General features: G+C 44.3%; 3 protein-coding genes across 7 annotated transcripts in view; 1 reads left to right on the forward strand and 2 right to left on the reverse strand.

The window, feature by feature from the left end:
* Positions 1-4,660: 4,660 nt before the first annotated feature.
* Positions 4,661-89,480, forward strand: BICDL1 (BICD family like cargo adaptor 1). 5 transcript variants are annotated; one of them, XR_007769439.1, is made up of 12 exons: positions 4,661-5,086; positions 10,520-10,735; positions 59,001-59,135; positions 62,397-62,537; positions 65,291-65,470; positions 66,454-66,672; positions 68,097-68,240; positions 73,370-73,420; positions 74,675-74,805; positions 77,178-77,298; positions 78,418-78,526; positions 85,929-86,014. XR_007769439.1 is itself a non-coding variant. In XM_050923605.1 (11 exons), the coding sequence occupies exons 1-11, from the start codon at positions 4,661-4,663 to the stop codon at positions 86,127-86,129; spliced, it is 1,965 nt and encodes a 654-aa protein (XP_050779562.1). In that variant the 3' UTR covers positions 86,130-89,480. The 5 variants fall into 5 exon arrangements, 4 of the variants coding, with proteins under 4 accessions (XP_050779562.1, XP_050779563.1, XP_050779564.1 ...); XM_050923605.1 differs by lacking the exon at positions 78,418-78,526 and having other exon boundaries at positions 85,929-89,480; XM_050923606.1 differs by lacking the exon at positions 78,418-78,526 and having other exon boundaries at positions 59,001-59,117; positions 62,391-62,537; positions 85,929-89,480.
* A 6,940-nt stretch (positions 89,481-96,420) lies between these two features.
* RAB35 (RAB35, member RAS oncogene family) lies at positions 96,421-113,940 on the reverse strand. The gene is made up of 6 exons (XM_050923666.1): positions 113,644-113,940; positions 109,376-109,426; positions 108,447-108,570; positions 99,946-100,070; positions 99,724-99,848; positions 96,421-99,025 (listed from the first exon to the last, which is right to left on the reverse strand). Exons 1-6 carry the CDS (start codon positions 113,693-113,695, stop codon positions 98,897-98,899), a joined length of 606 nt encoding a protein of 201 aa, XP_050779623.1. The 5' UTR covers positions 113,696-113,940; the 3' UTR covers positions 96,421-98,896.
* Positions 113,941-119,135: 5,195 nt separating this feature from the next.
* Positions 119,136-144,179, reverse strand: part of GCN1 (GCN1 activator of EIF2AK4) — a 61,100-nt gene continuing 36,056 nt past the window's right edge. Inside the window, exons 32-58 of the mRNA XM_050923567.1 lie at positions 143,293-143,458; positions 141,818-142,012; positions 141,104-141,350; positions 140,263-140,384; positions 139,832-139,946; positions 139,042-139,221; positions 138,423-138,643; positions 137,626-137,694; positions 137,259-137,397; positions 136,944-137,140; positions 136,433-136,575; positions 135,502-135,619; positions 135,145-135,360; positions 134,320-134,484; positions 133,697-133,858; positions 133,117-133,209; positions 132,738-132,881; positions 131,459-131,728; positions 131,056-131,169; positions 130,346-130,576; positions 129,761-129,954; positions 129,108-129,222; positions 127,685-127,781; positions 126,623-126,771; positions 125,835-125,942; positions 123,175-123,393; positions 119,136-119,840 (exon numbers count right to left, since the gene is read on the reverse strand). Of these exons, the coding sequence (XP_050779524.1) occupies positions 119,715-119,840; positions 123,175-123,393; positions 125,835-125,942; positions 126,623-126,771; positions 127,685-127,781; positions 129,108-129,222; positions 129,761-129,954; positions 130,346-130,576; positions 131,056-131,169; positions 131,459-131,728; positions 132,738-132,881; positions 133,117-133,209; positions 133,697-133,858; positions 134,320-134,484; positions 135,145-135,360; positions 135,502-135,619; positions 136,433-136,575; positions 136,944-137,140; positions 137,259-137,397; positions 137,626-137,694; positions 138,423-138,643; positions 139,042-139,221; positions 139,832-139,946; positions 140,263-140,384; positions 141,104-141,350; positions 141,818-142,012; positions 143,293-143,458 (4,315 nt within the window). The 3' untranslated portion in view covers positions 119,136-119,714. The remainder of the gene's footprint in view (positions 119,841-123,174; positions 123,394-125,834; positions 125,943-126,622; positions 126,772-127,684; positions 127,782-129,107; positions 129,223-129,760; positions 129,955-130,345; positions 130,577-131,055; positions 131,170-131,458; positions 131,729-132,737; positions 132,882-133,116; positions 133,210-133,696; positions 133,859-134,319; positions 134,485-135,144; positions 135,361-135,501; positions 135,620-136,432; positions 136,576-136,943; positions 137,141-137,258; positions 137,398-137,625; positions 137,695-138,422; positions 138,644-139,041; positions 139,222-139,831; positions 139,947-140,262; positions 140,385-141,103; positions 141,351-141,817; positions 142,013-143,292; positions 143,459-144,179) is intronic.

The raw sequence follows: 144,179 nt of genomic DNA on the forward strand, positions 1-144,179 counted from the left end.
AATAAAGGAAGGGTAATGAATAAAGGAGTTAAAAGCAATTCAGTAATCTATTTCTAATAATGGCAATCAATTAAATTCTCAGGACAGTGATGGATTTTCTGACATGGAGATTAATAGACAGCTGTGCAGTTAACAAAGCATTAATATAAACCGAGTCAAATGTATTACATAGAATACTGTTTAGTTAGCTGGGCACAAATGAAAGCTGAGCATGTTGAACTAGAATGTACGAATATGGTATTAACATATCTATAATAAATGCTGTTTAGGTGTGTGTGTTTCTCCTCCCAGGCAGTCACCTCTCTCACACATCCAACAGCTAGAGCTAAGAGTTTGTTTGAAGCTTTTCTGGGAGGGATTAATATCTTCTCACTGTAAGCTGTTTTTATTGTGTACATTGAAGGAGGCATTAGAGATGAAAATGAATGCCACAATGGATTTCATTAACCACTCCAGAAGGTTTGTCTTGTTATAATAGGCTATTCCAGCAGAAGGCACATCAGTTTGGATTTTAAATTACCTCCCCTAGTTAAGAAGAAACCTAGCATACCTAATAATAGTATGGTTTCTGTTCTGGGAAAGGTTCTTTTAAGGAATATAATATTGTACACGATCATTTTGCAGTAAAGTGAGCCCTGCTTTCCAATCAAACTTCTGTTGATTAAAAGGCAGGTCTTAGGAACTGGATGACTGAAAGAATTGATAATGGGATACAGAGCCTTTCACCTCTAAATTACTGGTTCAAATATAGTTCTGGGTAATAATGACCAACAGTTATACCATTTGATGGCTCTTGGTGGCCCATATGAAATGAATTAAAGCATCTCGGTCTAGTTCTTAGTGAACAAGTATTCATATCACAAAAACTCCTCCACAGTTCACATTAACTGACATTGTTAGGAAGAATCCCAAGGACTGAGTAGGCATCCTGGGTAAGTTACCTTCAAAGTTATTCTCCTAATGCAGAGTTAAGGGCCATTGGCAGAAAACTAGAGGGAAGTTTGCATTTGTACAACTCACCTATTTTTAGGGCTCTCAGTCTGACATCTTCATGAGCACTAGAAAGGGATACAGCTCAATTGTGAGATGTAATTAGTTGGAGGGTGGGGCTAATTCTGTGTCCTAGCTATTGATATATATGCAATTATGTATAGAGAGAGACTGAATTCAAGTGAGTCCCCTGCAGGCGGTGGGAATTTAGAGACAACCTTTAGTGGGATAAAGCTGTGTAAAATTCCTGTTTTCTACAGGAGTGTAGTCTTCCTTAAAGGGGTCTCAATTCAACCATAGCTAAAATAAGTTTTATAATTTGAAATCTCAGTACCACTTTCCTTCTTCCCCTCCCCAACACCCCACCCCTCCCCAAAAAATTAGGGCAAGTCCTGGCCCCTTAGCAAAATACCCTAATAAAGATCTCAAGGGAGTCTGACTATTTGATGGTTCCCAACTCCTCTTTGTCATCTCCTTCCAGAGAGGGAACTTAATCCTAGAGTTGACTACAACTCCCAGAGTCACTGAGGCTGCCTTTAAAACGAACTTTATCCTAGTATAAAAGTAATGATCTTTAATTGGTGGCAATCCCCAGTGGCTGTTGGGAGTTGTAGTCAGCTATCCAAACTAAACTGCTGGCCATAAAGATGCTGAGGGGCACCTCATTAGCCTAGCAAGCCTAACCAAGGCCTCCAAAAGGGCAAGGATAACATAATGGCACTTTAAGGGGTGCAAAGTTGTCTCCTTAGAGATATTTGGGTAGGATGGTATTTTCCTTGGCTTGGGGGCCTACAAGTATCAGATCTCATAGTTTTATTCCAGATATAGTACAAGATTTGGGGGTGTAAAAAAAGTCTGTTTCTACTTGTGAACGCTTCCTTTCAACATTAAAAAATGTCTGTCTGAACCACATTTTTGGTGAATTTGTACATGCAATGCCAATAGCGTTAATTTTTCACACACTCTTATTAAGAGGATGAAATGGGATTCTCCAAACTTTTTTTTAATTCTTTAACTGAATACTAGAATTTCTTTAATGAATTGTTCTTTTACAATTCTAAGCTTTTTTTAAATGCCTTCCCCATCCCCAATTCATTAAAGGCAGTTGTGGCAGGGCTTCACTCACCATGCTGGTGCCTCCTGCTGGCCATCTTGGAGATTAGCTCTGCCAGTCAATACACCCTCACCCAATGGTGCCTCGCCCACCATCACATCTGCTCTTGGACCCATGTCACTCCTAGGACTGCAGTGGCCTCTTCATGACACAGCCCTTGAGCCACATCACAATCTGTGCATCCCCCCTTCCAGGGGCTCTGCAGTCAACTGTCCAGCCACTTCCCCAGTGGCAACTGCAGTCAATTGTCCTGCCACTTCTCCAGTGGTGAGTGGCAGGTACCTAGGGACCCTGTACATAGCAGCCACATGTTGCATCCCCTCCAGCTCCTCAGTGCATTTCCCTGGGCCACTTCCCCACAGCACCAGTGTCTTCTTCACCCTTACTCCAGGGGCACAGCATACCACTTCTGGCAGGTAGGCAGGAGCTCTCTCTCACTCCCCTGTTCCTGCCTAACACTGCTCTGCCCAGAATGAATGAATGAATGCTTGCATTAACAAGTCCTCCCTCCTGGAGTTCTAGGAAGTAACTAACTCTACTCTGCCCTGCCCTATTTTTATATGGGCCTGCTGGGTCCTGATTGGCTGCTCCTCACAGCCCCTCCCTATTGGCTGCTTCCTGCACAGCCTCCTTAGGGGGCTATTAACCTCTTCCATGCTAATGTGGGGAGATGCCCCATCACAGCAATTCTACTAACAGGTTAGAGTTTTGACTGTGTCATTAGTATCCTAAATCAGAGCCGTGCTTACAATAATTCTCACAACATGCCTACAAAGTAGACATTGTTATGCCATTCATTTTACAGATGAATACAATGATAAACTGAGAGAATAAGGCCCACATTTTCAAAAGTAGCCTCTAGCTTTAGGTGCCTCGCTTTTTGTTGCTCAACTTTAGACACATAAATTGTGGTTTTTCGGAAGGCTGAGTAGGTACAATTCCATTTGAGTCCTATCTGTCCAAAATTGGGAATCCAAAACTAGAGGCCACTTTAGAAAATGAGGACTTCTGTAGTTTGCTTCAGCATAACAAGCAAGTCACTGGTAAATTGGAAATAGAACTCAGGAGTCCTGCTGAATCCCAGTCCCCTGCTTTGACCAGTAAACCATGCTGCCTGAGCTTTGAGAACCATGTCTAAGAAAAATATTTTAGATTATGATTCATCCAAAAATGAGTTCTGAATTATCTGAGAACCATAAAGATTCTGATTTTCAGGAACCAACCTTAGACAGGATGAAATGCAACATCAGGGCTGTTATTGGAATCTAGCAGGTTTTTATGAGGATCATGGTTTATAACAACAAAAGTAGTGGTGTTTAGTGAACTGAGCAAGCCTGAGAGTGAAGGACTCCTTGAGAGGGAATTTTGACTCTGCTTTAGACTTGCCTTGTAGTTTTGGGCAAGTAAATTAAATGCTTTCTGCCTGTTTCATCGTCTGTAAAATGGGGATAACATTTATGCCAGAGGGCTGTGAGGTTTAATTTATTAATGGTAATATAGTGCTTGAGTCCTCAGATGGAAGCTGCTGTATAAGTGCTGAGTATTAGGATTAGGTAACATTGGTAAAGTGCTTTGAAGATGTTACCCCTGTTAAAGTGAGTGTCATTATTATAAAGAAATAATATCTGTAAGGCATTTTAAAGACTAATTTGAGGTAATTTTGAGGGCACTTGTCATCTTAGATGGCAAATACCATCAGTAAGGTTTTGCCTTGGGCTGGCTTGAACTCTTTGCTTTTGTCTGTTTTTGCTCACTAATAGTTTCCTATGTAGTATGATGGGGCAGGTTTAGGCTCAGCCTCACCTCTTCTAAGCATTCCGCAGCTGAAGGCCCTGCACTGAGACTGCACAGCCCCGAGCACTGCGAGGGGCGCTAGGGGACCCCATCCTAGGGCTGTGCTGTTCGTTATGGGCTGGCTGGAGAAGACCTGCCGCACCATATACAGGGTAAGGGCCGAGTACTCTGGCCCCACCCCGAGAGCAGCCTGTGCCTGGGTGTTAGTCCAAGGTGGGTTGTCTGGAAGGGGCCCTCGCGCCTGTGTGTGTCTGGGGGAGGGAATGTTCTGGGCAGTGCGGCGAGTCTCGGGGCACGGAGGGGTTAATCAGGGCAGCTCCTGGGTGCCGGCCTATGGAGCTACCCGGCTCTGCGAATCAGAGCCCCTCGGAGAACAGGTGTTTGCTGTCGTCAGGGCTCGGGGTTGGGAGGGGGGTGGCCGCGCCGCCGGCTTCGCGAGGCTCCTGCAGCGCGATGTTTTGCAGGCGCCGCGGCGGAGATGGGGCGCGGGCAGCAGCGCTGCGGAGCGCGGCTGGCGGCGGCAGCAGCAGCAGTAGCGGGACGCCCGGCGCGCGCTGAGACAGCCCGGCTCAGGCAGCAGGGCGGCTAAGGCGGCTCCCCGCGTCCTCCCGGGAGGCGGCGCGCGCGGCGGCGGCTCGGCGCGAGCGCGGGGTAGGCTCCTGGCGCAGCCCAGCGTGCGGGAGGAGAAGGGGCAGAGGCAGCCCCAGCGGCGGGGGCCGGGCTCGCCTGCCCCCGCAGCCTGGAGCGCACGAGGGGCGGGCCATGGCCGCTTACTGCCTGGGCTTGGCGGGCGCCGCTTCAGCACCAGCGGAGCTGGACAGCGCCTGCTGCATGGAGCTGCAGGGGGCCGCGGGAGCAGGAGCCGCCCGGAGCCCCGCAGCCGCCGCGGCCGCCTTAGCTCCGCTCCAGGGCGGCCCGGGGGAGCTGGAGCTGGCGCTGGAGGAGGAGCTGGCTCTCCTGGCCGTCGCCGGGGAGCAACGGCAGCAGCAGCAGCAGCAGCAGCAAGCCGGGGAGCAGGACGCGGGGCCTGCCCCGGCGGGGCAGCAGCCGGAGCTGCTCTCGCTGATCAGGCAGAAGGAGAAGGACTTGGTGCTGGCCGCCCGGCTGGGGAAGGCGCTGCTGGAGAGGAACCAGGACATAAGCCGGCAGTACGAGCGGATGCACCAGGAGCTCACCTGCAAGCTGGAGGTGAGGGGCTGGGGCTGGGGCTGGTTCTGGGCGGGAGGAGGACCTGGCCGCTAGACGGTCTGGGCTAGGGGAAGAGCCGGCCTCAGGGACACTCGCATACGGGACAAGGCGGGGTAGGTGGCGAGCTGCGCTCCAGGGGCAAGCAGTGGGGTGGGCTGGGTGACTGCAGCCTCACTTACGGGGCGGTGGGGGGGCGAAGATGTGAGCTTCGGAGCCGCGTGCCGGGTGGGGCGAGAAGCCCTAGTCTCCAGTGACAGCGTAGATGGGAGCAAGTGAGAACTTGGTTCAGGAAACCTGCCCTTGAGGGACGCTATAAGAGGAAGCGGGAGAGGGGGAGAATCCTGGGGTCCAGGGATAACGACGAGCGTTTCACCTAAGTTGCAGGCCCCGGCTGGTGAAAGGAAGGAGATGCACTGGCATTCGGGGTGGGAAGTACCCCGGCTCCAAGGACTAGAGAGAGAGAGACAGCGGGAGGTCGGAGGAGCAGGAAGACTTGAGCTCCCTTAGAAAGCCTGGAGGAGGCCTTTCTTCGCAGCAAGTTTTTTTGTCTCAGCTGCTCATTGGCCACAAGCTGGCAATGCTAAGTTCAGGGGCACTGCTACAGCATTGTACTCTAAAGGCACAAGTAAAGAACGTCCCCCCTTTGCCATCTTCACCCAAATTACTTTTTCTTTAAAGGTAACTTTGGGGACTTGTTTGTAGGTTTCAGGCACAAATCCTTTTTATCTAATTTACTTTGAATGTGTAATGCCCTAAAAGAAGATTTCTATATTGAAACCTAGAGATGCTCTTGCCTTGACCTCCTGTCTTAGGGCTATAGAGGATGGGATGAACCCATGAAAACCATTGATTGCCCAAAGATAAGGTATACAACATTGCAAAAATCTGTCTACATACCTACTAGAACCTGCCATGCGAACTATAGTTAATGGAAATGAAATAATCTGAGGTTAATTTCATAGTGGTTTTGTATAACCTGTATATAATTGAACACCTGGATAATCTACTGGAACATATGGAACTGCATGAAGGCATTTCAGTTAAAAATTATGCTTATCCACTCTCTTTAAAACATTTCTCTGGTGTGGTTGGTCTTCTAGAAAATAGTAATTCTTAATACAGGTACCTTCCTTTCTCATGTTTACTGGAGATGAGGCACATGGTTATTATAAAGGGAGAACCCAAGACAGACCTGGAAAGGCCTTCAACAGATCATCAACTGAAAATCCCCCAGGCTGATGACAGGGAAAAACCTATTTGGGAAAAAATTAATGATGCGATAAAGGGAAAATATTCCTCGTCAGTTTTGTTTACTGTGTAGAACTTTGAATAATTTGTACTAAATCAGACTACAACATAATGTGCTGAAAGGTCTGTGAAGTAGGTGCTGACCCTGCATAAGTAGGTAGAACGGTAGGTACATTTTAACTGTGGACACACACACTTTTTTTTTAAGTCTAGATTCAGGAATACTTCAGAATTGAAACTTAAAGTAGAAGGTACTGTGTACATCATCTTTGTGCCTTAGCAACTGGCTGTTATGGATAATGTATGCCAGCAGATAACCTTAATGGTAAATGTGTCTGTGAACTGTCCACTTTGAAAATACCTATAAATAGCTGGGAAAAGCTGTTTGCTAGGAACTCAGTGGATTTAACTATGTATTGATTTTTAGGTTGAAATGGAGTAATTATAAATGAAAGGGCTTGTGCAGGCAGCTTCTCTTGGACAAATTCTGTTACACAACTATATAAAGTATTACTGTTACACCAGTAATCTCTCTTTGCTTAGAGATTTACACTAGAAGTTTCTAATTCCACCAGTGAATAGTGTTGAAAATACTAAACCCAGGGAACAACATTTTAGAGCTAGTTTGAACAGTGACAGATTAACATTCTAATTTGAAACCATTACCCAACACTGACCCTGTGTGTACACTTCAGCATATTCCTATCTTTCTTGTGGAGTCATATATCTTTGCAAATTCAAGAGGATTTGTGAATTTACTGTAAGTACCAAAGTCCTTTGTTCTGTGAGCTTTTTCATCCTAAAGGGATATCTGTCTTTTTGTTATTAAACCCTATACTTTACTATAGCCAATAACTTTATCTCCATAGTAAAACTTCTCAGTAATTTTACTCTTCTGATAGCAACAGTAGTGAAGGTGACATTTGTTCAAAATGTTGTTTAATTACACTATTTATTAGTTTAATGTTCCCCCACATACATGTTTTTAATATTTAGCCCTTTTCACTCCCAGTGCATTAATAGTTAGATTTGCTTTTGCTTTAACCTGAGAGACAGGGTATTTTGAGATAATATCTTGACTATGTCGTATCCTGGGACCAACATGGCTACACAATACTGCAAAAAACATTGATAATCCTGTGTTCATCAAGCTAAAAGTTAGTCTATTGAAAAACTTGCATTCACTTCAATTGGAGCAGAAGCAGACTATGGGGCAGGGAAAGGAAATGATTTGTGCTTATTTTATCCATTTCCCTGTATTGCATTTTCTCTGTCCCTCTGTAGAATTTATTATTGCTGCTTTTTGAAACTGAGCTGTTAGCTATCACCCTAGTTACAGTTTCACTCAGCTTCCCTGCTGTTAAATAGCAAGTTTCAAGAAACATTTCCTCCTTTCATCTCAAGTTAACTGTTCAGAGCTAATGCTGAGAATTCAGTGCAGTTTCTCCTGTGTATCCACTTTCCAGCTAACAATGCACTGATCTGCTCTTCTGGAGTCACCAAAACAGCTATAAATCTATATGCACTCTCTCTCTTGATTCTTTGCAGATTAATACGTTTGTTTTCCTCTGAAAACACACACACAACGCACAGTTCGCTCTTTGTTATCTCTAAAAGTGTTCTCTGTGTGTTTGATTGCCTGGTTTACTAAGGCTCTGCATTTAGTACCAAGCACACCTACTTTGACAGACCTCTCAGTGCTGAGTCAGAGTTTACATCCATTTCCAGATGTGGAATCCAGATCTTATAGTTGGGATGCTCTCTGAATCTCATTGTTATCCTCTGCAAGGGGTTAAAACAATTAATGCCTCTGTTCCTATTCTGTGTCCTTTTTCCAGCATTTTGCAGTGCAGCTTCTCATTGTCAACAAGGCAACCCCCACTTGCTCCTGCCTTTTTAAGTCAGGACAGACCCAACTCAGTTAATTGGATGAGGACGCACACCTTTCAGAATAGAATAGAATTCAGTTCTAAGTAGAAATTAATGCTAGAAACGAAATATCAAGTAGAACAGTCTGTTCTTTCACTCCAGTCAGTATTAAATAGCATGGAAATGCACTAAAGATCTCTGTCCAACTTACAGGACTCCAAGTTTGGGGAAGGATTGATTATAGGAAGAGTCTGTTATTGAGACAAAAAAAATTGTAAAAATGAAAAAAAAATGATAGAGACAAAACAAATCTAGTCAGCCCATCTTGGTGGATTCCACTCTTTTGACTTGGTGGATTCCACTCTTTTGACTTTCCCACAATACCTTTTGTTGTTTCTCCTTCACCAGACAACTAGGCTAGAGCTATTTGGTCTTCCTGGTAACTACATTCCCCGAATCAATAATTCCCATTGGCTGTACACCTCTTCCACCTATTTAATCTTTTTGTAGTAAATCAGCACAATATTTTAAAATTGTCATTTTGGTCCTGTATATAGGCTTACAGTTTGCTTCTGAATTATGTTCAATATCTTTCTTTATACACCTGAGAATGTTGATTGTAATCTGTTTGCACTGCTTATACTCACCATGCTAAGATTCAGTCTTCTATCCACAACACACACCCCCATATCCTTCTGAACAGTGCTTGGCAATGAATGAGATATTGAACTATAAAGGAGGATATTTTTGGCTTGATGTGTGGGTATATACATGCATAACTCCCCCTTACCTGCTAAAATTAGAATATATCCCATAGACTGCAGCAACTGTAGCATCGTTAAAATAGTAGGAAACACATTTCCTTGTGAGATTTTTCTAAAATCGAGATGGCAGTCTTCAGAGCAGGGACTGTCTTTCTTTATTCGAATATACAGTTCCTGGCATAATGGGGTCGATCCATGACTGAGACTCAGGTGCTAACACGGTACAGATAATTAAAGAATTAAAGACACCAAAGAAGCCACTCCACATAAGTACTGTGTGATTTTTCTCCCCGTAGGTTTATGGACATGAAGGGATGGGAAGATAGTGACCTGTTCACTGTGGGATTGTGTCCTGGTTAAAATGGGGAATTGCTGTCTGTATTAATCCCAGTGGCCTCTTGTCCCATGCTGTCACATTTTCTTGAAAGGAGGACCACATTCAGGAAAGGAGGCATTGGCAGCATGGCTTCTGATGGAGTCAGCTTGCCATATGGAAGAAAGGGACCCAGGGAGTAGCAAGAAAAGGCTGTCACTCTTCAAGATACCCAAGATTTCCCCAAGAATCTTGGAGCATCAACAGGAAAGGGCTTCACTCTGTGAACCAGTCTGCAGGCAAGCAAATGTGGCCTCTGTTACCCCAGAAACACTGTGAATTTGTGTTTTCCAAGCAACTTTAGCCCTCCTGGATTTTTCTGCAAAAGGGTATACGATGGAAGGAGATTGACCTAATTTTCAGCTCTACTTTAGCCGAGCCTCCATTTTTAGACCTTCAGTTAACTGGCCCTGCAAAACATGCAAGTTATAATAGACTTCTAACTACCTGATTTTTACAAACAATTAATTGTGGATGCAAAATTGTGCCTGCAAATCTAAAGTCAGTTTCTGAAAATCTGGTTCTAAATATATGCATACATATATTAGGTACAGAAATCACTTCACCAGTCACTGATACATCCCCCTCACCCCCATTGGTGTGGAAAACAATAGTTGTTTTACAGCACGCAGTAATACTATGTACCCATTTAGGACAGAAAGAGCCACTTGACAAGAAGCATATTTTACTGCAGGGTGCCTAAAGCACCACAGAACTGATTTTAAAGATCTCTGGTTGTGAGAGCAGAACAAGAATGCCAGGATGGTACTAGATTGACCCCCCAAAAAATTGTTTGAGTTGACTCAGGTTTGTCTAAATTATTAATTGGTCTGTGTGACCTAAATTTTCTGCTTATTGACTTTCAGAGTCTGCTTTGCTGTTTCTTTGTACTCAAAACAAAATTTGACATTTTTGACTTCCTCCATTTATCTACAAAGCATGGACAGATTTATTATTGGAATAGGGATTGATTTCACTACCCATTTCTTGACTCTCATATAGATTTGCAAGTCATATAGAAGTAGAAAATTCTTGAATTGTGTTTGCTGCATGAATATACAGGGAAGAGCTGTTGAAAACAGGAGCAATATCTGGGAATGGGGAATCTGGTAGGAACATGCAGCATCCTTTGGTTTTTTTTCTGCTTTCATAATCTTTTTCTTTCTTTCTATTACCTAGCACCTAGAGCAAGAGAAACACGAATTAAGGCGACGGTTTGAGAACAGAGAAGGGGAATGGGAAGGAAGGGTGTCCGAGTTGGAGAGCGATGTGAAACAGCTACAGGATGAATTGGAGAAGCAGCAGGTTCACCTTCGTGAAGCAGATCGAGAGAAAACACGAGCCGTCCAGGAACTATCTGAACAGAACCAAAGACTCTTGGATCAGCTCAGCAAGGTGAGGCCTTCTAGCCGGGACAGGGGCAGGCGAGGTGGAAGTCCGCACATCGTTAGTCAACTCTGTCATTCGGAAAAGTCTTGAACTCTTCTGTAGTCAACCTTTTACACAAATGAGTGAGACCCTTCCCTTAAAAAAAAAAATCTGTTCCATGTCTCTGGTAAAACTACATCAGTGCCTCTAACAAGATGTACTGTCCTTAAACTGTACTTCATACCCTGAAAATGGGCTCTTCCAGGTGATCCACAACACAATCACATATTGTTACTTGTGGAGTCAAGGCTGTTTTCTATTTATTTTATAGATATTTTTCATCCAACTTCTCTTTTCCTCTCCAGGAACATAAATCAGACTTCTAAACAGCTATCAGCTTGAAGTGTCATTAATATTTTACTATATGCAGGGCAAGACTAATCTACTGTCAATTTAATGATGACACCAAAGGCCCAATTCTGCCTCTAGTTATCCAGGTGTGACAGTTATTGAGCTAAATGGTATCTATACTATTAGAACTGAGGGCAGAATTAGTCACCCCGAGATCATGCACTCACTGAGGCAAATTCTGTCCATGGGTAAACATACAAAACCCTACTAACATCTTTGGGGTTGCATGATTTTTACTAAAGGCATAATTTGGCCCACTGCATGAAGGAGGATCGAAAATTGAAAACTAGGATGAGAATTTTTTCTAGATTGAATGCATACCTTCAATAATTTAAAGAAGGATGATTAAGGTTGTCAGGCCCAAAAACTAACCTGTCTTAGAACATTAAGAATCTGTATCTTTTGTCTTCCTTTATTCCATGGTACTCCCAGAGAATCAACAGAAATCTAACAGTCTGTATGGTAGTACCCTTGCAAAAATGTTTCATGTGAATGTGGTAAATTACTCCAGCATATCAAGTGCAGTACTTGGAGCAGCACAGTGCACTGTGTAGATTCAGACTAAAGATCCAGAACTGGGGTCAGTAGGGAAGCAGCAGCTCAAAGTGTTGGCTTGGGCCAGGATTTCCTTGTCCAGAGTTAATAGGAACACAGTAGTTGGTAAAGGGAAAAATAAGACCTGAGCCACAGTGCTGGCACCAGGAGAATATCAGTAGCTGGACCCAAGGGCTCTGGCTGCAGCTGTGCATTTATTGTGTCTTTTTGTGTATGTAGCTTCTGCAAGGTCTCTGTACGAGAGAAAATATGATATTGTGGTTAAGGCATTGGATTGCAACATGGGAAATTATGGGGTTTTTTCCTAGCTCTGCCATAGATTGTGTGTGCGGCATTGGGCAAGTCACTTAATGTTTTATTTCCCCATCTGTGGTTTTTCTTTTTAATTGGTATAATAATCCTTCCCTAGCTCATTGGGCGAAGAGGAGAAATTCATTAATGTTTGTGAAGTACTCTCATACCACACTGATAGGGCTATCTAGAATCTGCTCTTTGTAGCATACACTGACAATTCTGTCAAGGAGAGAGATGAATCCATGGCTGAGATCTTCATCTAGGACTAGAGAGACATTCTGGAGACTAGGTTTGATATTGCAGGGGGTAGAGGCTTAGGACTTCACATGAGTCAGGCTTTGAACTTAATCCCAGTCAGATTTCTGACAGCTTCAGGACCACTTTCCAATGCCATGCTCTTTTCACGGCCAGTCATTAAAACAATTACATAAAGGATTGTAGCTTGCAGGCATCATAACAAGCTGAAAGACAATTCAAGAAAGGACAAACGTTTTCCTTGAGCTTTGGGCCACACAGGATTATAATTGTGTAGCATCTATAGTGTAGGAACACCTAGAGCCTCCACTAAGTCGGGGCCCCACTGCGCTGTACAAACATGGCATATGGCAGTTCCTTTTCTAAAGAATCACAGTGTTCCACCACCATCCATCCATTTGGTCCTTTAAATCCCTGCTACTTCCAGAGATCTATGCTCAGTGTCTCTCCTAACCCATTTCTACAGAACCTGTGTGTCCCACAAAGACACTGGAACAGGAGGGGCCACTAATCTCTTTAGAATGTCAGTTTTGATGCTGAACTTCACATATGCAGTGACAATCAGCCCCCTTCTTAGAGATAAAGAGTGTGGATTTATGGGGAGAACTTATTGGGTGAACTTCAAGTAAGCAATGCAGTTTTCAGCATTTCAGTTTGGCACCTGTGCAACGCTTCCTGACATTTAATATACATCTTATGTCATCATCTTTTGTTATAAGTTCTTACTGGGATAAAGCCATGGGAATCTTGGTAAATCGCAGTTGAAGTGCCAGGGTCTAATAGCCTGAAATCAGATTGTTGCTCATGTTATCCAATTTCTGTTTTTTAATCTAAGCCTGATTAGTATATGGATGAGTGACTACCTAAGAATGCTTAGCGTTCTACATTTGTTGTTGCAGTGTTATGTGAGTGACCTGTTCATGTTATTTCCTAGGCTTTCAGTGAATATAACAAAAAAAAAACAAAAAACAAAAACACTACCCTGCAGCAGCCATGATGCTGGGGCTCTCATGAGCTAAGCAAGCTTAGGTGTGGTCAACTGGAAGACATTCAGTGAAAAAAGATGCTAGGAAGAGGTGTGTCTTTTGCGATCTTGAGCACAGGTACTATATAAAGGCTTACTGTAGTGCTGGTTGTAGGTTTTCACATGCCTTTTTATTCTGTGTGTTTAATAATTTCTTCTTCCAAAGGAGATTCATATGCAAGAATGTTAATGCAACAATAAGGTGGAAGCTTTAATTGCATAATAATTCAGAGCAAAGTTTTCCATAGCAGCCTTAACTCTGCCCTCTTGAATATTTCTATCCTATTAGGGTCTTTAATTAGAAGATAACAAAATAAAATGTTGCATTGCAATACAAAATGGTACATATTTTATGTGTATCTGAAGATATAGGAATGAAAGATGATATATTTCATTTACTAAATAGCATCTTGTTGCCAAAGCATTACATTACTTTGTATTGCTTTTTATCCCTAGATTTCAACATTAACAGAGCCCTACACTGGCTCTGGAGTAGCTAAAGGACATAAGCAAGATGGTCTTGTGGCTAAAACACAGGACTGCAAGTCAGATGATCTGTTCGTAATTTTGCTGTAGACTTTAGCTCTCTGCACATCAGTTTTCCCGCATCTGTAAAACTAAAGATATTTTCTTTCCTCACAGGGGTGATGAGAGGACAAATTAATGTTTGTAAAGTGATTTGAGATATTCAGAGGAGAAAGTAGTATAGGTGTGTATAGTTCTACTAATAACAGTTAATATTATTATATTACGGGCACTTAACCTACCCTTGAAATGCAGCTCCTTGAGGGATGCAGTAGCTGTTTGTAACAAAACAGAGCAACACTACTCAGCAGCTTAAAATGGGAAATGAAAAAGAATATTGTATCCTTTTGAAATTAATGGAGAATTTAGGTGAGCAGTATTGAGATCATAATGAAAGACTATTGTGATACATACATTAAAAAAATGAACGTTTAAGGTCTCCACAGCAACCTTACCTCTGAATTTACTGATTTGTGATTAAAGTCTCAGTTGTGTGTTGGATTAATTCACACATACAAAGAATTATTGTAATACATCTGGTACAGGCCCCAACATGAGGTAAAGGAGAATATCTGTTAGCAGTAAAATGTCTGACACATAGTTGATTAGTTCCGATTCTGCCTAAATGCAGGGGAGTGGTATGCATAAATATGACTTAGAAATTCATTATAATATTTGTTTGTTTAAGTATGATGTATAGCAGACAAAGGATGGTCCTGTGGTTAAGGCACAGGCTCATTACATCCAAGTTCAGGTCCACCACAGGTTCTCTCTGTGATCTTGGGCAAGGTGCTTAATCTATCTCTGTTCCCCATCTGTGAAATGGGGATAATGCTCCCTTTCTCCTACACTTCCTATCTTGTCTATTTAGACTGTAGGCTTTCTGGAGCAGGGACTGGCTCTTCCTATGTGTAGCTAAAGCAAATAACACAGAGACCCCGATCTCTGTTCAGGCCTGTAATTGCTTCTGTAATATAAATAATAAGGACCTTCTACTTAGAATGAGAGAACGTATTAGCTTCTTCCTCTGTCAGGAAGTGATTAAAGGAATCTTTGTGTTGTTTCTGAAATAGGTTTTACCAGATGGCTTTCCCACATACTTCCAGCTACCAAGCAATGGACTGCTGTAGCCTGTTGCTGCATCTACAGTTTGGATGAGGCTGTATCATTCCCAGTTTAAGTTAAGCTTCTTTTACAGTACATGGAGCGTTAAGAAGTAATTTAACAACATCAAGCTCCAGTAGTATTTGCAATGAATATCTGTTCTCTGGGGCAGGAAGAAGTGTGTATTCTCTTGTGTTGCTAGAATACAGTGTTTAGAGAAAGTGAAGTCTTAGGTTGCCTTGCTTTCCCTCTAGGATAGTTCTTCAGTAGAGTCACTGTAGCTTTTATATTCTGATGACATTTGCTGCTGACATGGTGTTATAGTAAATGAGCTATTTCAATCAATCCCTCTAGCATAGAGAGAAAAAAAATTGGGAAAGATCAGATAATCAGCTTCAGGTACTAGTCTGCAGAGCAGGTTTTAGTTACTAGCCACATGCCGTCCTTTCGGTGACTAATCTGTCTCAATTTTTAAATGGGTGTTTCCTCTTCAGATTCTGTATTAAGAGATGGAAGCTTCATAGAAGTGGAAGCAGGAGTGAAAGTAACTTAGAAGTAAAAGGCTCCAGGCCTCTGGCAGAAGAGGTGGGGCTGGGGGTCAGCCTCCCTCAGCCAGTGCTGCCTGTCCTGCACCGCCCAGGGCTCCGGCCGCTGCCATGGTAGTGACAGCAGCAGCCAGGAGTCTCAGGTCCTTTTAAATTGCGGGGCCCTGGGGCAGCTGCCCTTTTTGCCCCCCCTTCCCGGTGGCACTGGGGGGAAGGAGAACAAAAGGGGCAGCAGTGTTAAAGCGCTGCCGTGGCAGCTTTTTAACATTGGCTGTTTACAGGCCTGTACCAGCGGCCATTTCTTCTGGGTACGATATACTGGCCCATACCAGCCCACTTTCACCTCTGAGTAGAAGTGAAGGTCTCGTCTTGCCCTTTGCCTTCCTTTGCTTGGAGCAAAATGCTTTTGTTCCAGAGTTGCAGGCCAGATAATATCCTCTCTCAACCGCTTCTATTGAGTACCTTTTCTGGCTACCCTTGCCCTACTCAAAGCAGCGTGGAGTTTTCTGTTTGCAGTTAGTAAGCTGAAGGGTTTTTGAAATGTTTCTATTGGTTCTGGCAGTATAGGAACTATGTAAGTTTTAGGTAATACATCTAGGTTCACATATACATATTAAGTTGGCTTTGCAGAGTGCATTTCCAGCTCTGGCATTGTTGCTAATTATTAGGGGAAACAGGTTGGGCCAAATACATCCCTGGTGTAACTCCATTAAGTTGTAGTGACATTACTCCAGGAATGAATTTGGTCCATAGCATTCTAATAATTTACTCTATAAACATATGTTTAATAGAAGCCTCTTAGGTCTTTGGGAGATATGGCACCTACCCTCTGTTACTAAGTCAGCTCAGACTAGCATAGCTTTTTGAAAACAGAAGAGCAGACTTCTGTTGCCTCAGCCCTGGGAGGATCTTCCTGTGAATTTCCAGTTCTGCATCCTCGGGCTTGCAAGTTACTCACTGATTTGTTTTTTAAAGTACTGTTTTAATTTTGTTGTGGCTAGAATTGTTTTAATGAAGCAGCAATCAGCTGCCTGCTACTGAAGCTTTTGTATTGAATCTTCGCACAGGAGGCTCTACAGCAAGGGTGGGCAAACTACGGCATGGGGACCACATCCGGCCCTCCAGACGTTTTAATCTGGCCGTCGAGCTGCAGCCAGGGAGTGGGGTCAGGGGTCTGCCCCGCTCCATGTGGCTCCCAGAAGCAGTGACATTTTGCCACTCCATCTCCTATGCGTAGGGGCAGCCAAGGGGCTCCGCATGCTGCCCCTGCCCCAAGTGCCGCCCCCGAAGCTCCCATTGGCTGGGAATCATGGCCAATGGGAGCTGCAGGGGCAGTGCCTGTGGACAGGGCAGCGCGCAGAGCTGCCTGGCCTCGCCTCCACCTAGGAGCCCGGGGACATGCTGCTCCTTCTGGGAACTGATTGAGGTAAGCATCACCTGGCGTCTGCACCCCTGAACCCGTGCTGCACCGCCAAACCCCTGCTCCAGCCCTGATCCCTCTCCCACCCCCCCAAACTCCTTGGTCCCAGTCTAAAGCACCCTTCCGCACCCCCAACCTCTCATCCCTAGTTCCACCCCAGAGTCTACACCCCCAGCTGAAGCCCTCACCACCCCAACCCCTTGCCCCAGCCCAGAGCCCCTTCCTGCACCCTGAACTCATTTCTGGCCCCAGCCCAGAACCCACACCCCCAGCCAGAGTCCTCACCCCCTTCTGCACCCCAACCCCCAGTTTTGTGAGCATTCATGGCCCTCCGTACAATTTCCATACCCAGATATAGCCCTTGGGCCAAAAAGTTTGCTCACCTCTGATCTACAGGTATACATTGCCTGTGGTTTGAGCATTGGCCTGATAAACTCAGGGTTGTGAGTTCAATCCTTGAGAGGGCCACTTAGGGATCTGGGGCAAAATCAGTACTTGGTCCTGCTAGTGAAGGCAGGGGACTGGACTCGATGACCTTTCAAGGTCCCTTCCAGTTCTAGGAGATAGGATATCTCCATTAATTAATTAAAGTGATGCAAAGTTGGGTTCAGAGCCTGAAGGTTGCTTGACCAGAGTCAGTGTATCTTGATACATCTTGTTCTGATATATTGCATATGCAGTAGGGGACACGTCTGCCTAGACATGGGGCCGAGGGTAAGATTGCAAAAGTCAAAGGGTCTGATCCAAGCCCACTGAAAGACTCCCTTTGACTTCACTGAGCTTTGGCTCAAGCCCTTTATGAATTGTATGGGACAGTTTGGCTGCCCCACCATTCCCCGATAGCTAAAAATCTCCACATCATTTACAGGACCCTGTTTATTCCATGCACATGGAATTTTCTGCAGAATTCACTGTGCCAGAAAAGGCTTCTGATTAACACCATAGCAGCAACTCCAAGATAATAATCCAGCTTCATGCCATATCATGACCAGATTATTGGAACTTTTCTCTACTAAAGCTGTAAATGTGGGACATTGCCACAGCTGTGTGTTCTTCCCTGGAAAGCCCCTCACGAAGCTGATTCAGTGCCATAGATGGATGCTAAGAAACATGCACTTGTTGGCTGTCTAGAAAGGCAATGGTGTTCAGAGAGAGATGCAGAGACGGTTTAAGGTTATAAACTGCTTTAATGACACTTTAAGATCACTGTAGATCTCTCCCTATTCGTGTGCTTAACAAAAGCTTGCTACTGGTTACATGGGGGATGGCTTCATTATCTAAACCTCTAGTTTGAAATATCTAGCCTGCTTGCAACCGCAAGTTTGAATTCCAGGAGGGTCAGGTTAGCCCTCTATTTTGAGGAAAATAAACAAATTCAGTAAACTGCAATCAGGTGAATTGCAGCTCAGACCTTTAAAGTGAGGGCCTGTCTGTTCACTCTTGGCATTCAGGATCCCATGGCCCTTGATGTAAATTTATGGTTTTGTCCTAGTTTTTTTAATCAAAATGTCACCTGCCTCCCTATTTGTCAGCAACAAGTGATTTTTCTCTCTCGGAGCCCCTACAGGCACATCTTTTAACACCATTGAAATATACTTGGGGAGAGCTCTTAATGTCAGAGGGGAGAAATTATTTTGTTTAAATTTAACAGAGGATAGCTGGCCTGTGTGCACAGATAACTATTCCCTTCATCCCAGCTGTGGCTGAATTTCAGGGGTATTGCATGTATGGATTGAGGTTGGGTGAAGTGTTTCAGGAAGAAAGGTACTATGTAACTATAAGGTGCTATTATTTTCATAAGCCCTAGGCATGATAGTAACTAGGAAAATGCTGCACCCTGCTTTGTGGCAAAGGAGAGGGAGATCGACAGATTTTACAGGATGAAGTTCTAGGGGAGGATTGTTTAGTGTTTGCTGATTGTAGTAGAGGTGTTTTCCATCTTCATCCCTCCACTGGGCATCATTAGGGTGCGGGAAATGGTGTTTTCCCATCTGATGCCTGCAACAAGTCTTTATCGGGGTGAGAGGAGAGGAGATTCAGCGTCATCCCAGCTTTTGCCTGGGGATGATCAATCTCATTCTGTGCTGTCTATTTGCCATTTCCAGAGCTGCTGAGCAGCCCCGTCACCAGTTGCTAGGCTACAGCATATTACATTGTCCCAGTCTGGTGATATTGCCATGGTGACAGGGTTGTTATTCCACTTGAGTCCGCTGCGGTCAGGCTGCAAGTGCAGCGAAGCCGCAGTTGTGATGTCTAGATTGGTCAGTCAGGAAGTGTCTGACATCCCTTTTAAATGAATAGCTACAGGGAAGTAGCACACTCATCTCCTGAATTAAACATGTGCATTTGTAGGGCTGCATATGAAAACAACTTCTCCTTGATATGCTTTAGACTTCCAGAAATTGTCATGGAAATTTATCAGCCCAAGAATGAAAGCCCATACCTTATTGTAACAGGTGATGAACAAAATATTTTATTCACCTGTTAAAAATAGTTATTTGCTCCAGGCACGTGGCCAAGTAGAATTTAGCAAGGATCACCTTACTGAAATACATTGATAAATGCATTTTTCCCCTCACCCACAACAAAGAAGGTGGTGAATTTCTGTGTGTATGTATATATAAAAGTTATTAAGCCTGGAATAAGAAGGTGCAAATTCTTTCACTTAAGTGAGAGCTGCACTGGCTTATATCAGGCTGAATTTGGTATATAAGTGAGACAGAGACAAGTGCCTTTGCTCCAAGAATCCTAGTGCTGAGCCAGCAAGCCTCACAGCATTTTTATAGTCCCTATTTTGTAGGCAGGGGAAAGAAACCAAGACACAAAATGGTGGCAGTGGCTTGCCCCAGCTGTCACAGCACAACGTTTTCAGAACTGGTGATGGACCTGGGACTCGTGATTCCCACTCTCCTGCCTTGTGTGCAGCCATTGCCTCCTTTGGGGTATGCCCCATCTGAGTGCTAGTTTCCAAAAGCAGATATCACATACATAATTTGTAAGGTAGTTCACTGATAAATAGCCATAACTGGAGCTCACTGGCCTCTCATACTTTAGATAGCTGTTGGAAAGGCTAAATCTGGATCTGATCTTAGAGTCTGGGTTTGGTGCTGAAATCTCAGCTGTTTGAGTTTTTGCCCCACAATGATAGAAGTTGCATAGGATGATCTGGCTTTCAGATTTTTACCTCCTTGAGACACATCTGGAAAATAGGCCCTTTCTAGAGTCTGATCTGGTACCAAAACTGAATTGAGTTTTGACCTGAAATAATTTCCCATTAGCTCTCTGATTCCAAAGAAATTCAGCACTTCTAATTTGAAGCCATGTCTAATTTTAATGTTTATAGTGATTGTTTGTACAGCATCTCAGATGTGGGTAGGAAATGAAATCTAATCTTTAAAATATTTGTTTATTCACACTTGCAGCTGTAAATCTGCTCCAGCAGAGTCTAGAAAACTGCGATAGTGTAGAGTCGACACATTGCAAGTCTAGCTGAAAGCAGGGCTTTTCAAAACTCAGCTTTGTAAACATCTCTATGGAAGAACCTACTTAAAGCATTTGACCTCTTAAAAGAGCCTCTAGATCTATATCTTAGAGTAAAGTAAAGGTGTTTTAAAGATTAATTAAACAAGTAAACTAGCCATTTAAAAATAGCTTACTACACAAAAGTTCTAGAAAGAGTGAGGTCTCCTTTCCATTGACTTTATTAAATGAGCACACTTATAAGTAAATAGAACACTGAAACACGAGAGTCATCTTGCACAAAGACCAAACCTTTAATAAAAATTGTTTGTATAGAGTCATGTTTAGCAATGTATCATACAGCTTATTTGAAACACTCATAGGATTAACTGGAGCTTTTTGCAGACTTTTGATATGTGTTCCATAACTATTTAAATGTAGAACTGAATTGAGCTCAGTTAGACCAACATATTGGCAACACTAATTGTGGCACTGAAAGACAAGACAGTTGCTGGGTAAGACTGCTAGTGTATGCTTGACTGAAAGTGCAAGGAGCTGTCACTTTTGAATGGTGCAATTTGGGAGTGGGTGGGTTGTGAGGTTAATTTTTCTTTAAATGTTACTGGTATTGGAGTCTGACAGGTTTCTATTGTGCATCTGAAAAAAACTGCATGCAGAGGAAGATGAGGTGGGAAAGGAGTCTGACAGATTTTATCGAACAAAATGAAGTGTGTGCGGACACAAGTAACTTGCATGGATAGTGGTAGCTTATGAGTAGAATCTGAATATAGAAAAGTGAACATTTTAAGCTAATGACAAAACTGACCTGGTGCAATTTCTTCATGGTGTCAGAGCTCAGAACCCAGCCAGTAGAAAACATTGCAAAGACAGTTTTGCTCACCTCCATGTGGAAGAAGTGCTGACACATGAGTTTCATGTACTAACTCTGGTGGGAGTTGTGTCCAGCCCTCCTTGATGGCTAGAAGGATTGTCATGATGCAAGGTCCAGAGAAGGGGGATGGAAGAGATCAAAACTAGGAGGAGAACCCCCAGTGGGAGCAAAGTTTTAACGCTTTGGTACCTACTCCCTAAAACACTAATTGTCTATCTTTGACATTTAAATTAAAAACATTTAAGAAAAAACAACTGAATTTTCCATCTTTTGCACAGGTCATGATATATATCAAGATAAGTCACAAGAAAAAACTCCCCACCAATATACAGGCACTTAAAATATGTCATTCACATCTGAAGTTGCCCTTCATATAGCAGTTAGTGGATCCATTTGGAAGATCACAAATGGTAGTACTGTAGTTTGGCTCACAATGCCTGCTTCAGAGCAATCACTGGTTGCCCTTAGCTTCCTAAGCATTACATCATCTTCTTGTCCTGGACATACATCCCTTCCTACATTATCACTTTCATCCAAAAGTTCTCTAAAACCTATTCTGGACATTCAAGCTGCTATGCATTTTTCTCTTGCCCCTCAAAGGCTTATTTTTCCCTGGTATGCCCAAAACCTCCTCAGTTTTCCTTTCCCAAAATGGCTAATTTCAGAGTTAGATTATATTAGCCTGGGGATGATTGTTAATTAACCTTACCTAACTGTCAAGTATCAGACGGGTAGCTGTGTTAGTATGGATCTGTAAAAGCAGCAAGAAGTCCTGTGGCACCTTATAGACTAAGACGTATTGGAGCATGAGCTTTCGTGGGTGAATACCCACTTCGTCAGATGCATGTACCCATGAAAGCTCATGCTCCAATACGTCTGTTAGTCTATAAGGTGCCACAGGACTCTTTGCTGCTCTTACCTAACTGATCTGTTTATCCATAAGCAGATGCAAGACCATGTTCTCTACTCATTTACTTTGGTGAGGCTGACCTCAGATTTCAGTAGTGCAGTTGAGGGGAGAGAGTTTGGCCCCATGTGTCAGTCATTTTAGTCAGGAAAAGTTTTCCCAGCATGAATCTGCTTTCAAAATTCATATCCATTTTTGTAGGTTATTAGGGGCTTTTTTTTGGTAGGTTATTAGCCACTTTCAGGAAACTGGTTTTGTTTAGCACCACATTTAGTTTAAGTTCTTTGTTTGCAAGTTCTTTTCCAAAATGCATCACCATCTAAGGGTGGTAGCTCACAAACTCAGATGGGGATAATAGCACTTCCCTATTTTACAAGATTAATATATGAAAGGTTGTGAGGTGCTCGGATATTTTGGTAATGGGGTCATATACTCATCTGATGAGGGCCTTATAAGTACTTGATACATTTTGCCATAGATTAGAATCTTACATAGATCCTAATGCACCACCAATAAGATGATGCATTGGGAGACCAAGAGGAAGTATTGGTTTCAAACAGTTTTTTTTTAATTCTCCTCTTGATCTCCTGGATAGCTTTTTATATACATACATATACACACTATATAAAAATATAAAATGCACATAAATTCCTTAACCTATGAACACTAAGAGCAAAGGCTATGGATAAGCCATTTTGAGGCTTCAGTTTAGAAAATGTAGTAACCCATCACCATTCCTAAGCAGTGTAACTTCAGGACAACATTCAAGAATTAATGGAAGAATGCAATAAAAGATGATTTATGCATAGACTGACACCCATCATTATTGCAATGGGAAATTATGTTGACAACTTGGCCTAGGTTTGTGATTAAGAACACAGAAGTTCCACATCTTGCTGGATTTTTACCTATAACTATTAATGACACATTTACCTTTAAATCAGAGATATTAGAAAACCAGGCGCATAGCTCCAGGGTTCATCTATAAGGATGCCGGCCAATCCAGGAGGAAGATTTTTTTAACCTTTACACCAAAGATATTATGCAGGGTGCAATGAAGAGAGCCTATAGATTAAGAAAGTCATTACAATGAAACTAGTTTTTATATACACAACATGGATATTGTGGGAAGTTCAGTATTCTTTGGACCAGCAGAATCTGTCTAAAAGTGCCTTGAAGAGAAAGGACATTGCAATTGTGCCCTTTTGTTTCCTAACATACAATAAGGTCTAAAAGATAGTGATTTTTTTTAGAACAAGGTTTGTTTTCTTTCTTAGAAACTCAGGTCCTTTTACCTTGGAAGATTCTGTGATGAGCGGAGAACTAGTGAAATGACCTCACAAGAACTGTGCATGAAAGACTAGCAATTGAGGATGGCATTTAGACAAACTTCTTTGTTTTGTGAACATGTAGTTAACTATGACTAACATTTTGGAGAAAGGAGGTCCATTGTCAAAGATACAACCACCTTGCTCCATTAGTCATCTTATGAAAGCTTAATAGACTTCATCTGAAATATCCATCTGATCCTTCAGCAAAACCCATAGATCAGAGTTGACATTCCAGAAAGTTCCAAGATTTAAAAAATAAATAAATAAAATCTGAGTAGAGGGGTTGTGGGGGGTGGAAACAACTTATCAGCCCTGTCATAAAGATGCCTCTTTTTTTTTTAATTAAACCATGCACAACTCTATTCCTTTAAAAGGACATGCACTTTGGAAATATTTTGTCCAGCCAAGCTCAGAATAAAATATGTAGGCATAAAGCATCTCTTTCCTGGGATGTAAGAGTGAAGGAAATGCAGGGAAAGGTTCCAAGGCAGATTGTTCCATCAGATCTTGATGAATATTATAAGCCTTCTAGAGCAGCTTCATTTTACTTCTGACTCATTTACATGAAGCAACAAGAAAAAGGTTCCTAAAATGGCAGTTATTCTAAAAGTTAACAGGTTGATTCTCTTTAATAGACATTGGGTTAAGTAGCTTTTGTTGACCTTTTCTAAAGGTGCAGAGTGTTACTACATTCACTGCAGTTAATAGTGTCAGTCTGCCTTTGGCTAGAAAAAATGTAGATTTCTATTGACTGTTGTACTTCATGGGCTAAGTATTTGTTCCTTGCTGCCTGTGGCACTCGTCTTCTCTTCCCCTTAGCATGGATGGCCAAAAAAATAACAGTTAGCTAAATGGTTCTGATTTAAATACCAGATTAATATCTCAAACCTATAAAGCCAAGGACAGCTAGTTTATGGAGGCTGGTTACTAAAGAAAATGATTGTTGCAGCCATACCACCTCTCCTTGGGACCTCTTAGAAAGTAGTAAGAGATTTTAAAAAAAGAAAAAACCCTCAGTACTGCACCACTGTCCCACTATGGCATTAGGAAGCTCTGTGCTGTTCAAGGTCAAGCTTTGAGGGAGGTTAGTCTAGTGGTTAGGTCACTAGCCTAGGACTTGAGAGACATAGGTTCAAGTCCTTGCCTTGCCACCAGCTTCCTATATGAACATGGATGAGTAATTTAGTCTCTTCTGCCTCTGTTGCCCATTTGCAAAATGGGGATAATAGCACTGCCCTGCCTCAAGGGAGTGTTGAAAGGATAATACATTCAAGATTGTGAGGTGCTCAGATCCTGATAAAGGGGACATATCTACTTAAAGTAGATCTTTTGGAAGAGATACAAAACAGATTCTGCCTGCTTGTTGTTGTGAAGCTCCTTCTAGACCCAGTAAGGTCTATTGCTAGACTCTCCATCTGCAACTCTGGCTCCTTTTCCTCATTCTGTTTCAGAGCAAAAACTAGCCATCTTTAGGGCACTTGTAGGCTTTATGGGCACCCACTACTTCAGATACATCAGAGATGCTGAGACATTTTCGCTAAAAGGATGCACACACACAAAAGGAAAATTAGGTTTTTAAACCTTTAAAAGCCAACTCCTAGAGAGTTTGAGATTAAATATGTGAAGTTAAAAATTCAAAATAACCTGCCTCAAGACACTTCACTCCTGCCTCCACATTGTGGATCAGATTTTATGGCCCTTCACAAAAGGTGATGCTTCCAAGGGATGCATTGTTTGTTCAGAACAGACATTTATTGGACATGAATTCCAAAGAGGTGACTGGAAAAGGACTTGTTTTATAGGACATGAAGAATTGAGGGCTAGATGGGAACCCTGCTCAGTAGTCAGCTGAGTCCAGTGACCCTGCCCAGTGTTTAAACTACTGTGTAAAGCTGACTTTGGGTCCAGCCCCGTTGTTTGAACCTATTAAAATGGAAGGAGTGAGGAGGCACTGAGATTAGCAGCTACTGCTATGAGCCTTCTGAAAAGCTCTTCCTAACCCAAGTACAGGGATAAACCAGCTGATTTACTTTGAAGCCTCCCGCAATAGAAGGTGTTATCCATCCCACCAGCTCATCACTGCTGCTTACTGAGATTAGCAGTGACAGAGTCTGATGGACCAGCTGCTAGTGAAACATTCCTCCTACCTGCCACCCCCTTCCAGGAGAGTAATTTGTATCAAGTCTTAAACTCAGGGAATTCCCTCCCTATTTTTTTTTCCTGCTTTACAATTCATACTCAAGGTCCTCTATCATGGGCTGAGGAAAACAAGTGAGTTTTGTTGCTCACCAGCATTTCTCCTTAATCAGCCAGAGAGGTTGCATTTGGCAGACAGGATGCATTGTTGTCTTGCCAGAGGCTGAAAGCTCTGTCCCCTGGGCACTCCCACTCACTACCAGCCTGGGGACTGGCTTACTTTATAGCCATCATGAGCTTTGTGCTAGTAGAGACTATTCGAGTCAGGAGAGTGGGTAGCTTAGTTTGACTGGACATACTTGCATGCAAGCCACCCACCCATTATAAAAGTTACCTCCTCCTACATACCTTGAGGAAAAAATTGCAAAGTTAGTGCCCAGAGCTGCCCAGCTCACAGGTAGGAGGGAGAAATATAGTAGTTGATAAACTGCTTCCTAGAGAGATTCCAAACCAATATTCATATGCACTCAGCACCCCAAAACAAATAAAAAAAACTGCCTTGAAACAGTGACCACACTGTCTCATAATAGATGCAGGTACATATGGTAGATGGATTTTTATTAAATCCATGTCAGTGCTATACCTGATTTAATTTAGCTGTGTGTATAGGTTTACACAGGCATGCACACAAAAACTCTCTCAGTACTATACAAAGAGCAAACAGATGGCCACTGATCTCATGACACTGATGCTTTGCCTCTGCTCCCACCCCCAGCTGCATTACAGTGGATAAGGCAATGAAGGGCAACTTGGAAATGACAGGGATGGTTTCCCACCCCACAAACTAGCTGCTGTTTTACATGGCAGATCAGTGACTTTGGACTCAATCTGAAATGTATCTTCCAAAATTCACCGTGGAGGAGAGACATCTAAGTAAAAGCTGTTCACATAATCTATTTGGGGTATATTTAAACCAGCATCAGGCAACTATCCATAAATACCCTTCTCACATCTTGTCACACTAAGATTATGCCTCATCTGACAGTTACCATGGACACATAATACTAGCAGGGATTAGCCCCAATGAGCCTTATAACCTGGTGTAAATTCCTGTTCTGTGAAGTTACTGGGAAAGAAGAGCATTGACCAGGTGTAAGGAGGGGCACATGTCTCCCCTTTCTGATAGGGCAGCTTCCTTGCTGTTTCTCAAGCAGGAGGCAGCTCCCAGCTGGTGAGTCCACCTGGTGATTAATCCAAGTAGCAGTTAATCCCTCAATCAGGGCAGTGAGCAGTTAGCAGGCCTGGCCAACAATCAGCCCAGGCCTTAATCTTTCCACCCCAGTCAGGGCAATTCACAGTTTATAGCTCAGGCTGAGTCCAAGCAATACAGGCCAGCAGTTCAGGGTGGGGAATTAGCACTCAACTGGGAGCAACAGCAAATGTGCCTGGTGCCCTAGCTCTAGCCAGTGCCTAACCCATTCAGGCCTCCAAGTGGGAGGTGGCCACCCTCCACAGGTGGGGTGCCCAGGGTAGGGGGACACAGGCCCTCCTACTCCACTGCATCCCAGCCCAGGGCCCTATTAGTGGCAGCATACTTCACCACTAGGTCAGCAGAGGATCCACCCACAACATGCTAGCCAGTTCACAATAAGTCCACAGCCAAACCCTATTCAGCATCCCTGGGCTCCTTCCTACCCTCCCCAGTTTGGGGCACCTGGGTTCCAGGGTCATCCTCAGTCTCTTCAGGGTAAACAGCCAATGGCAACCCCAGCAGTTCATCAGCATTGCTGGTCTCTGGCAATTCAGGTAACTCCTCTGGTCACACAGCTGTCTCCTTCAGCTCCTGGCCCCAGCAGCAAGAAACAGACATCCTAGTCCTCTGGTAGGCCTCTCCTTACTGAGCTATTAGGCTGGCCTTTTATAGTCCAGCTTCCTGTCCCACTCCTCTGCTTCCATGGAGTGGCCACAAGTGGCCTGGTTCTGCCCACCAAGGGGCGATCTCTTCTGACAGGGTGGGAGGCCGCGTCTCTTCACTACACCAGGCTATGTTAAAAATGCTGCAGTGAAATTTTTACTACCACCAACTCCAAAGCTCCTCTGTAAACGTAATGAAAGAGGGGAAAGCCAGTATTCTGTTTCCAAAAACTAGGGTTTGTACCTGCCCTCCAAGTTATCAGGCTCAAGCTGTGTGGATATACTTAGTGCCTCACAGCTTGACTGGTAAAGGTGTCTTTTGAATCAGACCTTTACAAAAGGCTTGTGCTGAAAAGTTGGATTTTAATATCTTTATCTCCTTAGTCCCTTGGTGCCAATGAGTATCATGCTGGAAAGTTCCAAATCCCCACAACAAGGGCTTAATGAACAAATGCTGCCCTTCTCCCAACCACCCCCCTTAACCTGTTAATTTCTGAATACTATTCAGTCTGGGTTTGGATCACTCCTTGGTAATGTGCGCTCAGGAGCAGCCTTGACTGATACTATTTGTGTAAAGTCCTTCTGGGATCTTACACCAATGGAAGATCAGTCATAGCAGAGTTCCACTCCACAACGACCCCTTCCGATTTGCCCCCTCCTTTTCCTTACACCAGGGAAGGGAGTGGCTGGCACAGAAGATGACAGAACTGCCTCTGCCAGCTTTGGACCAGCAGAGAGTTCCTTTGCATAGGAGGATTTCTTCATTGGCTGTGACCAGCCTGTTTCAAGGCCACATTGAGATGCATAATAAGCAGAGCAAAGTGACTTTAGCAGACCAGTGAATTCACGCCCCCGGTATGCTTTCCACATACCGCTAGTACACATACTGCAGGTTAACATTGCTAAGATATGAAGCACTTGAATTTTTCTTATTGGAAAAACAGCTTGGTAAGCAAACCAAGAATTAAAATAGTATATAGGCATCTCAGCCTTATTAAATACATAATGTGACAGCAAACATGGCTTGTGGTGCACGAGTATTTAAACTAGTTGTCTCCTCTTCACAATCTATTCCCCTTTTGTTCAGTATTATTTGTGTCTTCATTTGTAATGTCTTAGCTTGGAGATATTCACTATAATTTTACATGACTACAAACTCTTTGAACAAGGACAAGTGAAAGAACACCTTGGTTTCATCAAAAATACTTTCCCTTGGCAATGTTAAAAGGAGTGTCTTTATAATTTAAGCACCAGTTGAAGAGTTCCTGTGTAGCTTTGCTCGCACATGGGAATTTGATGCTGGATTGACACTGCTGGAAATGGTTAGCCTCTGTTTACCAATAAAACGGGCAGTAGCAGTGCAAGTTTCCCTTCCTCCTCCCCCACTGTTTTACCAACATTCATAAATCTTGACCGGAATGGACCAGCTTTAAGTCTGAGAGTATGTTGTTCAGTTTCTGTAGCCTAATCAGTCTCTCTCTGCTGACATTGTCAACAATGTTGGACAATTTATGTTAGAAACATGTGAACACTTGGCCACTGGGCACTGGACTGAAACCACCAAACTAATTTCATATAGGGCATCAGATAGCTAGACAATAATAACTTTTTATTATTGGTGACCATTTGACCTGACTTAGAAATGAGAGGCTCTTTAAACCATTGTCTTGCTGCTATTTGGCACGTTGTGTTTTAAACCATTTTAAAATAATGGAACAAAGTGTCTTTCCAATACTATGTCCCATATTGGAGAAGCACGTTTCTGGGCCGTCCCTGAAGATAACTGTGGGGTGCTCAGCTCCACCAGACAAATGTATCTTCCTGTGTGGCATTTGTGTCTTTGTCCACCTTTTCTGGACATAGTATTCTTGACAATAGAAGAATGCATTTCTGAGTTGTCTCTGGGCAGGGATGGCTTTATTGTAACAACAGGAACCGATGACGTTTTTGTTTGTTCAGTGATTGAATTATATTTCTGGGGTGTTCAGTTTTAGGATGGTTCAGATCCAGCTAATCATATCCAAGAAACATATATTGAAAGGTCCCTCATTCACAGTGAAGGACCTCTCTGGCACTTCCTGCATTTAGTGGTTTAAATGTTAAGACTAAGCACAAGAGTAGCAATGTGCTATTCATGTTCTGATTTTGACAGAGTTGCTGCAGACAGCCTTAGACTTTGCTGGGATTCATTGCCTGGACCCCAGGCCCATGAGCGGCAAGTTATATGGCCCCATGTAGTCCGGGCTCCACCAATATTCAGGACTGTAGGACCGGCTCCACCAATATTTGGGCTTATATTTTCAGAGCCAGAGGATGGACCAAGGCACCTGACCCAGGCCCTGAACTTTGGAGGGCCCCATGCTTCAGGGAGATGCAGGGTCCAGGGCAGCCTGAGGGGTTAGCAGGGTACCTGGCGCCAGCAGCAGCGAGTGTCTCAGCCCCTGCTCTGCCCCCACCCCACCTCTTCCCACCCCTGCTCTGAGCCCTCCTCATCCCATTCCACCTCTTACTCCAAACCCCTGCCCCACCTCTTTCTGGCTTATGCCCCCTCCCCCAAGGGATGCTGGGAGCCAGGAAGGCAGAGCGAGTGGGGCAGGCTGGGGCCAGGTCACTTGCTGCTGCCAGTGCCAACCCACCCCCCTCCCCGTTAACCCTCCAGGCTGCCCTGGACCCCGCATCCCCCTGAAGCGCAGGGCCCGGGGAAGTTACCCTGGTCCATCCTATGGACAGGATGGCTCTGCTTGGACCTATTCTGGGCACCACCAAAAATTATACAAACCTGGTGCCCATGCCCAGGCCATTATGGCAATGAAATCATCTGCTAGAAATAGCCTAACTAATCCCAGCCAGCTGCTTGCTGTCTCCAACTACTGTCCTAGAGTGATCTGCTGGAACACTCCAGGGAAAGTGTGTGTGTGGAAGATCTTGTAATGCAGCCCTCTCCACTAAAGTCTCATGGTCCCTTAACCTCTGTCTGTTCTCTAATCTGTAAAACGGCCATAGTATTTTGTCAGCCTCCCAGGTGAGAGGGAATTAAAGTAGGACAACACTTTGAAAACATCAAGTGCACTTGTATGCACACTTTATTATCAGGGTGATTTTATTCTAACATCACCCATCTTGACCCTGAGACCAGACACAATGTTCTAACTTCTTAGTGATCTACCATGGGTGGAGCAGGGGGAAAGGAAACAAAGATGGGGTTTGATATTCTTCAGGGGAAAGCTGTGGTCTTCATGGGTACAAAGGTCCATCGCTGAAGGAGGAGTGAGAGGTTTCTCCCACACACCCCTTCAACGTGAGACCTCTTACACAGCTGCCCTGGTGGGAATATACACACTTCCGTATACAGGAAAAAGGAAACCACCCATGACAATGAGACCTTAACGTTAAAACTAATAAAAAGGAATTATTTTTTCACACAATGCACAGTTGGCCTATGGAACTCATTGCCACCCAATATCTTTGAGGGCCAGAGTTTACCAGGATTCTAAAGAGAATTGGACTTTGATACTGATGATTCAAATGTCCAAAGTTACAATAGGAAAGATTGTTTTCTTCAGTACTTATGAAAGGATGTAAGCCCTCACCTCTAAGGCCATAAACCAGCCTCTAACTGATGCGGCTTAGAAACTGTCTCTGGGGGCAAATATAGAAGGGGGAGCTCACTGCTAGTATACCCCTCACATCTGGGCATATCAACTCTTTCCTATTTGGCACCCTCGACCAACAGTCACTGTGGTCCTGCGCTGATCTGTCTCCTTTCGTGACTCAGCCCTCCAGCCAGGTCACATTTAGTCCAGGGATATTTAGACATTTGTTTTTGTTGAACTTTTAATTTCTCCATCCCATCTGCCACCCTCAGTTCTGGACCCAGTGGTCTGTACATGCTTTTCTCAGAGCTTCCAGTAGTCTATAGCCCCTCCTCTGGGAGCTCACACCAGCATACAGCTGGCTGGCAGAAACCCAGGCCCACTTACAACACTGGATTCCAGCTCAGGGACTCTAGCACAGGCAGCCCAGGTTGACTCCAGCAGACTCCCTGCTGTCATCTTCCTGGACTTCTACCTAAAACACCTTTCTCCTCACCCTACCAGGAAGCTGACTGCAAAGTTTCTCCCTATTACCCCCATCTGTGCCACACTTTTTCTCTTTATAGTAACCCCCCAGTTTCTCAGCAGCTCTGTTTCATCATTAATTAGTGGCCAACCCTCCAGGTTCAACCGAGTGAGTTAATTGGCCTCTCCAGTCCATATCAACTCTTTCACCACCTGTGTGCAGTAGGCTCCCCATCACAGCAAGTAATACCATAATTGCCTATTGCAGGTTTTCTTGCACCTTCCTTTCAAGTATATGGTACTGGCCAATGTTGGAGATAGGCATTCTCTATCAAATCAGACCCATGGTCAGTCTATTCAGTATCTATCTTCCTATAAAAGCAGCAAAGAATCCTGTGGCACCTTATAGACTAACAGACGTTTTGGAGCATGAGCTTTCGTGGGTGAATACATGCATCTGAGGAAGTGAGTATTCACCCACGAAAGCTCATGCTCCAAAACGTCTGTTAGTCTATAAGGTGCCACAGGATTCTTTGCTGCTTTTACAGATCCAGACTAACACGGCTACCCCTCTGATACTATCTTCCTATAAAGAACTACAGTATGGATAATATTCCTTTCCCTTCTCTTGCTCTTCAGCTCCCAAGATGATGAGTGTCATGTAAAAACCTAGATAAACAAAATAGGCCATATACTTGACCCCCATGCAGACACTTCCCACAGGTCTGGTGGCACAAAAGGTCCGGAAAGCTACCATGGTCTGGGTCTTCCCCAGCCTGGAGGAATCTTTGGGTGTTGTTAAGTTGGTGTAGCTGCCTGTCTGCCACTATTATGCCCCTAACGTAGGGGGTTTCACTGGAGCTTGCTGTGCAAAAGCAATCCTCAGCCATTTATGGCAATGTAAGATAAAACAGCTCTGAAGCTTGCAGTAGGGGCCAAACCAGACCTGGCTGTCCCAGGAGATGCAAAAGGGGCATAAAGTGACGTTCCTGCCTCCACCTCAGGTCCTTCATTGAATGCAGCTTGGTTGTACTGGGCCCAAAAAAGTGGTGTTGGTGCCGTTCCTTTAAAATTAAAGAGAGAATGAAAATAGATGGAATAATGGCACCTGAAGTGCCTGTGACAAACTAGGAGATCAGAGAGAGGATTATCTGAGGGGCTAGGGATAGAAAAGCATTAAATGGGGAGGAAGGAAAAAAAAAGAGGGAGGAACAGAGCGGAAAAACCAGCGTGTGTGAGCGAACATAGAAAAGAATTAAAGCAACTGAAACCAAACAGTTTTGAAAGTACAAATTGAACCCATGAAGAAGTACCATAACAGAGAGTCTATACACTGAGGCCTAGTATTTACTCCAGTTTTCTAGGAGTAATATGGTTTGTTAAAAATAAGCCTCACCTTAGGTAGCAAGGTTATACTTAGCCACACAAATATGCGTGGATGGCCATTGCAAGGGAAGCCTATGCACATTTAAATCTCCCCCAAGAGCAAATTTCTGAGCTAGTGAGAGAGAGAACTCCAGGTTTTCCCCAGGCCAGAAAAACAGTCCTGTCGGAGCCAGAACCACGAGGCTGCCATGTAATGTGACGTAAGCAGCATATTGATAAATGGGACATGTAAGTAGGCATAAAAGAGGCTGAGTCTGTTGTCCCTTTCATACTCCAAAAATCAGCTGTGCTAGAACATGGACACACCTAACTGTGACAAACAACTACGCACTGGTGCTTTTAGAATTGTTAGTGTAGCTTGGGCCTGTATTGTTGTAACCAGCATGCTGAAGGGCTGGAAGAAAGTGTAAGTTACACCATCTTAGATGCATTCCTTCATTCAGACCCATATTTGGGCCCACAGTGCTATGATGCTTCCTACCAAAAACTCATGCATGTACAAGAGAAATATCAGCCACATCGCAGCCTGGAATGTAGAATAAAGTTTTCTCTTCTGACACTGATCACATTAATCTTGCTTTTCACTAACAGGAGATATACAGTATAAGAGGAAAAGAAAAATATTAATTTAAATGCAGCATTGCTTTGTCAGATCCCAGTTTGAAAGCCTGCTGTAGTTTCTTAAGAGTTACTGTACTGGATCAGTGTGTTCTCAAAATGTGGAATAATCTGCATGCTCTCCCCTATGTGGTTAGCCTTGTTTCTCCATTTAAATAAAAATAGTAACAATAAATGAACTTGCATGGAAAAGGAGACAAAGAAAATGCAAATTGCCAGAATTCAAAATAAAAACTTCCCAAAAATAAATCTGATTCTCACTGTATGTGAGCATGAAATCTCCCCGCTCCCAGTTAAGAGGAGTTGACACAGCCACACAGTTACTTTGTCTGTTTTATTCAGCTCTCATTTCAGTTGTTGTCCTCTTGAAATATTTCTTTTCATTTATTTCAATTTGTAGAAACAGGCACGAGGCGCGTACCCTAAGCTCCAGGCAGCCTTGACAATTATTTAAAAGCACAACTAAACAAAGATAGAGGAGGCTGCTGGTGATTTTATCTACTACAACAGCAAATGGTTAAGCCTTGCAGCAAAGGAATAACTGAGGAAAATGCCCCATACTCCCTATAAATACCCCATGCCCCTTGAGCAACATCCTACTCTCCAAAAGCCACCACGGCATGAGGACCCTTGCAGCATGTCCTGGAGAGCGACAGGACTGAACTATTTCAGACCAAGGGGAGGAATGCGTTACCTGCCAGACATTCCTGCTCTTTTATACTGAGGGAATTCTAGCTCAGGTGCCTTTGCTAATCTCAACAGCAGCAGCGTGGCTCAGGCAGAGAGGTGGTCTCTCAGATAGGCAGATCCCAAGCCATTTAGGGCTTTTTAGGTCAAACCTAATATCTTAAAATCCTCCCAGAAATCCATGGGGAACTAGTACAGATCACCAACATGCCATCTCTATAAACACTAGAAGGGACTTCACTCGACAGGACCTCTGCGTAACTAACTACAATTTGAATTCATCCCGTCTCCAAATGGACTGACCAGCTGTATCAGGTGCAGAAGAGGGTGTTTATATGTTTACTCTCACTCCCTTCCACAAGGCTTTGATAGTGACAGCATCAATAAAAGCTCTCTCCTGAGTGGCACACATAGGGTCTCTCTACATTTTGCACTGGGAGTGTAATTCCCACTGTGAGGAGAAATTCCCATGCAAATTCTGACTGAGATAGTGTGCTAAAAATTCTGTAGCCTACAGGCACATACCTGAGGCGACTAGCCCTCCAGTCACTTGCGGCACCACAACTACCCTCTGTTTTTAGTATACTAGCTCAATCAGACCTCAAACTGGGAATTATACCCCCAGCTCAAAGGGTAGATGTACTCTGAAGTCCCCACCTCAGGACAAAGTCCAAGTAGGTGGAGCTCTTGGAATATAAACCATATTCCTCAATCTGATCGTGCCAGCTGTGCCAGGAAGCTGTCTTGGTCAGGGACTGGAGCATGTGCTATCAAATCTTCATCTGCTGGGAAAGGACAGTATGTTAGCACCAACATAGTGATGGAGAGCATCCTTTCTGAAGTGGGCAAATAGAGTGACATAAAACAGAGACACCCACTGTGCTTGGGTTGGTAATATTTTTAATCTGAGATCTGGACAATGTCCTCAGCTTCCCCTCTACCCAATTGATTTGGATTTGCCTTGATAGGAATGACTTCACTGCTGATAATTACACAGAAAGCTAGAGTGCAGGTGACGGTCATGCTGCTTTGAGCATTTGTGCCTTTTTCACCCACTCCATACTGAATCTGCTTGGTCTGCGACTACTGAAAATACTCAATACGTCTGAGCTCAGTGTTGTCAAGAAGCAGCAAATTTAGTGCCAAAGAAAAAACAGTTCAAAAACAATTACATTGTATCCTTCTAGAGCAGATCTCTGCTCCTACTGAACCATTGGGGAGAGGTTTTTACATTAAACAATAACAGAGACTGATCTACATTTTCAAAACCGTGACTGCCCTCATAAATCTAATTAGGACATTGGTGCCCCAAATTCAGAGTACAAAGCTAGGCACAAAAGTGTCTGTTTCTAAAATATCCTTTCAGTGCATTCTGATTTACACTATCTCCAACCTTTGGCAGTGACATCGCCTCAGTAGCTCTTTCTTTTCTCCTGCCAGAATTTTATTTCCCTCCCCACCCCTCCAATAAAAACTTCAGTTATTTTTATGTGACCCGAAAGTGGCTTTTTCAGCACAGGTGACCACCTATGCAGCATATGAAGGGATGTCCCTAATTTGGTGCCCAACATCCTGTAACCTACACTGAAAAAACAGGTAAAAACCTCTTTTCAAGCAGTGATCACATGCTCTGAAACGTGTGTATGACTTCAGACTGTGAGTAAAAACATTGTGAGATGGTGGGCCTTTAAAATTAGCTTTGTTCTTTTTATTTTTCATACAAATTGTCCTTTCTGTTAATTTACTGATTTTATTTTTGGTATTTCCAAGCACATATTTTTGTAGGACATAGCTTGAGAGCAGAAACACAGGAAAATATGCCTAAAGCTGATCTTTAAAAATAATTGCTCTAAGAAACTGTTTAAAATCCCACTGTGGGAGGACAAGCTTCCAAAAAAGGTTCCACGCTCTTGCCTCCAGCCTCCCACATCTTCTGAAGAATTTATGCAATTGCTTCTTAAGAAAATTGATGCTGAAACCAGTCATAGCAACACTAAGGCCAGATTTTCAGAACAGTTCTTCACCCAACTCCTCTCACATTGGCACTTAAATAAGCAACCAGATTTTCAAAAGTGCTCATCACTCAGCAGCCCCAGTCCTGGGTGCTGAGCACTTTGGAGAATCTGGCCCATTAGACTCAAAGGGTATGTCTGTATAGCACACACACACACAAAAATCCACCGCAGTGAATCTCGGACCCCATGTCAACTGACTAGGGTTTGCAGGGCTCGTGCTGCAGGGCGAAAAATATCAGTGTTGACATTCAGACTTGGCTGGAGCCCAGGCTCTGAGACCGTCCCTCTTCACTGAGTTTCAGAGCCAGGTCTCCAGCCCCAAACCCAAACCCAAACCCAAATGTCTGCACTGCTATTTTTAGCCCTGCTGCACAAGCCCAAGTCAGTTCACCCAGGCTCTGAGACTTGCTGCTGCCAGTCTTTTTTGCTGTGTAGGTGTGTACCCTAAGTTGTATAAGTAGCTATTAAGGGAGTCTTCATTACAGAGTAACCTAATGCAGTCAAATGCAGCAGCTTTAGCCCCAGTTAGAGTTTATTGCTGCTATTATTTCTTTGTTTATTACTTAAATGACACTATAGAGATGCATGGCACTTCAAAAAGCAAAGGCCATGTCCCTGCCCTGAAGAGCTTACAGTCTAAGAGCCAGATCTTGTAAACACTTACATCAATGGGACTATGCACCTGTGTAAAATTATGCATTAGTGTAAAATGTTTGCAGTGTTCAATGCTAAGTTAAGTCAAGCACAGGGGGAGACGACATAGAAAGGAAGTTGGGTGGGGAGGATAAAGGAAAAGACATGATGATGCAGCCTCCAGGATCTCCATAATGCACTCACCTTTAGAGTTAAGCATTTAAAAAACCAGCTAACCAACAGCATAGACCCTGCCTCAAGGAGCTTCCAATCTAAAACAGACAGACCATTTTTTGCTGTCATGAAGGAGAACAACAATTTAGGATTGTGTCTGGAGGCTGATGAAAATATAGAAGGAAAAGTATTCGGATGCTAGGTTACCTGCATGGAGGAGACAGGGGCGGCTCCAGGCCCCAGCACGCCAAGCGCGTGCTTGGGGTGACAAGCCGCTGGGGGCGCTCTGATGGCACCGCCAGGGTGGCAGGCAGGCTGCCCTCGGCGGCACGCCTGCGGAGGGTCCGCCGAAGCCATGGAACCAGCGGACCGTCCGCAGGCACACCGCGGAAGGCAGCCTGCCTGCCATGCTTAGGGCGGCAAAATTCCTAGAGTCGCCCCTAGGAGGAGACAGACCTCATAGACATCTAAAAGTTTTTCGTCTGGATGGCTAACAGCCCAGTTCTATGATCAGCAATATTCTGGGTAGTTGGGAGAATAAAAAGGACACTGACTGATCAGGGAGTATTGCTAGTAGGCAAAGACTTGTCCACCAACATAGTTAGAAAGCATGATGATGCTTTCCTTCAAAGGAGAGACAGTTTCGGGGGGGTGTTGTCATTTTTAATATGAACCTACAATTGTACTGTACTGGTGTGTGTACTACTGCACTCTTCGCATGATGGAATCAGAGCTGTTTTTAGGATTTTCACCTTTTAGTAACTGGCCTACAAAAACGTTCTGTCCTCATGTGACTGTCAGTGGGCAGAGATTCCCCATTAGCCCAAAGAGGAGTTTGTATATTTATTGAGTTCATAGTCCTGAGTTGGATTCCCTGTGCCCAAGTATTAATTTTAAGTTTATGACCACGGCTTCTTATGTATGCAGCCAAAAATCTGTGTTATTGTGTGAGTTACAATGAAACTCCTGCCGCTAAAGTGAACTTTTACAGTGATTGGGGTGGAGGCTTTGTTCACTATCCAGCAACAGTCTGTGCTCAAGTCGAAGGAAAATTTCATCAGCTCTGGGGCTTCAAGATTTGAGAAAAAAACACTTGAGAAGCTACCAAAATCAGCATGAGTGTCAACTGAACATTTTATTCTAGAACTGAACTATGATATGAATGACAGCACAGAAACTGAGCCTAATGAATGGTTGGTTGGCTTAGTAACTCTTAGATCTGATTTAAATCTGTCTCAGAGAGTCATATGTAGAGTTTAAAGCCAGAAGGGACCATCAGATCATCAGGTATGACCTCCTATATAGCACAAGCCACCAACACCACCCAGCACCTGCACACTAAATCCAAAAAACAAAATTAGACCAAAGTATGACAGCCGTAGGAGACTAAACTATTATGTGCCACAGGCAAAGAACTGGAGGGACTGACATGCACCAATGCCTGAGGCCTCTGGAAAGGCAGGGAATTGATTATACCCAGATAATCCTGGTATGTGACCTGTACCGCATACTGCAGAGGAGGGAAAAATAAAACCAAGAGTTTGGCTTGGGGAAAAAATTCCTTCCTGATCCTTTGTTTAGATACATTGATTTATTCCGCAAACTAGGAAAAAGTTATTTTCTTCCTTCCCTTTTCTGTTTTAGAGACTGTTCTCTCTTCAGTTGGGGGTGAGGTGAGGAGTTTTTTTCAGATTTTACTTACCAGTCAGTTTCTTAAAGGTTATGGGCCAAGTTTTCTATAACAGCCTCTGAATTTGTGTTTGCACTTCTTGGCACACATCTATTTGCAGGTGAAAATAATATACTTTTGACATCCACCTATTCAGTTTGCAAGCACTGACATATTAACACCTACAGTTCAGATAGATAGAGGTCAACAGTCTATTTGCAGGCACAAATTTAAACACGGTGTAAAAATGCTTTTGAAAGCTTGGGCCATCTAATGGATTTCCTTTTGTTTTCTGATTAATGCATGTTAAGATCTAGAATAGAATTTACCTTAAACGCAGAAATTGCATCTCTCCACTTTATGCATGAAAATGTTAGAATTCATTTCCTATCCTTCACAACTCTGCCTTGATTGTCACACATTAAATGTGCCCTCAAATGACTCTGGTGTGTTCTCCCCTTCATTATTTATGTTAAAGAAATGGATGTCAAATAATTTTAAGCTTCCAGCGGTCCTGCATTTTGGGCCTCTCATTGTGACCCACTTTTAGGCATAGGCACATTTTAAGAGAGGGGATAGAAGTCATATTTTTGAACCTGGATGGCCAGTCTCTCAGCTAGACTTCAGCCTGAGATACTTCCTTCAGTACTGACTTTGAGAATAGAGGCTGGATTCCCCTTGGTTCCAACTGGCAGCTAGGAGCTTGGAGCCTCCCTCTTTCTGAAGAAGTATTTCATGTTTGTGCCCACACGGATATCTATTGCTCATTTAAAAATAACCACTCTTGAAGATATTTGGAAGATCCTGTGTGCCCAGCTAGTCACTTGGGTACGTCAACACAGCAATAAAAGACCCACAGCACAGCTTTTGGGCCCACAGGACTCAGGCTACGGGGCTGAAAATAGCAGTGTAGATATTCAGGCTTGGGCTGGAGCCCCGGGCTCTGATACCTTGCAGGAGGGTCTCAGAGCCCAGGCTCCAGCCCAGATATGTACGCTACTGTTTTTAGCCCTGCAGCCTAAGCCCCACTAGCCTGAGTTGATTGGCCTGGGCTCTGAGACTCACTGCCATGCGGTTTTTTTATTGCAGTGTAGAGGTACCCTAAAAAGGAGTTCAAATGTTGTGTATTTCCATTAGAGTATCTTTTGGTCGATGCTCAAGATTTATTTGTGGTTCTGCTATAAGGAATGTGTTTGACTTTTGGATTTTACACTAGAGAGGCCACATACAGGCTGATTTTTGCCACAGTACATATTAAGAACTCCAAGCATGCCCCTATTTGGGGAAACAGCAGTTATTTGTAGAAGCTTTAAATGTTAAAATTCCACTTATCCTGGAGTTTGAAATATTAGGTTTATGATAGTCTCCTTTCCCAGATTTCTCATTCCTTGGAAAGGTACAGATTTGCCTTCCTTGTTAGACAAAGGCTCACTTTTCCACAGTATAAAACACTGCACACTGATCTCTTAACAATGACCTTGACCTCTACTGACTTGGCTTGTATCATTCAGGTATTTCATTTAAAGTCAAGGCCAGATGATAAAACTGAGGACATTTGGGATCTATCTTTGACATCCTTACAGTAAGATATAATACACTTTCTAGCTTAGGATCCCAAAGCTCTTTACAAACAATTAGTGCCAAATGCTGGTCCCATTGAAATCAGCTCCCATTGACCAGTGAAACTAGATCTGACCTTTAATGAATTCAGCCTCTCAACCCTCCTGTGAGGTTGGTGGTATCCGTTCCCATTTTACAGACAGAGTTATGAGGCATGGAGAAATTAAATGACTTGCGCAAGGTCACATATGAAGACTGACAATGCTGTAAAGACAATTAAAATAATCTTTAATATAGTTAAAGTATAACAGGAGTAGAGTCTTATTCCTTTCTAATAACCAGGAATAAGTTTGCTGCCATTGAGCCCTGTGTTTGATTTTCATTTTAGTAGATTGGGAGCACCTAGAATCTGAGAGCAAAATTCAGCTCTGTGATTCACACCCAGAACTGTATCCCGTTTTCTGCATTTCTTCCATGAGTGGAACATATGCATGCAGAACAAGAGCAAAACGTGCAATACTGTGCACTAATTAGTTTTGGATGTCCTCCAAGCACTATAATGCTTTGTTTCTTATCATATTTTTGTCCTCTATCTGGACTTTTAATGTCAACCTATTGTAGGTCCAAAATGGGGGTATTGATTTTAATAGGAGAAGGAGTTGGGCCCTCTTTAATGCACAGTTCTTCTTCGAGGGCTTGCTCATATCGATTCCAATTAGGTGTGCGTGCGCTTTCTTCGGAAGATTTTTACCCTAGCAACGCTCGGCGGGTCGGCTGGGTCGCCCCCTGGAGTGGCGCTGCCATGGCGCTGGATATATAACCCTGGCGACCCAACGGTCCCTCAGTTCCTTCTTACCACCCGTGACGGTCGTTGGAACTGTGAAGCGCGGCTTTGCTGATCTCCACTTCCCTAGCTTACTCGTAGTTCTCTACTGTTAATTGTGTTTATAGTTCGAGTTTTTACAGTTGTAGTTAGTGTTAGTTGGTGTATACATATAGTTAGTGTATATAGTTGAAGGGGGGATCGGGGATTAGCCCCTTTCCTCCAGCCCGGTGCCGGAGGTTCAAACCATGCTCGGTGTTCCAGAAGCCGATGCCAATAGGGGATCCCCACGACTCCTGCCTCAAGTGCCTAGGGGAATCCCACCTTCCTGAAAAGTGCCACATCTGTAAGTCATTTAAACCGAGGACGAAGAAAGAGCGTGACTTTCAACTGAAACAACTTCTCATGGAGGCGGCACTTAGCCCTACAACGTCGGTACCGAGCGCTCAACAGCCTGCATCTGTGAGGAGCGCTCTTTCGGCTCCGGATCTCTCCAGTACCGCGAAGGGGCCACGGCACCGACCCTCACTGGCACCAACATCTGCTCGGCACCACTTCCTGTCCCCGCGGCCCAGGAAGCAACACAGCGCTCCAGCGGCTTCGGCACCACCCGCACCACAGAAGGAGCGCCCGTCGACAATGGATCGCCCGGCACCATCATCTGCCGCGGCACCGCAGAGTGCAGCACCGTCGATTCCAGTCCCGCAAGGGCCATTGAGTCCTGTGCCCGAAAGCTCCCTGGCTCACACCATGGTTGAGCTCGCTCTCCCATCCACGCTGGAGACCTTCTCCACGGCATGGGAGTTGATCGCGATGACGGAGACCGCGCTGCCTCAACCCCTGGCACCGCCAGTTTAGGTCATCCAATCTATTGGCAAGCCTGCCTTGCTGAGGCCGTCCTCCGTGGGAGCCGCCGAGAGGCATTGTTCAAGATCTCAGTCCCGCCAACATCTTGGTCACGCCGCCGATCCTGGTCCCGACACCGCTTGCAGTCCCGGCACCGCTCTCCATCGCGGTACCAGTCGCACTTGCGGCACCGCTCAGCCTCCCGTTCGCCTGCCAGATACTCACGGTACCGATCCAACTCCCAGCACTGCGCATCTCACAGCTGTTCCAGGCAAAGGGACTCAAGATCCTGGTCGACCTCCCAGCACCGCTACGGTCGCAGGTCCCAGTCTCGCTCGTGGTACCATTATAGCTCCTGGTACCACTCTCCAGTACCGCCCCGGGAAAGAACAACCAGAATCGGGGCTCCCTCTCAGGGTCTGTCAGCACCGCCGTGGCCGGCGAGACACACATCAGTGTCATCACAGGCTGGTAGTGCTTCCTGTCCACAGGAGCGTGACTTGGATGTCCCCAGCCATATATTTCCCAAGAGCCAGAGCCACGAGCACGGACCCCATCGCTGGTCCTTCTGGACATCGTAGGCATACCACCAAGCACAAAGTGCTCCTTCAGTGGTTCCACGATCAGCCCCGTCAGAACACCGGGTGCCAGAGGTGACAGTAAGCCGCCCCCTACCATGGGCACGGATGATGCTCCGATACCATCTGCAGATACCCAGGTCCCACCTGACACAAATGCTCCTCTTCAAGAACAGGAGGTCCCACAGGACCCTCTTGTTCCTGGCCTCTCCTCTTCCTCCTCGCCAGACGAGGCGGTGGAGGGAACATCCTCCTCAGGCCCTCCGCCAATTGATCTAAGGGCTCATCAGGACCTCTTGAGACATGTGGCTCAAAATATGAACTTACAGGTGGAGGAGGTCCCTGAAATAGAGGACCCTGTAGTGAACATCCTTTCGGCTCACGCACCTACTAGAGTGGCTCTCCCGTTTATCTGCACCATACAGGCAAATGCGGACACCATTTGGCAATCTCCAGCCTCGATTGCCCCCACAGCCAGGGGAGTAGAGAGAAAATACATGGTCCCCCAAAGGGGTATGAATCTCTCTACACTCACCCACCTCCTTGCTCTCTAATAGTGCAATCGGTGAATGAAAGGGAGCGTCGTGGCCAGCAAGCCCCTGCTCCTAAGTCGAAGGAGGCTAGGTGCATGGCCCGCTTAGGCTGCAAAATATACTTGGCCAGGGGCCTTCAACTTAGGGTGGCAAACCAACAAGCCCTCCTAAGCAAGTATAACTTTAACACGTGGATGTCCTTGGGAAAGTTTATGGAGCTTCTTCCCCAGGAGTCCTGGCAAGAATTTACGGCCCTACTTGAGGAGGGTAAAAAGGTGGCAAGAACCTCCCTCCAAGCCTCTCTGGATGCAGCGGACTCTGCAGCCAGAACTCTGGCGTCAGAAGTGACGATGAGGCATCTCTCTTGGCTCCAGGTCTCAGGTCTTCCTCCTGAATTACAACAAACTATTTAGGACTTGCCCTTCGAAGGCCAGGGCCTTTTCTCAGACATGACTGACCCCAGATTGCAAAGTCTGAAGGACAATCGCGTCATAATGCGCTCGCTGGGAATGCACACGCCAGTGACCCAATGCAGGACCTTCTGGTCCCAGCCACACCGCCCTTACGCCCCACTTAGGCCGCATCAGGACTTTAGCAGAAGGCGTGGTAGAGGGAATCATCGGAGGCAGTCTGGCCCCCAAGGGGGTCAAAATCAGGCCCCCCCTAAACCACCAGCGGGGTCCAAGCAGAACTTGATGGGACACCCGAGGACGGCCCACCAGTTACTTTCCCGGATCCATTTCCTCCATTTGTCAACCGCCTCTCCCATTTCCTTCCTGCCTGGGCCCAGCTCACTTCTGATCATTGGGTCCTGTGCACGGTGGAATTGGGATACCACCTCCAGTTTGTTTCAACTCCACCTTCCCACCCTCCCTCCCCGTCCCTCTTCAGGGACCCCTCTCACGAGCAATTCCTCTTACAAGAGGTCCAGTTGCTCCTAGCCATGGGAGCCATAGAGGAGATGCCAAAAGACATGAGGGGCAAGGGGGTTTATTCCCGCTACTTCCTAATCCCCAAGGCAAAGGGAGGTCTACGACCGATCCTAGACCTGCGAGAACTCAACAAATTCATGATAAAGTTGAAGTTCCGCATGGTAACCCTGGGGACCATTATCCCATCCCTGGATCTGGGAGACCGGTATGCCGCCCTCTATATGAAGGATGCATATTTCTACATCGCAATTTACCCACCACACAGACAGTACCTCCGTTTTGTGGTCAACCATCAACACTTTCAGTTCACCGTACTTCCGTTTGGCCTTTCTACGGCCCCGCGAGTGTTCATGAAATGCATAGCTGTAGTCGCCACCTCCCTCTGGCGTCAACAGGTACACGTCTACCCGTATCTTGACAATTGGCTCATTCAAGGAACCTCCTAGTTACAAGTGTCACATCACCTGTGCATCATCCAAGACCTCTTCAGGAGCCTAGGCCTGCTGATCAACACAGAGAAGTCTACTCTGACACCCTCGCAGAGAATAGACTTCATCGGAGCGGTTCTGGACTCCAATCTGGCCAGAGCCTGCCTCCCACAGTCGCATTTTCAAGCAATGGCTACAATTATTGGAGGACTTCAAACCTTCCTGACAACGTCGGTGCACAACTGCCTCAGTCTAGTAGGTCACATGGCCTCCTGCACCTTCATGATCAAACACGCCAGGCTACATCTCCGTCCCTTTCAAACTTGGCTTGCTTCAGTATACCGGCCACTCAGGAACAGCCTGGTGCTCACTATTTCCCAGAAGGTTCTGGGCTCCCTGACCTGGTGGCTAAACCCCACTCTAGTCTGTGCAGGGATGCCATTCCACCCACCACAACCCTTGATGGCCCTAACCACGGACGCATCGTCTCTGGGTTGGGGTGCTCACCTTGAGGAACTAAGCCCTCACGGCCTCTGGTCAATTCAAGAGTTAGCCTTACACATCAATGTGCGGAAGCTGAGGGCAGTTCGTCTAGCATGCCAGGTGTTTTGAGAACATCTCCAAGGCCTTTGTGTATCAGTGTTCACGGACAACACAAAGGCCATGTTTTACATAAACAAGCAGGGTGGAGCACGTTCCTCCTTCCTTTGTCAAGAAGCCTTTCACCTCTGGGACTTTTGCATAGCCCACTCGATAGATTTGGTAGCATCCTTTCTCCCAGGAGTCCAAACACTCTGGCAGATCACCTCAGCAGATCCTTCCTGTCTCACGAGTGGTCGATTCGTCCGGATGTCATCCATTCTATTTTCTGGAAGTGGGGGTTTCCCCACTGTGACAAAGTTCCTCCTCTACCTTGGTGGGTCCTGAGCTTATTGGCAGATTTGCTCACCTCAGTGATCTTCCCCACAGTCTCAGTCAACTTCTCCTGTGTCTGATCAGGAGTTGGGAGGTTTGGGGGGAACCCAGGCCCGCCCTCTACTCTGGGTTCCAGCCCAGGGCCCTGTGGATTGCAGCTGTCTATAGTGCCTCCTGTAACAGCCGCATGACAGCTACAACTCCCTGGGCTACTTCCCCATGGCCTCCTCCAAACACCTTCTTTATCCTCACCACAGGACCTTTCTCCTGGTGTCTGATAACGCTTGTACTCCTTAGTCCTCCAGCAGCACACCCTCTCACTCTCAGCTCCTTGCACCTTTTGCTCCCAGCTCCTCACACACACTTCCTCTCCTCTGGCTCCCCCTCACCTGACTGGAGTGAGCTCCTTTTTAAACCCAGGTGCCTTGATTAGCCTGTCTTGATTGGCTACAGGTGTTCTAATCAGCCTGTCTGCCTTAATTGGTTCTAGCAGGTTCCTGATTACTCTAGTGCAGCCCCTGCTCTGGTCACTCAGGGATCAGAAAACTACTCATCCAGTGACCAGTATATTTGCTCTCTACCAGACTCCTGTACCCTACTGGCCTGGGTCTGTCACACCACATAAAACTTCTTTGCCTCCCGAGAGAACAGGAAATGCCAGGTGTTCTGCTTCTTCCAGGGACGCTCTCCGGGCTCCCTATCAGATGTTTTCCTCATCCCGTGGAAGAAGCACCTACTCTACGCCTTTCCACCGTTCCCTCTGGTCCACAGAGTCCTACTCAAGCTATGCAGGGACAGCGCCCACCTGATCCTGATTGCTCCAGTGTGGCCAATGCAGCACTGGTACACCATGTTGTTCAGCCTCTCAGTGGGAGACCCGATCCCCCTGCCACTCTGGCCGGATCTCATAACACAGGACTTCAGCAGACTTCACTATCCTGACTTGAAATCTCTTCACCTCACAGCATGGTTGCTGGGTGGTTGAGCCAGTCTGAGTTGCGTTGCTCTGCCTCAGTCCAAAAGGTGCTCTTGGGCAGTAGGAAGCCTTCCACTAGGATGACATATCTGGCCAAGTGGAAGTGTTTCTCCTGCTGGTGCACTCAGCGTAACTCAGTCCCCACGCAGGTGTCAGTTCCTACTGTCCTGGACTACCTCTGGTCCCTGAAAGAACAAGGCCTAGCTGTCTCTTCCATAAAGGTGCATCTGGCAGCCATCTCCACCTTCCACCCAGGGGAAAATGGCCGATCAGTCTTTTCTCACCCCATAGTTTCAAGGTTCCTCAAGGGATTGGAGTGTTTGTGCCCACAAGGTAGACGCCAGACCCCTACCTGGGACCTCAACCTGGTGCTAGCCAAGCTTATGAGTGCTCCTTTCGAACCACTGGCCACCTGCTCGCTGCTGTACCTTTCCTGGAAAACAGCCTTTCTCGTCGCCATTACTTCGGCAAGACGAGTATCTGAGCTTCGGGCCCTGACAGCGGACCCCCCGTATATGGTGTTCCATAAGGACAAGGTACAGCTGCGACCACACCACTCCTTCCTCCCTAAGGTGGTGTCCGTGTTTCATGTCAATCAAGACATCTTCCTTCCAGTCTTTTTCCCAAAGCCGCACCCATCATGTCGGGAACAACAGCTGCACACCCTAGACGTTCGCAGGGCTCTCGCCTTTTATATCGAGAGAACAAAACCCTTCCAAAAGTCGCCTCAGCTCTTTGTAGCTGTGGCAGACCGGATGAAAGGCCTACCGGTCTCATCCCAATGAATTTCATCTTAGGTAACGTCCTGCATCCATACATGCTATGATTTGGCTAGCCACCTCACCGCCCATTCTACTCGGGCTCAAGCTTCATCTGCCGCCTTCCTGGCCCGTGTTCCCATCCAGGAAATATGTCGGGCAGCTACCTGGCCATCGATTCACACCTTTGCCTCACATTACGCATTGGTTCAACAGTCCAGAGATGATGCAGCATTTGGCTCAGCAGTTCTGCATTCTGCAACATCTCACTCCGACCCCACCGCCTAGGTAAGGCTTGGGAATCACCTAATTGAAATCGATATGAGCAAACACTCGAAGAAGAAAAGACGGTTACTCAACTTTGTAACTGTTGTTCTTCAAGATGTGTTGCTCATATCCATTCCAAACCCGCCCTCCTTCCCCTCCGTCGGATTAGCCGGCAAGAAGGAACTGAGGGGCCGTTGGTTTAGCAGGAGTATATATCCGGCGCCATGGCGGCGCCACTCCAGGGGGCGACCCAGGTGACACACCAAGTGTTGCTAGGGTAAAAATCTTCTGATGAACATGCACACGGCACGCACACACCTAATTGGAATGGATATGAACAACACATCTCGAAGAACAACAGTTACAAAGGTGAGTAACCATCTTTTTTTTCCTCTTAAGCTAAGCCGAATGCGTGACTTATTTCCTTTTCCGTTTAAAGCAAAGTACAACAGGGAGGCTGGGCTTCAGACTAGGGTTGTCAACCTTCTGCTAGCACAAAACCAAACACCCTAGCCCAGCCCTTTCCCCGAAGCCCCACCCCTTTCCCTACACTACATTCGCCCTCCCTCAGGGGCTCGCTCTCCCCCACCCTCACTCACTTTCACTGGGCTGAGGCAGGGGGTTGCAGTGTGGGAGGGGGTGAGGGCTCTAACTGGGGGTGCGGGCTCCATGGTGGGGCCAGAAATTAGGGGTTCAGGATATGGGAGGGGGCTCAAGGCTGGGGCAGGGAGTTGGGGTGTGGGGGAGAGTGAGGACTCTGGGGTGGGTCTGGGGATGAGGGGTTTGGGGGGCAGGAGGGGGCTCCAGGCTGGGGGGGCAGGGCCGAGGGATTTGGAATGTGGGAGGGGGCTGCAGACTGAGGCAGGGGGGTGGGGTGCTGGGGGGGCTGAGGGCTTTGGGCTGGGGGTGCAGGCTCTGGGGTGCAGGAAGAGACTCTGGGTTTGAGCGGGCTCAGGGCTGGGGTGCAGGAGGAGGTATGGGCTCTGGGATGGGGTGTGGGCTTTGGGGTGGGGCCAAGGATGAGGGGTTCAGGGTGCAGGAGGGGGCTCCAGGCTGGTGGGTGGGGCTGAGAGATTTGGAGTCCAGGAGAGTGCTGCGTGTTGAGGCAGGGGGTTGGGGTGTGGGAAGGGGTGAGGGCTCTGGGCTGGCAGTGCTGGCTCTGGGGTGGGGCTGGGGATGAGAGGTTCAAGGTGTGGGAGGGGAATCTGGGCTGGGGCAGGGGGTCGGCTTGTGGGGGGTGAGGGCTTTGCAGTGGGAACGGGAAGGAAGGTTAGAGGTGAAGGAGAGGACTCTGGGATGGGGGGGCCTCAGGGCTGGGGCAGGGGATTGGGGCGCAGGCTTACCTGCAGTGGCTCTCGGTCACCACAGACCACACCATGCCCCAGAAGCAGCTAGCAGGTCCGGCTCCTAGGCGGAGGTACACAGGCGGTTCTGCACACTGCTCTCCTCCACAGGCACCACCCTCCTACCCAGCTCCCATTGTCCAGCAGTGCAGAACAAGTGCTCAGGGTGGGGGCAGCGTGTGGGGCCCCGTGGCCCCCTGCCTAGGAGCTGGACCTGCTGGCCGCTTCCAGGGCACAGGACAGTGTCAGAACAGGTAGGGACTAGCCTGCCTTAGCTGGGCAGCACCACCAACCGGACTTTTAACTGCCTGGTCAGTGGTGCTGACCGGAGCTGCCAGGGTCCCTTTTTGACCAGGTGTTCTGGTCAAAAACTGGACACCTGGTCACTCTACTTCAGCCACCCCCTGTGATGTGCATACAGTCATTTGTTAAGAAGTTTTCATTTAACTAATCAGAAAACATTCCATACGGAGACAATAGTTGGTTATTACCTGTAGTTTTACCAAATCTTCTTGTGTCAGTTTATACTTCACTTGTGTGCCTGCTGTAAAATTCGCAATCCTGGAAGACAAGTTAACCTATGGTAATAAATTTAGGCCTACCCAGGAAATTATCCGAATAGCAATGTTCAATGCACAAGATGAAGGCTGCTGCTTTGCATCTGGTTTCTGAGAGTTCAGTTTAAAAATGTAGAGATTAGTCTTGCAAACTAGTCCTTGCATGTCTCTCACCTTTACAAAGAAAAGCCTGAATGCTTTGTAGTGTCCAAAGAAAAGGTGAAAGGCCTGGGAAGATCAAAACACTTTAATTCCCCTAGCCTCCCTCTTATTACTGATTTCCTAACCCATCCATTCTCCAATGTTGTAGTGTTTAGAGGCACAGGAAAAATCCATCATTACTATCAAAAAGGTCATACACAAGAGCACACTAGCAAGTACTGATGTGTTGTATTTTGTTGTAGTTGCATTTGTTGTTTTTAAACCTATATGAATGAATACTATGGCCAAGAACTAACCCTGGTGGGACCCCACTGGGAACATTCCAAACAGATGATTATTACATTTTGAGACCTATCATTGAGACTCATAGACTCACAGACGTTAAGGTCAGAAGGGACCATTATGATCATCTAGTCTGACCTCCTGCACAGTGCAGGCCATACAATCTCACCCATCCACTTCTATAACAAATCCCTAACCTATGTCTGAGTTGTTGAAGTCCTCAAATTGTGGTTTGAAGACCTCAAGCTGCAGAGAATTCTCCAGCAAGTGACCCGTGCCCCATGCTGCAGAGGAAGGTGAAAAACCTCCAGGGCCTCTGCCAATCTGCCCTGGAGGAAAATTCCTTCCCGACCCCAAATATGGCCATCAGTTAAACCCTGAGCATGTGGGCAAGACTCACCATCCAGCATCCAGGAAAGAATTCTCTGTAGTAACTCAGATTCCATCCCATCTAACATCCCATCCCCAACCAATGGGCATACTTACCTGCTGATAATTTGGCAATTGATCTTTCATTAATTGCCAGAATTAGGCTATCCCATCATACCATCCCCTCCATAAACTTATCAAACTTAGTCTTAAAGCCAGATATGTCTTTTGCCCCCACTACTCCCTTTGGAAGGCTGTTCCAGAACTTCACTCCTCTAATGGTTAGAAACCTTCGTCTAATATCAAGTCTAAACTTCCTTGTGTCCAGTTTATATCCATTTGTTCTTGAGTCTACATTGGTACTAAGCTTAAATAATTCCTCTCCCTCCCTAATATTAATCCCTCTGATATATTTATAAAGAGCCATCATATCCCCCCTCAACCTTCTTTTGGTTAGGCTAAACAAGCCAAGCTCTTTGAGTCTCCTTTCATAAGACAGGTTTTCCATTCCTCGGATCATCCTAGCAGCCCGTCTCTGAACCTGTTCCAGTCTGAATTCATCCTTCTTAAACATGGGAGACCAGAACTGCACACAGTATTCCAGATGAGATCTCACCAGTGCCTTGTACAACAGTACTAACACCTCCTTATCTTTGCTGGAAATACCTCGCCTGATGCATCCTGAAACTGCATTAGCTTTTTTAACAGCCATATCACATTGGCGGCTCATAGTCATCCTGTGATCAACCAATACTCTGAGGTCCTTCTCCTCCTCTGTTACTTCCAACTGATGTGTCCCCAGTTTATAACTAAAATTCTTGTTATTAATCCCTAAATGCATGACCTTTCACTTTTCAGTATTAAATTTCATTCTATTACTATTACCCCAGTTTACAAGGTCATCCAGATCTTCCTGTATGATATCCCGGTCCTTCTCTGTGTTAACAATACCTCCCAGCTTTGCGTCATCCGCAAACTTTATTAGCACATTCCCACTTTTTGTGCCAAGGTCAGTAATAAAAAGTTTAAATAAGATTGGCCCCAAAACTGATCCCTGAGGAACTCCACTAGTAACCTCCTTCCAGCCAGCCAGCTAGCTTTTAATCCATTTAATGTGTGCCACCTTGATTTTTTTATTTCTCTAGCTCTTTAATCAAAATGTCATCTGGCACACAACTACCTTACAGAAGTCTAAGAATATTACATCAACACTATTACCTTTATCAACCAAACTTGTAATCTTATCAAAAAAGGTATCGAGTTTGACAAGATCTATTTTCCATAAACTCATTAGACATTAATTGTATTATTCTCCTTTAATTCTTTATTTATAGAGTCCTGTATCAGCCATTCCATTATTTTGCTCAGGATCTATGTCAGGCTGACAGGTCTATAATTACTCAGGTCATCTCCATTTATTCTTTTTAAATATTGTCCCAATATTAGCTTCCTTCAAGTACCCTGTAACTTTTCCAGTGTTTCAAGACATATTGAAAATCTATATTAATGGTCCAGAGAGCTCCTCAACCAGCTCTTTCAAAACTCTTGGATGCAAGTTATCCAGATCTACTGATTTTAAAATGTCTAACTTTTAGTAGCTGCTGTTCAACATCCTCCTGAATTATTGTTGGAATGGAAAGTGTTTTATCATCACTGGATAGATAGCACTACTTTATCCAACCTTTTCCCAAATATAGAACAGAAGTATTCATTGATCTCTTCTACCTTTTCTGCATTATTGTTGACAGTCCTACCACTTCTATCTAGTAATGGACCAACAACATTATTAGGATTCCTTTTCTTGGTAATATACTTAACTCCGTCTTATTGTCCTTGTCTACGTTGGCCGTAGAGTTCACCTTGTGTCCTTCTGCTTCCCCTATCAATTTTCTACATTTCATAGCATCCAGTTTATATTCATTGCTATCAACTTCTCTTTTTTCCATTTTTTTATAGCTGCTTTCACTTCCCTCTAAGCTAGGTTGGATTTTTAATCAATATAATCTTTCTTGATTGTATCTTTTTGGGCATCTAATAAAATGTTCTTAAACAGATCCTAATTATCATTCTCAATTTTCAGTTTAAATTCCTTCTTCCACCTGATTTGGCAAATAATTGTTTTCAGCTTTGTGAAATTGGCCCCTTTAAATCATCACATTGAACTATATTACTGTTTTGGACTTTATTCTGTTTGCACATAACAAATGTAATCAAGTCATGATCACTTGTACATAAGCATCTACTAATTATTAGTTCTGTGATCAATTCCTCTGTATCCCCCACACACACATTGTATCCAGGTGCTTTAAAAGCCGGTTGTCATATTCTCTCGAGAGATTTGGTGACCTGTAACCGACACCAACTAGTGCTTTATCTTATGCATCTGTTAGAATATTGATCCATACACATTCAAAATGATTTGCTTTCGAGTTGTCCATGACTCAAAAACCATTAACGCCATTTTTATAGAGAATGCCACTCCCCTATCTTTTGCCCATTCGTCCCTTCCCTATAACTGTACATTTTAACATTCCAATCATGAATTTTCCCACCAGGTTTCAGTAATACCAACTAGGTCAAGTTTATTCTCATAAATGAGAAATGCTTATTCCTCTTGTTTATTACTTGGGCTCCCAGCATTGACATATAAGCAATTAAAGAATTTCTTCTCTTCATGACCCTTGATGCCTGATTAATTTTGTTTTCAGCATCTTGATTTTGTGCTAAATGAATGCTCATTTGTTTCCAATTTTCCCCTTTCCATTTTTGTTGTTAGATTAAAGCCCTCATGACTAGTCTAGCCAGTCTGTTCCCTAGAAGATTGGTTCCCATTCTACTGAGGTGGAGGCCATCCAAACTGTACAGCCCCCTCTGCTCATAGAAGCTGGATCTACATTCCTCAAAATGAAAACTCTCAATCCTAACACTACTTACCTAGCCAGTGGTTCATTTCCAGAATCTTCCACCTTCTATCTTCCTTTGTTCATTGGACAGGAAGGATCTCCAAAAAGATCACAAGGACATTCTTCTCCTTTAGCACCCTATAGAGTTCCTGAAGTCCCCTGAGATCTGTGAAGTATCCCATGAAACAATGTCATTAGTGCGGATATGAATCACTACCAGTGCATCATTGCCCGCTGACTTCAGAAGCCTGTCAAATTTTCTATGAGATCTCACATCTTGCCTCCAGGAACAGAGCACACCACCTGATGTCCACCTGTCCGTTACAGAAGTTTCTTTCAATCTCCTTAGTATAGAATCCCCTTTGGTAGTTGGAGATCTCTTTGCAGGCTCGCTTGATTGTCTTGTGAGTTAGACTGAGTAGCCATCCACAGGTGTGTCCCAGACATCTCTGCATTCCACTCAACCAACTGGATCTTCAGAGATATTTTCTGCAATTTCCATGCTAAGAACAAAATGATTAAATACTTCTCACTATTAGGAAGTCCTCCTGGTCCTCGTTTCTCATAGTCACAGCCTGTCCATCCTCATCTGCCTCCAGACATATAGGATGCTGCCTGGTCCTCTTGTCTCTGATGGTTACAAACTGCCCAGCCTCCTTTCTGGTTTTCACACACTCTGGTGTGGTTTTATTTCCAAAAATCAGATTATCCAAAATCTCATCACCCTCTTTGATGATCCAGTGTCTGTTCTTTTTCTTCCAGCCCAGTCATAATTTCACACTTCATACAGAGGACATTCATTCTGGTTTCAGGCAGGAAAGAAAACGTGGCATATCTGTTGCAGGTCACCACTGTTCCATCTCGTTACTGAGCATAGAACTTCATATAGAATGAAAGCCTAGCGTATTCCCTGTCTAAACTCCTGCTGAAACTCCCATTTTCTGCTCCTGTTTGCCAGGCAACTGACTTGTATACTAAACCTCACTGTTTAAACCCACCCCCTAAATAAAACAGGGAGGAATTACTCACTCATACTTCAAACACTGGAGCTGATCAAAGACCCCAGGGTCACAGCCACATGGTTCTCATGAAGACATAAACAAACAAACCTGGCTTATTCAGAGCCCACAGCCCAGTCACATGACTCTCTTGGAAAACAAAACAAACAACAGATGGACTAAACACACCACTTACCAAGTGCCTCTGTCTCTAAGCACAGGATCCACAACTATTCTTCCTGGAACTTCCGTCAATTGGACTTCCCTTAGGTCTGTCTAGGTTAAGTACTTGGCTTCTGATCATACCTCATAGGCCAGAAGACAGAACTTCAAGATTTAAGATTCCCTGCCAGGCTAGAGGAGTCCTGAACCTGTCAGCTCAACTCAAAATTGCAGGTGATGAAAGAGCAGCTGTAGGTGAGTGAGTGATGTTCCATATTTGCAGGTGTTGCTTGCAGACATTAAGGGAGTTGATACTGAGTAGAAAGAAACCTCTTTCGGGAAATGAAATACTTCCACACATTAGCTAAGCAGATGGGGCATATTCACCCATTGCTCCTGTATGAAATATACCTGCAACAGTCCAACAACCCAACTGTGGATTGAAAGACAAACATACACTGAAAATGCCAGTGTTCTAAAAATATCCTAGGATATTAAACCTGCTATGCAATGCTAACAGCCCTTCAACTATGTGAAAAAATCCCTTCTTAAAGCCTTTACCATAGAAGAGTTTTCAAACAGTGTTAGGAATTGTTTTGCTTCCATCATGTGATACAGACAGAAGTTCTGATTTTTCCAGTGTACTTTTTTAACAGACTGCCACAATATCTGGCACAAGATACTGTATAATTTACATTGAATTGTGTAAGAGAGATTAACCTTTTACCCAGGGTGGTTTTGCGCTGAAAAGTGACTATGTAGAAATGGTGATGTAGCCATGTTGGCCCCAAGATATTAGAGAGCCAAGGTAGGTGAGGTAGTATCTTTTCAACTTCTGTTGGTCCGAGAGATAATTATGAGCTCTGTGTAAGCTCAAAAGCTTGTCTCTCTCACCAACAGATGTTGGCCCAATAAAATATATTACCTCATCCACCTTCTTCTCTAAGTAGAAATGGCACTTTCTTACTATGGGAGGGTGGGGAAGGAAGAGCTGATCTGGCCCCTGAATTCTGTAATCTTGGCCCTGGTCTACACTGATGGGGGGAGCGGGAAATCAATCTATGTAATGCAACTTCAGCTACGTGAATAACATAGCTGAAGTCGATGTACTTAAATCTACTTGCCACGGTGTCTTCACTGCAGTAAGTCAACGGCTGACGCTCTCCCATCGACTCCACCTGCACCTCTCGCCGAGCTGGAGTACTGGAGTTGACGGGAGAGTGCTCGGGGGTCAATTCATTGCGTCTAGACTAGATGCGATAAATTGATCCCTGCTGGATCGATCGCTGCCCGCCGATCCGGCAGGTAGTGTAGACATACCCTTGGAGAGACAAAGGACAGAATCTGTGCAAGGCCATGATAAGAAACACTTCATACTCTAAATTAGCTACATAGCACTTAGAAACTACAATGGCAGGTGCTACAGAGAAAGCTTGGAAAGATACCTCTTTGTGTGTTCAAAGTCATAACTGCTGACTAGTCAACACAATTGTTAACAGTTTGAGTTGCAGTGGCTGGCAGTTAGGAAAGGCTTCATTTCACTTATAAAATGAGCACAAGAGTTATTGAGAGGCTATAAACAAGGAACTCCCTGATATTGCTCTTAGAGTCACTGTTCAGAGTGGACCTGAATAAAACTTGACATGAATTGAAAGCATTGGTAAAAATCTAAGCTCCCAAATCAATAACTGGATATATATAAAAACTGTATTATTATTGGGAAATATATTTTAAAACAAAATATTTAATAATTTCCTTTTCTACTTACCTTTCAAGACCCACATTCATGGTTCCTCCACCGTCCCCTTTAAAAATTGTAGATATTGCAGGTACCTTAAAGTCATGGAGGCAATGCATGAAAGTGCTGCACTGTAAATGTTAATGATCCAGGAGCAGTGACAGGGGAAAGGAGAGCTCTTGAGCTCAGCTATTGGCAAATTAGTAAATGAGTAACTCAATCAGTTTCCTAATTTTTTTCATTTTGCCATTAGTTAAGAGCTGTCTCTCCTATTATATATGATTTAGTAAACTAACATTTGTCTTGAATAGTCTTAATTAAATTTATATTGTCTTCCTTATAAAAGTACATTAGGTAGAGATGCTGGCTTCTTACAGTCTTGCTAGCTTTCTGTATAGGACTTATTTTTAGAGAAAAACTCCAGCACCTGGACCCCTGCTGCAGCCCTGGGACTGGGGGGAGCTCTCACTCTCCACTGCGCATCCCAGGGCCACAGCACGGGGACAGAGCGTCTCTGGTCTTGGGGCCCCAGTGGCAGGGTGGGCAGAAAGGAGCAAAAGGTCTGCAGTGGGCGGGGGACCCTGGGTGGAATAGGCCCTGCCCCAAGCAAAGGGACAGAAAGGGGTGGGGATGTGGGCAGGACTGCAGGCGGAAGGGGTGGAACAGGTGTGAAGCTGCAGGCAGAAGGGGCGGGGGGAGGGCCCCCACTTACTCTGGCCCAGGGCCCCAGGAAACCTTAATCCACCTCTGAAGAAAAAGGTAGAGCAAAGACAAGATCTTTGAGAACACTAAAGGTAAATGGACATATTAAAATCAGATACTGTTAAATGTTAGGCAGAACATGAGCTGAGCAATTTTGGGACTTTATAAATCAAAATAAACAATAAGTAGAATCAGAAAACCTAAATATTTATTAACTGAAACTTGTGTTGCTCTGTAACCTTTAGAGCATTTGATTCTATTGAGATTTTTTCTATAAAATAATTTAAATGAAGGAGGAAAATTCAGTCCTTTTCAATCCATATCTGGAGGAATGAATTTTGCAGCAGGATTAATAACCTCCAGAACCAAGCTGGCACAAAAATTCAACAGTGACAAATGGATCTCCATACACAGCGACCAGCTGAGAAGTGACCTTCTTGGATCTGTGAATGCTGGAAAATTTGGGAATGTAAAAATAAATTGAGCTAAGGGTGACTCTAGCTTGGAACTATTTCTCTCTATGCTGTTGAGGAGAGAAATAAAGAAACGTGACGTGGTCACTTCCTTTTTATCTCCACTAGGCTATTGGTGGGTGACTATGTTTCCCACACTTTATGTGGCTAAGGAAGGTGTTATTTTACTCACCTCCGCGAGATGACTTCAGCCACATGAATTGAGCTAAAACTACAACTTGCCATGTCTACATTAAGATTTTTTGTGTTAGCTATCACATTGTACAAATACACCTGTTTTTACTAGTGTAGACATGCCCCCATGACAACAGTGGGTTTGTGTTCTCCCTTATCACAAACTAGTAAAAAAATAAAAAATTCTCAGCAGGTGATTTAAAACTATGTTTCAATCTTGTGAGCTGTGTTAATATAGTAATCATATTAACCCCAAAAAAAACCCAACGTGGCATGTATCAGTCTGTGTTTTCGTTGTGTAAGTGTTGGATTGTGTTGCACTGATGATTCGGCCCAATTAAGCGTATCAGCCAGCTTGAGGCCTCAGCAGATAAATAGCCTACTCTGCCTTACCTTTTATATTTTCAAAGGAATAGTGGTAGAGGACATAATTTACCACTGAGCAGATAGTCAAATTGGATATGCTTTTCTTTTCCACTTCTAAGCTTACCACAAAGCTAAAAGAATCACAAAGTCCTGGTGACAGTTTTCAGAGTGGTAGTTGTGTAGTCTCTATCAGCAAAAAGAACGAGGTGTACTTGTGGCACCTTAGAGACTAACAAATTTATTTGGGCATAAGCTTTCGTGGGCTAAAACCCACTTCCTCGGATGCATGAGTCCTGGTGGAAATTGTTCTGGGATAGGGTGGGTGGAGAAACACAATATATTGGCACAGGATAGGATGGAAGCTAAAAATCAGTTAGTAGCCTACAACAGAGCCTTTTTTATTGACAGATGTAGGCGTGAGCTTTGGGTGCTATGGTTCTTATTAATAGGGATCAGAGAGTGGCTTCTTTGAATTAGGTTTGACATACAGGGAGGCAGGAAATCCTGAGATAACCAATTAAACTACCATTTTTTTCCAACCTGGAAAGAGTGGCTTTGCTCTATTTCCTTGTCTGTGATTTTAGTAGGCTATGCAAGTGCAGGAATCGTTCTGAATTTCTGAGTGGCAGTAGGACTGTTCTGTGGCTATTACTACAGCTAAAGCTCTGCAGTAGTCTCTGAGAAATGGCTAGTCGAATGTTCTGGAACTATTCTCAAGCCTCATCATACCAACCTGGGAGCCATCTTTGCTGAAAAAACCAAAGGGAAGAGCATAACAAACCCCATTCAGAGATGCACCTGGAGCATCTCCCCCTTTATCAGGCCATAGACCTAAGGCAAAGATTATTAGAACCATACCAATAGAGAGATGGCCCGGGGCTTAGAGTGGGGTGCCGGAGATAACTTTAAATCTTATAATGAAACGACATGATTAACCCAGAGAGGTCAACTTCTGGCTACCCTCACTGTCAAGCTATTCCTCTCCTCGTGCCAAATATAAATAGATGCAAATGAGGAAATTTGGTCTACTAATGCTTAGGCTCAGCACAAGCCTCTGGATGCAGTAGGAGTAGTGCAAAGTGAAATGGAGGAAAGCTGTGGGCTGTGTTCTTTGGTTGTCTCCGTCCTTGAGATGCTTGCTAAATTGCAGTGGTTCTAAGAGGCTGGATGAGATGACTTCTGCACTGATTTATAACCCTATGCAACTCAAGCGTCTTCAGCAGCTTTGTGGGGGGGGGTTAGCCAGCTCACAGTGTGCCTTCCCTCTTCTGAATTTTTAGTGATTCCAGACTTTGTTGGGAAATAACATCAGTTTAGGGGTTTCCCTTCATATTCATAAAGTCCACCTTGGGTGGGAGAAGCTGATAAGTTTCCAGATTTGTCCCTGCCCCTGTTTCTCATTTCGAGGTAATTGTGTGTGGCCTCCTATTTGCAGGCGTCAGAGGTGGAGAGACAACTCTCAATGCAGGTCCATACCCTTCGAGAGGACTTCCGGGAAAAGAACTCATCAACCAGTCAACATATAGTACGACTCGAAAGTCTCCAGGCTGAGGTGAGTGGCCTGATCATGGTGGTTGAAGGTTTGATACATCTCTCGAGGTATTCGGTGATATTTTAATCTTATGTAATGAACCCCTCTGAACTGGGTAAATAAAACCAAATTCCTAATGGTGATAGTTTGTGCCAGCAAGAAAAAGGGATGCTAGCTAGAGGGCAGAAGGAGCTAATTAATTTAGTTGGCCACCTGTATTTCTCTCTTAACTGATGCTTCTCCTTCACACCAACAGGACTCCTGTATATAAGGAGCAGAGTTGTCCCCTGTTTTGAGAATAGCCTGAGTTACTGTACCCAAGTGTGACAGGGTGGGTGAAGTAATACCTTTTATTGGACCAACTTCTGTGGGTGAGACACACATGCTTTTGACACAGAGCTCTTCTTCAGGTCATTTAATGCTATCAGGAAAATGGAAAGCAGGGGAGACAGTGAGGTGGCTCTCTGAGGAGCCAAAATGTGGGTATGTTCAGGTCACCTGAAGAAGAGTTCTGTGTAAGCTCAAAAGCATGTCTCGCTCACCAACAGAAGTGGGTCCAATAGAAGATATTACCTCACCAACCTTGTCTCTCTAATATCCTGGGACTGACACAGCTACAACACCACTGCATGTACAAAAGTGTGTTAGTCACATACAGGCCATTAAGTTTACCCTCTTTAAGGTGGTAACTGTCATACAGGCACAGCTACTGTCATGAAAGAAGCACTGCTCTCAAAGCTCAATGGAAGACATTCCCTGCTATTCAACTCCGAGTATGGATAATGTTCTAAAGGCAGGGGTAAATACAGTCATCTGGAAACCACAGCTTCTCCTTCCTGACTGGTGCAGTGAGAGCGCCCCATCCTGTTTCAATTTGTTTTAGCCCCTGTCTAAAAGATAATCCTGTCAAGAAGATGTAAAGCAGAGGAGACAGCGAGGGGGAGCTTTTAGAGACAAAATGTGGGTATGTTCCAGTGGGCCACATCCAAACACACACTCCACTTCTGAGGGGGGAGCTATTCTGAATGGCTGAGAAGAAAGCAGAAATCCTCTCCTGCATTTGAGATGTGTGTGGAAACATGAGGCCGTCCTTTATACTTATTTTAGCTCTGGATATCTTGGCCAGTATGTTATTTGTTTCCTCTTCCTTCTGTGATCTGGGGAGGATGGGAGATTTGAGTATGAAGGACCTGGAGGAGTGGGAAAAAACCCTATTGTACATTCCTACTACTTTTTACCTGATTAGTAGAGTTTTTTCCTAAATTTCTGCTTCTCTTCCCTTCCTCTCCCCCTTTTTTTCCTTTTCCCTTCCTGTCCTCTTCCCCTTGGTGTGGAGCAGCAAATCCTTGAAGTAAGTACAGATGCTTTGATTGAGTTTTGAATGCATGTCTGTTACCATCACAGTGCATGCCCCACCTGTTAAGGTCCTTCCTGTCTTGCACTTTCAGCCCATTTTTTCCCCTCACCCCCTTGCCTTGGCCCAAGGCCTGCAGGACAGTTGTGGGTTTTGTTTTGTTTTACAGTTATTCACAGGGTGTTCATTACTGAGTTTTAGAACAAGTACTAATGTAAAATGCAGTCTGTCTGTTTGTTCTGTGTTTCTGTCTGTTGCATCCCTTCTCTCCCTTACATTGAAGTCATGCTTGCAGGGGAAGAGACTTCTCAGCAATCATTACTCATAGAAGAATAATGTCCTCATATGTATAGGAGGTGTTCTATAAATAGAGAAATGCAGATATACAAAATTGACATAATATTCCTTCATCTTTCCAAACACTTGACTCCCCTGGACGAATACAGTATTCCTCCTTTCTCCAGGACAGCTGATTGTGTAGTTAATCTATGTCCAGGGACCATCTGTACACTACATACATAACCATAAACATTGGGCCTGGAAGGCAGCCAGATGGAAGAATATCAGAGACAGCCTGGAGAACAGTTAGCAACTAACATGAGTGTACTGGAGAAGACCTAGAGAACAGTAAGTCAGGGGGGATTAGAGGAGAGTCTAGAAGGCAACCACAGAATGGCTAGACCAATATCTGAGACAGTTTAAGGCATCTAGGGCATGTGTTAATGGGGGCTAGGAGTGCATCCAGAATAGGTGGGAGGGTAACCTGGAGAGAACCAGAAGGTTAATCAAGGAGCTGCAAAGGAGATTTGAAGAGACCTTTGCACATATTTCCCAAGCTATCGGAGAGGCCTGAAAGGACCTGGGACACTACTGGGGAGCAGCTACGAGAGTGGGTATCAGATAGGCCTAGGGAACATGAGTTGCTGGACCAAGCCATCTGAGATAGTGTAGGAACTGACCAGGAAGTACCGGGAGCATCAAAGGTCTGTGAGCATAGCTGAAGAACAGCTGATGGCGTTGGACAGCGTACAAAACATACCCCCAGCACTCAGGTATCATGGTGGTAGGTACTGTAGAAGAACCTGGATAGATAGCTAGGTAGGAAAATTTATTCTCTTTCCTGGTTAAACAAACAGTGGCCGTTATTAGTGCTGAATCATCCTATATACAGCTTCTTGCTAAGTGAATGGACTTGGCACATTGTCCCTCATCACCTGCGCTTGCAGCACTGGACAATTGAAAGGCTTGAATCTATTTTAAAACAAGTAATTGTTGGGAAGATATCAGTAATTGTTGCACAAAACCATCAGGCTGTTTTTTAAAGCATAAAATTATCTTGTGTTGAGAAATCATCAAACCAAGCATACAGCAAAGAACAAGGTGTATGATCACAATGCTATCCTCCCTGTCACCCACAGAGGGCATAGCAAACACCTTACCGCTCCTCGGGATTCCAGTAAGTGGCCCTGTAGAAACGCAGGGGGGTTCCCTTTCTGGGAACTCCAACATTTGCTCACACCAGGAACAGAGTCATAATAAAGCTGGGCAGAGTAACTAGCTTTTCACATTCTTGCAGATTTTATGGTCTGGGTGAATCCTTAGGAGGGTGGGTAGGGCAGGGTCATGCTTTACTGTAGTTCTTAGGAAATTCCAAGGTACACAGTGTTTTCTCCCCTTCCCTCCCTCTACGTTTGCCTGGCAACGCACATTCCAGCGTCTCAGGAGCTGCACTCCCACTCTGCTCCACAGAGTTTTCTGGTGGGAGGCATTTTCTTTCAGCCTCTTCCTAAGCTCTGAGTTGCATAAAGAGGCACAGTCTCTCTCATACAGGTGCAGACACAGACGTACTCTGGTTCCTGCTGCTTTTCTCTTACCACATTGTGAAAGAATTTTTTTCTTCCAAAGCCTGGAGCCCAGCTCGAGCTCTCTTTCCCTTTCAGATTAAGATGCTTACCGATAGGAAGCGGGAGCTGGAGTGTCGCCTTAGTGCTATGATGGAAGAAAATGATCTGCTTCAGGGAACCGTGGAGGAACTGCAGGAGCGAGTGCTGGTCCTGGAAAGACAAAGCAATGATAAGGATCTGCAGGTGAGGAGAACAGGAGGTGGAGAGAGAGGCTCAAATGAAAGAGAAAATGGAACTCTGAAAGCTAAGAAGGGATAAAGGAGGGGATCTGGGATTGGACCTACAGTTAAGAGAATGGGAATTTGGAGATAGGAGACCAAAGGGAAGAATAAAATGACTCATGATCACAGAGGAACAACAGAGTGGGTAGCGCCTAGATATGGCTTGCAGAGAATGGGAACTCTCACAGAGGAGCATGAAGGAAGAGAAAATGAACTATTAGAACAAGGAGTGAGAACATTTAATCAAGGAAAACAGGTACTTTGATGGAGGTTGAGGAACGTGGTTGCATTTCTGCTGATTTCTTACTGGGACTAACTCCAATAAGGTCCTCTTATGGTTATTTTTGGCAGAGGTCCAGAGCATGGTAGCCAGCCTCAGATCTGTCACTATTCAAAAGGTTCACAAACCATACCTATGGAGTTCTCAGCTGCTTTTCATAGAATATCAGGGTTGGAAGGGACCTCAGGAGGTCATCTAGTTCAACCCCCTGCTCAAAGCTGGGCCAATCTCCAAATTGCCCCCCTCAAGGATTGAACTCATAACGCTGGATTTAGCAGGCCAATGCTCAAACCACTGAGCTATCCCCCCTTAGTAAATATTACTCCTGCAATGATGTTGAACAGGTTTCTATGTCAGTGTTATAGGGCCTATTTCTGGGTGGTGAGTGATATTTTATGGTTTCTTTTCTCAACTCACCCTACCCACTGCAGGTTTGTGACTATATTGGCTATTTTATTCTTTGGCAATTAGCTCCCCATTTTCTCTGCCAGTCTGTGGAATATAAGAATATAGGAACTGCTACACAAACAGACTGATAGTCCATCTAGCCTGGTATTTTCTGTCTGACCTTGGCTGCTCCTTCAGCAGGAGGTGCAAAATCCCCTATAATGCACCTAACTAGAATCCTGCTCTACCATAGTAGATGAGGGGAAGAATTTCTTCCTGAACTCAGGGTCAACAGTCCTGGAAACAAAGTTTCTCACTCTGCCCTACACTGTTCCTCAATCCAGGCGTGGAGGAACTCCATCCCAGGAGTTCAGGCTCCACTGACCCATTCGGTCCTTGACCTCTCTGCTGTGAGACTGCCATTTTGAGGGCTAGTTAATGTGAGCTGTGATAGTGGGTTTTTGATTTGGACACCTGTCCACCAGGAGCTGGACTGAGACCACCAATTCATTTTATGCAGATGAAAATCATTACAATCTGAGTGCTGCTCAGTACTCTGCTACCAGTCTGGTGTGGATTTGAACTGGTGACCTAGAAGTGAAAGACTCTTTCTGCCATTACTAACATCCTGAGCTATCCACTTCACCAGCCTCTATAATTTCATTCTAATTAATATAATTTATTCATAGATAAAAGTCTAATCAGATTTTGAAATTTACTAAGCTATGTGCCTCAATTTGCCCAAGTAAGTTTCATGGGCTAATTATACATTGCATTAAAATATTTCCTTCATTCATTTTTCCCACTTTTTAATTTCAGCAAGTGCCCTCTAGTTCTCATGTAATGGGAGAGTGTTAAATAGGAATTCCCAACTGCTTTTTTTTGTAGTATACAGTATTTATAAAAATAGCATCTATCAGAACTCTTCTCCTTTCCAAACTACATACTCCCAGTCTTTGTTCATCTCACCACATCTGGACCCCACCCCCACCACAGCATGCCTTCAGCTAATTTTGTTGCCTTCCATTGGACCTTTGCTGTCTTTCTTAAGATGAGGGAAACATTGCAAAATGCAGTATTCAAGGTGAGGATTTACCATCGTTGTGTCATAATATTTTTTTTCATACTTCTCTCTATCACATACTTAGTACAGATTAGCATCTTAGCTTTTTTGAACACTGCTGTACACTAAGCCATCCACAATGATGCCTAGATCTTTTTCCTTAGAGGCTGTCACTAATTCAGAACCTGCCAGTGTAAACAGATGGATTAAACTGTTCCCTTTAATGTACATTATCTCCCATGCACTTGTATCCACTGAATTTCTGTCTGCCTGTTATTTGTGTAGAAAGTGATTGCACCGAATACTAGAGTTTACTGCTTTGACTTTGTACCAGCAGTGTAACAAGAAACCTAATATATTTGTGTTACTTTCCGTTTACATCACTTACAAGTATACTGTCACATATATTTTTGTAAATAATTGTTTATTCCATTGTGTACCTCTCACTACAGATATGCCCTGATTTAAATGCCTTGAGAGATATCTGAAATATTCAGATAACTGGAGTTTCAAATTAGTGAAATGTTTCTCTGTGAATTTTAGATGCAATGGATATGTGAATCTTGGTTAACTGGGGTTTGAATGATCAGGGTTTAACTACATCTCTTCGAAACACAAATGGTTGTGTGATTTTTTTTTAATTCACTTGTTGCTCTGTTGTCTAATTACCTAATTTTTCCTTAGCTCCTTCTGGAATTCTTCGTAATACATCTTAACCATAACTAACCTAGTGATTTTGAGTCTTCAGCATATTTTAGATTCCAGTCCATGTCTAGTTTTAGCTCAGAGTAAAGTTTTGGTAATAATGTCTTAGCCTGTTAAGCTTTAGAAATTAGACAAACCAGCAAAGACCATTCCTCCCACATGCGTGGAAACCCTCTTTTTTTTTAGGGCTCCCACAAAGGTCCTTCATGAGCTGAAAGATTTGTCTATTCCTCGGTCATATTCACTAGTTTTGTTTGTTTCCTTTGATTTCCTTTGGAAGCTGCATCAAAGTCAGCTGGAGCTCCAGGAGGTGCGGCTGTCCTGTCGGCAGCTCCAGGGAAAAGTAGAAGAGCTTAGCGAGGAGAGAAGTCTACAGAGCTTCAACACAACGAGCACATCCCTGCTATCTGAGATTGAGCAGAGCATGGAGGCAGAAGAACTGGAACAAGAGAGAGAGCAGGTATGATCATCCTTGCACACTGGGGAAGCATATGAAACTTTGTAAACGTGCACCATATGAACACACATGTAAACATGTTCATGGCTAGTAGCTAGAAAGCATGGCAGACTAGTGCAAATGGCACTGAATCACACCACACATTCCACAAAGCTGCTATTGATATCAGTTAAGAAATCCAGTCACAGCCTATTGAAAACCACACTGTAATCATCCAACACTTGTTTTAAATCTGATATAGCACTGCATTAATACATGTGCACATGCTGGTGTGAACTTACCTAGGGGTACAAAACCACACCAATTAGGAGAGAGAGAAAGGGCTGCACTGCTGACACATATTGTTAAGGTTTCAGAGTGGTAGCTGTGTTAGTCTATATCAGCAAAAACAACGAGGAGACCTTGTGGCACCTTGGAGACTAACAAATTTATTTGGGCATAAGCTTTCTTGGGCTAGAACCCACTTCATCAGATGCATGGTGTGGAAAATACAGGAGCAAGTATAAATACATGAAAAGATGGGAGTTGCCTCACCCAGTGTGAGGTTAGTCTAAGGAGACAATATTGTAAAGTACACTTAAAATCCATGTGCGCGTGCACACAGATGAAAAGTGCAAGGGCCGCACAAGTCCTGGCTGTTCAAGGAGACGGTGTGATCCAGTGGACATGGCACTGGGCTGTAAATCAGGAAATCTGGGTTCTATCTCAATTTCCTATGCTGACTCACCATATATCATTAGGCAAACCAAGTAACCTCTCTGTGTCAGTTTCCCTATATATGCAATGCAGGTAATGATATTTTGAGACCTCTAGATGAAAAGCACTAGATAAGTACTTGTTGTTTTTCATTAATATTATATCTAGGATAGGGTGCATCAAAGGACTTTTCTAGCTAACAGGGCATGGTCACATCCTGGAAGTCTACAGGCAATAGAATCTCATGGGTCCCTGAAGCCATGGACTAATATAATGCTGTCTTCTTCCAGCTGAGACTGCAGCTCTGGGAGGCCTATTGCCAAGTCAGATATCTCTGCTCTCATCTCAGAGGAAATGACAGCGCAGACTCTGCAGTCTCCACAGACTCCTCCATGGATGAGTCTTCAGAAACCTCATCAGCCAAAGATGTCCCCGCTGGCAGTCTACGTGCCGGTCTCAATGAGTTGAAGAGGCTGATACAAAGTGTTCTAGATGGCTCAGACTGCCCGGTAGGTAGCTGGACACAGAGAAGGATTTTCGGTGTCAGTGTTGGTGCTAGGCAAGTAAGAGTCTGGTTTGGGTGGGTTATTTTAGATCTTTAATTCTATGGGATTTCAGAATTTGTGGCCTTGAAGATGAGACATCAGAGTGCACAACCCATTTCCAGCAATCTCACATATCACAAGTAGGCCAGTATTTAGACATGCCAACCCAAGGGATTTAAGCTTATGACCTCAAAAAGTATCAAGGTTCTGTTCAGATACTCATGCAAATCTCTCCAGTTTGGAAATCACTCTGGAGAACTCATGAGATCAGGGTTTCTTGCAAGAGTTCTAGTTAGTGTTAGTTTCAGCCAGCCTGAAAATATTGCAAACTTTCTCATGCTATTTTGGTTCTTTCACCATCATTTCTGATTGCAGTTTAAAACAGGGTTGGGAGACTTTAATGATATAAAGAGATCAGTGAGAGTGAAAAGCAAGGTAAGAGTTATCATGAGAATTGGGGTCCCTATAGAATATAGACACAACCACTCCTGGGATAAGCCACCAGAGGTGGCCCCTGTGCATGGGAGAGGGAATCTTCTGCAGCAACATAGCACCTACTGTTTGCCTTGGAGTACTGAGGATAGCAGCAGAGCTCAGAAACTTAATAGGTGATTGAATGAAATCATGCTGGAGGAGACCTGCAGATCCTCTCTTTGGGGAACTGGGACAACCTCCATGACAGAGTAAAGTAGTGGGGAAATGTGTAGCCTTTCACAAAGACTCAAAAACCACATCTTGGCCCTCCATTTGCTTCATCCTCAAGACTTGTATGTTCTCCACAAGGAAACAGCCAACCTGAAGGCAGCTCCATTCTTGAGTGGCACATCCAGAAATAAGACAGCAGGCTATGTGTACCTGCAAACCTCAGATATGAATGGAAACCATGACCCAACCAGTTTCAATGCCTGTAGGAGTTGGGATTGAAGAATAAAAGGTTGAGCAAGAATACAAGATTGTATTTGTTCAAGGGAGAATGGAGATAACATATAAAAGGCCTAAACATGGAAACCTGGTTAGGAATAAGTGTATGAACAGGTAAATATCGGAGCTAGGTTGTAGTCAGAGATGAGAGTAGAGGATTACAGAGTGGGAAGCGTGTCTGTATATCTTTCTGCTAAGGTAAGTAACCTGCGTGTGTTCTCTCTACCCAGGCTTAGGAGCTGTGTGTGTGTTCGTCTTAGCTGATGTATTTGTGACTGGCTGTGTTGTGAGCTCTCTGGACACCGTATAAATGTATGTGAACATGTACTATAACATCAGAGATCTTGCAGAGTGACATTCCCACTTTCCTCTTACTTTCTTAGAGCTGTCCCCAAATCAGTACAAAACTAATGCAAACTGTAACTTACACATGAACGCTGAGCAAGATGTTTCTCTCTTGCTGCCAGAGTTCTCGGAGAAGTGATGATGATGCCTTAGAAGAACAGATCAGGCAAACAAGTGAGGACTCAAGAGCCCTGAGGGAGTTAATGGAGGGAGAAAGAGGGAAGCTGAGGCAAAGCCTGGAGGAGCTGCAGAGACTTCACAGCCAGGTGAGCAATCCATACAGATTCGCTGGACCTTCTCATAGACTCAGACTCATAGACGTTAAGGTCAGAAGGGACCATTATGATCATCTAGTCTGACCTCCTGCACCATGCAGGCCACAGAATCTCACCCACCCACTCCTGTAACAAACCCCTAACCTATGTCTGAGTTATTGAAGCCCTCAAATCGTGGTTTAAAGACCTCAAGGTGCAGAGAATCCTCCAGCAAGTGACCGGTGTGTGCCCCACGCTGCAGAGGAAGGTGAAAACCTCCAGGGCCTCTGCCAATCTGCCCTGGTGGAAAATTTCTTCCCAACCCCAAATATCGTGATCAGTTAAACCCTGAGCATGTGGGCAAGACTCACCAGCCTGCACCCAGGAAAGAATTCTCTGTAGTAACTCAGATCCCACCCCATCTAACATCCCATCACAGACCATTGGGCATATTTACCTGCTAATAAACAAATATGAATTAATTGCCAAAATTAGGCTATCCCATCATACCATCCCCTCCATAAACTTATCAAGCTTAGTCTTGAAGTTAGATATATCTTTTGCCCCCACAACTCCCCTTGAAATGCATGTTGCTTTATAAGACAGGATTGTAGCACATTCCCACAGGGCGCTCTGCTTACTTGGAAGAGGTCATCTAGTCATATCCTGAGAAGACCTATTGGCAACACCTATCAGAGCCCTGTATGAGTCAATTTTTGCCAACCCAGTGTTCTTCAAGTATGTCTCAGTGTGGATCCCTCTGTAGGTGTGCATGTGCCTCATGCCTATGTGAGATTGGAACTGGAATAGCAGGAGCCATGTATGCATCCTGTGCTGCCTCATCCAAGAGCATAAAGGTGGGATGGCTGCAACCCTGTCTTGGTTCCCTCTTACTGACCATGACAGCAAGACAGAACCCAGCAAGTATCCAACCCACTAATTTTCAGCTCAACCTAAACACTTCTTCAAAGCCTTCCAGAACTGAGGAAAAGGGAAAGATCGCTCTCCCCAGCAGCATCCCCGGCCAAACCACTGATGCTTGAATACTGGGAGGAGCCAGTTCCAGGGTCTGAGTAATGTCAGTGCCTCATCTCACCACTAAATGGTCTCCACTCTTTGCTGCTAGATGAAGTGGTATCCAATGGCAACGGCACCTGCAAAGGATGACTCAAACATTCCAGGAGTTCCTTGTGAGGATTGCTGAGACTTGGGAGATCGAGACACTGGTTCCATAGCCACCCCACTGAGTTCCACTCTTTGCCCTCTGCCTTGATCTTCAGGGATCTCTCTCACAACAGGCAACTACTAACAGAAGTGACCTCTTTCTTCTATGGCTCCTAGATGAAGCAGGTTCCATCAGATCTTAAGGCAAGAGGCTTCGACTTTCAGTATTTCCTCATTCTGAAAAAGAAAGATTCTTGGCCTATCCTAGATCTCAGGAAATTCAACAAATACATGTTGTCTTTGGTTCAGCATGCCTCCATCATTCTGTCGTTCTATGCTTAAGACTGGTTCATGGCTCTCAACTTGTAGGATGCATACTTCTTGTGAGTCAGATGTATGGCTTTGTGGAAGTACCTAAGATTCACAGTGGGGCCCAACCATTAAAAATGCAAGGTTCTCCCCTTTGGACTCTCCACATCACCAAGAATATTAACCAAATGCCTAGCAGTGGTGGGAGAGAATTTAAGGAGGTAGGAATCCAGGTCCACCCATACCTGGATGACTGGCTGAGGCACATTCCAACTGAGATTTCTAAGTCGTGGAGTACCTCGTTTCTCATGCCACTGCAGATGAGTTCAGAGGAGCTTTAATTGACTCCAGATTGGCAAGAGCCTACCTCAGACCGTGCATACGGTCTGAGACTTTTAGACTACATGTCAGCGTCCATGCATATGCCACTTGCCGGACTTCACCTATAGCCCTTACAGTTGTGGCTGACATCTGTATACTTCCTGTCCAGACATCTCAGAAAGCTATTCAGTGCCTCAGGTCATGCAAGAGTTCACTTGGTGGCTAGACCTAGTGAACATAAGAAAAGGGGTGCCATTTTCTGTCCTTTCCCTCCTGATAATGCTTATTATGGATGCTTTAAGGACAAGCTGGGGCACTAACCTGAACCACCTGCAGATGCAAGACACATGGTCTTGGCATGACTTGATCCCCTGCATAATTGTGCAGAGTTAGGATTCAACTCTCTCAAGGTTCACCTTGCTGCACTATCAGCTTGTCGCATTCCAGTACATTCATAGCTGGTCTTCGCATGCCCTACAGTATCAAAATTCCTCAAAGGCCTCCCTTACAGGGCTTGCCTTTCAGTCAAAAACTCAACTCCCATCTGGGACCTCAATGCCTCCTTCTAAAGCTTGGATCCCCCCCTTTTGAATCCCTCTCAGAGTGCTTTGTACGCCACCTTATCATCACCTTTCGTGTGGCTATTATCTCAGCACAGATAGTTAATGAACTCCGAGCCCTTATGGCCAGACTGCCGTACACACCCTTCCTTAGAGACAAGGTGGTACTGATACTATATCTCAAGTTCATCCCTATGGTCGTCTCAGAATTCCACCTAAACCAATGGATTGCTTGACTAGCCTTCTTCCCAAAGCCATGCTCAGTGCCAGGAGAAAGGAAGCGCCTACTTAGACGTCTGAGGTGCTTTGTTCTATTACCTCACCAGAAGCAAGGCTTTCAGGCCATATTCAGCGTATCAAAAGGCTAAGCTATCTCATCACACAGGATCCACCTGCTAGCAAATGGCTGGCAAGCATCTCCCTCCAGATATCAAAGCACACTTCTCCAGAGTACAGCTGGCATCTTCCACCTGCTTCAGGAACATGGTGATCTCTGCAATCTATAAGGCTACACAGAGCAACCCACTAAGTTCATGCACTTGATAAGGCAGCCTGGTTGGATGCCAAATTCAGGAGAGCAGTAGTTCCAGCACTGTTTGACTGATACAGGTGAAACCCTTCACTCCCACCATTCAGGGAGGGTACTTGTGGCCAGTCACCTACAGTGGGATCCACACCAACAGCCTCGAAGAAGAAAGACTAAGTCACCATTCTGTAGTAACTGTGGTTCTTCAGGATGCTGTTGTTGTCAGTGCAGATCCTGCAACCCATCCTCTGTCACTGCTTTTCAGAGTCCTCAGCAACACAGGAACAGAGGCGTCACAGCCACCCCACGCTTTGTGCCCCGATATGGGAGCATGAGGCAGCACAGAGTGAATATGCTGCCCAGTGAACACTGCTATTCAAAAATAAATCCACTCCCTCACTGATCAGGCCCATGCACACCTAGAGCGGATCTGCACTGACTACTCAAAGAACCACAGTTTCCACAGGGTAAGCAACCACATGGGAGAAGTATCAGAGGGGTAGCCGTGTTAGTCTGGATCTGTAAAAGCAGCAAAGAATCCTGTGGCACCTTATAGACTAACAGACGTTTTGGAGCATGAGCGTTCGTAGGTGAATGCATGCATCCGACGAAGTGAGTATTCACCCATGAAAGCTCATGCTCCAATACGTCTGTTAGTCTATAAGGTGCCACAGGATTCTTTGCTGCTTTTACACATGGGAGAAACAATCAGAAAATCTTGTTTAATGCTAAAGAAAAATTGTCGGGCAGGAGAATGCCTGCTCCATTCTACTCCCACCAAATGGTGTATTTTATCCTGTACACTCCTCTGTACATCCACAGCTACAGATATCATTACAGGCCAGTGCCTTCTAACACACCTCTGCGTATGTATAACTGGCATATTTACAGGGCTTGTCATGCAGTGCAATCTGTGAGCAAAGAAACCAATCAATTCTTATAGACTGTCCCATGCTGAAAGACTGTTCAAACCTCTGCTTGGAAGCTCATGTGCTTCAGATGGATGAAATAGTATGGGCTCCTCAGCCACCTGCTCTGAACTGTGTTCTGCTCCTCAGGGGTTGTGGGGGAGGGGAAAACAATTAATGCAATGTCTTACAGCTCATTAGACCTTCTGACCACTGCCACTTGGAGGAAGGTATTGGAACTGTATACCCCTCCCCTTCCTGGGAATAAGTGTGGTGGCTTCCCCAATCAGGGCCAGTTGAACAAACACAAATGAGGAGCTGTATGAATGATTAAGACACAGAAATATCTTTGAAGGGTTCCCTAGTGCTTGTGCGTCAATCTCACAGGGAACAGCTCTTTCGTTCTTAGGAATATGCTAACACGGCGAAGATTCAAGTTAAAGCCAGAGCCTTTCCTAGGGAGAAAGAGGTGCTCTCAGCAATACTTCAGAGAAAGTATTGGGTAGCTTCTTACAGTTAATTCCATTACAACCCACTACCTCACCTCTCAAAGCTGGGAGGTAATTGTCATACTCTGCTTAGCATTGGTGAGGCGTCAGCTGGAGTACTGTATCCAGTTGTGGGTGCCACACAGTTCTGAGTGCCACACTTTAAGAAAGATGTGGATAAAATGGAGGAGAGTCCACAGGAGAGTAGCAAAAATGATAGGTAGAACAAGAAGTAATCAGTTTAATCCGCAGCCAGGGAGATGTAGGTTAGATATTAGGAAAAAATTCTAACTAGAAGAGTAGTTAAGCGCTGGAATAGTCATCCATGGGAGGTTTTGGAAATCCCCATTTCTGGAAGTTTTTGAAAACAGGTCAGAAAAACATCTGTTAGCGATGGTCTAAGTTTATTTCAGTCTACCACAGCGTATGGGGTGGACTAGATGGCCTCTTGAGGTTCTTTTCTAGGAGGGATAGCTCAGTGATTTGAGCATGGGCCTGTTAAACCCAGAGTTGTGAGTTCAATCCTTGAGGGGGCCACTTAGGTATCTAGGGCAAAAATCAGTACTTGGTCCTGCTAGTGAAGGCAGGGGGCTGGACTTCATGACCTTTCAAGGTCCTTTCCAGTTCTAGGAGATAGGTATATCTCCAATTATTTGTTTTATTTTTTAACCATACATTTCTATGGTTCTGTATTTTTTACTTGGACACGGAGAGTCCAACACTGTGTAGGACTTCAGCCTAGTGAACATATATTACCATCTCCTTCAGCCTCCCAGAAAGACTTGCCCGCCAGTACTGTATTTTAACCTGGCATCAGAACTCCATCTTCAAAAGCAGTTTCTCTGTGTACATTCATCTCCCACAGTCTGTCCATGCCCAGAAGCAGATCAATGGCAGATCCAGTGACAGTAGAAAAGTAAGTATCCTTGTGATGGATAACTTCTTAGCTGTCTTCCCACCACCAATGAGGTTTAGAGAAGGGTAGTTTGTTGCATCTCAGAAAGATTTCCAAAGTGGTAGTGCAGTACATTGGTAATGGAATTCCTCCATACAGCAGACCAAGACACCAAATGCCTCTGGAGATTTGCAGAGCTGTGATAGAGCGAGTCCCTCATGATTTCATATGCTATTATTTCACTTTGAACTGGGATAGGGGAAGGTATAGCTCAGTAGTTTGAGCATTGGCCTGTTAAACCTAGGGTTGTAAGCTCAGTCCTTGAGGGCAGCCACTTAGGGATCTGGGGCAAAAATCTGTCTGGAGATTTGTCCTGTTTTGAGCAGGGGGGTGGACTAGATGGTCTCCTGAGGTCCCTTCCAACCCAAAGATTCTATGATAAATGGCAAATAGATTCTCAGATTATTAAATATTTTACATGTACTTTGAAGTCTAATTAAAATTCTGATGAGTGCCAGTAACACCTTCCTTAGAGCGGAGTGTCCTTTTTCACATCATCACTCTTGTATAGGTTTGTTTTTAACTGCTCACTACTTCTAAAGAAAAGACAGTCAGGAAAATGAGGGTTTTTTTTAATTATTATTTTTTTAAACTTATTGCAGTGGGGGAGGGGGCACTTGAAAATGTATGAACCCAAGTGATGTCAAGGAAAGACCAGAGACCAGAGTGCAGGCTGAAAGGACATTGGATCAATAGAGGAGTCTCTTGGTGAGGAAGTAACATTTTGACAGTGAACCTTCAGTGCCTGTAATGTAGCTGAGATAGTGGGATCACAACCCATCTCCTTTATGGTGGATCATAGGGGCTGCAATGGAGCATTTGAAATGGCCTTTAACATTATCCATGGTGATCATTAAATGTAATGGAGTGGCGTCATTGCCATCTGATGGCTATTTGACAGCCCATGTCAAGTGAGTTGGCAAATCTTAGGCCTTGCAGGTAGGAGCCACCACTTCAGTTATCACCATTGTTGGCAGCCCCTGTAAAGACCAAGGTTTGATGGGCCTGGAGACTGGAAACTCTCACCCTTATGAGGTGGTTCATTCAGATCAGAGCTGAGGCACATGTCCAGTGGTAGCCTGTCACTGCTCATCCTAAGTGCTCTGTGATTAGAGGACTTCTCTCTTCAAGGTTGCCAGTCAGGCACCTTCCACCAGTACTAATTATTACCCTGAGAGGAGAAATGATTGACAGTGCTCTTCCTGTTCCTGACAGGTGACGCTGCTGAGTGTGGAGATGACTGTCCTGAAAGAAGAAAGGGACAGGCTCCGAGGGTCAGCTGAAGATAAGGAGACAAATGAACAGCTTCTGAAGGCCATCAGAGATCGAGATGAGGCCATTGCCAAGTAACTAGAATTCTATTGAAAAACAGAGATGGGTTTGGGTTGTGGTCTCAGAATTTACCCATCAGTTTGTTCAAAGCAGGCACTTTGTTGGCAGCTTTGTTGCAAGGCTGCTGCCAGTAAAGTGGTAGATCTTCCCACTTCTGAGTGCTGAGGAGTCCTGCTAAGTGCCTGTGACATGGGTCCTGATCCCAGGAAGTTCCTGGAACCAGCAGTTCTGCTCTCATTAAAAAGAAACTCCATAAATTCTATTTTTAGCAACTTTGGGGGACAGATCTTTTCATCAAGCCAAGGGATGGCTATTGCCCCATTTGGGAAGGGAATACAAATATTGGAACTGGTCCTTTCCTCCTCCTCCTATTTTATTTTGCACTTCCAGCCTCCCTTCCAGTTCCTCTGTGTATCTCTGCTACTGCACCTTCTCTAACCTGTTCCATAGCTCTTCCAGCCCCCCTCTTCCATTTTGCTCTGATGCCTCTGTGAATCTCTGTTATTGCAATCCTCTGGTCCTTCAATTATGCTTCTCCTCTATCCTGTTCTTCTGCCCTTAGCCTCTGTGCTCCACCTTCCCTCTGTTCTCTCTTTCTCCTGCTTTACTTTCTCTGTGCAGCCCTGTTACTGCATCCCTCTGTCCTTCCCCTCCCATGACTTTGATCCAGTCTTTATGCCACGTTTTTTCATTATTTTTTTTTACCTCCCATCTTCCCTTTCCCTCCACATCTTTGCCTGTTCAGTTTTAGGCAGCCTGAGGGAGGAACATGAAGTTCAGGACACCAGGCTCTGGAGGAAGGGGGAGAATGGCAAAAGCACTTGTATTCTGCTTACTCTAGATCAGAGGAGACTCTCTGATCACCAGTGAAGTGAGACAGGACAGAACACAATGCAGCCCACTTCCTTACAGCAATGCCTAACCCTTGCTGGGTTGGCAAGAGGAGCAGAGCACTTCAAATCATGCATGTCTATGAGGAGGGAGGGCAGATAAGCAAGCATACACAATGGCTTAATTTTTTTTTTTTAATTACATGATCTGTCAAGTGTTCTTTACAGTGTCCCAAAGGGTACCAAATCCCTTCAGAATGCCATTGTAACCGCTCCATCTGTTGGCAGAAGTAGGGAATATCCCTGCTACTGATGTTTGGTGCAAAAGGCTTGCTTTGACATTTAATAGCAGTATGGGTTGCCAGTTCTGTCGTCTCTATGGCAACTGTGCCACTCGTGGGATGCATAAATTCCACTGTTAATATCTAGCAGTGATGGGCTGTTTTACAATAGAAGCATATTTTTCTGAAACACTCAGACCTGGGGCCTTTCACTGGAGATCTGCAGATTTTTTGCTGTTCAAGTGACCCTAGCAATTCACATGGGATGAACCATTAATATTTATGGTGTGTGGAATTGGGAGTGTGCGCTATTACTGGAGAGAGGGTGTACAGTGACTGTAACTGATTGCAGACAACGGGTAGGTGGGATGGTGCTTTAGGTGAGAGTGTTTGTGCATGCACAAACAGATATAAAAAACAGCAAAAGGCACATCCCCAGCACCAGGGTGACATCCCCTGCCAAACTTCAAAACCCTGCTCCAAAGGCTGGAGGTATTGGACCATCTCAGGGGAGAAGTTGCAAGAATATTATTTCCCTCCTATCTCAAGCCATTTTTGCTGAAACTTTCCAAAACAATTCAGCCTCAGGCAGACACCCAGCATGGAAATTTCAGCCTGAACAGTTAATTTGGCAAAGTTACAAACAACTGAGAACAGTTTTTTAATGAGAGGTGTTGAGCATCGTTAAGCGTAGGTGGTGCTACCAGCTCTGCCTATAACATAAAAACTAATTCCCAGACCACTCTTCTGCAGAAAAGCAGGGGAAAGTTGTTATTGCAGGGTAACGGATGAATCAGATATGGTTAATACAAATGTCAAAACAAACTTGGATCTAAAATTAGCAGCCAGGATATTCCCTACCAGTTTATATTATTTCTTGGGCATAAGAGGCACAGGAAATGGTTGAATAAAGACTTACAAGTGTAAACTGTTTGGGCCAGAGTCTTAATACTGGAAACCTACACAACAATTTATCAGAGTATGTCCTGCTTTCCATTCCCCCTCTACAGAGGAGTATTCTCCATATGATAAGGGCTCTGCTCACCTGCTGGCAGGATACATCTCCTTTTCATTGTCCCAGTAGAAGCTCGAGCTAGTCACTCACTAAACATCAGAGTTCTTTGGCAGATTGGATGTCAGGTTCCATATCCTGATTTTGCTGAATGGAAATCAGTGAACACTGGTGAGGTGGTTTTGAAGACCTGCAGGAATTGATCTAGATAAAATTGAATTGTGCTCTGAGAGTGTCCATGTCTCTCTTTCCCCGCCCCCCAGGAAGAATGCAGTGGAAATGGAACTAGCCAAGTGCAAGATCGACATGATGTCTCTGAACAGTCAGCTGCTGGATGCTATTCAACAGAAACTGAACCTCTCACAGCAGCTTGAGGCATGGCAGGTAGGTGATACCCAACAGCAGTGCAAAGTGGAGCATTGGTGGGAAGCACTTACAGATCATCGGCTCAAGGAGAGGGGTATACTGGTCGAGGAAGGGAAAGTTCCACAGGTTGACTCATTCTTGTCTGTACGCTCACATCACACTTGAAGCTGGACTATATCTGGAATACAAAAGTTGTTGTCTCTCAAGTAATAAAACACTAGTGTGAATGGCACAAGCCACAGACCCACTGAGAGCCCCAGGGTTAAAGCAGGGGAGTGATCTCTGAATTTGGACCCTTGCAGATGGTGGCTGTTACAGTGTGCTATAAAGAAACTACTATTTAATATGGGGATAGAGCAACTAAAGGAACCAACTCTAATTTCACAGCTGCACATAGCCCTAGTGACAGGTACACCTCCTTTTCAAAACTCAGTTCCCTCTCTCTAACAGCTGTGACCTGGCTCCGTCTCTGGGATATGGACGTGGAAAAGTTTTGCTGTAACAGGACAAAGGTTCCTTCTCTAGATTTCCTATGTCCATAGGTCAAAGACATTGACCATCTCAGATCAGATTACTATCCAGGTAACATGCTGACTGAAGACACTCACATGTAGCAGCAATAAATCTTCTAAAAACTTCAGTCAGTCTCCTGTGCCTCCTCTTCAGATAGGGAACAGAGGCAATGAAACCATACTGATCATTTGGGTTCTACCGTTTCAGGACACAGATGTAAATGTTTTCTTTTCCATCAGAAAATCTAGCTAGATGGAAAGGTGAAAACTCAGTCCCACTCCAAATTATAGGTAAAATGGCTAACCTAGCTTCTTCCAGTTTGGGAGCCACTAGTACCAACGTCACACAAAGCCAGAGATCACTTGAGAGAACTAAGATGCAGTTGTTATTTGGACAGATAATATGGAGGAGGGATGTGTGAAAAAAGATACAAACAAATGGCAGGAGAGACAAAGACCAAGGCAGAGATTGATGGATCCCTGGTTTGTTGTAGCTTGTTACAAAACAAGTAAGATGATGACTGCACTGACTATCCAAGCTGACCAGTAGAAACCTCTCCCATGCAACCTTTTTCCTATTTCAACTCCATCATGTTCTCGTTTCTCTTTTTTCTCCTGCTTACAGTTTGCTTCCTCAGGGCTTTTTACTATCTGGCTCCTTTGGTTTCTGATCTAGTGGCCTCTCTCAGTTCCCGTACCAACAGCTTTAGTCGTACGCCCCTCCTGCCTTTGAGGTGAGCTCCCACACTCCATCCCACCCACCTCATTCACTCTCCCATCACATCCAAATCCAGTGTTGTTTCATTCTCTGCTGAAGGAAAGTGTGTCTCACAGACTACATTAGCCTCTGTTCCATTCACTACTTTCTTTACATATGGCATCCTCCTTGATCATTTCCACACAGTGCAAGGTGCCCATTGGAATTCACTGTCTGTCTCCTATAGCTGTTTCCTTTTAACACCTGTTTTCCTCTCCAAAGCTAGGATATGATTCTGTATCCACTGAAGCTAGTGGGAGTCTTGTCATTGGCTTTAACAGGAGCAAGAACAGGTCTATAAGGGTAAAATTCTACCTTCACTTACACCTTTACAACCCATTGACTTCAGTATGGTTGCATAGGTAAACGGATGGCAAATATCTCTTGGCATGTGCACAAATCTTATTAAACAAGTGAGATGAGCTGTTCCTTTCTGAGGATGTGAACAGCTCTATGAATGGAAAGGTTGGGTCTATTTTAGTGAAGCTAATAGAATCTGTCTGGGAAATAGTATTTTCTGAAGAGTACTGTATGTTGTCATGTGTGTCCAGTCCTGAAGTCCTTCTGCTTTGAAAACTTCACTGAGTTTGATGTGTGTTAGGACAACTGGCTGTGAACCAGAAAACATAGCAGGTAATTACCATTTTAAATAATCAGAATTATTGTAACGCCTGTGTAAAGCCATTGATTTCAGGAGTTACAACAGGCATGGATTTGGCCTATAAAACTGAGTTAATGTTGTTGAATAATAATGAATGAGAACAAACAGCCTTTTGAAAAGCTTTGTAAAACCAAAACATCGCTTCATGGTAAGGGTTTTAAAGTTAAAGCAAAACCTTTTTACATCGTAGGGCCAAATTTGCTCTCAGTTATGCCAGAGTAAACCCAGAACTACTCCACAGAGACTTACAATAATGTAACTGAGCACGACTTGGCCCTTAGCATGTAAAACTTTTTGCAAAGAAAAGCCCTTGCAGGCATTGCCCTCTCTCTTCCTGTTCAGACCATATATAACTAGCTTTCCATGCCACTACAACACTTACCCATCTGACATTGAAGCAGTCATTTGGGAAGCCAATCCAGAGTTAGTGACAGCTGGGCAAGGACTCAAACTTTAAAGCCATAACACTACCCACTCAGGCTGTGTCTACCCTACAAAGCTTATGCTGGCATAGCAATGTTGACATAGCCCCTTAGTGTAGACACAACCTACACCAACAGGAGTTTTTCTGCCAGTGTAGGAACATTACATGTGCTCACAGAAGTACTCTTCTGTTGGCATAGCTGTGGCTACACTGGGAGTTTAGTCAGCATTCATGCCCCTGACTGACACAGCTCTGGTGATATAAATTTTAAAGTGTAGTCCAAGCCCGAGAATGAAGGAAACTGCTTCTCTCGCCCTCTAGGCTGAGAAAACACATCACACTCCTCCAATTGCATACACAAAATTTAGAAGATACATTAAAAAAAAAAACACATTCCTATTCCCATGGATGTTACCAGGGAATCTTGCCTAGATGGGATGACACAGTAGATAACTTACCTCTGTTTTTAGTAGCCGAGGATGCTGGATTGATAGCTCTTGCAACTGAAAACATCTGGCTATTCACAGAGCAGGTAGTACAGGCTTGGATAGAGCAAACTCCTGGACGCTGCCCGGCCAGTGCATTCCAATCCTGCCCTAGAGGGATCCTCTCTAGGGTTGAAGGGAGTTCAGTCTCCATGATGCATTCAGTCCTTGTCATCTCTAAAATGGCCAAGGTGGTGGTTGGTTTAGAGCTGGGGTATCTACCCAGTAAAGCCTGGACTGAGACTTATTTCACACAGGCCACCAAACAGGCTCTGGAAGATAACAGCTACTGACCTGGGAGAAAAAAAAAATTGCTGCTTTTCACTGAGAGCTGAGAAGCCCCCTAGGTACAGACCCAAACTCACAAAGATTAAGGGCTTATGTACACTGGCACTTTACAGCACTGCAACTTTCTCGCTCAGGAGAGTGAAAAACACCCCGGAGCTTTGCAAGTTTCAGCGCTGTAAGGTGCCAATGTAGACAGTGGGAGCTGCGCCCTTTGTGGAGGTTGTTTTTTATAGCGCCAGCAGAGTTCGCTCCCAGCGCTATGCTGTGACTACACAGCCACGTTAAAGCTGAAAACATGCCCTATGTCAAGTGAACTTAAACTCCGCACACTAGTGGATAGGAGTCTTTCAAAAGCTACATGGAAAAATGACTATTCAAGGTGTCCCTGCCTCTGGTAAGGACCATGAGCCCATTCTCCCATTGTGCAGTCATTTAAATTTGTGCAAAGCGAATATTAAGCTCCACCCCCACTGTGAGTGGAGATTTCTGATTGGGTAGCATTTTGTACCCACTCTGCATGCATGTGACTTCAAAAAGTGAAAGACAGTGGGAATCTGGCCTGGTAGGCCCATACTAGAAATTCTGGCTGCTAATAGCTAAAAATGCATTCAATGACTCTTTTAGGTATGCGAATGAGACTGAAATAAAAATTGAGTTGTTTTTTTTTAATTTGTAGTCTTATCTTTTGACTGCTGACAGTACAACAGATACCGAAGGCTGCAGATAAGACTTATATGGACATCCCTAGTTTCTACTGGAACTTGGACTGATGTTGTCAACCACTCTTAGTTACCATATGTAGTACTTCGCTAAATTGTAGTTTTATTAACAGGCATTTGCTGTATTATATTTCATAGTATATAATGTCAAACAGCAGAAATATAGCAGGACCAGTCCTGCTCCCATTGACTTTAATGGGAGCAGAATGTGGCCCACTACAGAAGTTTATCAGAAATGGAACTCCACATTTAGAAATATATATATATCTATATTGCAGTAAGTTTTTGCCAAGCCTTGTGATTTATTGAACCAGAAAAGTTTAGAGATAGTTTTTTTTTTTTAAAAAAAGAGTCATTCATGTCTGATAACCATCTAATATAAATGAAGTTTAAGTTTTTTTTGGGGGGGGAAGGGAGGGGAGGTCCAAGACCCCAAGTATTTTTAGAAAATTAGATTAACTTACCCACTACTCTTGCTGTGTTTAATTCATAATTGTATCTTGATGCTGGTGAAGTGTCCAAACTACTACATTTTTGCTCTCTTAGTATCTATTTTAACCAATGGCCCTCGACAAAAATAGCCATATATCATAGCTTCCTAGTGCTGGGGATAGCTTATTTACAGTATGTACATTTAACAGATACATGCATGCAATCCAGGTAAACCATTCTCATCTCATCTCAGTTTGGGTGTGGAAACAGCAGATCTTAGTGGAATTAAATGTTCCAGTTGGTCTTTTATTCATACGTCGCTGCACGGGGGAACCCAGGATCTGCCACTGAACACATATCATGGGAAAATATGCGATTGGTGAGAATGTGCGCCATTTCTTACTCTATGGCTCACGAGATATTTTTCACTGATTTTACCTGTGCCTACCAGTATCTGAATAAGGAGCAGCAATGGTGCCTCCAAAAGCAAATGGGGAAAAATTTAGATGATGGAAGGGGTTTATGTGTTGCTTATTCAAATAGAGCTGCAACAGCTTCCCTTTAACGTTCACTATTAAATAAGACATGCCTGGCTGTTGGAAAGCTGCATGAAACCCCAGTAGAGTCGGAGAAGCCCACAACACCTGGGCTGAAAGAAACCTGGGGCCTGATTCTCTGGTGCCTTGCACCATGTGAAGGCTTTTACTCCCCTGCAAGCTGGCTCTGAAATGTTACAGCTGGCAGGAGGGAGAGCAGAACTCTGCTATAGTAGCATGTTACAGCCACTTTGCACAGATGTAAGTGACTCCACCAGGTGAAAGGCAGCAAAGAATCAGCCTCATGAGCGCTAAGGCATCCAAATGCAGCTGCCCAACAATGCTGTTGTGAACAACTGTCACGACTGCACTAGGCAAACGCCATTAATCATGTGTATATGAGAGCTAGTCAATGGAATAGATTGTTTGGATAATAGGGTGTCTAACCAGGTTTGCTGGTTAGCTTTGATAAATGCTTGTGCTTTCCCTGGGGCTTGTCTCTAGCAGTGGGATATTGTCCTGGCGCAGTGTTCTATTCCATAGACATCACACTCAAAACGATACACGTTCTTTGTAACAGTTTACTCTAAAAATGGAGGCTCCCCCTTAGCCAATCAGAATACACAAGCACTGTCAAATTATCCCTGTATACTCTGGCTTACTGAATGAAACTCAACAATCACCACTCTCTTCACCCAGTTTCTCCACTCCTTCCATCCCTGTGTATCCCTTGCTGCAAACTACTAGGAGCCACAGATTCCTGAGTTCTAATGCCAGCGCAGACATGGCCAAGGCAAGTCACTGAACTTCTAACCTCTGACCTACCTCACTGTCTAGTCAGCGACCTCAAGATGTAATGTCTCCTGGGACAGTCTTTTAAAGGGCTCTTTATCCAGCTGCCCTATTTTTATCCTTTGCTCTGCATTATCTATATGAAATGGTACCCTATAGTTAAAGGAGAGCACAAATCTGCCCATGAGATGGCTAAGTGCCTTCCTCATTTGCACAGGGGAAGACACCCTTTGAAAAGCTGGGTATATAAACCCAAAGTATGTTAAGCTGCTGGAGTCTGTTTTAATTAATACTTAAGTTCATCTTGCCCCCTTCCCCCTTCACGTTCTTCCATCACGGCCTCCTTTTTTTCAGCCCTAATTAAAAAAAATATGAACTCTTCAATCTAACCTTGGTTCAGGCCCCCCAACAGCCCTGTCACTCTTCCTGCTACTTCTTGCTCACTGTACCTGCTTCCTAAAGAGCGCAGAGAACAGGGCTGGGCTTTAGGTAAGTACATCAAAGGATATCAGTCCACTCACCTCCAGATATTGTGTGAATAGGCCACAAGGGGCGGTTCTTCCCCTTCTCCCACACACCCAGAGCTAGCATTACAGATGCCCAGGTGTGGTGCTTTGTATGTTTTCTGGAAGTTGTTCATCTGCCTCTAAACCCATCAGATACATAGGGCAGAGGCAGCCTAGTGGACTAACTGGAACTGCAGCATGTTCCAGTATGGCACATCCTACGTTAATTTACATTTCTAAAACTGGCCTGAAAACAGAGTTAGGTGGGGGAATAGTTTGGGGTCCAAAGGAATCTAAAATGAACATTGTTATATTACATGTACTAGACTAGTTAGAAAGGCAGGGATTTTCCCTCCTGAAAACAAGCTAATCGCTTCAGGCTACATTATTCAACTTACCCATTCCTGGTTACCTAGCAGACAACCAACCATATTACCTTGTAAAGTAGGACATCACTTCCTATTAGCCTGTAAATAATGGGCTTATTATAAGACACTGTAAAAGTGAATGGCACCATAAGTGTCTGCAGGCTGTTTACATGAGTCTGAGGAGCCCAGTGCCTTTACTGAATCACTGACCACATTACACATATCTGGAGCCCTGAACTGCCTGAACATCCCAAATCAGAGCTGGCACTTGCACCTGCTGTGATGGAGCATGTGCCATCTGTGTCCACTGGCATTTGATGGTCGTCCATAGCAACCAACCCCCATTAAAATGTTATGCTGCATAGAATGTGCGTGGGTTGGAAATTGTCATCTTCTGGACTCACGCAACCCTGAGTCTGGTTAATGCCGAATCTTTGTTAAACTATGTAGCCATCTGGCTAGGAAGTCATTCTGCATAATCAGACCCCATCACTCAGTGGGCTTCCTCTAAACAGTAGGCTTTGACAGCCGTGAGGTCATCAGCCACCACAGCCAGGTGGCTATTACCTCATTCCGGGATTAGCCCAGCAGAGCCTGAATTCAGGTGTGTCACAAAAATAGATCTTTTAGCGTGAGGCTGCCTAATGCTGCCTGCTGCTGGCAGAGACTATCAGACAGCAGGCTGGAGTGAGACCAGCTATCAGAGGACAGAGCCTCCGACCTTGGCAATGCCTGGACACAGTAGGCTGAACAGAGGACAGATGTGAAAGCTCAACCCTGGCTTTTCAGACCGTCACTCCCATGGGTAACTGTGTTTTGGTTTGAATTCTGAAGGATGTGGGGGCTGAGTCAGCTCATGTGCAGTAGGAGACAGGCATGAACAGAATACTTGCTCTGAGACTGGCAGGTCACATCACCCCACAGCCTCCATTTCCCCATCCGTGAACTGGGGATTCTGATTCCACCTGCCTCCAGTGAGGTGGCTATCTGAGGAACTAGTGTTTGCACAGCTTTGAACATCGGAAGTGCTGTGTATTTGTATTGCTGTGTTTAACTAGTCAGAGCCTCAAGTTCTATTGTCCCCCATGGACATTGCAAGGGTGAGCAACGCCCTTGAGAGGCAAGGAGCCTTGGCCATTTGGGCTAATTTGACATACTTGAAATTTCAAGTAAGACGGTAATTTTGACCGTTTTCTTGTGAAACATGTACAAGATGGTCTCCTGCTTGTATACAACATTAGGGCCAATTGCAGCAGAACTGGGTTTGGGGTTATTAAACTTACGATTTCCCTGTTGTCATGTCATGTCTTGCTGGATGATGTCAGAGTTGGCTGTTGACTTGAATCATTTTGCATATGGCAATCCTGTTGGTTACAATGCTGTGAAAGTTACTTACGGGAAGGAAGGTTTCTTGTACTTTAAAAGTGTTGGATGATCCAGTGGTGAATTATGACCTCCTGCTGATCAGGTCTGTGCCATGTTATTTGAAAACTGATCAGAAAGAAAGATACCGTAATACTCCTCATACTCCTCAGTAAATTGTACTAGTGCCGCGTAACTCATCCATAGCACAACCCATGACAGTAGTTTCTCTTTGATTATGAAAAGAAGCCTTACCTCCCTTAGTTCCCTCTTGAAGAGGTTCTCATGTATGTGGCCACCCTCAACTTCGGCCTGCCTACTCTTCAGTACAGAGCTACTCTAGGGTCAGTACTACAGTCCTGCCCCTTCCTGGCCTCTGCTTCAGCCACATGCCATATCTGTGCAACTTCCTGGACAGAGAGAGGGGAGGTGGCAGCCATCCAGCTCTGAAAAGACAAGCCAGGGACCTGGGAGAAGGGTACCAGAAGCAGTGCTCCATTTCACAGCCATCAGCAAAACCTTGAAAAACAGCCATGCCTTAAATTACATTAAACCTTGAATGGCCTGATTTCCATTTTAACAATTGTGGGGCAAAAGGTAAACTTCTTGTCTCTTTAAGGGCCTGGTGTTTGAGGAGCGATCTGGTGAAGGCCCATGCTGTGTGGCTAAATGAGATCTTTGTACCCTCCACCCTTCCTCCTTTCATCCTGGCCATTCTATAATCCCATTTTAGCCATGTCCATGAGTAAACTGCTGAGACGCTGGCTGTGCTTCTGACTGAAGATCCTTTTCCCCTTCTGTTACAGGACGACATGCACAGGGTCATTGACCAGCAGCTGATGGACAAACATCTGAAGGAATGGAGCCAGCCTGCTTATTCCTTCTCCAATGGCTACAGAGCAAAGCGGTGTGCAAGACCCTCCCCCGTGTTCAGGCCGGAGCAGCAGGGGGATGAGCCCACTGGGGCAGAAAGGAACCGTCTCTTTTCCTTTTTCAAGAAAAATTAATGTGAAAGGAGAAATCTTTCCAATTATTCCTGCTTAAAGCTGGGGGCAACTGCCCAGCTTCCTAATGGACCTGAATCTGATCCAAAAGGAAAAACACAACGGGTGAAGGACTTAACCCTTGAGACTGCACTATTTACAATCCACCTGCTCTGAACAAAAAGTTTACATGAACTGGAGATTTGCAGTTTGACAATGTGATACCAACTGAGAGCAACTTTTCTTATTCCTTAAGCAAAGTGATAAACTTCAGGGTATGTTTTAGGCGCTTTGACACAGGCCACTCAGTTTCTGCTGTGAAGAATAATCCAATTGTCTTAAACTCATTCTCTCATGCTGGAGAAGGAAATAAGCAACCCCAGGACAAGGCAATACAGGGGACTGACTACTAGTGTCACGTAAGAGTAGGGGAAAAGTTGTGGCCTTCATACAACCTCCAGTCCTGGCAGCTGGGCTGTCCTGCAGATTACACAGGCTGTAGTTGCACTGGTCCTGGGAACATAACATGTTTACATGGCTGTAGCTTACTCTGTGGGGGAAGTCCTTATTGTCCTCTGCTTACGACCGGAAGTCTTTATTCCCTCTGGTGCTCTCCATAGCTACTCACACTGCATCAGGACTCTAGATCCCTTCCAGCTCAGTGCAGTTATAAATCTGCTAATGCTGTGAGGTGAATCTGGGTCCCTGTTGGTCAGTTCCAGACCCCAGAGTATTGAGGATTTGATCGTCGAGGAGCCTGAATGTTCAGTGCTCTTCAGATACCGACTCTTCCCTTCGCCTCGCTGTGGAAGTTCAGTGTAGCTCAGCCTTAGGGCCAAAGGCCTTGTGCATCTTCCTAGTGAAATCAACAGCCAAAAATCTGAGTCGCTTCAATGGGACTAAGGACTGGTGCCCAATGACCTGCCATCTCAAAGTCCTGAGCACCTAAAACTGATGGATTTGAATAGGAATGGGTTGTTGTGTGTCTGAAGATCAGGTCCTAGGTGTAGCTCTTCCACTGCTCAGCATTGCTGCAGTAGCTTTAGTTATAGGGCTGATCTTCAGGGCCAACCCATAGCTCCTGTGTATATGTTTTCTGCTACTCAGGCCTTGACGGTAGAAGGTTGGATCCCTTCATGCTCAGTGTGGTCGTAGACCCTCCCTTTGTGGTTAGGCGGCTTTGATCAACCTGGGGTGAGGAATGTGAACATGCTGCTGCTCTACATATATGCACACACTTTGGTGCTAGAAGTCCTGCAGTACGTATGAGATTATTAGTAGAGTTGGTACCTCCTGCAGGCCATATTACTACCACTTAGAGCTCTTCCTTTAAAACTACTTTACCACCAACAAAATAAGCATTTCCCCTTTACAGAAAGCTGACGCTGGCATGTTTAAGCAACAGCCTGTTTTAGAAGGGTTTTATGCTGCTGTCACCTTTTCATTTCCCAACTGCCAGTCTCCTACAATCCTCTCCAAGCTGCACACCCAGCACATGTGTGGGTGAGGAGGGGAAATCTATAGCCATGATGTAGTGTATATATGCCATCCTAAGGAAATGGGCTTAAGTTATGCAATGAAGATGCAGTGATAAGAAAGGTGCCTTTTGTTGCATGTTCACTGGAAGGGGAGAGTGGACATGAGTCACAGCTGCATAGGCCAGTGATTGAAATTCACAACAAATCTCTTCATTTAAGGAAGGAGCTAGTCCTTAATCTCCTTGCAATATTTTTTCAGTGGGAAGGTTGATAGAGGTTGGGAAAGGAAAGCATGCATATTTCGAGCTGATGGTTGGGATATAGTTCTCTTGGACTTAAAGTGCAACTCCATCTGAGCATGGGGGCTGTTCAGCCCAGAGAACGGGGAGGACAGAGTTATGAACCAGGTCAGAGGAAACTGTCCTTGTGCTGAGCTGCTGTTGCTCAACTGCAACAAAACTACCTTAACACCAGATACATAAAACAGCGTCTATCAGTACAATCTCTCAGCAAAATGTCATGTAGTTAATGCTGTGCTTTAAGTGTCCTAAATGTTTTGTCGTCCCTTAAGCCAGTGGTGGGAAACTTGCGGCCCGTCCCTGCAGCCTGCAACATTTCCCACAGCTCCCATTGGCCAGGAATGGCGAACCGCGGCCACTGGGTGCTGTGGGCGGCTGTGCCTGCGAACAGTCTATGTAAACAAACTGTCTCACGGCCGGCCAGCAGATTATCCTGACAGGCCGCGTGCGGCCTACAGGCCACAGGTTGCCCACCACTGCCTTAGACTGTCATTGAGCACTCACCGTCAAAGACAGCACAGCTGATAGTGGATTAATTCCAGGCTCTTTTCACTGCCTATGAGGAGTTCAACATGCCAGCACCCCCGCCCCTGCCACCCAGGGCAGCTGACACTTACAAACCTATTGGAAAAGGTCACTGGGAGGGAGAACACTTAACTGGAGGAAGCACAGTAACCCAGCAGAGTAGATTCCGTATTCCAGGCAAGCATCAGCCTACAGGGATTATACCACTGCACAGGAGTTGGATCTGCAGCAGTCAACACCAGTACAAAATATTTTCACCCATCAGTACTTAAAGGGTAGTTCCAAGCAGTATGGCAGGGATGTAAGACAGTTGCACAGCTAAAGGAGGGAGGCTGCACATTTTACGCAACTAAACGACAATTATAAAGCAATCTCACTGCCGCTGTGGGAAAAGAAGCAAATTTTTTTTGCTAGCTGGGTAAGTTCCCTTTAGCAAAGTCTACAGCTGGGGCCTACTGTTATATATGAGACTCGAGCATGGTCCAGAAAATAAATGTAGATGCAAGTCAAGTCACTAGCACTTTACTATCTTAACACACACTTAGATCAGCAAGGTACCATTAAACAAGAAAATGAGATCAATTTAAGAAAAGAAACTGAGGAGTGAAGTCTATGGCACAATTTGTGCAAAGCAGCAATAAACTGGGCTTACAGGCAACAGTGCATGCACAAGGACTTCAGGTGATGCGTGTAGGCCTTACCCTATTTAAGACTGATGGTGGATTCTGGACATAGAGCAAACCTTCTTTACCATTCCCACTTCAACCACTGCAAAGCAAGATTGTTTTAATCAAAAGCTTAGAGGTACAAGGGACGTCCCTGGGTAAGATAGTGAAGTGACAGTCCCCATAGACAAAGTGAAAAAGCACACAGCAGGGACAAACAGAATGTATCTATAGATATGTACATACCACAGTGCTGTAATTTTTGTACGTAGAAGTAATGTAAATAAGTGTATGGTTTTTATAAGATACGTATTATATAAATCTATAAAGGCATATTTTTAGTAAAAACAATGCTCCACAGCTTCTTTTGTAAATAGTTCTCTTCAGAATAAAATGGATCATTTCTACGGTACTGTCTCTGGGCTTTGAGCCCTGATTATTCTGTGAACCTAGAGAGCCACCTCCCCCTGACTGCATACTCAGTACATCTCACAATCTCAAGCAATTGAGCCATGTGCACGCTTCCAGGTGAATAGGGCAGAGAAGCAGTCGTTACCCATCTATCTGGAGTATTCACACCTTCAGCTACCTGGAAACCTAAGGGAAGGGAACCATTGGTGCAATTGCAGCACTTAAGATGCCCCTAACCCGACGGGAGAGCTGCCCCCATCAGCACAGTTAATCCGCCTCCCTGAGAAGCGGTAGCAATGTTGACGGGAGAAGCTCTCTCATCAGTGTCACACTGTCTACACAGGGGGAGAAACTAAATACCGAGGGCAACAAGTACAGCCATAGCCGTAAGTCACTACGAGGGGCAGGGGGGAGAGGGGAAATGGGGAACAGTAACTGGAGGTAGACCCACAATGTAAAGATTCTTCGAGTGCTTGCTTATATCCATTCCAGTTAAGTGTGCGCACGCCGCGTGCATGTTTGTTGGAAGATTTTTACCCTAGCAACACTCAGTGGGTCAGCTGGGCGCCCCCTGGAGTGGCGCCGCCATGGCGCTAGATATATACCCCTGCCGACCCAACTGCCCCTCAGTTCCTTCTTACCGCCTGTGTCGGTCGTTGGAACAGTGGAGTGCGGTTTCACTGACCTCCACCCCCCTAGCTATTCGTAGTTTTCTAGTTATTTTGTTGTGTATATAGTTCACAGTTATATAGTTATAGTTAATTTTTATTGTTCATAGTTAGTATATAGTTAAGAGGGGTTCGGGAATTAGCCCCTTCCCCACACCAGTGCCGGGGCCCATGCCCGGTTCACCGGGTTTCAAACCGTGTTTGGCCTGTCATAAGCCGATGCCGACAGGAGATCCACACGACTCCTGCCTTAAGTGCCTCGGGGAAGCTCACCTGACAGATAAGTGTCACATTTGCAAGGCTTTTAAGCCGAGAACAAAAAAGGAGCGAGACTTTAGGCTAAAGCAGCTCCTCATGGAGGCGGCTCTTACCCCTCCGCCTTCGGCACCGAGCGCTGGTCAATCGGCGGGCAGAAGCACCTCCTCGGCACCGGACTGCGCCGGTACTGCCAAGGCCTCTCGGCACCGGCCGTCATTGGCACCGAAGTCGACTCGGCACCACTCCCTCTCTCCGAGGTCGAGAAAGCCTAAGACTCCTGCTGTTTCCGTGCCACCTACACCGCAGCCAGAGAGCTCGTCTAAGTCGGATCGCCTGGCACCAACACCTGCCGCGGCACCAACATCGGCACCGTCGATTCTGGTCCCACGATGGCCGTCGAGTCCGGTGCCTGACAGCTCCCCGGCACACGCCGCGGTTAAGCTTACTATTCCCTCCACGCCGGAGACATTCTCAACGACGAGGGATCCGATTGCCATGACAGAGTCGACGCTGCCTCAACCCCCGGCACCGCCGGTGCGGGTAATACAGTCTATTGGCAAGCCTGCCTTGATAAGACCATCCTCTGTCGGCACAGCAAAGCTGCACAGTTCACGATCACAGTCCTGCAGATGCTCCAGGTCCCATCGGCGCTCCCACTCCCGACGCCGCTCGCAGTCCCGGTATCGTTCTCCTCCTCGGTACCAGTCGCACTCGCGGCACCGGTCAGTATCCCATTTGCTGGCCCGCTACTCTCGGCACCGTTCCAGCTCCCGGCACCGCGACTCCCGTAGCCGCTCCCGACATCGAGCCTCAAGATCTTGGTCGACCTCCCGGCACCGCTCCGGTCACAGGTCCCGATCTTGTTCCTGGTACCGGTCCCTGGTGCCAAGTAGGGCAAGGTCCACTAGAAACAGAGACTCTGCCCAGGGCTTTTCAGCACCTCCATGGCCATCCAGACATGCATCAGTGTCATCCCACGTGGACAGCTCTTATGCTCAGGACCGCGATTCTGATGTGCCCACCAGAGTCTTCCAAGAGACCTAGGCCCAGGACCAAGGACCCCATCAGTGGTCTTTCTGGACACCTTGGGCATACCACCAGGCCCTAGGCGTACCAGTAGTTCCGTCCCACTGTCTCAGAGCACCGAGTGCCAGAGGTGACGGTTAGCCATCCCCCTCCAACTGCTGTGGAGGAAGCCCCAGTTCACCCACCGGACTCCCAGGTTCCTCTGGAGCAGGAGATGGCCCAAGAGCAACAGGCCACCCAGGACCTGCTCGTCGCCGGCATCTCCTCTTCCTCTTCTCCAGATGAGGCGGTGGCAGGAACATCCTCTTCGGGCCCTCCTCCAATCGACCTGAGAGCCCATTAGGACCTCCTAAGGAGGGTAACACTCAAATGAACTTCCAGATGGAGGAGGTCCCGGAGGTAGAGGACCCAGTAGTGGACATTCTATTGGCGGATGCCCCCACTAGAGTGGCCCTACCATTTATTCGGACCACCCAGGCGAACGCCGATACTATATGGCAGTCCCTAGCCTCTATCCTTCCTGTGGCCAGGGAGTCGAGCGTAAATATATGGTGCCCTCTAAAGGGCACGAGTACTTGTATGTCCATCCTCTTCCCTGCTCACTAGTCATCCAGTCCGTTAATGAGAGGGAACGCCATGGCCAGCAGGCGCCAGCCCCGAAATCGAAGGAGGCTAGGTGAATGGACCTACTCAGCCGCAAGGTGTACTCGGCAGGGGCCCTACAGCTTCGGGTGGCAAATCAACAAGCCTTGCTTAGCCACTATAATTATAACACCTGGGTGGTGGTGGGTAAATTTACGGAGCTTCTCCCTCAAGACTCCCGCCAAGAGTTCGCTGCCTTCTTGGAGGAAGGGAAAAAGGTGGCCAGAACTTCCCTCCAGGCCTCATTGGATGCAGCAGACTCAGCAGCCAGGACTCTGGCCTCGGGTGTTGCCATGAGGCGCATCTCATGGCTTCAGGTTTCAAACCTCCCACCAGAGCTGCAGTATACCATTCAGGACTTACCATTTGATGGTAAAGGCCTCTTCTCGGAAAAAGACTGACCCCAGGCTGCAAAGCCTGAAGGACAACAGGGTCATAATGTGCTCTCTCGGCATGCATACGCCGGTGACCCAACGCAGGCCTTTCCGTCCCCAACCTCACCGCCCATACTCTGTGCCTAGACAAAGACAGGACTTTGGCAGGTGGCGCGGCCGAGGTAGTCGCAGACGACCGTCAGGACCCAAAGGGGGGCCAAAATCAAGGTCCCTCGAAACCACCACCGGGACCAAAGACGAACTTTTGAAGGTGTGCCCGAGGGCGGCGTACCAGTTACAGGCCAGGATCCCTCTCCTCCCTTCTCCAACCGTCTCTCCTACTTCCTCCCGGCGTGGTCCCAGTTAACTTCAGATAGCTGGGTCCTACGCACGGTGGAGTATGGGTACCACCTCCAATTTATTTCAACCCTGCCCTCCTACCCTCCAACCCTGTCCCTCTTCAGGGACCCCTCTCACGAGTAATTCCTCTTACAAGAGGTGCAGACGCTCCTCGCCATAGGAGCTATAGAGGAGGTACCGATGGACGAAAGGGGCAAGGAGTTTTACTCCCGTTATATCCTAATCCCCAAGTCGAAGGGGGGTCTCAGACCTATCCTAGACCTGCGAAGACTCAACCAGTTTATGATAAAGTTGAACTTCCACATGGTATCCCTGGGGACCATTATCCCGTCCTTGGATCCTGGAGACTGGTATGCCGCCCTCGATATGAAGGACGTGTACTTTCACATCACCATCTTTCCTCCGCACAGGAGATATCTCCGCTTTGTAGCCAACCATCAGCACTTCCAGTTTATGGTCCTGCTGTTTGACCTTTCTACAGCCCCAAAGGTATTTACAAAGTGTATGGCCATAGTCGCCACCTACCTCTGCTGACATCAGATACACGTTTTTCCGTATCTGGACGATTGGCTCATCCGAGGGGCCTCCGAGACACAAATCACTCAGCATGTGGGCATCGTCAAGGACCTATTCACACGTCTAGGCCTGATGATCAATATAGAAAAATCCACTCTGGTTCCCACGCAGAGGTTAGACTTCATAAGAGCTATCCTGGACTCCAATCTAGCCAGAGCCTGCTTACCACAGCTGCGGTTTCAGGCGATGGCAACAATCATCCGAGGTCTACAGAATTTCCCGACGACCTCGGCTCGCACTTGTCTCGGTCTCCTGGGTCACATGCCTGCCTGCACATTTGTAACCAAACACGCCAGGCTCCGCCTCCGTCCTCTCCAAGTTTGGCTCAACTCAGTATACCGCCCAGGCAGGGACCCGATAGACACGATAGTCACCATTCCCTCGAGCACCCTAGGCTCCCTAGAATGGTGCCTAACTCCCTCCCTGCTGTGTGCAGGGATGCCGTTCCATCCGCCCCAACCCTCAATGTCCCTGACGACGGATGTGTCATCTCTCGGTTGGGATGCTCACCTAGGTCACCTTCGTACTCGAGGCCTTTGGTCTTTTCAGGAGCTGGCAATACACATAAATGTCCGAGAACTGACGTGCCAGGCATTCCAGCAACAGTTGCGAGGCCGTTGTGTTGTCTGTAAACACTGAGACACAATGGCCATGTACTACATAAACAGGGAGGGACACGGACCTCCCCTCTTTTATCAGGAGGCCATCCAACTCTGGGACTTTTGCATAGCCCACTCGATAGATCTGGTAGCGTCCTTTCTCCCAGGTGTTCGGAATACCCTGGCGGATCAACTCAGCAGGTCTTTCCTGTCTCATGAGTGGTCGATCCGCCCGGACGTTATGCATTCTGTTTTCCAGAAGTGGGGATTTTCCCACATAGACCTGTTCGTTTCCCGCGAGAACAGGAAATGCCAGATGTTCTGCTCCTTCCAAGGTCTCTCCCCGGGATCGATCTCGGACGCTTTCCTGTTGCCATGGAAGAGCCAGCTCCTTTATGCCTTCCCACCATTCCCGCTGGTTCACAAGGTCCTGCTGAAACTCCGCAGGGACAGAGCATGCATCATCATGATCGCTCCAGCGTGGCCCAGGCAGCACTGGTACACCAGTTGCTCGACCTGTCAATAGCCAACCCAATTACCCTGCCACTCCACCCAGACCTCATAACTCAGGACCACGGCAGGCTTCGCCACCCGGACCTGTAGACTCTTCACCTCACAGCGTGGCTGCTGCGTGGCTAAACCAGTCAGTTACGTTGCTCTGAATCAGTACGACAAGTTCTCCTGGGTAGCAGGAAACCTTCCACCCGGTCAATGTACCTGGCTAAGTGGAAGCGTTTCTCCTGCTGGTGCGAAACGCTTAATCTTACTCCTACTGAGGTCTCGATCCCCTCTATTTTGGACTACCTCTGGTCTCTCAAACAGCAGGACCTAGCAGTATCATCACTGAGGGTACACTTGGCAGCCATCTCTACCTTCCACCCAGGCGAAGGTGGTCGTTCGTGTTCTCACACCCTATGGTTTCAAGGTTCCTCAAGGGCTGGGAGCACTTATACCCTCAAGTACGCCGCCCAGCCCCGACCTGGGACCTCAACCTGGTTTTAACCAGACTCATGTCTCCCCCATTCGAGCCGTTAGCAACCTGCTTGCTGCTATACCTGTCTTGGAAGACAGCTTTCCTCATAGCCATTACATCGGCCAGATGAGTCTCCGAGCTTAGGGCTCTTACGGTGGATCTGCCCTACGCTGTGTTTCACAAAGACAAGGTGCAGTTGTGACCACACCCGGCTTTCCTCTCTAAGGTGGTTTCGGCCTTTCATGTTAACCAGGACATCTTTCTCCTGGTCTTCTTCCTGAAGCCACACTCAACGCGACAGGAGCAACAATTGCACTCCCTGGACGTCCGTAGAGCACTCGCATTTTATATTGAGCGGACAAAACCGTTTCATAAAACACCCCAACTCTTTGTCGTGGTAGCAGACCGAATGAAAGGCCTACATGTTTCCTCTGAGGATCTCATCTTGGGTGACGGCGTGCATCCGCACTTGTTATGATTTGGCTCATATTTCCCCAAGCCACATCACCGCGCATTCTACCAGGGCTCAGGCTTCATCTGCTGCCTTCCTTGCTCGTGTACCTATCCAGGAGATGTGTCGCGCAGCTCCTGGTCCTCGGTCCACACCTTTGCTTTGCATTATGCTCTGATTCAACAGTCAAGAGATGATGCAGCCTTTGGCTAAGCAGTTTTGCATTCTGCCACATCTCACTCCGACCCCACCGCCGAGGTAAGGCTTGGGAATCACCTAACTGGAATGAATATGAGCAAGCATTCGAAGAAGAAAAGACGGTTACTCACCTTTGTAACTGTTGTTCGAGATGTGTTGCTCATATCCATTCCAAACCCGCCCTTCTTCCCCACTGTCAGAGTAGCCAGCAAGAAGGAACCGAGGTGCGGTTGGGTCGGCAGGGGGTATATATCCGGCGCCATGGTGGTGCCACTCTAGGGGGCGCCCAGTCAACCCACCGAGTGTTGCTAGGGTAAAAATCTTCCGACGAACGTGCACGCGGCGCGCACACACCTAACTGGAATGGATATGAGCAACACATCTCGAAGAACAACAGTTAAAGGTGAGTAACTGTCTTATTGCAGTGGGAGTGGGGTGGGAAATCAGCCTCTTATTTTATTAATTAGTATTTGTCCTCTCCTGCCTCTAACAAAGAGCTCCAAACTCTGCTGGAGTGTACAACTCTATCCTGTGTAATTGCAAATGAAGTCTCCAAAGCTTTCCCTTGGGACAGGAATGAAGGAATAAAGTGCAAATCATCAATTTTCAACCCATAAAGAAAGATTTAATACACAGCTCCACTAAACAGAGCGAAAAATCCCAGGGCAGCAAGATGACTGAAGGCAGCCATTGCTCCTTGCCAAACACCTCCCCCCGAAAAGCAGCACATATAACAAGAGGATGGAGGCAAGGTGAGGGAGAACCCAGCTCCAGGTGCTGGACAGCAGAGGAAACAGACCTTCAAAAGGAAGATTTGGCATCTTGTAACCTTTATTTTTAGTTTTTTAAAATTATTTAAAAAGCATAATTAGAAACTGTCAATACAGAAATAATCCTAGCAAACCAGTTAGACATTCCATCGCTTAACATTAGGAAACTTCACATCAGCACCACTAGAGATGCAGTCCCTATCCCCCAATACTAATACTCAGTGGCAGCAGCAGGTAGACAGCTGCTCCTCTACAGCCAGTAGAGGCAGCACTAAAAAAAAAAATCCCACTTCAAGCCAGGAAATTGGACTGCTGGATTGGCAAAGCTCACACCTGCAGCCACAAAGACCTGGACTCAATGAGAACTAACCTTTCCACATCAAAACACTCCAGATCAGGTGCACCATTTCCTCACTTTATTGCATCAGTTCCAACAAATTCAGTTTTCGCCTTTACTTTTGCCTATACCCTTTACCCCTATCCCTACAAACTCTTCAGCACACGAGCCCCATCAATGTAATTCAAGTCGAGCCCACAGAGCGGGAACTGTGGCACACGCCAGCTCCATTTCAATAGCAAGGGACAGAGAAGGTTGACAGAGCTCCTTCCTGGTACATATGCTATATTCCACACTGGAAGCACATAGGGTGGATGCCTAGTGTAATTTCTGCTGCCACTTGCAGCAGCAACCAATGCACATCTTGTCATTCATGCAGTGCTCACTCTAGCAGTATCACCCCAATATCCCCAGCTCATTTTTACTCTTGGGTTACCATTGAAACATGGACAGATATGTGTAGAAGAGAGATGGGGGATGGGAAAAGGCAGCTGCTATACACTCCCAACACTTGCACTGGTTAAAAACTTGTCACACATTCATGGTTTGCATGAAAAAACAAATCTTTAAAGTCAGACTGATCTGTGATGTGATTGTATGATCAGGGCTTTTACCACGAACCATAAGAATCTAAAAAGGCTGGCAAAATAAATAAGTGATTTCAATTTAGCCTTTCCTGGGTGTGATTGGGATTATTCCAAGCTCATGGATGTCAGTGGGACATGCCCTACCAAACCTAAGGCCAGTGATTCCAGAGGGCCATGTGCTGACACCTGAGTGCTGTGTCATCTTCAAGGTCAAGTATGAAGCCAGAAGCCAACCCCCCCCCCACCCCTTTCCAGTCAGTATTTCAAGAGAATTTCCTTTTTACACAGAGAATCAGTTGATGAACACGTTACTCAGCAATCCAAAGACATCCTGCTCATGCTACGACAGTTTCAGCCTCTGAGCATATCTATTCAGGGACTGATGAACTGAGTCCTTATTTTCCCACAAAAGCCAATGAAGGCCAGAGGAATACTGTTTGTTCAGCACAGTGAGACCAGAGTACATTACCAAAGAAAACCCCTACCCACAACCATCACCACATATTGCATGCAATAGCTTCCCATTTCTTGACATTCGAGAAAGCAGTCCTCCTCTCTGACAGGAGACTCCTGGGAATGATCCTGCAGCAACTGTTGGATTCAGACACCAACCAAAAGAGCTAGATTCACTTCCACATGTTCCATCTCTCTTGAAAGCAATGCTTCACATTTGAATTCAGATCTACTTGTGGACAGGGCAACATAAGGAGCTTTTTTTTGGCAGATTCACACTGTTTTGTTGCTCTCAAGAAGTGTCTGGACCCTCGCCTGGAACAACCAGCAGACCCAGAAGCAGAAGTCACTGGACTTTAGTTTCATTTTGTTTTTTTTAAAAGTTTAAATCCAAATAAATCCCATTGTTTTTAAATATCATAATACAAACTAAAGAGCACAGGTACAGCTGGGCTGCACCACAAAGCAAACGTAAAACCAAGGCCCTGGCCACAAACCTGGAGTATGGCAAAGTGAAACCCAGCACCAGCCGCTAGCCCAGGGCTGGTAACGTGAAACCCCAGGCTCCAGCAGCAACCCCAGAACCTAGAAAAATGAAGCTGAAGCCCCAGTAACAGTCTGGAACTCAGAGTGAAGCCAAAGGCCCCAGGGGCACCAGTTGCCAGCCTGGAGCCCAAACAAAATGAAGCCCAAGGCCCCAGCAGCAATCGCTGCCAGCCTGAAGCCTACTCGAGTTAAGAACTTTGTATTCTATCTTTAAAAAGATAACTGCAGTTCATGATTGGCTGACATTAAGAAGGCATAAGCCAAAGTGACAAGAGGGAGGTGCAGATGGTTAAAGCAATATACATTATGTACAAACTCTTGGGTTAATCAGTCGACTTGGTAGGCAACGTCCTTTCTTGTCTACAAGGCGCACTGGAATGAGCAGGGGACGAGAGAAGGGGCAAGAGTCCATCCGATACTTTCTTGGCACTACCATGGTAAGGTGCCAGCGCCTCTTGATAGAAAACATGGAGAAAAATCTTTAAATAACGGCACAAAACTGAGAAAGTCCTCCCAAAGCCTGCCCCAGTGAAGTAGCCCAAGTCTAGGAGGGGCTGATCTGTCAGAGCAGAGTCTCTGCAACAGGGAAATGGCATTAGCAGCACCGCTTCTTCCTTTTACTGTTCTTAGTTAGCTTCACCACATCATTCTGTTGTTGCTGTTGCTGCTTTGCTAAGTTTTCTTTCTTTGCTCGCAGAACCAGCTCTGTAATGCAATTAAACATCTGCAAGAGAAACACAATGCAGTTCAGACCATCTGGGAGTGCAGACTGGCTGCTGAGGGGCTACCCTCCAGAGAAGTAGATGAAACACCAAAAGCAGCCCATGATCCCACTATGACCAGCAAGTCAGATTTCAGCAATTCTCTCACAACCCCTCCAAAGGCCAGTGAATTGGGGACCAGCATCCTCCAGCCCCACTTTTCCCTCCCCCACTAAAACTTGTGAGTGAGGGTCTAGCCCAGCAGTGCCACCAAGAACAGCAAGTCAGAGTTTAGCATAACCCTCACTTGCCCACAGCCCCATCAAGGCCAACGACTCAGGCTCCAGCATTCCCCTCCACTGAGGCTGGCACTTCCACTGAAAAAAGATCTCTTGGGAAAAAGATCTAAAAGGCTGATGCATTTTTATTAATTTCGCCATCCAGCTTTAGCCTTTATTGCACTGAAGAAAAGTCACCTTATCTGCAGAACCTCTCCACCTGACCCTCTCTCTCCCCTTCCCACTGCAACTGCTCCTCTGCAGTTTGCATATACGGAGGCACAATAAATGCTAATAGCAATGAAAACCCCTCCTACTTTTGTTGGTATGTGGCCTCCTAACAGTAAAAATCTGCATCTCCCTTTAACAGATGCAGTATTTTGCCATTCCTAGCCTGTCACTTCTGAAAAGTCGCCATATTTCTATTCCCTTCAGGGTATTACCTCTTCCACATTAATGTTTTCTTTGGCGCTGGTCTCAAACAGTTGGATCCCCATCTGCCCGGCAAATTTATAGGCATCTTCCGTCTCCACCACTTTCCGCTCTGGGTCATCATTCTTATTTCCCACTAAAAAGGAAAAAAGGTCAGTGCTACACCTCCTACACTGGCCAGGCAGCCATAGCAAAGGCTTCCCAGAATGAGCAGCAGCAGAGTAGGCGCTTACCCAGTATCCGGCAGACATCATCGCAGTTTTGGTTAATTTCATGTAACCACCGCTTTACATTCACAAAGGATTCTGCACTGGTGACATCATAGACAACAATGACCCCATGCGTCCCTCTGTAATACCTATGAGATGGGAAAAGGACACAGATGCTAGTTCAAACGTCTGGCTGCTTGGCCTTATTCTAACATCTTTATTTGGAATGAGCCTCTAGAGCATTTAGATATAAATCCCCAAACCTGAACAAACAAGTCCCTATCCCCCTCACCCCACTGGGAGTCATTTAATATGCAACTGTCAGCTCATGCTCTGCCCCTAAACATGCACAGTTCTCTGCTCAGTTGGCGCATATGAACAAGTTTCAGAGCCTCTATATTGATAAACCTGCTCCTACAGGTCCTGTTCGGGCTGCCTGGGACCCAAACAAGGATAAGCATGGTCTTCCAGCTGTGGGAGCAGACACTGGCAATCCATCCTCCACTGCCTATTTCATGGGAATCTTGGTTCCTGCACAAATTAAAGATTGATCAATGGTTGCAGTCAGGAAAGGAATTTTGCAAGCTCCCCTCCCTCTCTGCTACATCATTAAGTGCCTCCAGTTCCTCTCTAGCAATAGCATTCACTATTCCAGCCATAGGCCTTCCAGCAAAGATCATTAAATCATGCCAAATTGTGCTGTAGTTTTGAGATGTGAAAAATGCTCATTAGGGGCTAACATGTGAACAAGTCTAATCTGTGATCAGATCTCCAAATATAAACTATTCAGAGATTTATCTGTTTTGCTATTTAGCCCCCAATTACTCCTTTTGCTTTAAAGTCCCATTCTAATCTGAAAAGCAACTGTGTACTGATGGCACCTTCCTACTCAACAGATCTGCTCCATATGTGCATTCAGAGTCATATCTGCTACCTTCAGTGATTAAAAATAAGTGAAATGCAGTCAAAGCTAGTTAGACCTGCAGAACCAACACAGCTAAGAAAAGAAGATGGATTCAGTTTCTTTTTGTGCACCAGAATTGTTCACGAAGTTCCAACTTGTTTCACCTGTGTAAACACTGGAAAAAAAATGGAGCAGTGCAGGTACCAATGAAGGCACCTTTTATGGCCTGCAAAACCTTTAGTACGATATGCATGAAGGAAAGAACCTTTATGTTCAGCTTAACATTCAGAGATCCCAATTGAGTTTGCAGGGCTGGCACTTCAGAAAGAAACCTTTGCTTTTGAATTGAGCAAATTTGCTCTGTAAATCATTGAGACAATTAACACTGATCCCTCTCAATGGTTTGGTATTTTTGTTGTTTTTTTTTTTTTTAAACGGTTTTCTTTGTAGAACCACTCCAAGAATTATATTACTAGGTGCACTTTGCACGTTTACCCGTCTTTCCCCTCCTCCTTTTCTTGTGTCTGACTAGGATTAGCTTTTACCAATGCAAATGTGGAAGTTCACAGCAGCCAAACTGAGGCACGTCCCTTAGAAATATGCTTCAAGATTTCCAGAGACCAATCTCATTATCAGCATTTCCACAAGGGCTCTTCCTCCCTCTGCTCTTCAGAGATGACAGCTGCGACCAACACTTGGAATCTAGTTCTCCCTTTGCTGAATGAATCCTTCCCCAGACAGAAGACACCCCAATCCATCTGTTCACTGTGACACTGAGCAAGACCAACTGGGCTACACTTCAGATTAGTTCTGATTTATATTTTCATGTCTGCCACTGACTTACTGTAACAGCTTGAGCAAGTCACTTAACATCGCTACCTCAGTCTCCTCATCTGTAAGACTAGAATTAATGATACCAGACCTCTGCAACACACTCAGTGCTTCTCACCCACTGAAGTGTAAAGTACTGCTATCTCTAGAAGGCTTTTCAGCTACGCTTTTCCCCGCTAACTGCTGTCTTGGCCTCTGTTTCACATCATCAGGTGGTGGTGACGGCAGCAACTAGGTGTTGAGCAACTTTTTAGGATAGTATCACCACAATTCAGAAGTATGGAAGGTCGCCATGCAAACCTGTTTGTCTATCTACATGTTCTCATCTCTACTCTTACGTTCTCCAGAAAGAAACCCAGGCATATCATAATTTTCTTGCATTGCTTTCTCAGAAACATATGCCATATGTTCAATTCCATTGGCATGAAATAGCTTAGACCAAGAATATTCAATCCCAGACTGTTTTTTCTAGATTGTGCTGTACTTTTAAACCCTTTAACCAGTTCTCTCAACCAATCCTTTCATGATTTTGAAGCCTGTTAGGCCAATTCATCTTTTCCTCAACTAGAACAAATACGAAGTTTCCTTTATAATTCAGATTACATCTTTATCCTCAGGGGCTGCAGTCCACATCAAAAATATTCTTCCATGTGAAACAGTGACTTGTACGACAAGCTCTGCTCCAAATTGGGTCCTAATTTATATAGGCACAGTGCCTCCTGTTTTGTGCTCTCATCCAGCTCACAAACCTAGTCCTGTATCTGGTTTGGTTTTGCTGGTGCCGAGCAATAGACAGATGCTTTACATCTAAATCCTCTTCTTGATTCTGAACTGGAAGACTCTTTCATATAACAGATGTTCTTTAGGTTGATCCATTTCTCACCCCCCCCCCCCAACAACGTTACATTTGTCTATGCTAAACTGCAATTTTCTTCATTGTCTGAGATCTCACTCAACATTTGACTAACCTGATGGTTTAATCTATGACTACCTTTATTTCTGGATACTAATCTCCTCCATCCCCCCCCCCTTTTTTTTTAAGCTTATCGCCCCGCTTTACACTATCCATGAATCTTATCCAAGACCTTGTGTCTTAAGTGGCACATGAGACATAACTGATGCAGCGCAAGTGCAACACAGTAGTGTGACTATACGATTTCATTTGTATATTGATTTACACTGTGGCCATACTTTCAGTTTTCCATGTGCTGCACTAAACACACAACTGCTTTATAGAAATTGCCTGGGGGAAGTTGTTGGCTTTGGCAGATGGGTAGGGGACAGACGGGGCTTTTGGCACCTGGGAAGGAGTGGGAGCCAGTTTTGTGTTTTTTGACAATTAAGAGGCAGTTGAGGCTTTTGATACCAAGGAGCAGATGCATCTCCTTTTTCCCCCTCCCTATTTTGGGTAGGATGGAGGCCATTTTAAATTTGAAGGAGGGAGGAACGAAATCCTCATTCCCCATCCCCACAAATATTGACAACTAGCTACCCCCTGCAACTCAATAGCTGCCACAACATCCAACAATGGAGAAGCATAGTAACTTGGTGTTTTTCCTAAAAAGAACAGTCATCAAATAGCTGATGATGTTTAAAGCATCACTGGTTTTCCGATTTAATGTCCTATTGAGATGAACGGGGCTACTCACATCTCCAAATTATTATTTCAAAATGTCCGCAGACAAAGATTATTGGGTCAGTTCACCCTTCGAAGGTTACCTTTCAACCACAAAACTAGAGACTTTAAATGTACAAAAGCTTAAATTCTGGAGCTGCATCATAAGAAATTCAAATAAAAGAATGAGAATCCTGCAGTTTACATACCTGCATCAATGCATTATAAACATTACCCTGATCTTTTCTACAAAACTTTGTAAAATCTTAAGCTGTAAGAACATTATTATTGAATCATTACACAACAGAGTAGTAAATCTTCACAAAACTCCAGGGCTGGTTGTTTAAACAATGATATCTTTAAATCAACCCACTACATCTCTTCCAAGGCTACTCCTATAAAAGGAGGAAACATTTTAGAATTAGCATGTGGGACTTGCTGCTACAGGATCCTATTGAGTCAGAAAGCGTAATACATTTTTTAGAAAGGGATTAGACATTTATCAATAGCACCTGCAGTTACAGTAGTCTGTTTTATATTACAAGCGGAAGCAGATCTCATGCTTCAGGATATAAGCGGATCACTACCTGAGATCAGGAAAAAAAATCTCTCTCTAATTGCTGGTTTTGTATCATACAGTTACATACAGCCTGGAGATTAACACCTTCCTCTAGCATCCAAAACTTGCTGCTGTCAAAGACAGGACACCCAAGTAGATGGGCTGTTGGTTTAGTCCAATATGGCATTTCCAAAGCTGTTATTGTTCGTTCATTGGTTTATAATCCTCTGGAATCCCACCTGACTGTAGTGAATTCAATGTTTGTTAAAGTTCACCATTTCCTTGCTTATTTCTTGTCAGATGCACGAATGCCTATCATCTGCAATCAGTACATCTAACCTCCTAATAACCATATCTGGTGTTCAGTACACCATAACTCTACTTCTGCTGTCCCTGGAAAACTGATCCCTGACTTGGACATATCTCCACCCTGTTCTTCTACAAATGCATGGTAGCTAATCACTCTATAATTACCTCATTCCTTGAGTTAAGCCCATACTGTCCTTAAGGGAACTGGATATAAACTTCCAAACCCGTTAAAAATTGTTCTATGTTCACAAATATACTTGAGTAGACCAAGCATGGGAAGATGCAGCACCTGCAACTCTCACATCTTATTCGTGACCTGCAATGTCCCCAGAGGGTTTCTGATGTGCACATATGGGATTATCAGATCAAAACTAAAATTCTGTTTGGATTTAGGAGAAAGTCAACCCAGCTCTCTAAAGTTAAGTGGCTAGTGCACTAGTCACTGCTCCACCTACACCCCAATAACCCCAAGACCCCTGATTATTTCATATGTACACAGTCTTGCTGCCTTTGACATTTTGCTATTTACTGTAGGATTTTTTCACTCTATTTTACTTTTCCTGGCTTTATAAAAAATAATTCTCCTGCTCAGATTCCTTTACGTTCCTTAACAGCTTCTGTGTCTTAGTCAGCTTCTGTAACTTAAGTATGTTGGGCTTTTACATAGAAATGACTTGACTGCAGCGTCTTCTGTCTTTCCATTTTCTACTACAGACTTGCACTCAGTTCAGTCATCTTGCAATTCTAAGTCTTCCCAGCTGCACTTCAAACCCATTACAATTACGACAGATGCTCTCAGACTTCAAGTTTGTTTACCATACTTGACATCTATCTGTAGACTATCTTTATCTGCAAAAAAGATTTACTGCAACAGCCAAGGATCACCTTTTCCCTTTCAATCCAAATGGTCACTGCTACAGCAACCTCAAATTTCAACCAATGTATTGGCACCCTTCCCACGCTTTGTTTGGCCAAGCCCTTCTGTATACTCTGTAACCTGGTAATTTGATCTGCTATTCAATGTCTTGCTCTAAGCAAATCAGTTACTCCCTTGACAAAAAAACTCTGAATCCACAATCTTGTGGTTTATTATCTATATAGGGAATATGGTCCACCCCAGAGGAGGCTGCCTCACGCCTACTGGCCAACTAAACAGGAAGTAGCAGCATACTCCAGAAGCCACACCCAGTCCACCTAGCTGGAGGAAAAAGTTTCTCTACTATAATACAGGGTGTTGGAGCAGCTTTTGTACTTCTTCCCTAAGTATTTGCCATCAATGTCCCAGAGGGGCTGAAAGCAAAAATGCCCATTCAGTTGTGTGCAAAGCTGGACATATTTATTGCTTCTCCGTGGAAGGTTTGTGGCAGGTGAATATCTACCCTGAAAACTCTGCAATATGGGAAAACATGGGGGCCCGTTACTCCCCCGCACATTACAATTTGTCTTCATCTCTCTCAGAGAAGTTGTAACAGCAGCAGCATTACATGCATCAGGAAGTCCAAAAACCTTCATGTAGAAAGCATCCTCAATGATTCTCAAAAGTTCTTGTTTTTAAATAATTGAGAGTGGAAGGAGAAGCAGAAGGTTTACACATTACATTAGATAGTCACTTCTGCAGCTATTCCTGTCCTCAAAAGTAAGTCATTTCCTGGAATTCCCCTTTAATTGCTGGGCATTGTGGTTTTCGGATCTAGCTCACATCAGCCCCCACAGCCTTGCGAACCAAGGCTCATTAATTTCATATGTACACAGTCTTGCTGCCTTTGACATTTTGCTATTTACTGTAGGATTTTTTCACTCTATTTTACTTTTCCTGGCTTTATAAAAAATAATTCTCCTGCTCAGATTCCTTTACGTTCCTTAACAGCTTCTGTGTCTTAGTCAGCTTCTGTAACTTAAGTATGTTGGGCTTTTACATAGAAATGACTTGACTGCAGCTTCTTCTGTCTTTCCATTTTCTACTACAGACTTGCACTCAGTTCAGTCATCTTGCAATTCTAAGTCTTCCCAGCTGCACTTCAAACCCATTACAATTACGACAGATGCTCTCAGACTTCAAGTTTGTTTACCATACTTGACATGAATCCACAATCTTGTGGTTTATTATCTATATAGGGAATATGGTCCACTTGGGGGGGAGGGATAGCTCAGGGGTTTGAGCATTGGCCTACTAAACCCAGGGTTGTGAGTTCAATCCCTGAGGGGGCCATTAAGGGAACTGGGGTAAAAATCTGGGGATTGGTCCTGCTTGGAGCAGGGGGTTGGACTAGATGACCTCCTGAGGTCCCTTCCAACCCTAATAGTCTATGATTCTATGATTCTAATTCAGAGCTGAAGTGTGGCTGTGAATTCTGAAAACAGGAAGGTACCTTGCTGACTCAGCACAATTTCAACCAGAACAAGTGGCCCATATGCACAGCTGATAAGAACTTCAGCAGTGCCTTACTGCCTCCCCCCTCACCACTTCCTCTCTGAAGCTGGCCACAGCACTGAAACAAGAAGTGATGTCATGCACAGGAACACTAGGAGAGGTAACGAAATCTGCAATGCTTTTATGAAACAAATCTCCAGCAGTATCAGTGAAGAAATGCAAAGGAAAAGGATGGAGCACAAATCACCGATTTCTAAATATCCAAACATCTCCCAAAGGCAGCCAACCCCATTAGGCTTTTTAATTTGGGGTAGTTACCTGATGTTATATGAAAAATGACCTGCCTCAGTTAACTGACAGAAGCCAAAGGAGAAGTCAGTTGTGAATGACTAACCAAATGAAGGAGGAGGGGAGATATGATTGTCCTCTATAAATATATCAGAAGGATAAATACCAGGAAGCGAGAGGAGTTATTTAAGTTAAGTGCCAGTATTGATGCAAGAACAAATGGATACAAACTGGACATCAACAAGTTTAGGCTTGAAATGAGACAAAGGTTTCTACACACCCAGGAGTGAAGTTCTGAAACAGGCTTCCACAGGAAGCAGTGGAGGCAAGAAAATCTAACCAGCTTCAAGACTGAGCTTGGTAAGTTTTGTGGAGGGGACAGTATGATATGACTACATACAATGGCATGTGGCTCATCTGTAACTGCTAATAGCAAATATCTTCGACTGCCAGAGATGGGACACTAGATGGGGAGGGTTCTGAGTTACTACAGAGAAGTCTTTCCCAGATGTCTGGCTGGTGGGTCTCGCCCATATGCTCAGGGTCCAACTGATCACTATATTTGGGGTCAAGAAGGAATTTTCCCTCAGGTTAGATTGGCAGAGACCCTGGGGGTTTTTCACCATCCTCTGCAGAATGGGTCACTTGCAGGTTTAAATGAGAGTAAATGGTGGCTTCTCGGTAACTGGAAGTCTTTAAATCATGATTTGAGGACTTCAGTAACTCAGCCAGTGATTATGGGTCTATAACAGAAATGGGTGGGCAAGGTTTTGTGGCCTGCAACATGCAGGAGGACAGAATTAGATTATCACAATCTAGGCCTTTCTAGCCTTAAAGTGTATGAGAAAACAGGCACTTCGATCCTTTGTTTCCTTTCTGTATAAAATAAATTTGTACTGGGAGGACCCATTTCCAAATGTCTTCCTTCCTCTTCCCCAACACCACTCTGAGCAGCCCCAAATCCACTGTAACCAGTTATAGCAAAAACATGCCATTCTCCTGAGCTTTTAATGCTGCAGCTGCAGCACAGGGTGTGGTTTCTTCAGGAACAGGAAAAGCACTGCAGTTGTTCAAAGGACAATGAGCTTGAACTGACCTCAGACCAAGAAGGTTAACCTTCTGTTGGTGTCTGTTTCAACAGAACGCTATGTACTTTAATCTAATCATCAGAATGTCCCTTCACCATTAGCAATTCCAAAAAGAATCCATATATTTGACATTGAATTCTTAAACCTCAAACGCCTCATTAAAACTACAAAACTGATAGAGAGGATTAATACTGTGGATTTCTGTAGTACATTTTGCAGAAGGTTGAGAGGCTAGATTTACTGATGTATAAAAAAAATAGAGAAACATTCCCAGTTTTACAGCTGGGAAACCAGAGGTACAGGAATTAAGAGACTTGCCCAAGATCATACAGAAAATCTGTTGCATAGCCAAGAATCCAGGAGTCCTGTCTCCCAGTCCTGTGCCTTAACCATAAATCCTTTATCCCTAATTGTCATGGGAAAGCTTGGAAAATAATCCCACAAACACAGATAGACCACATATTTGAGAAACTCCTGCGCTATAATAGCCAAGCTACATTCCAAGAAGCCCATCATATCTAAGCTTGGAGCCACAGTCAAAGGAGCCCAACTATACTCACGTCGATGTGATAGTCCGGAAACGCTCTTGTCCAGCTGTGTCCCATATCTGTAGCTTCACCTTCTCTCCATTAATCTCAACTGTCCGGATTTTAAAATCCACTCCAATTGTGGTAATGTAGCTGCCTACAGAGAGGAAGTGTGTATGCAAGTGAGAACACCAAACCTTGTTCCGTTTAAACTTATCAACATTCACTAGGACACATGTCTATGCTGCAGCTGGCGGTAGCCTCAGGAGGACTCTGTCACTTTGCCCAATCTATCTGGACTCCTTTTAGACAGGTATCTCAAGCCCCATTTTTATTTGTATAATAATTATTCATGAGTCCAGGCTATTTTCCACTACTGATGCCAAAAATCGAATCCAGTGGCAAAAAATCTATTTCAAGAAAGCTATTCCAACACCATACCAGTGGTTGAGAATAAGCACCAAATTCATCAAAAGAGGGGTAACAAATACACAAATATTTTACTCTTGAGAGTTTGCAATGCAAAATTTATCATAACTGCTAATGGAATCTCTCTTCCCTTCGACTACAATCTATTCTATTAATCGCCTCCTGATAACTCTTAATCATGTTACAAAGAATTAAATTATCATGATTTAACTGTAGTACTCCATCAATCCTAATCCCACAGGATGAATGGGAGGTTTTAAAATGGGCAGAAGTTTGCATGGTGCAACGGACATTTAACAAACTGAACTCTTTCAGAGGATTCACACTGATCTAGACACCATGGGATTTTCACAATCAAAATGCAAGGATTTTGTGTGGGTGTGCCAAGAGAAATGGAGCTGGGAAGACAACAGATTTCTAATATGGCTAGCAGAGCCAGGTTAAGTGAACTCCCAGGATGAGAGTTCTCTAGCAATAGGGCAGTGCTAGGACAGCCCTTGGCCAATTCACCACTGGAGGAAAGGAACACTCACCTGAGAAAGTATTGTCTGCGAAGCGTAACAGCAAACTGCTTTTGCCAACACCTGAGAGAGAGAAAAAATGCTTAGTTCTGTTGGAAAAGAAGTAACAGATGGTGGTATTTTGTCTTTCATTCACTGTATTTTCTGAATCCCATTTAATTCCTTCTTCTGGAAGATAATCTAGTTCTACCAGTTCCTGACCAAAGCCTCAGAGGAGAAAACTGGCATGAACAGAACTGCAGAGCAGATCTCAAGGAAGCAGGAGGGATAACTCAGTGGTTTGAGCATTGGCCTGCTAAACCCAGGGTTGAGAGTTCAATCCTTGAGGGGGCCAGCTGGGGATTGGTCCTGCTTTGAGCAGGGGGTTGGACTAGATGATCTCCTGAGATCCCTTCCAACCCTAATAATCTATGATTCTATGATCTATTGCAATTCCCCCAACTTTCAGTTCTTGGACCAATAATGACACAGCAGACATCCCCAGCAGATATTCTAAAAAAATCCCATCTCTGATCTTTTGCGCCATGCCTGAGCACCACTGCCTATCTCCTATTCAATCATGTACACTTGAACCCACAGTGAAATTTGGGCTACTTGGGCCTTGAGATCAGGGTTTGGTGCTGCCAAGCTGGGGTTAGAATGGGCATTATTTAATGGAAGACAGCAGGCACTGACTAATACAGCCAAGGTAAACTAGTGCAATTGCTCAAGAAGACTGGAAACCATTGTTCTATATTGTCATCTAACAGGAAGCAGCAAGTATTCCATACTGCAGGATCACTCTGAAATTGCACCCTTTGCACAAGATGTTTCATGTAACAATTCTGAATGCTTTGAACAGTACTTCATTCAGGTTTTCCTTAAACAACCTGAAGTCACATTCCAGCATTTCCAGGTTCATGGGAACATCTTGCGCACACCTGCTTCCAATAAAATCCATCACAAAGAACTGACTCCTTCACAACAGACCCACTGGGTTTTGGCATGAGGAAACCCCAGGTTGCTTCTTAGAAGAGACCCTTAGCTCCAGTTTGCTCACCTGATCACAGTAACTGACCAACGTTATTTCCTCTCATTTAAAACTAGGGTCTATCAGGTCAGCGCTTACTCGTGTTAAGTTGCAGTTATATTAACAAATCTGCAAGGATTTCTGTATGATGACTGCACAGAGTTCCTATAGTTCTTCAGTCTTTTCAGATTCCTCCAACCTTCCATAACACTAAACAAAGTATCAATTTTCCCTGCCATCCCAAAAATCCATGTCTCATAGGCCAAAAGCATTAGCCTAGCCAGCACTTGCCTAAACATCAAGAGCAGAAAAGGTAGCCTCTCACAGAGGATGAGTGTTATACAGAAGGCAATATTGACAACCAAGTTACAGTGGCCAGATGCTGAACAACCCTAAGCTCCAAGAAAGGGGTTGGTAACAGTTGCCCAAACTTTAGAGAGGGCTGCACTAGCAACATGCCAAGAGCCTAAACGCTTCATATAATTTATATAACAAATGCTCTTGCAACCACTGTCAACTTTCAGAAAAGATGCAGCTTGCTGAGTCTACAGATCCCAGTGAGCAGCATGTCCTCTTGATTCAAGCTGCCTCAACACCATGTTGGGTCTTCTAGTCTTATCAGACTGCATCTCTAGTTTAAGACAAAACCAGCTGCAAACAGCACTGTAGAACTCCACGGAGACCAAATGACTTGCATGTTGTCAGGAAGATCTACTTCAGTGGTGGACAATTTCTTGACCACAAGCAATCACAAAAAGGCTTGTAAAGAGAAGCCAAGCTTCCGGAATTCAGGAAATTCTAGCTGTTCCAGATGACAGATCTCACGGAATGAACACAGTCTATAAAGCACACTGCTCATATACAGAGAAACCACACTCATCATGGCCCCCACCTCCTATGCACGTACATTTTAAGATGGCAGGGGAGGGGGAGAGGAGTCAGTAGAGCTTCTTCCACTCATGTAAAAGTAAGAATTGAAAAGCACTGCCTTGCCTACTAATTTTGTGAAATCTAGTAGTGCGTAAATTTCCCTATCACAGCTTTCAAAACAAACCCAGCTCCAGCTGAATGGAAGAACATACATAGGCATGCAAGTAGGAAGTAATAGACTATCTGTATATTTCATTTTTTAAATTTCTGGCAAAACTTGAACAGCTAAGACCACAATAATCTTTTCAAAATTACCTGTTTTAAACACGAAAACCTACTGTCCTCTAAACTCTGTCACAACTCCATATTGGGAAAAACAGATGAAATGTAACAATCCATCCAAAAACATTGCATTTCCTAACACTGGGCTTTTCTGTAAGGATCAAAAAACGATGCAAATGAAATGTTTCTGGAAATGGGGACAAAGCCTTCCTCTTGGGATTAAAGAGAAAACATTAACAATCAATACTTGTAGCTCTACAGTGGATTCAACTGTTCGAACCCCAAGCTGCAGACATCCAGTCCTCTCACAATCAGATCATGCAGTTTCTCGCACTGGACACTCTTCAGTGATTAGAGGCTTTGGCCAAGTTAAGAAATGCCAGCAAAGGGATTTAATTGGTCAAAAGAAAAGTCTTCTTCTCCAATATAGGGCTCTCTCCAAATTACCAATCTTGCCTAAATTGTTTTGAAACCTCCTGGCAGGCAAGGAAGACAGTATTTAAACTCTACTCTAGTAAAGTGATCAGTAAGCTACCACATGTGCCCTCCTCTCCTTGGGTTTTAGAATAATTCCCCTACCCCTTTTTTTTTTATTTTAAGAAAATGGACCTTAATTAAAATACGGCCTCTGTAAACACAAGCCTTATCTTTCCTGCATCCACAGGAGCAACAAGGAGGAGGACACAGTGTAGTATACATTCAACCACTTTTGACAGGGACCTGAAAGCCTTTTGAGATGACAGTTCCTAGGATCATGCAGCATTCAGTTTTTACACAAATGGCCACGCCACATTGCATACTGAGACCTACTGTCTTTACAGGTCACACCTCTGTTAAAAGATAAGGGTGGATAACATATACTCCATTTTATTTAAATTAAGTTTCAGGATCCTGAAGGTTGCGAGTATGGAACTTGACTGGGTGAAGTGTGGGGACCCCTATATAAAAGTAGACATACCCCACCCGCATTTCTGGTGCACTTCAAAATAGATCAACCGACATGACAGATGGTAAATTCAATTATTTGCCCTTCAAAAGTGTTTCAAACTCTGCAAAGCCTTTTAAATTCAAAGAGCAGACATTTTCTCTATCTTCAACCAACAGGTTAAGTGTTTTGGGCATCCATGATTAGTAGATGGAACATATACATCCAACACATATTCCTCCTCCATTTTAAAGATCTAAACAAGACCCAAAGTTATTTCTAAGTTGATGAACACATACGCAAAGCTTCAATAGGGCATATCTTGACAAAAACTAAAGAAAAACTTTATTTTAAATGTTAAAAACATAAGAATTGACACAACAGTCCTTAGGGCATTCTGAGCACAGACCAAACCCTCTAGACTGTACTTAACTGTATGTTATTATGAGGGAATTCCTTCCTGATCCCAGCTAGATAACAGCCTATGCCCTGAAAACATGAGGTTTGATTGCCCTTGTAAAGTGTATCCTAGCAAGTGTAAATGCTGATGTTATCCTTACTCATATGTGTTTAATCCTTTTTTTGAATCTTGTGAAATTATTTGCCTCAACACTCTGTGACTGCAAGTTCCACAGGTCAAACAGATACTCTAAAAACAAAGGAGACAACCGTTTCACTCTAGCTGCAGGAGGCCTCGTCGTGGGCCGGGCTGAGATGCGATTAGCCCCACTTAGCGAGGGCAAGCCAGCAGAAGTCCACCAAGAAAGCTGGCTGACGGGGGCGGGTGTTTTAACTCTCACTGGCGGTAAGCAGCACCACCACCGTTCTGACAGGATTAGGAGGTGGCAGCCGCTCCGTCTATAGAAGTGTCTGCATCAAGCTTTGCTTACTGAGTATCCCCCCCCGTCACTCTCTGACCTCGCATCCAGCCTGGGCAGCCAGCTACAAACCAGAACAGCCCCTCCACCCCCGCCTCCAATCCAGCCCCCCCGGCGGTATCGCCCCCTGCACAGCCCAGCCCAGCCCCCCCGGCCCGGCGCTACCCCCCGAGTCCCCCCACCGCGAGGCACCACAGGCCTCTCGCCCAGTCAGACACCGCCAAGCTCCCCCCCACGGCCAGGGGCGCGGGGGCTCCTGCCCCGGGGAGAGGCCTAGCCCCGCCGCCCCCAGGCCCTGTCTCGCTCCCCGCCTCACCGCTGTCGCCGATGATGAGCAGCTTGAAGAGGTGATCGTAATCTCTAGCCATGGCCGGTGGGGAGCGGAAGCTCCGGGCGGCGGGAGAGGTGGGGTCTCCTCAGGCGGCGGCGGCGGCTCCGGGCCGGATCCACTTCCCGAACAAACAGCCGGAACTGACAGCGGCGGCAGCAACACCCCGAACACTCACACTGCGCACGCGCACCACCTCAGCCGCGCTCCGCAGCTGGAGACCGCCAGCCGCTCGGCTGCCCCACTGCACATGCGCAATACCGCCCCGTCCTATCAGCCCCCGAGACCAAGGCTCACTTCCTCCCTCTACCTGTGCGCCTACGCCCGTGTCACTCCGAGGCTAGCGAGGGGCTCAGGGACGCATGCGCGTTCTGACGTCAGACGCCGCTGTGGTCCGGCGCATGTGTAGTGAGGGGTTCAAGTCTCCTCAGTAGTTTTGGCGCCCATTTCACAGTCGGGACACTGCCCCTCCTCCTAGGCATCCCGCTGCCTTCCTCAGACAGGCTCCTAGCCTTTGGACCTGCTGTGCCAGGGCCCCCACCCATCTTTGCCTCAGAGCAGGGAGCCACTATAAAGGACCCCTCCGCTGTGATGTGTGGGCTGCACAATTACAGGCTGCAGAGGGCAAGGCCTATGGCTCCCACCTGCCTCACCCAGCTTTGAGACAGGGACCCAGTCAAACATGAGAGAGGCTAAAAAATGGTGGGATTTTTAACAACACTGAATGTTGGGCTCTATTTGCTGTCTGGCTTCTGAGCCTTGTGGGGTCCTGTTTTCAAGCAGCCAGGAGGGCTGAGAATACCAGTCACATGACTCCAGGAGCTGAGGATTTAAGAACAAAACAAACCACCAACTATTTAAAGAGTTGGTAGCCCTGCAGCTGCCATTGTGTTCCATATGCTGGAGTAGCCTCCCTTCCAGGCAGGCCACACTAAAGCCTGCTCCTACCCTTCTCTCTCAGGCAGCATAGCCCCCGACTGCTTCTGGAATGCCCTCCTGTGTCATATGGTGAAAGGGTCCCTGGCAGCTCTGGAATTACGTTCTCATTCTTAATAGAAAGATGCATCCCTGTGCAGCTGACACAACGCCTGGCTCCTGCATAGCTCTGCAACTATGCCTGTGGCTACCTCATGTTCCATAAACTGAAATCTACAGCTGAAATCCACTGAGCATGAAGAAGACCCACCTCTGCAATAATCCAATATGTAGGATGCTGCCCTTTTTGCTAAACAGGTGTGGCCTATGGTCAAGAGCAAGGCTATGCCTACTCTTGTATGGAGATATGGTCCAATAAGGTTGACAGCTGTCATTTTTTTGTATGCAGCTGCACCCTATGAAGCTGTACAATGAGTCATCCATCTTCCATGGAGAGGTATACAAGATGGAGTTCCATTTGTCCTGCAGCCACCTTGCAGGTCACTGGGGTGTTCTGTCTTTTCTGCTAGTGTAATTCACAATGAGGCTTCTGTATGAGCACACTTGCAGTGACTATTGCAATTGCAAAGTAAGGTTCACACATACCCTAAAACTTTCAGGTAGAGCTGGGACAGAGAACTGACAAAGCCTAACAACATTTTAAAAATTATTCACAGAAGCTGTAGCTTTAACAGTATTTTCCCAAATTACCTGTCTATAGGAATATTGTTCTTGTTATAGCCAAAACTAGTGTTAATAGTGGATTCCTTGTAACCTGAAGTCTTCAAATCATGATTTGAGAACTTCAGTAGCTCAGCCAGAGGTTAGGGGTCTAGTATAAGAGTGAATGGGTGAGATTATGGGGCCTGCAATGAGCAAGAGGGCAGACTAGATGATCATGATGGTCCCGTCAGACCTTAAAGTCTATGAGTGTGTCTCGGCTTAGCGTTTATTCAGGATTTTTTTCACTTATAGATTTTTAGGCATACGCTGCAAAGATGCACTAGCAGGAGATGAAGAAACAGCTACAACCAACGTCCAAGGTACTGCATATGTCTTCAACGCAATTACAGGAATGTCAAATTTTGTTGAGCACAGATTCAAGCCAAAATATTGACAAATTAGTATTTCAATAAACTGAGTTGATTTTACTGGATTTAACCATATGTTTACAATTTATTAACCCTCACAAGTACATTACTTATGTATACTATTTAAAATTGGAATTAGTATAATTAGCACTGAAAAAAAATCTCAGTGACACATGGGTTGTAAATGTCTACAGCTTGGCAAGAGATAGAGCCTGGCAGACCAGGAGGATTAAACTGAAAAATGCTATGACTCATAACATTTGTGAGAAACAGAATATAGTTAAATCAGTCTTCTACTTATGTCACTTAGGGAACAGGATTGTATTACCTTTGAGGATTTTTTTGCAGTAGGATCATACCACACTTAAGGGCCTAAAAGAAACATGATCTGATTTGTAGAGGTGCTGAGCAGCTGCAGTTCCCACTGATTTCAGTATCTCTGAAATCAGATTGATAAGATGTTTCTACAAATGACATATTTACTGAAAATATAGCTGTTTCTATGCTTCCTTCTCAAAATACTCACTTGAAGGGTTTAAATTTCTTCTATTACACTAGTATGAGGCGGCTTAGATCATGAAGGATCAAAATCTTGTTGCCTTTATTATACATTGCACCTTTAGGATTCTTTTCCTATCACCTATATGAGACGCATATTATAATGGTATGGCCAGTATTTTCCTATTTGCATGCAGTTAATTACTCTGGAAAGGACTACTGGATTAACCATGCCCATCAAGAACCAGAAAGGCAGTTCCAATAGTGAAGGTTTTTGGCACCTCCCACTGTATATTTCTCTTTAGCAGTGTCATCAATGTTTGTGATTATAATTACAAATCTTGCACTATTTGGAGTTTTTTGTAAAGCCCCAGTTCCTGGAGTCTTGAGAATCTTAGCTTTAATTTTTTTTAAATTAAATTTCAAGATCTCATAGTTGTGGAGAAAAGCTTGAAAACATGACCAATATACATCCCAAATGCTCAGACTCCAAGAGGCAAATAAAGCCTCCCAAATGTATTTATTTTTAATCTCATAGAGCCTGCCTCATGATTTTGAATGCTTGGGGCTTGTTAATACCATTACTACTGCAACACAGACATTTCACAACAGTATCAGTTTTACAGAACATCTCTTCCATAAATGAGAGTGAATTATTTAGAAATCCAAACATTTGAAGGTTTCATACTATCACTTTTTTTTCTTTTTTCCATTGAAAGATTAAGTATCTTGCAAATTTAAACATCTCTCCCATACATTCCTGTGTGCTTGTCTTGATTTGCATATAGTTTCAGCTGCCAGTAAGTGACACTAACTTGGCAGTTCAAGGCTTAGTTTAATCAGTGGTAGAAATATCTTCTTTTCCATTGAAGACTGATTTTTGCAAGACATCTAAGTCTGATGTGAAATAAATGGTTCTCTCATCTCCAGTTCGCATCAGGTTTACCCACTGATCAGGTTTAATTTTTGTGTTATGGTAAAATTTGAGAATGTATTTTTATTTCTGGTTGACTATACATTATCTGTTTATTCATCAGAATATATTATACACTGTCAGACACAAATCAAGATCACTAAAGCCAACTTTAAACTTTTTTTTTAAATAACTTTCAATATTCTATTAAACTATCTTAATCTTCTTAAAAACACAGATTAATTAATATATTCTTTCCTGAAATGAGACTGTAGTCATTCACCATATTTTTTCACTTGACACCATACAAGGTGAAAAGTGTGTGTAGTGGCTTTAAAATTTAATATTTAATTCAGCCAATAAAAATTGTATCCCCTAATTTACAAGCTACAACTTAATGAGAATATTCATAGCTTCATTGGCCATGTCCAACTTTTACTCACATGGCAAAAGTAATTTTTAAATTGTAAGTATAATTTTCTTTTAGTTGTTTTTGCAAGTGGAGACTAACTTATAAATCATGGAGAGGACATGGTTTGTGTGTAGGACCAATGCCCTCAATTACTAACGATCTAACAACCCTTCTTAAGGGAATCTGCTACATTCTCCTCTCTTTTCTGCCTCTCTGCTATGACGACATAGGTGCACTTTCAGAACATCCACTGTTTGTCCGCTGTTTTGTACCTTTTGGATGACATTAACTTTTTTAAGTCTGTTTCAGTGCATGACATCTTCTAACAAAATACAACTCTGCATAACAGGGTGAAATTCACTCTAAAGCAGTGAGCCTGCAAAAGACCTTATCACTTAGGCCCTTCACAGCACTAGGGTGAATTTCACCCTTTTACGACTATGTTAATGTTTAGTCATGTCCATTAATTTCTGTTCATTCGAGAAACACACTATTCACCAACTTTTACCAAAACAAAGTAGAAACATGATATAGAACAAAGTCACCGTAGCTGAGTCAGATAATTAAATTACATAGCACACATCTCATATTATGGACACTTGAGGGGAAGGTAAGATCATTTTGTCAGATTTTGAAGCAATACAATCTTTAACAGAAAAACCCAACCCTCCAAAAAGGCCACCCTAGAGGATATTTCTTTCTATTTGAGTATCTGGTTTTAATTCCTGATTTTCAGTATTGGTATGGTCCAGATCATCCAGCCCTTTCCTACTTACTCCCATCATCATGGCAGCTACAGGAGATCAGTATTAATAACCCCATGGGATTACTCCAGATTGTATGCTCAGATAAATAACTTCAATGTATGGGACTAAACACACTTCTCCCTTCATCCTGACTGGAGCCCATAAATTTCATTGCTTCTCGAGGAGTCAAAGCAGTCTCTTTTCATATTTCAAAAAAAATTCTTAGTGCTCTGCCTTTCTTAGGCTTCACCATTTTTTTAATCTGATAAAATAGATATGGTTTAACTATCTTAGAGAACACAAAAATCTCACTTTATCTTCAAAAAAATACCTCAGCTTCCTGCTACCACATCTTTCTGATGTCTGTCTGTATATAGGGCCAACAGTATTGGTGAACTATAAAACCTTGAAGTGGTCTTGCCAGATAAATAACTCTGAGATCAACAGAGCTCAATGACCAGAAAAATTACCCAAAAAACCCCAATCTTGTTAAGACTAGTATTGATCTTAATTCAGTACCAAGTGTTAGAGGTCACAAAAGTGGAGGCCTGTTATGTTCAACAGTTGGGCAACTGAAGATGGTATGTTCAAGATGCCATTGACCAACAGAATTGTGGGAGTTGGGGAATGTAGTTATTGAGTTGGAATCAATACTTGTCAGGTTTTTTTTTTTTATTGTGTTAGTCTTGCCTTGGTTGAAAGCCCCTCAGCTTGTTTCAACATTGGAAAGGTCTTTCATTCATTGCTAAGTTATGTACACACAAAAATGAGTACTCCAAATATCTCTTGAAAAAATGGATCAAAAAGTAAACATCATAGGAAAGCTTTCCCCATATACCTGGCATAAGATAGCTCTACAGTCAGACAATATACTTTTGTAGAAACAAAAGCTTTCATCATCAGGATTAAATTCAAAGCCTTTATTAAACGTTCCATCTTCAAACAATCTGCATTTAATCCCCCTTTTGCATTTGAAATTTCTAAGGCTATTTTAAATAATAGTTTTACAGGGATTTTCAGTCTTCAGAACCATCACAAGCCGCAAGTTACTACACAAAAACATTACGTTTTAACTTCCACAGATTTCTATTTCCTCTGCACAAGATCTGTGGAAAAGACCAGTGTTAGCTCCTTTCCTAGAGTTTTTACACATTTCTGAGAAGGAAACGGGTTTCACGCACAGGCTTGATGCTCAAGACACACCTCACAATCAGCTACAATTAACTGATACTGACTGGTATGCCTGTCTCTTGCGCATTCAGTTTCAAAAAGGGGACCAAATTTTCAATTTTTAGTGAATGTAGGTCTAATTAAGGCTATTCTGGTATATTTTTGATATTAAAATACTCTCTAGGAGCCCTTTTCATAAGCCCCCATCAGAATTAATATATTTTCAAAAATGAAAACATTTAACATTGTTTTTTGAGTTGAAATGCTGATGCAGCCGTTGGTTCAGTGTTTTCTTTTCTTCGGGATCTTAAATATCACGTCAATATAGTGTCATCGATCTGTTCAACAGAATCAGCCTGGCTGGCCAGCTTCTTCAGAGATCTCCTGCAGCTCTCATTCAGCAGCTCCAGACTGGCAGTATCTAGGATCTTGGAGACAGACTGTGGAAAGAGGAAGAAGATAATACCAATAAAAACATTCACTCCTAATGCTAAATTAGCTCTTATCTATTTTACTCCATGCCAAAAAAAGCATTAAAAAAATTCAGTATCTTACAGGGTATGTGTCAGAACATAAAGAGAAACACTGGCTAAATTTATACCCAGATTTACAGCTGTATTGAAGAAAACTCTTGAAATTCTTCTCCCAAACAGATCTAATGAATAAAATTCAGTTATGAGTAAAACATAAAAATCTTGCTTTTCATACATAACTGATCTGTCTAGCTTCTTGCATTCAAGGTTCTACCTCTTTATAATTAAACAGGTGTGCATTTTAAATTTTTTTATTTTTAGGACTAGAGTTCAGAATTTAACAATATCCTTGGTATGGAGAGCAAGATTCAGGGTTACAGAGTAAATAAAACCTGTTCTGGAAATACTCAGCATTGCCACAAATTCTTTTGATTACGTCTAATAGGAACAGATGAGAATACCACTGGACACAAAGTCCTTTGGAATTGTATGTTGTGTAATTTAAAGAAAGAACAAAAACGTGCTCTGAGAAACTACAGGCCCATTAATTTGACCTCAATGGTATGCAAGGTCTTAGAACAAATCTTGAAAGAGAAACTAGTTAAGGGCATACAGGTACATGGAAATTGGGATAAAATACAACATGGTTTTACAAAAGGTAGATCGTGCCAGACTACCCTGATCTCTTTCTTTGATAAGATAACCATTTTTCTAGACAAAGGAAATACAGATCTAATCTATCTGGATTTCAGTAAGACATCTGATACAGTTCCACGTGAAAAATTATTAGTTAAATTGGAGAAGATGGGGTTTAAAAAATAATTAAGATAGGTAAGGAACTGATTAAAGAGAAGACTACAGTGGGTCATACTGAAAGGTGAATTGTCAGACTGGAGGGAGGTTACTGATGGAGATTCTCAGGGATCAGTCTTGGGACCAATCTTATTTCCCATTTTCATTAATGACATTGGCACAAAAAGTGGGAGTCTACTAATAAATTTGCAGATGACAAAACGTTGGGCTGTATTGTCAATACAGAGGATGACTGGAATATTATATACAAAGATTTGGATGACTTTGAAAACTGGAGTACGAGAAATGGGATTAAATTTAATAGTGCAAAGTTATGCATTTAGGGGCCAACAACAAGAATTTTTGCTATAAACTGGAATGCATTGGAAGTGACAGAGGAGGAGGAAGACCTGAGTGTACTGGTTGATCAAAGGATGACTATGTGCTGCCAATGTGATGCAGCCATGAGAAAGGCTAATGCAGTCCTAGGATGCATCAGACGTATTTCCAGGAAGTATCATAATTGGACAAAGGTACTGGTGAGACCTCATCTGGAATACTATGTGCAATTCTGGTCTCCCATGTTTAAGAAAGATGAATTCAAACTAGAACAGGTGCAGAGAAGGGCTATTAGTATGATCAGAGGAAAGGAGAACTTAGCTAACAAGAGGAGACTTAAGGAGCTGGGCCTGTTTAGCTTAACCAAAGGAAGGCTGAGGGGAGGCTCTCTATATCTACAGCAGAGGGATAAACACCAGGGAGGTAGAGGAGTTATTTAAGTTAAGTGCCAATGTTGATGCAAGAACAAATGGATATAAACTGGCTACCAACAATTTAGGCTAGAAATCAGACCAAGTTTCTAACCATCAGAGGAGTGAAGTTTTGGAACAGCCTTCCAAGGCGAGAAGGGATAGCTCAGTGGTTTGAGCATTAGCCTGCTAAACCCAGGGTTGTGAGTTCAATCCCTGAGGGGGCCATTTGGGGATTGGCCCTGCTTTGAGCAGGGGGTTGGACTAGATGATCTCCTGAGGTTCCTTCCAACACTAATAATCTATGATCAAAGGGACCAAAAAAACTCTTAACTTGTTTCAAGACTGAGCTTGGTAAGTTTATGGAGGGGATGGTATGATGAAACTGTCTACAATGGTACATGGTCCATCTGTGACTGCTAGAAGCAAATTCTTCAATTGCCAGAGATGGGATGCTAGATGGGGAGGGCTCTGAGTAACTACAGACAATTGTTTCCCAGGTGTCTTTCGCCCATATGCTCCGATCATCATATTTGGGGTCAGGAAGGAATTTTCTCCCAGGTCATACTGGCAGAGACTCTAGGTGTTTTTCGCCTTCCTCTGCAGCATTGGACACAGGTCACTGGCTGGTTTGAATTAGAGTAAATGGTGGATTCTCTGTAACTTGAAATCTTTAAATCAACATTTGAGAACTTCAGTAACTCAGCCAGAGATTATGGGGGTCTATTACAGGAGTGGGTGGGTGAGGTTCTGTGGCCTGTGATGTGCAGGAGTTCAGACTAGATCAGAGGTCCTCAAAGTGTGGGGCATGCCTCCCCTAGCGGGGCATGGACGACCATCCAGGGGTCCTGACAGGGCCTGGGGCGGGGAGGGAGCACCACCTAGCCACTCCTCACCCTCAGCTCTGCTCTGGTCCCACCCTCAGCTATGGCTCCATTCCTGGCCCCACACCAGCCCCCAGCCTCGGCCACAGCTCCGCTCCGGCCCCAGCCTCAGTCCCCTTACCTGTCTGCATCCCCCCACTCCCTGCCCCCAGCTGTGGCCCAGCTCCTGGCCTCTCGATGTGTGTGTGTGTGTGGGAGGGTGACCCTCAAAAGTTTGGGGACCACTGGACTAAATTATGATGATGATCTCTTCTGGCCTTAAAGTCTATGAATTTTAAACAAGAAAAACACACAAAGGAAAATTCTTACACTCTTACAAGCACATCAAAGCATTTCAGCTGGTTCCACAAATTCAGACATAAGCACAAAATAAAAATAGCTTAGAGGTGGAAAAGAATTCTGGACATCGACATGCAAAGGAGTATTTCATCCACCCTACAACAGCCCATAGTGCAACTACTACAGAAATATGTTCATACACTGAGGACCCTTATTATAAGTAACAGCATGGCACAGGCTCATAGCGTTCCGCAGATATGGCTATTAATTGTTGGCTACAGAGGGGGAGTTAGCTTGATGCATTTTAGTAATACATATTACTGCATTGTAACCATGTATACCCAAGATAGCCAAGTGGAGAAATACGGACGTTTGTTCGTAGAATATTGATCTAGGATGAAGAATTAGATGCTAACCCATAAAACAGCCCCCATTCCGCCCCCCCGACCCCATCATTTGTAATATTTTATACTGCAAGATACTCACTTATATATTCAAAGATAAAAGGCTCCACCCACAACAATATTTAAGGTTACTCGTATGCAAGACAACATGATATGGCCTTCCACTAGGTAGCAAAGGATTTCTTGTTCATACCTGAAGCACTTCTTCGCCCTCTCTCATCTTCAGGAGGTTAACTATGGCTTGGTCACTGCAGGCCCTCACACTGGTATTTTTGTCTTTTGTATTGTCCAGAAGTGCTTTGAGAATTGGTTTAATTGTCTGCGGATCCATAGAGGGGAGGTGGTTTTTATTTGCCCACCAGATCATCTTTTCTGCAATTAACTTGATGTCACTGGATGGATTCTGGAGACACTGAATGAGACACAAAGACATCCTTAATTTCAGATACAGCACAGGCAAATTTTCAGAGTGCCAATTTACCTTTTTGATAGGGACACTACACCAAAGAATACAAGCACTGATAGAACTGCAGATGCTCCTCATTCTCACCACAGTATATTTCTCTTTTTCATTATCTATCAACTAGTTTAAGCAAACTGTTAAATGAGAATAAGTCAGGATTGTAACTTGACAATAATATACCTTTTTAAAAGAAAAGCTTTGCAGCTTGCCGTTGTCTGCAGGTCACGTGGTTTCCCTGCAGCTATTTCAGGAAACAACAATGACCACTAGCACAGCAACAGTTGAGAGTTTTACTGTTTCCATTAAATGTCCTCTTTTTGGTCATTTTCATTTTCCAATAAAAGTCTGGGACAGGCTGAAACCTGACATGTCAGAACAGTGGCTATGGGACACCTTTGCCTTTTTAAAATGAGTTTTACAACCTTTAATATGAACTTGGCCCTTCTGTTCTTTTTAACCTTAACCCATTTATGATTTACTGTGCACCACACTGCTTTTATCACAATATTAATGTGTATTAACAGCACATTTATACCATGGTACACTGTAATATGTCATACAAATTAAATGTAAGGGTTACAAATGTTGGATGTCTAGTACTTTCTGATATGCTTTCACATAACAGGAGGTGCTTTGAAGCCACTTTGCTCTGTACCATGTGTAGGGTCCTACCAAATTCACGGCCATGAAAAACGTGTCATGGACCGTGAAATCTGGTCTTCCCCTGAGAAATCTGGTCTTGTGTGCTTTTACCCTATACTATACAGATTTCACAGGAGAGACCAGGATTGCTCAAATTGGCGGTCCCGACCCAAAAGAGTTGCAGGGGGGAGTGTCACAAGGTTATTTTAGGTGGGTTGTGGTATTACCATCCTTACTTCATGCGCTGCCGTCAGGGCTGGGTGGCCGGAGAGCGGTGGCTGTTGGCCGGGCGTCCAGCTCTGAAGGTGGTGCCCTGCCAGCAGCAGTGCAGAAGTAAGGGTAATAGCACAGCAACCCTACTACAATAACCTTGCAACCCCCTGACAACTCTTTCTTGGATCAGGACCCCTACAATTACAACACCATGAAATTTCACATTTAAATAGGGGGATGGGATAGCTCAGTGGTTTGAGCATTGGCCTGCTAAACCCAGGGTTGTGAGTTCAATCCTTGAGGCGGTCATTTAGGGATCTGGGGCAAAAATCTGTCCGGGGATTGGTCCTGCTTTCAGCAAGGGATTGGACTAGATGATCTCCTGAGGTCCCCTCCAGACCTGATAGTCTATGATTTTATGAAATCATGAAACTTATGATTTTTAATATTCTATGACCATGAAATTGACCAAAATAGACCGGGAAATTGGTAGGGCCCTAATCATGTGCTTCAACGTTTTTAAATTAAAAGAAAAAAATAAACCCTGAAAACAAAAGTAAATGCTTTTATTGCCAATTAAAGGTGACTGGCAAAGAAAACAATTGGCCTTGTGTCTTTTCTTCATTTTTTGCTTCTTTATGTTGTATGAAGAAGTCCTGAGAGGTTTTTTTTCCCAATGAAAAAGGGGCAAGAGGGCTTCTACTTGGTTTTCACATTAGAAAGTCAGCTCCTGTTTATCCTGGTAAAAAGGTGACACGTTAAGAAACTGAAACCAGAGTAACAGAGTGAAAGGGATTTTTAGACTTTTTAAAACTCTGGTTTGCTTGAGTTTTTTGTTAGTATTTATTTAACTTCAGTGACTAACATTGCGGAGAAAATATATCTTCGTTAGCATCCCAGCCTCTCTAATAAGAATTAGGCGAGAGATGCAAAACATGGGAAGTGCTGCAGCAAAACCAGGGAAGGAGAGAATTGACATTCTGAATATTTTCAAGGTTAAAAAAAAAAAAAGGCAGAAATATTTAAAGGGGGGGAGCACTTTCAAGTCTTCCTCATACAGCAAGAAGCAGCAAAAAATTATAAAAGCTCAATTTTTCTTTTACTTACTCCTTTATAAGCCACTGTTATTGCAACATGTATATTATGTACCTGCTATCTATCTGCAGTAGTAAAAGCCTAACCAGGTAGGCTAAGGTTTGAATGTAAAGTCTCTTTCTTTTTTGTGATGTTAACTGTACCTGAACATACAAAGGCTTCTAAAACCTAAAAATATCAAAAAAAATTTTGTTTGTACTTTGTTGCAGACAAATCTAGATGCTCAAGCACCCCAGGGTTCATAGATTCAAAATACAAGATATCCAAGTTTACTGCTTTCACTTTCTGTTACAACTAGTACTAAGATTTTATTGACCAAGCCATCAACTGGCCAATGACGCTTTGCAACTTACCCAAATACAGGCCACATTCCATTGGTAAAGGTCATTGTAGAGTAGTTCAGGTAGCACAAAACTTAAATGGCACATTCCTGGGCTCACCTTAATAAAGAGGCTGGCGAGTTTGGGAGGCAGATTTCCTCCTCCTGTTTCTATGTGGTATTTCATAAGAAAGCCCATTCCTCTGATACCACTAGCCGCAATGGGGATCTGCAGCGCAAAGAGAACCAGGGCACTTTTGTTGTTGTTATAATTATTACAGTAGTATGTAGAGGCCTCAGTGTGCCAGGTACTGTACATGCACAGAGTAAGAGAGGGTCCCTGCCTTGACAAGGTTACTATCTAACAGACAATACAGATAAACGAAAGAAGGGGAAACAGAGGCACAGAGATGTCAAATGACTTGCCCAAGGTCACACAGTAGGTCAGTACAAAAGCAGTAACGCTAGCCCTAACTTGAGCACTTTTATCATAGGAGAATCAGACAGTTGTGTGTTCATGCTGAAAACTGTTTCAGCGATGTAAAAAGCTTTCACTAAAGTTCGTTCAGTGGAAAGAGGAATGAGCTTGTATTCGAAGTACTTTCCAAACATGCTCTGAGCTCAGCACATAAACAAACTGCAGTAGTGTGGAATTTAAAATTTAGACAATCAGGAATGCTTACACACACACACACACACACACACACACACACAGATGAGAGTCAGAATAATCACAGAGCTCAAGTGCAGAACTGTCTCTCTGTTCATGGTACATTCTTCAGGAGTGTGCTACAGGGTTGTCCCAGTTTTACTGGGTAGCACTGTGAGTCTGCAAAGCTTTAAACTGTTTACAGTGCAACAGACAGAGCTCTTGGGAAATGCTCTGGATGGCCTTCAGATAGTGCTTACCCTGTCTGCTGTGGCGTTGCTCAGGATCCTCTCCTGAACGCTGTTATAGTATTTGGGGGCACACAGTCTGCTGGGAGCTACCTTTATAGCCACAGATAGTGCAAGGCTCTGTCCATGCCTCACCATCCAATCAATCCCAGAGACATCCGCTGCAAGAGGGAGAGAGCAATATTGAGCCTTGCTACCGAGTATACCTGATATAATGAGTTTTGTCGGGGTGATGTTCATCTCTGTCTGTCTTCATAAAAACAAACAAACACTTCAGTATTGCCTTGCTCTGAGAGCTGGATGCAAACTAACATTAAACCCAACACCTCTATCATGTGACACCCATTTTGCAGCTAGGGGAACGAACAAAGAAATTACTTATTTTAAGGCTACAAAATGAGTCTGTGGCATAGCTGGGATTAAATTTAGCAGTTCCTGGTTCCCAGCCCCATGCTCACCCCATTGCCTCTGACAATCTCAATCAAGTATTATTCTCTGACACGTAACAATTTAAAAATGTGAAGGATCTTGTCATTATGAGTGAAGCTACGTCTCTTCAATGAAATAAACACATTTGCTGGCAACTCATAGATTCATAGCAACCAATCACTAGATTCCCATTTTAACTCCACAGAGTGGAATGCTATAGTAACGCCCCCAAACCACTAACCGTTCCTGGAGAATTAACATTTTTTTCCAGAAACCAGGACAATGGAGTTAATTTGCCAAGAGCAGTTAGAAGTCTTATGGCATTAGTAGTCCATGATCTTTTAGCGTTACAGCCAACGACACAAAAAATGGCGGCTGTTTCAAAACTTTCCATAAAAACCTATGTTTACAATACACAGGTTTCTAACCTTTTTGGTCTGCTGCATCAGAAGAATGTGCAATAGAGGCCCTAGAATAGAGGCTCAACATTAAGAATCTAGAACACAAGTCAGGAAAGCCTCTGGGACCAGTGGCTGAAAGTGCTATTCTATAGTTCTCAGGGTCTTCTCCACAGTTGAAGATTTCATAATTAATAAAATGTCCTGTTTATTTCAGAACACATTTATAACTCTCTGCTAGACAAACCCAGTAAGTGTTGCTGCAGAACGGTGCTGAGCTCCTCTTCTGACAGAAATGCACACAGCTCTGCTAGACAGCCAGCTGATGCCATGCGGGTAGCATCCTAAAAAGGAAAGGAGGGGGAGAGAGTCAAAAATTAGAAGAGTTTGATACACAGAGACAATTTCCATTGAGAAGGCCAAGTGACAAAAGAAGCTCTGAAACAAAAACACAAAGGAAAATGAAGATTTCACAACCAGCTCCCCACTCCCACCATTTGTTGATTTCAGTCAACTCTAAGTTTTCTTGTATACTGCAGTAGAATTCAAAATCAAGCTCACAGCCAAAATGGCCAGCTCAGGGCAGACTATAGCACTACAGTACTGACTTGACGTAAGCATTGAGTTATACACATGGAAAACACATTTGCTTTCACCTTTGTGATTTAAGAGGGCCTTTTGTGGACATGGAAAGGTCAAATTCTTGATTTACAGGCTGGGAAATGAAGCAGTGGTGCCTGCTGTCCGCCTGCAAAATACCCTCTTGCTAGTTAAGATGGCCTGCTTCAAAACTTTTAGCACCAGTTGTTACTTTAGCTTGCCAAAATGATGATCTCGCCATTGCAGTTCTCCACACATTGAATGGATTGGTCCTGCTTTGAGCAGGGGATTGGACTAGATGACCTCCTGAGGTCCCTTCCAACCCTGATAGTCTATGATATTTACATTGCAGTGAGAATTTTTCCATCTCTGACATGCCAGCAACCTGTGTTTTACAGATGTAGAATAAGGGGGCAGTCACGACAGAATGTGAATTTTGATCTTGGGTGCAACACTATGTTGGTTCCAGAGTCAGTGTGGCAAACTGACATATGCAGAACATGCCTCTTTAAAACTGGATAATTTCTTTGTCAGGGAGAATGTAACCTCTCCAAAAAAAAAAAAAAGAAAAGAAAAAGGGAAATGTATTACCACATTGAGGTTATCTATACTGACTGAGATGTTAGGACTTCACATATGCTTTTACAGTGCAGCTGGTATACTTCCTACTTTCGGCTGATGGTAAGCGAATAGTTTTTAGCTGCCTCAACAAATATGTTGAGGAGGAATGGAAGGTCAAACACACAAAGAAGCCAAGGAAACACTAATTTCACAAAATTTAAGAGTTACAATAGATTGACCAGGGAAGTATTTTATTCTTGGATAAAATTTGCTTCTCAATCAACACACTGTAAGGTGTTGAAGTGATTTCAGTTTTACAGATTAAATTCAGTTTAGTGATCAATGCATAGCTTCAGCCTGCTTTTATACTAGCTCTCTTTCCAGTGTATTATTAGTAACCCCTCCAGGAAGTTAATTTTAGGAAACAATTCTGTTAGAAAGCTCAGAGTTTAAATTAAAAAACAAACAGTGTGCATAAGATATCCCCCACAGGCCCTTTGCAGCAATACCTCATCATGTCCCAGCATTCCTAGAAGCACTGTGGTGATGGTCTTCCTAATGGTTGCGTCCACTTTAGCACCAGCTCCTTGTGTTACAAATCGCAGAGCTTGCAGCATGGTGTCTCTGGAGTGAACAACCACAAGTTACAATTAAAGACTGCAGTTTTCCCCAAACAGAATGTCAACGAATTACGAAGAGCTGGCTGCCAACAACAGATTCACATACACAATGATTAGCACAAAGGTGGGTGTGCCTATATTTGAAGGCTATGGAGCTTCTCTAATGGCAGGAAACCATCAGCACCAACAAATGCCTGCATTGGTTCACATCTGATTGTAATTCTTACTGCTGGGAAGGGTCTTTGACCATTCACAAAGAGGGAAAATCTTCTCCAGTAGGAGGCTCATTTCTTAGGGAGCTGGATATTTTACTGGTAGGTGAACTTATTCTTGGAACTAGGAAAAAATACCAAGTCCATATGGACTGAAACAAATGCTAACTAGGAAACAAACTATTGGAGTCTTTCATAGCATTTATATAACCTTGGCTTCTGCTCTTCAGTCAACTAATCTCTGATGTTAATTGTTTTAAAAAAGTTAAACTTGCCTTTCTTCCCACTACTGCCAAGTAGTTCATGCCCTGCTCATTTTCCACAGCTTACCTGATGCTAGAATCCCCAGTGGAACGGATTCCATTCAACAGCTCAGTAAAAAGAGGATCCACTTTACTATGGATGGCAATCAATTTACCGAGCGCATCAGCAGCCTTAAGGCGGACAGCACGGTTTGAATCTTGCAGCGCTTTGGTGAAGGTGGTCTGTAGCTGAGGCAGGAATGGTTTCAGGGCAATCCCAACCTGTACAGGCAGAGATTTAGGTGGTGGGTGGGAATCACATATACTCAAATGTGAAACAAAAACTAGAAAGGAAAGATATGAAAAAGTGTGGTGTCTTCTAACAGTACTTAGATATAATGATAAAATCAGCACTTGCCCATCCAGATAAAGAATCTCCCCAACACACAGCTGAAAAATGGGAAAACCACGCAAGGACTGAATTCAGTTGTCAGAAAGCAGAGAAGTAAGCACTGAAGGTTTCACACCCATGACATGAGTATTCTTTGTAACTAAACACGGTACACAAAAGCCCAGTGCAACTTGGTTACGCAGAGAAGGTTAACAGATCTGGGGAGTTCAGACTTGACAAAAAGAGAAAACTAAGAAGTTTACCAGTGATTTGGAATCTTACCTTGGCCAACAGAAGGCTTAATGTTTCAAGCAAAGCCACCTTGACATTCCAACTGAAACGATCTCCCAAGATCCGAATAAGTGGTCCAGTAATGCTCACGACAGAGGGTTTCAGGGCTTCAGCAGAGGTCAGTTTAATAACTAGTCCTAAGGCCTTTGCAGCTTCCTCTTTCTGCTCTGGGTTACCAGTTAGAACTCCCTCCCGCAGCACCGGAAGAATAGAAGTCACTCCCTGTCACAGGAATCAAACAAGAAAACTAGAACCAACAATGCAGACCACACCTAACCTACTTTCCCCCCACTTCCCATTGGAAGTGCACGCTTGGAAATATCTTATCAACTTCCTACTGATCTTCATTTCCCTTAGAAGTACTTTTGCGCAGTTATGCCTCACTAAACTGCTTGCTGCTTAGTAAGTTTTAATTCTGAAAGATTTGGCAGAGAAGTCCAGTTTCACACTTTCACCAAAAAGACAACTAATATGTCTCATGTGCATTATAGAGTTGTCAAATATTTATTTACAACAGAAACCCAAACTGGGGTATAAAGTAACAGCAGTAACCTAAAGAAAAAGTCTCTACACCTAAAAGTTTGAAATACCCCAGTAATACAATATTCTGATAGCTACAAAAATCACATTAACCAGGTTACTGGAAAGACACAACAGTGTTATTGTGGTAAATCCCAGCCCCACACTACACACTTATTTACCTTCTTTGGAATACAGAATCCTGGCACGTTTTCTCCTTTGGCCTCATTCCCTACCATACGAATATCCCTGTGCAGATCCTCAATGAGGGCAAGCTGGTTCCCAGCATCTAATTTCTGCAGGAGTGACAGAAAGGGCAAAGACTGTGTAACAGCATTAATCACCACAATTATTGGATTCCTCTCATGTTTACCAAGAGATAAGCCACTGCTATCTATTCCCAATCTCTCTGAATGTCTGGCCTTTCACCCATACTACTACTAGTCTAGTGCAGTCCTTAAAATACTACAATCTTTGCAAAGACCTCATTTCCAGTGAAAATCAAGTGTTTTCTTGTAGCAGTATTTGACCAAGTCCATTCCCTCCCAGTCTGTATTGCTGCAACAACCCTGTCCCATATCTCACCTTGGTGATGGAATTGAGAGCATCCCAGCTTTCATTCAGAACCACAGGATTGGTATCATTAAAAAGTCTGATCAAGCCTGAGACCAAGTTCCTGAGATATGCAGTGCAGTCTGCTTTTGATCTGGAGCAGTAAATGTTTAGAATGACAGCTGCTGCCTGCCTCATTCCCACCTCAGGGCTGCGAGTGGCTTCTAATAGATCTTCAATGATAATTCTCTGCCCAACATCATCTTCCACAGACAGGATTACAGCCTGGCAGTTAGCCATTTCCTAAAAAGTCAGAATGAACTTTATGTTAACTTTCAACCAGAATAAAAGTCACAGGTCTCAAGGCCTTACTTAATGGTATTGCCTGACAGACCATTATCCTCCAGGATAAACTGTACAATTATTAATTACTGTTCATGGAAATCAGTCATCACCTACAGGTCTTCTGTTCTTGTCATTCATCTAGAGCCCAAATCAATTTCTTATTGGTTGGTAATTAATTTTAACAGCAGTTCCATGGTCTGTGTCACCATAGGGACTGTCAGCTATGGACCACTTCAGATAGTTCCATGGAATCTCTAGGCTAGGAGGCAAAGATCATCTAACAGACATCTAAGGGTATGTCTACTACTACAATCTAGTCTAGATGTGATAAATCAATCCCCGAGCGCTCTCCCATCGACTCCTGTACTCCACCACTGAGAGAGGCGCAGGCAGAGTCAACGGGGGAGCGGCAGCAGTCGACTCACTGCAGTGAAGACACCATGCTGAGTAGGTCTAAGTATGTTGACTTCAGCTACATTATTCATGTAGCTGAAGTTGCATAACTTAGATCATTTCCCCCCTCCCCAGTGTAGACAAGGCCTAAGAATTGACAATGAATCCACCACTTTAATTTCTAGTTACACGGGGCTAAACAGACAGACAAAAACAATCAACGCTTGGGGACTTTGCATATTATATATTTTTGAAATCACAAGAAGCAGTGTAGAAACAGAACCACACTCACAGTAAGAACTGTAAGAAAATATATGTATTTTTAGTCTCTCATCTAATGTCCCAGTTTTCAAATGCAACAAACAGATCTCGTTAATTGGGAACATTTAGATTCAGGTAGTCTAAATTTCCCAACTCCTGATATACCACCAGCAAAAAGATCCTTGCATCCAGGGGCTAATGGATTGAACTAAAACATACCATCAATATATCTAAAACCCCTGAAACATTGTTTATAACTGAACTTAAAATACTAGTCTTCCTTGCTTACCAAAAAATGAACTGCGCCACTTACCAGGTGCTCATCAGCCGTGCCCAGCTTCTCTTTCAGTGCAGACATCATAGCAGGTAGTATTACACCCAGATGCCGTGTCAGAGCATCGCCTGCCACAGATGAGAGGAATGCTAGCACTCTGGTGTTTACAGGAGGAGAAATTAGCTAAAGGAAATAGGAGAAGCAATAGTATTTTACTCCAGAAAGATTTTTCAGAAGGCATCTCACATAATACAATTCTTAAACATAGGTATATCATAATCCAAATTACAATGAGTGCTTCTGGCAAGTAATCTGTGCAGAGTTTGAAATTTTGCTCCCAATTTTTGAATATCAGTGCAGACAATATTTGAAGCAAGAGGAAATAAAACACTCTACAAATAGTTGTTCCAAAACATACCTTTGGCACCAAGTAAGGCAGCACCACACGGCTCTTAACAGCCATAACTTGCTTAAGACCGTCCAGAGCAAAGTCAGATGTCTCTTCAGTGTCCTACAAAGGGAGTACAGGGAGTTAGCCAGCTTACCTACAAGATTGTCTCTGCCACAGCAACCCAGACCTTGTTTCAAGTGTGAATTTTGGGATAATCATACAACCAGCACCTATATAAGTCCTTCTACCTGGGGCTCTCAAAGCCTTTTTCACACACTGAATCAAGCCTCCCTACCAGGTTGGGAAGAATCTCCATAGTGAGGCACACAGATTAAGCGACTTCCCAAAGGACAGTGGAGACATGTAGCAGAGCCAGATTACCCAGATGTTCCAACTCTTAGTCCTGTACTTTAGCTACAAGACCATTCCCTTCACCTCTTGCAGAGGAGATGAATCCAGGGAAGAAATGAAATCATTAGACTTGTGACCCTCCCCTAAAGACTAGCATTACAGACCAACTCCTCCTTCAGCCTGTATCGAGAATCTCAAAACTTGTCCTACAGTGAGATTTTTTAAAAGGGTGTTGGGTCACGTCTGAAACACTTACCAGCTGCTTCAACAAAAATGGCAGGATGTCTTCGAGAGCCTGGTATCCGATTGTTGAGTGCAGCTGTTCAAATGTTTTGGCTGCAGCCTCTCGGACTTCTTCCAGAGGATCGCACAGAGCTTTTCTCACTGTAGGAACTAGGGACTCTGAGAAGAACAGCACCTATGAGATATACAGATACAATTACAGGACATCAGTCCATGGCAGCTGGAACATAGCCACACCTGAACACAGCAGCTGGGAAGTCAGGACTTACACAACAGAAAAAAAATTTCTCTTTACTTGAAATTAATTAATGGAAAATTTAGACGGATTAATTTGTGTGAAAATCTATAACATCCACAATAAGATAGATTAATTTAAAAAGTTTTCAACTCTTATGCCTCATAACCTGAAGACATTGCGCTGTTTTAAGACTGCCAGTTGCAGACAAATACACACACACAGACAAAAATTTATCTGGACAGCAGTTCCAGCTAGTTACAAGTCCTGAAATTCAGTTTCTTTTATGGCAGTTCATAAAGCAAGTTTTCTGCATTTTCATCTTTTAACTGCAAGGCACGTATTTTATAATATCACATGGGCTAAGAAGTTTTAAATTTCCCCTCTGGAATTTAACTTACTGCATCCCTGCTAGTAGACTTCATGATCTCACTCAAACCAATGCAGACACCTTGCCTTTCATCACTCTTCTCTGACTTCAAACCCTCTTCCAGGATAGGGATGATTTCTGGAAGGATCTTCTCTCCCAACTTTCGAACAAGATCCCCCAGCGTCCGTGCTGCAACCTGTCCCCAACAATCATACAACAGGGTCACTCCGAACAGTTATCACAAGCAACTAGTTAGAACGTGTCAACCCCAACTGAACTGGAACATTCCATTCTAACTAGTAAGAGATCTAAGGAATTAGCATTATGTACCTCAGTCCATCAGAGTGTTTCAGATGAATACAGACGGCATCTAGATACGGCATACATGCTACGTATACATTCATTAAATACAGTCCATACTGCCACTCTAGACAGTATAACCATGTGCATATTTTCACTTCCTTTTAAACTTTTAACAGTACAAACATCTAAAACCCAACACTTACATTTCTTAGTCGCATGAAACTTAATGGCTGAGGTGATTTTTTTTTTTTTAAATCTGTTTGTTGTACTCTTATATGCCATATTTTATCCATAAGCAAGTGTTCAAAGCAGAGTTAATGATCAGTGGAGATGGGAACACAGCTATGAAAAGGGAGGTTTAAAAAAATGTTTATTTCACTGTAGCTGCTCTGAATAAACAGGGATTGTGTAGAGAAGACACACGTGTGTTTAATAAGATTAGGTTAGTGGCAGCTTTGGGGCGGCTTATGTAAAGAGTAACCACATTCATCAAACACCAGTTATGAACAGAGTAACCTTTGTTAACAAAGTACAACCCGTGCAGAACCCTTACCGTTCTCTTGTCTGCACAAGTACTGGCCAAGAACCCCAACAGAAGACTAAAGAGGGTTGGCAAAATTTCACGCAGTGTGCGAGGTGTGTTTGAGACCACAATTTTCCAGACGTGCAAGGATGCCTGACGAACTACGAGCTGGGTGTCTGATCGGCCCATGTACAGACCTGCCAGAACTCTGTTCCGCCGTTCCACACCAAGAGCACTAATAATGGCCTGAAATAAATAAAAGGAAACTAGTGAAGCCAATGCTGCACTTTTCACCACATGAAACTTAGAAGAGATACTGCCATCATAAAGGTCACCCCATAGGTTCTCCTCACAAATGGGAACACAGCAACAGACAACAGCATTTACCTTGTTTGACTGGGCTGTTCCGAAGTTGTCATCCTCTGAGGCAGTTTCTGTTGTCATTTTTCCAGTGACTCCTGAGATATGGAACAGAAGATCCCCAAGGAGCTGAACTGAGCTAAACCTGACAAAGGGAGTAAGATCGGTGTTACATGCAGAGAAAAAGAAAACAAGGGGTACCTGTCCGAACTGACTGTTATCCTAGACTTTACCGTGGGAGCAAATGGTGAGGCAGAGAACCAGGTCAATGTGAACTGTCAATCTGAGTGAGAAAGAGCACTATAAAGATGATGGGATGGAGAGAATCCAAACTAAAACAGAGATTAGAGAGCCTCCGTATTAGGGCAGCAAAATGGCAAATAAGCCGTGATCTGAACTATGAAGAGGACCAAAAGAGCCTGTGGGTAAAATCATCTGCACACTGTCTATGTCCACTGGCTTCTGTGTTGATATGAATACACACTTGGGATGCCACATGACTGCACTTATCAGTAGCCATTTTACAGAACTAATTTTTAGACATCATTATTGGCTATGACCAGGGTTCTTTCCACTTCATGTTTCCACATGAGGGGGAATGCTTGTTGAGACAGCACTTTGAAAAAAGAAATGCAGTATGCGTATGTGAGTGCTAAATATTACCAGAGAAACTGCTGTGGAAAAGCATTTTAAAATTGCAACTTGGCTAAGTGATCCAGTAGGAGTGCTTTGCACTATCACCTGGAAGAAACTGCATGTTCCATATTCCACTCCATATTCTGAGTCAGAGAGTACTACTACAAAGACACCACACTTAGTCCACATGGAGAAGGGAGAGCCTCTTGTTTCAAATCAGCTCCTACACTTCCTTGAAGAGCAACACTGAGAGGCTCTAAACCCACTCAATCTTCCACTGATGGAAGGATGGTTACTGCAGGGTTAAAAACTTATTCCCTACCTTATTCTCCAAAGGTCATCAAAGAGGCCTTGCTCAAGCTGAGGCAGGAGAAGAGCAATTGCAGTTTCTGCATACATGCTGATGATTCTCTGTCCAGCACGAAGGGCAGTGTCTCGCACAAATTCATTCTCATCTGCCAGAGCCTTGACCAAGAAACAAATCACAATAAAGTGTGGTTTTCAAAGTGGAGGAAAACACCAAACAGATGGCACTTGATTTCCACACAGTGAGACGGTGCATTCCTCCCCTTCATCCATTAAAAGAATGCGTTACAGAGCAGTGAATGCCCAGTGGAGACCTCTTCCCGTTTCCCACAATCTCCAAAGTCAAGGATTTACTAAGAGCCACATGTAAAACCCAGCAAACAATGCTACCAAGGACCTTGAAAGAGCAAGGAATAGAATCCGCTATGGAAAATGCCATGCAAATATCAATTACTTTATTAGGCATTTAGAAATACCTGAGAACTTTCCTTTCCTATGACATGAATTTCCTGCCATCTGTTTCCTACCTTAAGGATGCATGGTATGATTGGCCCAACATAGGGGGTGAACTTGTCTCCAAAGGTGATGGGCAGGTAGTTGAACATCATGATATAACCATCCCGGACATGGGGTGCGATGTCCACTTTGCTGGCTGTCGCTACAATTTCTGGCATAAGTTTCTCCAGCTTTTCTACCCCCAACCCTGCCATGACTTCAGCCAGACCTGAAAAACAACACTTGATTTCAGAACTGGTATACACACAATGACGACACACGCAAACTACTATTTTGTCCAAGCTAAGGAACTCCCAACACCATTGTTCAGCTCCTGTTATACTTACCTTGCGCTGCACCAGATCGATCCACTGAACTCTGCTCATATGTCAGCGTCTCCATCAGCCATGGCAGCAAATCCTCAAAGCACGACTCCCCCATGCCCTTCACCATGGCTCCTAATGCCTTCGCAGATACTGTACGCACCTAACCGGCAAGAGAGAAAAGTGCAGAGTTGCAAAATATCCAGTAATAATGAAAGTCATCAAGACAGAGCGATATGGAGGTCTTAATTCCCCTCCCTGATCACTTTTCACAGCTTCTCTCACTATTCTAACCACAAACTAGTTCATGGAAAGATTAGGATTAATCCTAATTTATCAGGCAGAAAGACTCTTCACACTTGAGTAGAACTGTAGTTCTACCAAGACTTACCTCAGGCACGGGGTCCAATAGAGAGGTTTTTAGTCCAGGGGTCACACTGGGTAGGTAAGGAGACAGATCCTGAAACAAAAAGCCCAGTGTTTAAGTGCTGGGTTCAAAAAGAAAATTGAGCCATCAAAATCTCATCTTTGTCTGGTAACAGTTAGATACAGTTGTACCCTGTGAGCTTAACACACTGCCTCCACAGCACTGATGATACACAAATTGACTCAGTTTTCTCATGTGGTCCCTTCAGAGCACTATCACAGTAGGCAGGTCATTCAAAACCCTTTCATGCTGATTCATAAATTAAATTTTTGTTTCCTAAATTAAATCCAGCCCTCTTCCCCTCAACGCAAGGTTTAATTTTAGAGAGTAACTAGCAATCAAGGAATCAAACATCGATCTTCACTCTACATTATTTTAACTTTTCCTTCTGTGAAACAACACTGAAAATCTCTGTTCATTCAGAAGTAGTGGATTTATGGAGGCATCTCTCTTAGAGCACTGATATTTACCTATTCTTCTACAAGACTTGTTTGGGGAATGTATATGTCACCAGAGTTATACAGTAAATCAAAGGAGAAAGTTTTTAAGCTGATGGTCTCAACTATGCTAGGATTTTCATTATCTTTGCAGAAGTCACTTGCTCACATAACATCCATGTTTAGTTAGTGGAACTGCTCAGAGTTCTCTTATTACCCTTACCAAGAACAAAAACCCAGATATCCATAAAATATTCCATGTCTCTTGTTCTGTTACTCTATTTCGCCTCTCCACAGTAAGCGAAGATCTCCCCAGCACTATACCTTCTGATCAGTCAGGGAGTACATGTTTCCAATGATCTGGGCAGCCATTTTCCTGGTGTCTGTGGAACGATCTTGAAAGGCTCTCTGAACAATGGGCATAATGAGGGCCAGAGACGGCGCATCAATGAAATGGACAAACTTGGTATCCAGCAGGGTCTGCAGGCACTCCTGGGTCTTCCTGGATGGGTCAGTGAGTGCATCCAACAGTACTGGAGCAATTGCTACATATTTCAAAATGGGAGAGAAAAATGCTATATTTGTACATGGAACAGACAAGTGAGACAGCTTCAGCCACAGCTGGTGTCCTCGCGCCTACCCAAAGAAGTGCTAATCCTTCTAAAGAATGATAAAGTGAGAAATGGCAAAGGAAGCCCTATTGACATTAGCTGAGAAGGTTCAGAGAACATTTAGAAAGCATAAAAACAGACATTTGTGTTGCAGTTTTCAGGTTATACCCTTCTAAAAGTGGATTTTGTTTCAAGTTTATATGATTCAATGTGAACATAAACTAAAAGGGTCCTGCTCTAGGACATGGTTATGAACCAGGGTCTCATATCAGGATGCATCGAGCAGTCAAACAACAGATACACACACACACAAACAGGCACAGGGTTCTTACCCAGGATCTCCGGATTCCTGATAACAGAGCCAATTTGCCTAAGAGCCTGCTGTCCTGCCTTTTGCACTTTTACATGGGAGTCTGTGAGCACTTCAGTGAGCTTTGGCACAATATTTGGCAGGCAGGAAGAGAGCTGTTTTGGGGCACAGTATGCCATAGCCCCCAGCAACTCCACGGACCCTAAACACAGAGTAAGAGAAAATTAATGCAACGGAAGAGACTGGCAATGGCAGTGTTCAACTCAAACTCAGCCTTGCACAGAGCAATAGTCCAGAAAACGCACACATTGCTGATTTCAGAGTAGCAGCCGTGTTGGTCTGTATCCGCAAAAGAACAGGAGTACTTGTGGCACCTTAGAGACTAACAAATTTATTTCAGCATGAGCTTTCGTGAGCTACAGCTCACTTCTTCGGATGCATATGCTGAAATAAATTTGTTAGTCTCTAAGGTGCCACAAGTACTCCTGTTCTTCTTACACATTGCTGAGGTTTTTAAATAATGGGAAGTTTTAAAAAGGGTCGGCGGGGCAAGATTCCTGCTCTTCAGCTACCTCTATAGCTGCAAAGAGAATGTTTCTTAGAATCCAGTCACAAGAAAATGCTGCTTAAATATGTTCTGAGACAGATGATAAATGAAGCATTCATTTCAAAAGCTACGTGCTCCACTGTAGCAGAACCAAGAGAACAAGATCTCACAGCGTTCACTGGGATGAAAGAATAAACCAGACAAGTGGCGTTTCAGTGAACTCCAAGCTCCTCTGAACTATAGGAGAGTCAAACCCAATCCGTACCAGCTTTGGTTCTCCAAGACTCCTCCTCAAGTGCCGCCAGAAGTGATGGTAGCACCAGCTTCACGCCATGAGCGCTGAGGTTGCTCATCACTGCCTTGGCACAGTCGTCCGCAGCCTCGGAGGAGGAAAGAGGACATTTATAATCTGCCTCACTGCTGGTTTCTCCCGCTTCTTTAAAGAGCCAGTGGGAATATGGCCCTGGGGTAAAACAGTGTGGATGTCCAACAGTATAGCTAGTTAAAAGACAGCCCCAACCTAGAGTTAATGCCCAGTGGAATACGATGCTATTGGTTATCAATGAAATCAAGTTCTACTAGCCTGTGGTTTGTACAAGGGTTCGGTTTTTTTTTTAATTTAAATAGTTATTCAGAATAAGAATAGTTTTTGCTACCACCTCTCACATTCCTCGTTCTCAGAAACCTTTTACTCACCTCTCGCACATACTGGTTTCCATCTCCAAAACAAAGCAGCAAATGGGGTAACACATGAACCACATAGGGCTCAAAGAGCTTCCCAAGCATGGTGCAGAGCATCTCAAAGGCAAACAGAGCCCCTAGAAAAAGACAGGATAATCAGGAAATAATACACCACTCTAGATGGGGTCAGAAGTGAAGAACAGATTTGCCTGAGGAGCTAAGAGGTAATTTTTTGTGGGAAACTCAGATCCAGAAACCTCCTGGGCATCTCATTCTCCCTCCTTAAACCAGAGGGAAGTATTGTGTCAGGGACTTTTGGCTCCCCAAAGACGGTGCAGAGGCTGATAGCATTAAAAATGAAGCTTGGTAGCCTTCTGAGTCCCAGTGAAAGTTAGGATCAGAGTGAAGGAAACAGAAATAAGGATGGAAAACATACAGCAGCAAATGCAACGAAGAGGTTTTAAAAACCCATTGCCACCTCTGAACCAGCTTACACTCCTATCCTTACTGCCCTGAGTGAAGAAAGAGCCTCCCTAGCAGCACCCTTATCTGAGATGAAAGCGAGGACACATTCCAGAGACTAACACCCCTTCCTCTACTCCATTGTGAGGTGGATTTTTTTGTTTGTTTTAAAATATACTGTACAAGAGAAATCAAGCTTTCAGGAGACCCACATTCTCCACTTTAACAGTATCAATTGACAGGAAAAGAGTAACCAGATACAGGATTTCCTATGCAAGTCAGTCAGTCCCAAGTAAATGGAGGAAGTACAGGTATCAGTATGTCTGGTACAAGTGTCAGCAGATCAAACACAGAAAACTTCAAAAAGATGGAAAGGAGAGGGTCTGCCACTCACCTTCTCGCCGGCGGAAGTTCTTCTTATCCTGAATGGCATCAGTCAGCGTGGTCATCATCTTCTGCTGTTTGAGAGAGAGGATGCCAAGGCCTTTCACCAAGCCTGCCAGTCCATACGCTGCACCTTTGCGCTCAGCATACTTATCGGATTCTAAAAGCAGCTGCATTAGCTTCTGTATCATTCCTCCTGCATCGTCTTTAATAGCAGGCACAAGAGGTGGTAAACAGCTTGCAACAGACTCCTGGACCTATAGAAAAACAAGGTGTATGTCATTAACACTATAACCTGCCCCACCACTCACCTTGCTGATCCACTGGTACGTGTCCCCCACGACAGGTTTCTGCCTTCTCATGTTACTGAATCTGAACCAATGTTTGACTTCAGAGTGTAACTGCTTAGACCCATGGTTTTCAACCTTTTCTCATTTTTGGATCCCTAAAACATCTCAATGGAGGTGTGGGCCTCTTTGGAAATCTCAGACATAGTCTGCAGACCCTCAGGGATCCGTGGAGCGCAGGCTGAAAGCTGCTGGCTTAGAGAATACACATTCCCTTTATAACACTCTAATGCCACTGCTCTGTAACTCACTACTCCTGCTATGCCTGGAACACATATTTCCAAGCACAGGGATGACAGCAAGTGATGAAATCTCTGAAAGTATTAGAGAATTAACCTGCTTCTGCTTGGCTCCTCAGAACTTCTGAAAGGAGGTACCTGTTGGGATGGAGTAGAAAGGGCTGCTATCAGTTTGGCAACAATTGGTTTCACTTTAGGGTCACTCTTGTCTAGATGTTTTGCCAGGGAGCCCATCAGAATGACCACGCTCTGTCTGACGGCATCGTAGTTGGCATCATTTGGAGCATTTTTCAGGAATTCTTCAAACACCGGCAAGAGCGAGTTAACATTGTCCTGAAAAACAAAATGTAGAAAATGTCACCTGCTACTAAAGTCCACTCTCAGAGCAAGGTTTTCTCTGCTCAGTGAGACCTTGTTATCCTTATCAGAGGCTAAAACTATGCAATTATGAGAGTCTCAATTTACAGTTCATTTTCCATACAGAGATAGTCTCATACACTGCAGCATTTAGGACCATGTGGTATCCTACAGGCTATGGCTATTTCCTGTGAAAGTGATGAAATCTCTGAAAGTATTAGAGAATTAACCTGCTTCTGCTTGGCTCCTCAGAACTTCTGAAAGGAGGTACCTGTTGGTTAGTTCTTAAATATTAGTTCTTAAATATTAACAGTTAGTTCTTAAATATTAACAAAAAAAATAACAGATACACAAAGCTGCCAGCCCAGTGATCTGATGCAAATGGTGGGCATTACCATGTGGGAGAGCTGCTTTGGATTTCAGCACCCATTCTCTTGTTCCCTGAATTAATAGGAGCTGGGAGCGAAAGAGGAAAGTGCACCTCATATTGCTCATCTGGCGACTAGGAGCACTAGCTAGTGGTGACAATACTCAAGTTCTTCTTGACTACAGGAACGGAGTGATTACAAAGAGACTGCATGAAGCCTGGATGACAGAGTTCCAACTCTCCCCTCCAAAATCCATCCAGGGCGCAGTGCTTTGGGTTTGACAACTCATCTTTTCTTGATAGAGCCATACACCAGCTACATGTGAAATACCGTATATTTTTACTATACTAAACATGCATTTTCTTTAATTTTCGCGTTTTTATATTGATTCACTTTTAAAATGCCAAAGGGTCTAAGGTTTGTATGCAAGGCCTCCTACATTACATATATAGGCTGTTATATATACAGTTCTCAGATGATGGCATCATGAGATTAAAGTTATACACGTGACATCTTGTCAGACACAGGCAGCCTCTGATGGTGCTCACTGCTACATCTTCACAGCAGTTACTATTACTTACCTTTGTTTAACAGTATAGTCCAATTCTGCTTTTATTGCACCAGTTTTACACCATTTCAATTCCAGTCACTTCAACTAAATTACTCCTGATTTACCATAGTGTAAGTGAGAGGAGAATCTTAAGCTGTTAGTCTGTATTGGTCACTACTGTAATGTATTTTAAAGTGTTTGAGAAAGGAATTCTTATTAGATGAAGGTTTTCAACAGTTTTGTACCAATGGCTTTACCTAATCTAGAGGCTTCAACACAGTATCCAAGTCCCACTCATGTTTATTCCCATCTTTAAGGAAAGGAGAATTTGAGCTTACCTTGCCATGGGTATTGAGTGTAGAAAGTGCTGCATCTAGCATGCACTTCCGGACCTCAGTATTCCGGTCATTAAGGGCATCAGGTACAAAGAACTGAAAAAGGGGCTTCACCTGAGAACTATCCAGGTACTGAGAGAGTTTGTTCAAGGCCAAGGCTATGCCACATCTGTATAAAAAAAGAAGTATTATGTATGAACTGGGCTTCCATGATTCAGACTGGTGACTTTCCTAAGCACTTGTTTTTTGCAGCTATCACGCCTCCAATTCCAACGGTTAACAGAGAGAACATCATGGAACCGTAACATTTCAGACAGTTCAGCAGCTGTGCCAATTTTCCCAAAGTGATGATCCCAGAGCAGCAACCACCATTTCACTTTCAGCTCTCTGCTGCAAGTTCCCAAAGGAATAATAATCTGGCATTCATACAGCAACTTTCATCTGAAGGATCTCAAGCGCTTTACACAAACCCAAACACAAGGATCACTTCATCTACCACTGACACGCAGTAGCCATATAACAGTGCATATAAGCACTGAAGAACAGATTTGTTTAAAGGAAGCAGTGACCAATACGCTGTCCAATTAAAACCACAGAAAGCATTTAAGTAGGCAGAATGCAATTATCCAAGTTGGAATTTGTCCAGTTCACTGAGGCTAGTAGTGCTATTCTTGACACATATGATTGAGTATGGAACAGAGAATCTGTTGACATAAACCACAAACGAGCCATTTTGACTGGAAAAGATTCTGTTCTTATGAGACTGACAGGGATAAGTTTGTGAAGACCAACAGCTTGATGCATGGGCGGCAGGTATCACAGGCTGAGGAAGGCTGTGCCTTCCCAAACAGCCAGGTTTGGCTTTGCCCATGTCCCGCCCCCAGGCCCCC

Source organism: Gopherus flavomarginatus, chromosome 15, assembly GCF_025201925.1.
Source record: "Gopherus flavomarginatus isolate rGopFla2 chromosome 15, rGopFla2.mat.asm, whole genome shotgun sequence".
Taxonomy (NCBI): Eukaryota; Metazoa; Chordata; order Testudines; family Testudinidae; genus Gopherus; species Gopherus flavomarginatus.

Coding starts and splice junctions, on each gene's coding strand:
- BICDL1 (XM_050923605.1), top strand. CDS start 4,661: ATGGCCGCTTACTGCCTGGGCTTGGCGGGCGCCGCTTCAGCACCAGCG. Junction 5,087..10,519: donor AGCTCACCTGCAAGCTGGAG/GTGAGGGGCTGG, acceptor TCTATTACCTAG/CACCTAGAGCAAGAGAAACA. Junction 62,538..65,290: donor GCAATGATAAGGATCTGCAG/GTGAGGAGAACA, acceptor TTCCTTTGGAAG/CTGCATCAAAGTCAGCTGGA.
- RAB35 (XM_050923666.1), bottom strand. CDS start 113,695: ATGGCTAGAGATTACGATCACCTCTTCAAGCTGCTCATCATCGGCGAC. Junction 109,427..113,643: donor GCTCATCATCGGCGACAGCG/GTGAGGCGGGGA, acceptor TCTCTCTCTCAG/GTGTTGGCAAAAGCAGTTTG. Junction 108,571..109,375: donor CGCAGACAATACTTTCTCAG/GTGAGTGTTCCT, acceptor TCCTCTCTGTAG/GCAGCTACATTACCACAATT.